At 36.9% G+C, this 144,179-nt stretch overlaps 2 pseudogenes; one reads left to right on the top strand and one right to left on the bottom strand.

Annotated features, from left to right (window-relative positions):
- Positions 1-38,766: 38,766 nt before the first annotated feature.
- LOC118982661 (THO complex subunit 1-like) lies at positions 38,767-128,102 on the top strand (annotated as a pseudogene).
- Positions 125,680-126,992, bottom strand: LOC118982527 (keratin, type I cytoskeletal 18-like; annotated as a pseudogene).
- Positions 128,103-144,179: the final 16,077 nt, after the last annotated feature.

Genomic DNA, 144,179 nt, shown 5'->3' with positions numbered 1-144,179 from the left:
TCCCAGTCCATGACTTCTCACATGTTGTTCTAATTATCTTTATACAATTGAATAGTAAATGCCTATGACCCGTTTAATGCATTTGAATTAAAAGGACATTCGTGCACTCATCGCCATTCATAAGAAATAGAAAGTTTATTGCTATCAGGCTCCCTGCGTGGCCAACCTAGCTCAGCCTAATTCATTCCTGCCTCCCAGGAACTGTAACCTTGGCATTTAAAAACATTTTAATAAATAAAGTATTTAAAATAATTCATTAATTTTCTTTTAAAAATGTATCACTTACACTTTACAGAAATATACAAAAAAAGCATAGTATGTTATCTCTTTTACATATTGCTACATACAGTTTACTGATTTCACTTCCATGTTCATAAATTTATTTCTGTGTTCTATCATTTTAATGTCAATGTTTTACTAGTCACATAACATACCTTGAGTAGCATTTCTTTTATTTTACTTTCATTTTTATTCTATGAAATATCTTGTTTAAAATTGAAATTACATGTGAATATTTAGTCATACCTCACATATGAAGCAACTGGATTTTGATAGTAAACTTATAGTTTTTTTAATTGCTAAGATTATTAATGCCTAAAATAATCTAGCCAACCACTATCAATGTTTTTTTAAAAAAATAGGATATTTTGACTGTTTTTATTCTTTATTTGATTTCTACATTTCTACTTCAGTGGATTCTATAAATATTATTATTTTCTTTCTTTTTTTTGCTTCAGTGAAAGAATTGATATAAAAAGTTCTCTTTTTAATTTTTTTAAAGATTTTATTTTACAGAACAGGCTGACAGGTTCCAGAGGGGAGAGGGGAGAGAATCACAGGGGAAAAGGGGATGGACTCACATGAACAAGTATAAAGGACACATGGACAATAACTAAGGGTGGGGGGTGGAAATGGGAGGGAGGTGGGGAGCACTGAGGGGGCAGGGCTGGGAATATAAGACAGAAAACTGTACTTGAACAAGAATTAAATAAAAATAAAAATTAAAAAAAAATTTAAATGGAAAAAGATTTTATTTTTATTTATATTTAGAGAGAGGGGAAGAGAAGGAGAGAAACATCAATGTGTGGTTGCCTCTTGTGTGCTCCCAAGTGGGGACTTGGCCTGCAGCCCAGGCATGTGCCTGACTGGGAATTGAACCACCAACACTTTGGTTTGCAGTGCATGCTCAATCCACTGAGCTACACCAGCCAGGGCAAAATTCTCCCTTTCTAATCTTTAAAATTTATGGACACAGATAACACAGGTGGGTGGAGGTAGAAGAAGAATTAAGGGGGAGGAATGGTAATAAAATGCAATGAAATAAACTATTAAAATAGTAAATAATAAAATTAGATTCTTAGCTTAATCATTTGATATTTTCATCATTTTGAATATTAAAATTGAGGCTATAAATTTCATTTTATTGCTATCTTAGTGTTATTTCTAAGTTTTACATATACTATTTTCTTATCTTGTTTTCAATATTTTTATATCCATTATAATTTTTATATGATTAATGAGTTAAGAATTATGCTTCTCTAATTTATAATCATGATTACCATAAATATTAACTAAATTGCATTGTGGTTGAAGCCCTGACCTGTAGAATTCTGAAATTTGTGAGATTGGATGGGTGATCTTGCACACCATAGATTTTAACAAATTTTATGTATTTTGCAATTATTGGTTGCAATTTCCATATACATACACTAGAGCAAGTTAGTCCAGAGAATTAGATGACTCTTCTGAATTTCTTTTTGTATTTTTTCCCAGTGAATCTACTAAGTACAAAATGAAGTGAAAGGTGTATCAATTGCTCCTTCATGTTCCGTAGGTTTGTGTTTAAGATATTATGACATGATGTATTCTTAGATATATATAAATTTAGATTTGTTTATTGTGTTTTAATCTTTCTGGTAAATTAAAGTTTTTAACATTTTGAAGTAATCCTTTCTATATCTATTAAGTCTATCTTATTTGTTGGTAATAACTATTAATACAATTTCACCAACTTCATTTATGTTACTATTATTGTATTTGCCTGGCATAATTTTTATGATTTCTTTCCCTAGTCTCTTTCTGTATCTCTTAGATGAATTTCAGTTTTCAGCATAATACTGCTTAATCTTTAGAATGTAGTTTGCTATTGTCTTTTAAATTAAGATTTTTAGTCTGGGTATATTGCTACTCATTAAATTTAGTCACAATATAGTAGTTAAGAGAATAATTGCTAGAGGCAGAATGCGGGATTTGAATTTTGGACCTGAGACTTCTTAGAAATGCACAATCCTGGCCAAATCATTAAAACTCTCTGTGTCTCCTAATTATTTAATTTGTACTTAAAGCAGCAATTCTTTCATGGGACACTTGCGGAAATTAAATGAGATAATCTGTGTAAATTCTTTCTAACACTGGCTGTTATATAACATATATTATTGTTTGCTATTATCATACTTGAATTAACTACCCCAAATTTTTCTTTTTTAATTTTTTGCATTGTTGTATATTTTAATGTTTTATTTGCTTCACTGTTTGGTTTCTTATTTTATTCATCCATTAAGAAACATATTTTAATCACATTCTATTTGCTTTAGTAGCATTTTATTTGTATTACTTATTTACTGAATTTATCGGGTGACATTGTTAATAAAATTATATAGGTTTCAGGTATATAATTGAACAGTACATCATCTGTGTGTGATACTGCGTGTTTAGCACTCCAAATCAAATCTCCTTCCATCACCAGTTGTACCCCTTCATCCTCTTCTCTCTCCCCCTACTCCTCCTTCCCTTGGTAATCACCATACTGTTGCTTGGGTCCATGAGCCCTTGTTTTGTTTCCTTGCTTTATTCTTCCACCCTTCTCACTCAGGCCCCAACTCTCTCCCCTATAACAGCTGTCATATTGTTCTTTGAATCCATTTAGTTCACTAGATTCCACATATAAATAAATTCATGATGCTTGGGTCTTTTTTTTTTTTGACTGGCTTATTTCACTTAGCATGATATTTTCCAGCTCATTCCATGCTATTGAAAAGGGTAAGATTTTCTTTAGCTGAATAGTATTCTATTATGTAAATATACCACAGCTTTTTTACCCACTCATCCACAATGAGATATCACCTCACACCTGTCAGAGTGGCTATCATCAATAAATCAATAAAACACCAGTGTTGGTGAGGTTGTGGAGAAAAGGGAACCCCCAGGCACTATTGGTGGGGATGCTAATGGGTACAGCCACTATGGAAATCAGTATGGAGTAACCTCAAAAAATTAAAATTGGAAGTGATTTATGACCCAGCAATTTGACTTCTGGCAATAGATCCAAAGAAACCTGAAACACTAATTTGAAAGAACATATGCACGCCTACATTTATTGCAGTGTTATTTACAATAGCTAAGATTTGAAAGTAGCCTAATTGCCTATTTGTTTTATTATCTTTTAAAAAAATCCATCAAGAGTTTGATCTCCATAATACATAAAGAACTCACAGAACTCCACTCTAAGATGACAAGCAACCCAACTAAAAAATGGGTGTAGGACTTGAACATGCACTTCTCTAAGGAGGACATACAGAGGGTTCAAAGACATATGAAAGGATGCTCAGCATCACTAGCCATCAGAGAGATGCAAATTAAAACCACAATGAGATACCACCTCATGCCAGTGAGAATGGCCATCATAAACAAAGCAACAGAGAAGTGTTGGAAAGGATGTGGAGAAAAGGGAACCGTAGTGCACTGTTGGTGGGAATGCAGACTGGTGCAGCCACTGTGGAAAAGAGTGTGGAATTTTCTCCAAAAATTAAAAATGGAACTGCCTTTTGACCTGGCAATCCCACCGATGGCATTATAACCCAAAAAGCTTGAAAAACCAATTCAGAAGAACCCGTGGACTCCAATGTTCATTTCAATGTTATTTACAATAACACTTTTCAGTGAAGTGCTGAAAACAGTCTAAGTGCCCATCAGTAAATGAGTGGATAAAGAAACTGTGGTACATTTACACGATGGAATACTACACAGCAGAAAGAAAGAAGGAGCTCCTACCCTCTCAACAGCATGGCTGGGACTGGAGAATATTATGCTAAGTGAAGTAAGCCAGGTAGCAAAAGAGAAATACCATATGATCTCACCTATAAGTGCAACCTAATCACCAAAACAAACAAGCGAGCAAAATAGAACCAGAGACATGGAAATAAATAAAGAACAAACTGGCAGTGACTGGAGGGGATGGGGGAGGTGCATAACGAGGAAAAGAAGGGGAAAGAAGGGTCATCCAGGAACACGCATAAAGTACCCATGGACAGGGACAACTGGGCAGGAATTGACTGCGGGAGTGGAGGAGGGGCAGGGGAGGATGAGGGTGGGCAGGATGGGGAAAGGCAACAGGGGATAAATTTGAACAACGGTAATGGAAATATTAAATAAATAAATAAATAAATAAATCTTAGTTGAAAAAATTAAATATTTGCACAGATTAAATAACAACTCAATTACCCATTAAACTCCAACAGAATCCACAGTTAAGTATCTTCTCTGGCAATTTCTAAAAAAACTAAGAATAGGTGTATAATCCTTCCTGTTTTGCTAAAATTTAATATCAATATTTCTCTAACTGAATATTAGTATAAATATTTAAAATATGAATAAGAGAATTGGGAAAACATACTTTAGTGTAGAAAGATAGCCTGATTAAGGCAAAAATTGATTAGTAATGAATTTTAAAAAGAACTTTAAACAATCTATTAGAGATCGCCTTTTGTGGTTGAAAAAGTTTAATTATAATGCATTTAAAACGGGAAGATAAAAGGCTAATTCTCAGGAGCATTTCAATGCTGCCAGCTAGAAAGGGTAGCGTTTTCTGTGATTTATATCTTGGACTTCTTTAATTTTAGAATCAAAGAGATTTTTTGTCCCCCTCTTTCATCTTAACATGCCATTAATCCTTTGTATTCTGTGACTCGCCCTTTTATCACCTGCGTCGCCTCCACGCTAACTACGTTTAGAGTGCCTCTAAGGATCGGTCGTGTCACTTCCAGGGGTTTTCGTGCATCCAGAACCTCTGAGTGAAAGCATATTTATCTTTTATGTGCAAAACCAAGTGCTCAGTCTATCCCGACGCAGAGCTAATCCTGGGCTATTTCACATCTCAAAATGGAGAAAATGAGACTCAGCAACAGCATCTCAGTGGATAATTTAAACAAATTGCAAAGATAGAAATAGTACCAGGATGAACTTTGTCATTCTGAATTATAGTTTCTCAGAGTCTGTGGGATGCTTGGATATTATTTGATCCAATCTTCTCATTCTACAAGCATGGAAACGGGGCCTCCAAGAAATACTAAGTGACGTGTCTTAAGTTACAATAGAGGCTTAGGTGTGGTACAATGCCATCCAGGTGTGGTACAATGCCATCCACATCTTAGGTGTGGAAATGCCATCCTATGCTATTCCTCATTGGCAGTGCTTCCAGTTTGACACATTTAAATATATGATTACTGCTGTTTTGTTTTGGTGGGAGGAGGGTTTATCATGCACAGCTTCACTTTCCCGCTAGATTGTAAACTATGAGGAAAGAGCTACATTCTTTTAAAATCTGTCCAGCAACCCCAAATCTCTTGTCAAATTGAAGTCTAATCCCCGGCCTGTCACTTATTAGGAATTCAATAAATTGTTGAATAATTTATCTTTAGAGGAACAACTTCAGAAACCTTGCCTATTTTAAAGTGAAAAGCAATGGAAATGGACAGCAATGTTATAAATGCTGATAAAAGAGATGAGATCTTTCCACCACAGTTTTGTAAAATGAAAAAAAACCACCAATAATGTTAATTTGTATGTGAAGATACCTAACAGAACTTACCTTAAAAGTCATATATCCTGAAAAGTAGGGAAAGAACATTTTAGACTCATTCTATGAGTTACAAGCAAAATTTTAGCTGGTACCTGAGGCTGCAGTTAAGTAATTTTCTGGCAAGATGATATCAAATTAAACTCCCATTTGATGTTGTATTTTTTAAAAACAACCCTGGTGTTTTGTTTAGTTTGTCATGAACCAGCTCTAGTAGAATAGTAAAAAACAAACACACACACACACACAAAAACCCACAAAAAACTAAATCTGCTTAGGTGAAAAGAATGAGTCATTGATCACCTTTTTTTTTCTTTTTTAAAAATATATTTTATTGATTATGCTATTACAGTTGTCCTATTTCTCCCCTTCATTCCCCTCCACCCTGAACATGCCCTCCCACCCACAGTCCCCCACTTTAGTTCATGTCCATGTGTCATAAGTTCTTTAGCTTCTACATTTCCCGTACGATTCTTGTCCCCCCCAGTCTGTTTTCTACCTACTATCTATGCTACTTATTCTTTGTACCTTTCCCTCCTTTATCCTCCTCCCACTCCCCTGTTGCTAACCCTCCTTGTGAGCTCCATTCTGTGGTTCTGTTCCTGATCTAGCTGTCCTCTTAGTTTGCTTCTGCTTTAGGTGTGGTTGTTAATAACTGAGTTTGCTGTCTCCTTTCACTGTTCATATTTTTTATCTTCTTTTTCTTAGATAAGTCCCTTTAACATTTCACATAATGATGGCTTAGCGATGATGAACTCCTTTAACTTGACCTTATCTGAGAAGCACTTTATCTGCCCTTCCATTCTAAATGAAAGCTTTGCTGGATAGAGCAATCTTGGATGTAGGTCCTTGCCTTTCATGACTTGGAATACTTCTTTCCAGCCCCTTCTTGCCTGCAAGGTCTCTTTTTAAAAAAAAAATTTTATTGATTATGCCATTACAGTTGTCCCATTTCCCCCACTTCATTCCCCTCCACCATGCGCCAACCTCCTCCCCCACCATCCCCTCTTCAGTTTATGTCCACGTGTCTCAAGTTCTTTAGATTCTGTATTTCCCATAGTATTCTTGCCCCCCGCCCCCTGTCTATTTTCTACCCACCGCCTATGCTAGTTATTCTCTGTAGCTTCTCCCCCCTTCTCCTCCTCCCACTCCCCTGTTGCCAACCCTCCATGTGATCTTCATTTCTATGGTTCCACTCCTGATCTAGCCGTCCTCTTAGTTTGCTTTTGCTTTAGGTGTGGTTGTTAATAACTGTGAGTTTGCTGTCCTTTCACTGTTCATATTTTTTATCTTCTTTTTCTTAGATAAGTCCCTTTAACATTTCATATAATAAGGGCTTGGTGATGATGAACTCCTTGAATTGATCACCTTTCTTGAAGAAAGCCTGACAGAGGTTAACTCTGGAAGCTGCTGGAGAGAGTGATTACATAAACCAGGTTAAGTTTGCCTGGAACATGGAAACAAATGAGCTTCAACATTCTGGTGATTCAAAACACAAAGGCTTAGTTTTTTTCATGCCTGGTCCACTGTGCATTCCATCAACTGTCCAGGGAGGCTGATCTACATGGGATGGTACCGGAGCTCACCCCCACATCAGCACACACTTCCTGAATCCCAGCAGCCCTTGCACTAAATGCTTGACCCTGGAAGTAACCCATTCAATTTCTACTCATACTTCCTTGGTTGAAGTGAGTCATGTAACCACACTCAATTTGAAGCTGAGGGGAAGTATTTTTTATCCTGTTCTCTAAGAAGAAGAAACAATGCTAGTGAACAACATATTATCTGTGACAGAGATGCATATAAATCTTTACACCTGCTCAAACTTAAGGCAGAAAGTGAAAGCATATGTCACAATCCTAAAAGGTAACCAAGGTCCTCACATAAATAAAAACAAATTTATCCCCCACATTGATGTGAAATTTACTTTAAAATAAAGAAGCCTCTTGATTCTGTGTCTTAGTTCAAACATGACTATGATTTCATAATATTCCCCATGAAGTTAAAAGTTACTCCTGGTATTTCAAAGAAAAAGACTTAGGCCTCCTCTGGTCTGGACACTCTGAACAACACAAACAATGATGAAAGCAGCTTCTTGGGCAATTTTTAAAAAATCAAGTTTTTCATTTTTTTCCAATTGAAAATGAATCTGATTTATTTCTACTAGCTGGTAGACATCAAATAAAGAATTAGTGGTTTTAAAATATGCCTGTGTGTGTATGTTAATACAACCCCCAGATCAAAAAGTAAACAAAAAAAAAAAAGAAAAGAAAAGATGGAGGGAGAGGGAGGAAGAACATTCATTCCACTTTTGGAAACTATGTATTTTTTTTAATGATGCATTTATAGCAGTGACACTATAAATATTTACTATATATGTTTTAATTTTGCCATGGTTTTCCTCTACCAGTTTGCTAGTTTGGGCCTTTATATGGCACTAAATGTTTTATATGGGGGTTGAAATACCAATGTTTCATCTATAATAATGCTAGAGTATTCAGGCTTTTCTTTTCCCCCAAGGCTTTTCTTATTCAGGGTGTGGTTTCAGTTCATAGTATAAATTTATACGATTAACTTGTGGAATACTACCAAAATATTATGTGAAATTTAAGGCTCTGATGGATTAAATAACTTGACAAAAGCACATAGAAAGTAGGTAGTAGAATTAAGATTCAAAATCAGGTCTCTTGAATATAACTCTTAAAAATATATGTGTAAGTAATATCCATTTTAGTTTATTTAGAATTTTCTTTGTTACTTCTCTGAGACCAAAAAGTGATAGTTTCTTTGAGATAAAATGATATATTTAAGAATCTGTAGAAGGTATTTTACTTGTCCAATTGGGTGATTATTTTTTATGAGCTTCATAATCTTAGATCCTCTTGTCTAGGTATTAAAAGTAATTTTATTTCATTTTGTGCTAAGTATAAATGTCTCCAAAGGAAATGTAGAAGAAATATATATGATGAATTTCTTCAAATTCCTTACTTGTAGGCACCAGGGTTTTTTGAATTTGCTGCACAAAACGTTCTAAGTTAAAAACATTCTCTATCCAGTTGAATGGTTTTGCTAAAGAATCATAACATAGTAATTTCTTCCAAATAGTATATTATACTTCGGTTAAGTAAAAGTGAAACATTGAATTGACTTTCTTTAATACAATCATTGTATATCAGAGCACATAGTGGAGTAATTAGGAGACAGTTACATTTTTAATGTGTCCTATGAAAACAAAACATCATGACTATTTTTGAATGATAAAAGCAGTTTGACAAGGGAAAGGAACATGGTTTCATCAGGTTATTTTGTATGTTCTCCTCTGAGAAAAAGCCTTCGCAGGCAGCACATATTTATATATTTGAAATTGCATCTTATTTCTCACCTCAGGTAGCTCTCCATAGGTGCTGAATACAATACATCAACAGCTGAACAGCTCACTGAGCTGAAGTGTTCTGGTACATGCCCGACTGAGCTAATACAATAGTAAAGGCAGCTCAGATTACAGGCCCTTGTTGATTACCTCTTCTGGCAGACGTTGTAAGTTTGGTTTCTTTTCAACTTCTACTTATTTCCATCAAAGGGCCACTGTCAGATACTTCAGTGAAAACTTTTGACTTGGACAATTAACCATCTTTACTGTCTGTACAAAAAATTCGTATTATTTCTGATTATAAATATTTATCATTCATTTGAAGTGAATGATTGAAAACCCCCAGTAAGTTACAGTGTATAGTTTCTGAAAGAAACCACTTCACTACACTAATGTGAATGCATTCACTTTCTGACCCATTTCTTATGCCTGGTCGACTAAGAAAAGGACATAAAGTCTCCTAGAATTTTGTGCCATATTTCTTTTGTGTATGACAGTCATTTGTGTTAATCACCATGCCCTTCCAGGCATGATAGCGTTTCACTTCTCTGCTCCGTATGAAGGTAAGATGACCATATGACTCACTTTGGCTAAAATAAATGGGGTATCTTACTCTTGAATGGCAGATTTAAAAACTGGTATGCAATTCTACATATTCTTTCCTATTGATTTAATAATCTTGGAAATATACATCAAGCTAGAGCTTCTGTTATCCTAGGTTCTAGAGTAACTAGATGAGCAAAATCCTCAGTTGGGTGTGAATGTGTGTAAGAAATACATTTTTGTTGCATTCAAGTGCTAAGAGTTTCCCCCCTTACCTCCGCTTAACCATTGTCTTGACAGATACATTGTTTCCTCCTAGAGATGTCTCAATAACAAATGAGATACATACTCCTAAAGAGGTACTGGAAGTCTGCTGAAATGTAGCCCTGTGTGTGCCTCAGATTTTATTTATGAAGAATTAAATTCTGAGAAATTGGTTGTGGCCACTAGCAACTTCCTTCCTTATTAACCACACAAATGATGTTAAGAACCTGAAAAAATCTTACTGGACAGAGAGCTAGACAGACTATGACAGGTGCTGGCTAGTCCTCTCCTCTCCAAGGCCCCCATCATGCAAGGGCCCCTGTACTTCTGGTCACTTTCTCGTGGAGCCTGTGTGTATGACCAACTCAGGCAGCACTGACGTTTTCCTGTTGGTGCCTAGCGCATGCTGACCCCATTCTTTGAAATCTCACCTTATCATGGCGCTGTCTAAGTATTACTTATCTCAAGCAGCATTCATCTCTTTGGGGGGAGTCACTTCCTCTTGCTCTCTTATTTACACATTTACTTTATCCCAGAAAAGCTCTGGAGCCACATTGGCTAGGTCCAAATTTGCTAATTTTAAGGCACTGGACAATTTAATTAAATATGAATGTTTTTCATCTTTAGGTGAATATAAGGAGACAGTACTCTTTAACTGATAGGGCTATACTGAAGATTTGGTAAGATAATCAGCATTAACAGCTCTACATATTGAGAGGTATAATTGCCACCCAAGCCAAGGCTGGCAATTCATGGTCCTTCCATTGCACGGTGGCAGGGCCACCTCATGTAATTCACACTCCCACAAATATGCATTAATTTGTCTTTTTCCTAAAATGTTGAGTAAGAGGTCCTTAGTTATAACAAATAGAGCTTTTTCAACTGGGACTTGCAATGCTTGTAACTTAGGCACTTCTCCCTAGTTTAATGACTGGTAACAGGACAGGCTTTGACCTATGGTAAGATATATGTCTTAGGCTTTGATCTCTAGCCGGATTACATGTCTTTTGCTGCTTCCATTCAGCAAATCCAGACCTAATTGTATAATCTTGCCTTGTTTGACTAATCTCTAAGGAATTAAGTAAAAATCAATGAATTATTACATTGTTAAGGTCTCTGCCTGTGGCAAAATAATATCTCCAAATCTTTGGTTCTCTAACTATAACCGAGCATCTCAGTGGACTAAGCATAGCTCATACCACTGCAGTGATGTGTAAGACACAGTATGGTATACTAAATGGATAGGCTATTTTGGGGGCTTATGTTTGCAATTTCTAATTTATGAATTTTAAAAATTATGGATGTAATCATTTCTTATTATAGGTACAATTTTGTGCAATTAAATATCATTCATGTTGCTGTTTTTGAATGAGGTAAATGACATGTCAAATGAAGATTGTCCACAAATCTTATATGTTTGTGTCTCTGAAGCGGTAAATGGATTGACTTTAAAATTTCAATGTGCCTGACATACAGAGAAGATTTTCATTAATTTACTCAAACTTTGAGTTTTATATCTGTAGCATAAAATATTTTTAAAATATAAAAGAATAGAAGACATTAGTGGTACACCAGAATTTGAAGTAAAGTGTAGAAATCTTTCCTGGAACAGTTGAAAGTTTGCTCTGGCCCGTGTGGCTTTTTTGGTTGGGCACAGGACCTTAAACTGAAAGGTCAGCGGTTCCATTCCCAGTCACAGCACATGTTTCGGTTGTGGGTTTGGTCTAGTCAGGCACCTATGAGAGGCAATTGGTCACTGTTTCTCTTCCACCTCTTCCTCTCTCTTTCTCTTTCCCTTCCCTTCTAAATAAATAAATAAATGAATGAATGAATGAATAAATAAATAATATTTTAAAGAAAGGAAACTTTGATTTAGCAGATACTTTTAAAATTAAAATCTACTTTCCATTCAAAAGCAAATTTTTAATTTTTTTTTATTTATAGAGAGGAGAAAGGAGGGAGAAGAGAGTGAAAGAAACATGGATTTGAAAGAAAAATATCAACAGCTTTCCTTCTGTATGTGCCCGCATTGAGACGGAACCCCAACCCAGACATGTGCCCTTACCAGGAATCAAACTTTTGGTTTGTGAGACAATGCCCAACCAATTGAGCTACACCAGTCAGGGACAGAGTCAAAGTCTTAATGCAGTTACATAAATAGTCTCATGTCAAAATCACAGTGTCAATGTTAGGTTACTGGGAGTGTCAGTTCCACGACTCATTATCTTTTCAAGAAGGAAATGGAGATATAATAAGTATAGTAAAATCTATCTGAAATAAAAGCATTAAGTAACATATTTTCATGATCCAGCAGGTCATATGCTTGGCAGCTTTTAGATTATAATTACTGTGGGAAAAACTGAGAAAGGTGTAGTCATTGGTAATCATTTTCCCCCAGCTACAGAGATGACGATGGTACCCCATAGTCCGCATGATCTCATGCAATATTTGCTCCAGGTACAATTTAAACAGAGTTTGCTTAAAAAAAGCGTTTAAGGTTTTTCATTCACTTGTTTTTGGTTTTTGAAACTACCAACCCCAAATTAAGAAGAAAGCAGAAGATAAATGTCCACATTACTAAACAATGCTTTGTGTGGTGTTTCTCTGTGATTATTTGCTAGTGCAGGAGAAAGACTGAGAAGCTGGTTCTTGACAACATGGGGTTAGGGTATAAAAACTGGCATCTAAGGTTCACCTATGGGTGGTCCTAATAGAACCCTCATAACCTGGGTAGATGTCCAAAGCATTGCACCCTTGAAACAAGCATAAATGCCAGTTGAAGTTCAGTATGAGAAAGCTAGGGTATTCTAGAAATAGCTTAATCCCCAAAATTAAATTAAGGTATCCCATAAATCTTTACTATACCTGACACCAGAAAGATGCAAATACAAACACTGAGTAAATAACAGTATCCTAGGTCACATTTTTTTTGTATCACAATGTTTCAAACTAAACAAAAATAATCAAGGACACAGGAGACAAAGTGAAGTGAATATGAATCATCATATGCAATAAAAAATATAGGCAGTTAGAATTTTAAACTACTTGACACAGATTTAGAAATAACTCTGATTACTATGTTTGCAAAACAAAATTCAGGATCTAAAAAATTTTTAAAGAGATGTAAACTATTTTATAAAACTGCATATCAAATTTTAAAGAAAAACAAATATGATTTCTAGAATTGTAAAAATTGACAACAATCAGGAATACATCAGTCGACTTCTAGTCAAGATGGTGGTGTAGGCAGACACAGTTCACCTCTTTGCACAACCACATCAAAATAACAACTAAGACATAGAACACCTATCACTCACAACCATCAGAAATCAAATTAAATGGAAGTCTGACAACTATGAAATTAAAGAGACCACATCCATCCAGACTGGTAGGAGGGGCACAGATGTGGAATGAGCTGGTTTTACACCCCCATGTGCTGCGTAAAATTTCAAAACTTGGGAGGGATATCTCGGGAAAGAGGAGTACCAGCCTCAGGCTTCTCAGCCCAGGGTTACAACACCAGGAAGGTAAGTACCCACAACTTCTGGCTGCAAAAACCATTGCAGATTGGATCAGTGGAAGAAATTCTGAAGTCCCAAGCAACTTCTCTTAAAGAACTTACACAGGGACTCACCTACTCAGACTCACTCCCTCTGAGCTCCAGCACTGGTGTAGGAGAAGTAGTATATAGGTAGAAACTGAAGTGTATGGCATCAAGCAAGCAGAAACCAGTGTCCCTTTTCTAAATCTTTCCCCCACTGAGCCAGGGAGCTCACAAGCTGGTGCCATATCTGAGACTCCATCAACCTGGCTAATATTGTTCGACCCACTCTACTCCACCCAATTTACTGGCCCACCCAGGGTTCTTTTTCATGTGAATGGCTGGTCTTGGCTCATGCTGCACAACTTCCTAAATCCTCTCAAACTGATGTGGACCATGGTTGGCAAGACCCATGTGTTGTGGCTGTGAGAGACAAATTCACACAGACTACAGAAGTCCTGTGGAGAAAAAGGGATGACATGACTGCTCTCTAAGAGAAAAAAAGAGAGAGGGCCCCACCCCCTGCCTGGCCACGTTTTTATTGCTTTTCTGGGTACATTACAACCAAGATGGTCCTCATTTACTATGCACAGGTTCACTGTAGGTGATTAGCATTTGTAGATAACAAAGGAAAGAATGTTGCTAATCACTTCAAAGAAAACGATGTTACAGATCAAGGGGAAAAGTGGCTGAACCGGTTACAGTCCATACTTGGGATGTTTAGCACAGATTTTAGGAAGTTACTTTAAATATAGGCAGTAAACATTTTCTGCCTCAATCCAGGGTGAGGGAATTTCAGCAAAAGCAAGTCTCATAGCAGCCTAGATACAATGCAGGCCTGATTCCCCATGGGAGAACCTATCTGTGGGCATGGCTCCTGTGTGCTGGACCTCACTGCCCATTGGCTTTTCTGAGTGGAAGCTGGGCTATATCAAACAAGCAATAGCTGGCTCAGTGAGCTTCAGACCCAGCACTAGCTGCAATCAGCCTACATTCACATCTTGGCTTCACCTGGGAATCTCCAAGCCCAGCACAAGTAGTAGCCATTTCAGATTGTGTAATTTTGCTCACTAGACCCAGACAAGGCACAGGCAGGGGCGGATCTTGGCCTGCATCACAAAGAAAACCTCAGGGCCAGTGCACCTAATAAACAGCTACAGACCACATCGGAGCACCATCATTCACCCTGCTCCCGTATGGAGGTTGTGGACCTGATCCTTCACAGAGATTGGTGAGTAGTTGGCACAGCCAATCTTTTTAGCTGACTGGCCTTCGTAAATTCCTTGAACCAGGGCTCAACTACAAGAGGAGGGTGTACTCAGCCCACATGAAGGACATAACTCAAGTAGCCAGCTTGGGTGACAAGGGAGGCTGCAGCACTGGACCCTATAGGACACCTACTACTTTAGGCCATGCTACCAAAACATGGAGTCAAAACAACTCTACCTAATACATAGAAACCCACACACAGAGGCACCAGAAGGAAGAGACAAATAAACATGGTCCAAATAAAAGAACAGATCAAAACTCCAGAAAAAGATCTAAGTGAAATGGAGATGAGCAACCTATCAGATGCAGAGTTCAAAACACTGGTTATAAGGGTGCTCAAGGAAATTAGTGGGGACCTCAGCAGCATAAAAAAGATCCAGTCAGAAATGAAGTGTACACTAATTGAAATAAAAAACAACTTATAGGAAAACAACATCAGAGTGGGTGAAGCCAAGAATCAAATCAATGATTTAGAACATGGGGAAGCAGAAAACAACCAATCAGAACAATAAGAAAAATGAATGTAAAAATTATGAGTATAGTATAAGCAGCCTCTGGGACAACTTCAAGAAATCCAACAGTCACATCACAGGAGTGCCAGAAGGAGAAGAGAAAGCACAAGAAATTAGAAATTTATTTGAAAAACTAATGAAAGAAAATGTCCCTAATTTGGTGAAGGAAATAGACATGCAAATCCAGGAAGCACAGAGTCCCAAGCAAGATGGATGAAAAGAGGCCCACTCATAGACACATCATAATTAAAATACCAAAGGTTAAATATAAAGAGAGAATCTTACAAGCAACAAGAGAAAAGAAGTTAGTTACCTACAGAGGAGTTCCAATAAGACTGTCAGCTGATTTCTCAAAAGAAACTTTGTAGGCTAGAAGAGATTGGCAAGACACATCCAAAGTCATGGAAAGCAGGACCCTACAGCCATGATTTCTCTAACCAACAAAGATGTCATTTGGAATCGAAGGATAGATATGAGCTTCCCAGTCAAGAGGAAAGTAAGGAGTTCGTCATCACCAAACCGTTATTATATGAAATGTTTAAAGGACTTATTTAAGAAAAAGAGGATCAAGAATATGAACAATAAAATGGCAAAAATACATACCTATCAACAATTGAATCTAAAAAAGAAACTAAACAACTAGAATAGAAACAGAAGCATAGATACAGAGAGTGTTTTCATGGCTGTTGGATGGGAGGGTGGTTTGGGGGAATAACTGAAGAGGTGAGGGGATTAAGAAGTAGAAATGGTTACAGAATAGCCATGGGGATGTAAAGTACAGCATAATAAGTGGAATAGCCATAGAGCTTATATGCATGACCCATGGACATGAACAATGGTGGGGGATTCCCTGAGGGAGTTAGGGTGCTTAGTGGAGAACTCATCAAACAGCATTTCCCTGGTAAAGGGACAGGTTCAGGTGATGGACCCACTTTCAAACCAATGGAACACAATTTTTTAAAAATGCGTTTTAAGGAAAGGATGCTTTAATGAGCCTAGGAGAAAGTCACTACATGAAATATTCTGTGTATTGTGAAAGGTTAGAGCCATTTATTCACCACAATGAAACCCAGACTCATGAAGAGAAGAGTACACAGGAAGGAGTTGCAGGGAAATAGCACCAGACAAACAGGGCTGAGTCGCCCTTGAAGCTCTCTTGATCTCTGGAAATTTACAACAGCCCATACGTTTCCATACTGTTTGGTCTGTTTGAAGCAGTTGCCAGCTTCTTGCATGTAAGAGCATCTAAACTAAATTGTAACCCTTCTATGAGTTCCTTTAGATTTTAAGCAAAATACTAATAGGTGACACGTCACTATGCAGCTCCCCAAATTTCCCAGGTTCTATTTCAACTCATAACTTTCACAAATGGCACTGCTTTGGCCTGAAACTCCCTTCCAAACCAGTCTATTATTGACTAAGTCCCGCCTGACATTCTGGTTTCGTTGAAGCTAGGCCTTTCTAATGCCCCAGCTAACTCCCACTTTTTCTACAGACTCCCGACGTATACTAAGTTTCTCTTAATCAAAACGGCTACAAACAGGATTACATAGACCTGCATTTTCACACTGTGATCTTCTGCAGTGGGCTAATACGAAGCAGAGTGAGCAACTTAATATCCCTCACTCCAAGCTCTGGGTTAGAATATTATAGCATCTGAATAAATGATATTGAAAGAAAATATTTGTAAATGAGTGAATGACTTATACGCACATTAGAAATACGTTTTTTCTGAGTTGTTAAAGCTTGAATCTCAAAATCTGTTACTAGTTAATCAAGTTCAAGAAGCAAGAATAAGAATTGCTTCTTCCATACATTTTATACAGTCTGTTCGCTCAGTCCATTTATGAGGATGCTTCTGACACCAAGGGAACTGATACACTACTCCATTCACAACATTTTGTTAACCTATGTCTCCAATGGCAATGTAAGCGCTCCAGAGTTTTTAGAACAGTCACCAAGATTATGTGCTGATAGTTATTCAGGAAGAGGTCACCACTAATATCTCCCAAATCTTCATCAGTGGTAGGCAACTGCTCAAAACACAAAATAAATTGTGTGTGTGTATAATTCATGAATATGCATGCAGTTTATATTTTAAGATACTTGTATTTATTTTGCAATAAGTATTTTTGTATTTATTTTGCAATGAAAGCACTTGCTTTCATTGAGTGAAATCCTATGTTATAAATTGATTTGTAAATGTTTATCAGGGAAACAATGTATGAACTGGAGCTAGACATTTCTGAATAGGAACTGCTCTCTAGAATTTGTACACTGTGTAGCCCTAGGCATATGAATTCATTTCTTCTCCTGAAGGATGAGCTTGTGATTACTGTTGAATTTTTTCGAAGCATTAGAAATAGTTTATGTAAAATATTTAGAGCAATTCTACACAATGTGTTTAATAAAGAATAGGTTTTGTGATTTTATTTGCTGCGGCTCTTATTATTAAGGATTGTGATTCAGAAAAAGATAAAAAAAAGCTACCAGCCTTATAATATTTAATGTAATCCTTCCATATGTTGATAAGAAAAGAAAATGCTAGCAGAACCAAACATCTCAACTGCCAATGAAACCAAAATTTATATTTGCTTTATTTTAGCTACTTGAAAAATATGTGAGGTTAGGAGTTAGGAAGAGTAAGGCATTTATTTATTAAAAAGTACAAAGATAAGCCCTGGCTGGCATAGCTCAGTGGATTGAGCGCGGGCCTGCAAACCAGACGATTGCGGTTTGATTCCCAGTCAGGGCACATGCCTGGGTTGCAGGCTGGTTCCTTGCAGGCTAACTACCAGCAGAGGATGCCCAAAAGGCAACCATATATTGATGTTTCTCTCCCTCTCTCCTTCCCCTCTAAAGATAAATAAATTTAAAAAAAGTACAAAGATAAGGCTGGTGTGGTTGTGCTGGAGGAGAGTGAAGAGGAGCAGGAGACAAAATTAGCATCTATGTTACTTTGCCATGTGTTCTACCTGTGTTTCCTCATGCTATCCTTCTAAGTAGGAATGATCATATCCATTTTGGGGGTGGGGGCGGGACAGAGACTCAACTTAAATAACTTTGTTCAGATAACATGGCTAGTAAGTCTCAAGTCACAAATCAAACCTGGGTCTTTATAAACCCCTAAAGCTGTGATTTTCCTACCATGGTATTTGTCTTCTAACTAAACACTGAAAATAATATCCACTAAACTTTAATGGCAATGAAGACAAAGGTATCAGAAATGTTATTAATTTTCCTAAACTAAAATGGGAAAGATGCTAGTGCTCATCTTGGCTAACCTCCCACCTAATGTAACATAAATATAATTTAATAAAATGAACTAATTTTTTAATGCCAAGATTTTCATGAATGTGTGTCTTGCGTAAAGGCAAGGAAGCTCATGGAGTATTTACTTAAATTATAACACAAAATAATGAAACAAACATGCGCTATACCTACAGAAATATAAGCATATTGAATTCTAAAAAAGAAGTCAGGAAGCAATTGCATAAAATACAGGAATTGGTAGAGTAGGATAAGAGAACTATTATTTTACTTTCAAAAGTTAAGTACTATTGAGATATTTATTTCTAGATACAGCACAAAAGTTGAAAGCAAATATATTCAATGTTCTAGAATTTAAAAGAAAGAAAGAGGAAATCAAATAAACTTTCATGCACAAATTTTCTAGCTGTATTATGGTAGTATATTTGCAAATGTTATAAAGAGTGGTGTTGATTTTTCTATTTATTTGACTCATTCCAAAATAATGAAATACAAATTTGTGCAGAATATTTCTCATTCTTACTCCACAGAACATTGAAATGTGCAGCTACTTCCACATTATTTGTTCATTTACTTAATCAAGTTTTTCCTAATTGATCCTTTGATGTCCTCAGCACACTACCAAGCTTGAACTCAATTTCAGCAGTCTGTGAGCCCATTAGCACTGATATCTAAGGGGCTAAAGGATACAACACATGTGTCTTCCAGATAATTAAATGGGGCAGAATATTGCAGGTGCTGAAAGGGTTAGTGCAGATCATAAGTTTCAGAGTGAGTAGGGAAGTCACAATGTTATTTGGGGCTACTACTTTCAAGGAAGTCATCACACAAGTGAGGTCACTTGAATTGAACCTTAAAAAATCAGCTAGATTTACTCACTATTTCCTTATTCAAAAAATAACTAAATCAATGAGAGCATCTTTATCTTTGTTCCACAAAATTATAAACCTAACATTGATGTCTCTGCATACTTGTTTTAAAGTGAATGATTTAATTTATTATACTGTCAACCAATTGGTAAGCCATTTACTCCTTATTTTATTTAACAAGTATTTATTGGCATTAGTTTTTTTTAGGGTATTATGCCAGGGGATAAAGACACAGTGAGGAGTATACAAACCAGCTCCCTCCTTAGTGAAGCTTGGAAAGTCTATCAGGAAACACACAATTTAAATAGATTATTAGCCCAAAGGATAACTCCCAAATGGGATAAGAATTAGGAAAGAGAGATGCAGGTTGACAAAATTACATATCAGGAAATCCCAGTTCCTCAGCGTAAACCACACCTGTTGTGTACTCCACAACAGCAACATCTTTAAAAAAATAAAACACAGTGTGAAGATACTTGAACTCCATTTTAATTAAATGGAAGTTACCACTGCAGGCGACATAATCAGCTGTGCATTCATAGGTGATGCTCTGCTTAATGCGTGAAGAATGTATTTGGGGTTGAGAATGACAGTTGGTATGCAATGAAAAATGGCTTTTTATTCACTGGTGCATGGAACAAATGGCAATGGTAATAGGAATGCAGTAAAAAATAAGTGGGTAAGTAAAGTTAGAAGATAAAATTGACAGGACTTGCTATGGGGTTGTTTATGAGAACTGGAATAAAAGATGCAAAGTTCTCCAGGTTTTTTAAAATGTATAACAAAGTCCACAGTGTTTAAGAAATAAATTTGTTAGGAATATCTTTTTTAGAAAATTATTTATACTTTGTAAGATTTGCCATGAAACCCTTAAATGGAAATATTGATTAGCTTTTAGCTACATGTATGAAAACACATAAATGTTCTAAAAGTTTTTATTTGGGATTGCTTAATGTGAGTGTATGAAATATCCTAAAGGGAAGTGATGTTGACAACAGAAAATAGTATTAATTCATGCATTAAAACACCAATTTTCTAAAACTCACAGTAGTTAAGTGAACTTCATCAGTCTTAAGGCATGGACTCCTCAGCCCATGTCACTAACCTTTTGTCTGGTGAGGAAATCTTTCTTTGTCATCAGGTGTTTAGTCTGGATCCTGAAATAGCACCAGGTGGGCTTCCGACACAATCATAGCAGTCACCCACCATGATCAGGCCATTGTCATCAGAATCAATGCTTTGTTTATATTGCTCATACAGAGCAATATGTAGCCCCCCAAACTATAAATGAACCCTGACTTCCTAGCTTCCAGCTTTTTATTTCAATTGTCTGTGATAATCAATCAGCAACCACCATGGAGTAGTAAAAAGAACAGGTGTTCCATAAACAGACAGAGCTAGTTTGAACCCTGTTTCTACTTGTTTTGGATGAGTTACTTCATCAGTCTTGCTCCTTGCCTTGTCGATAGTAGATGTGGAAATGTGCATTAAGTATGTTACCGAATAGCAAGTGGGGTCCTGCTTCCAAATAGCAATTTGGCCTCTACCCTTTAGACCAAATCCCAGAGGCCAAGGTTTGGTGACAAAGAAAAGGAGTCTTTATATAACATCTTTTCTCATACATTTGTCACTTAAGCCTATTAATTAAGGTCAAACTCTTTAACACCTGGGTTCTCCTATTATTCTCCCTGTTAGTTTTAATTATCATATTTCTATAAGATTAGTTTACAAACTAAAACAGCATAAGATACAAAAGCTACACAATTTTGGAGAAATGGCAGGCTTCTCCCCCAGTGCTTGTCCAATCTAGAGCACCAAAGAAGAATACCCTGCCACCCTCTGCCAGGCCAGCCAGATCCTGGGCTCCCCTGGGGGTTCCTTCCCATCCAAAATACCATCCACTGGAAAATGGAAATCCAGGCAGCAGCAGCACAATCATCCAGGCATCCTGGAGGGAGAGAGCCAGAGAGCCAGACTCTGCCCTCTTTTAATTCCGTGCACTCTGAAGGCACCCCCCTTCACAACCAATGCCCTCCCAGACTGTTTACCACTTCCTTCCACTAGGTCCAGCTTCTCCGGCCTCTCCCTACTACTCCCCAGTGACCTGATCAGATCTGTTCATATCAAATATGCCCGGCATATGTCAGTTATATAGAAACTGTTTCTTTCCATTTGCCCATAATGAACAATTGTTACTTTGTTTTTACTTCCTCTTTTCTGTATTTCTGGTCAATATCTTCCTTTCCCCTTAGTCCTGAGATGCCTGTTGCTCTAGTATGGTACATTCCTTGCATCTAATTTCAGCTAATTTTAGACCAGAGAAAATCCACCGTAGGATCAGTAGATTCACATAGATTGTTGTTTGCTTACCACATAAAAAGATAATTACAGTGTACAAAGAATTGGGGAGGGCTTAGTAATCAAAACTCAATTTAAGAAAATAGAGTAGAATAATGAGTATCTGTGGTTCTGCAGGAAGAAACAGGTTTTGGAAAGCCCTGCCCTAATAATACTGCATATTAGCATGGATACTTTTGCTTATTAAAAGGCTTTATGTCTATGAGTTAGCTTATTACTTACAATAACTTCATGAGGTAAGAAGTGATGATATGATTCTCATTTTAAAGATAAGGAAACAAAGGCTCAGAAAGTTTAATAGGCTTAGTAGTTTCCCATGGTGGTTCCAAGAAATCTGAATTCCAGGCCAGACTCTTTTTAAACTAGCTGGTGCTACAAATCACCTACATTCTCCAGGGCACTCAGTCTTCTCATTGGGAAAAGAGGGATGCAACTTCTTTAAGGTCTAGTCCATCCGTCCAGTCCGGGTCACTCTGATGTATCTAAAATAAATAGGTAATTGGCAGAACCGGGATAACAATTCGGTTCTCTAATTCAAAGCATATCCCATGCATCACTTTGCTCACGGCACCTTTTTCGAGCCCTTATATAATGTGGTCCAAATAAAACATTTTGGCAACTGCATGGGAAAACTGGAACAGAGAAGACAAGGAAGCTGTCAAGTCTTAAAGTGTTCTAATGATTTCTACCAGTGTAGGAACAGGTATCAAGGTATTACGTCAGTAGAATGAAAGTTCCAAGTGAAAGAGCATGGCACATCTATAAATTATAATAGATAAAATATAAGAGTGACCCAGATCAGTAGTTTTGAGATAAATGATATTGGGACCTGGAAGCTGAGCATATATGACTTTAAAAAATAACCAGATGGATTGGAAAGAATAGTGGGGATGGCTAGGAGGGAGTTCGTGGAGTGTGGTGGAAGGATCATTTAAGGACTTGACTGAATATGGAGGGACAGGCTGATCTTCAGTTTTCTGAATTGGTCAGTAGGTAAATACGGGTGCCTTTCTCCGGGGTGTTTTCAGTAGGAACTGATTCAGCTACTTCTCAATGGACAACCTGTTAAAAGTAAACAAACACTTCTCTTGCTTTCAAGTTTAGGCTGCTAAGTTCAAGTGACTCAGTTATGACATAATTTAATGTTTAGGAAGCTAGTGATCACGTCAAATCATCTAAGTAATAAGTTTCACCCATGTTTGCTTTTGAGTAGCTGTTCTGTAACAGGAAAAAATATTCTACTTTAGACTCAAAACATATACACATAATTATTTGGGCAACACGAATGGATGGAGTTATGATAGAAACAAAATGGTAAAAATATATTCTCAACTCCCCGAAAAATTGCCAAAATTATACAAGACATATATAATTTTACTGTATTTTTCTTTCAGTGAATAAATCAACAAAACCTGGGAACATGGAGAAAGTATCAATGTAGACAATACTTTGAAGAAAAATAACTATATTTGTTACTTAGTTCATTTAACAAATGTTTAAGCAGTGTTTGTTGTGCTCCAGGTGTATGTTGTATATGTATGCATGTATGTATGTATGATGTATATATAATGGAAGGGATTATAGTCTAGTGAAAGGACAAATATATAAATTACAAGGGGAAAATTCTGTAAGAAATTTTCAGATGCAAATTTATCTTTAAAATCAATGTGTAAAAAGATTTATCTGTGCTGAGGGATGTCAGAGAAGACACCATAAAGTGAAGGGTCAAGTGAGTACTTGAAGAATGAGCAGGAGTTCTCAGAACTGCAAATGTGTAAGCTTACGCATTATAGAAAAAAAAAACGTGTCAGACATTGTTCACAAAACTACAAGGAGTTCACTATTTCTGGAGGCTGGAACAAGAGTTAGATTGGTATAACAAAACTATTAACAGTTATACAGGCCAGATCAAAGAATAAAGGGTCTTAGAATATGTGTGAATAAATTTGAGTTTACATTTTGGTAGCCATATGGAGACATAGATTTAAAAAAAGAAATAACTGAAAATATCTCCAAAATTACATTTTTATTGTGATAAAAATAGATAAAAAATAGATCCATTTTGGGATGAAGCAAGCATCATAAAAGCAGGGCCAAGGTTATAAAGATTGTTTTATTCTAACCCAGGTAAGTGAATGTAAGTGACTGAATTGGGGATGTGGCTATGAAGGGACAAAGGGGAAAATACATGCAGGTGGGCACAATCTGAGTAGACTGTGTTGTGTACTGGGAAATAAAGAGATAATATCATTCAGCAAAGTTATGGTACTTGAAGCAGGCATGGGAGAGAGATGAGGCATTTGGATAAACAGCTGCGTGGATGTAATCTGGATCTCCTTTCTCAATTTTCTGGGCCCTGAATCAAAAGTTAAATTCCAGAGTAAAGAGGTCATTGAAGGAGAAAGTTAGGGTCATTATTTACTATTGATAATTGCAGTTTTAGTTTAAGGGCAATCAATTAACCAACTTAATTGCAATTTAAATTGCTTTGCTAAATTATTAGAATATCATTGTTAATGCAAAAGTTCCACTGCACGATGTTAGTAATCACATTATTGTGTTTAAAAAAAGGCTACATTGTTTCCAGTATTATGATGAAAATCCTTTCACTTTGGATATAAGCCATCCCAATTGTTGACTGTAATTGGGATGTTATTCAAGACATAGGTAAGCTATACAACTGTTACAGTCAGGGAAAAGATAAACAAAATCATTTTCTTAAAGCTGTTGATATAGATCAAGTATCATAATGTTTGGCAAGTGTCTTAAAAGCAAGGACCAGAGGAAGAATTACTCAGTTACCATAAAGCAAATGAAGCTTAAGTTTCACCAACCTTCACTTGATTGAGCTCCGTTACAAGTAGTTTTAGCCACATGTTGTTCACCTGATCATTGTTTGTCATAAAATTTGACCGAATGTACTATTTTAACCACAAACAGCTAAGAATTGGCTCTCACCATAACGACATCCCCATTACACTTGTTCTGTCAGATGGGACAGTGGCAACTGTCATTATGGCATGAACTAAAAGAAGTTGACATGAAATACATCTTATGTTGTATAAGATGTATAATATGTCACTACAGTAAGACATCAACAAAAAATGTTGTTAACGAGTGATATCAACCCAAAGAGTATTTATTCACCAGAATAAAACTATTAACACTATTAACACTATTAACACTCACCTGTGAATGAGGTTGGTTGATGTTTTTTTTTTTCATTTGGCAAGAATTCTAAAAATATTTATGACATCACTAATAATGAGCTGTGAAGTAAAAAAAGAAAGCTACAATGAATAAGTGAATTAATAAAATAATAACCATGAAAAACTAATGACTAAATCATTTTTTTCAGTAGAGAAAATAGCAAAAAAAATGTTGTCAAAAGAAAAGGTGATTTTTGTAGCCCAAAAAAAAAAGTGTGAGAGAAGTACCAGAGCAGTATCAGGCTACTAATGAATGAAAAATACATTATTCTACGAACATTTTATTACTAGTGGTATTAGTCGGATTTTTTAAATTCATAACTTTTCACAATTAATTCTAAGTAAATATTGCTGCATAGCTAAATTTATAGTTATAATTGTGTATATAAAATAAAACATTCATTCTTTGGCCATATAAAACACTGCAATATTCCCCTTAAGATCCTGGCATTAAACAGAAAACTGTAGGGAAAATTGCTCAGTGAGTTGTGATAGGTGAGTGAACAAGAGTGTGAGAGCTTAGTGACTAAATGTCAAGGGAAGTGAGGAAAGACAGGAACCACAGTGTATTTTTCCTGTTGTAAAAGTAAGGCAATGTAAATTCAGGGAAAGAGAAATCTCAAAAAAATTAGTTTCAGTTTTCTATTAGTAAATTTTTGACAGTTTATATGTAGCACCTTACCTTCATAAAGTACTTGGGCATGGAGGTTGACAGACACCAAGGCCTGTGAGGAAGTGGAAGCTAATGTGCCTAAGACAAAAAGTAAAACAAAATGGCACCCTGGCTCCTGATGCTGAGAGGGAATCAAAGGTGAACAGTCTCAAGGAAAATAATAGGTGAAGGGATATGTGAGGAGAAATAAGAGGAGGAAGGGGGTGGAAAGAAGTGTACTAGATTAGAAATTATGTCAAAATTCTCTTTCAATATGAAGGTCGAAGACTAGTTTAAGGATGGTGAAAACCTCTGCTCCATGTGAAGGGTATATTGTTGGAATAATAAAATTGTCTCTCCTTCATCCACCAATGGAATCCTTTCCTAACTGAAATGCCAATGAATTCTACTCTACTTAAAATATATAGTATAATATATTTTTTTAATTTTGTAAATTATTTATTTATTTTTTTAAAAAGATTTTATTTATTTATCTTTAGAGGGGAAGGGAAAGAGAGAAGTATCAATGTATGGTTGCATCTTGTGAGTCCCCTGCTGGGAAATGGCCTGCAACCCAGGCATGTGCCCTGACTGGGAATCGAACCACGATTGTGTGGTTCGCAGGCCCGCACATATTTTTAAAAATTTTTACTTAAAAATGGTTGAATATTACACCTGGCTCAGAATAGAAGATTTTAAAAGGAAGCAGGAAACTAGGAGAAAGAGGAGGACAGGAAAATATGTGAAACTTGAAGATTAGTAGAAACATTTGTGCATCTGGCTCTAGAGAACCGCAGGTCATTCCCTTGAAGGGTTTGAGACTTTCTGCCCGGGTGTTCTTGGGTAAGGAATTGTCTGAGTATCACCATTCTACACTGACTTCTCCTTGATAGAAAAAAAAATAATTGAGAAGACAAGAAAGCAAGAAAAAGAAGTGAAGGAAAGAGAGAGATACAGAAAAAATGTTGGAAGGAAACAAGGAAAGAGAAACACAGGAAGGAGAAAAAGAAAGGAATTACTAAAGGGACAAATGGAAAAATGTTGTCCACATCTAAATGAATTTCTCACAAGCATTACCAACTCCACTGACCGATCTTCATCTATGTACCACTGAGTCAGCTTGTAGAACCTCCCCGTCAGTCCAGACTAGCCGCTGAAGGAGGGCCAAAAGACAAAGTACATGTCGACACAGACTTTGAAGGAAAAATTTGTATTTAAGGATAAAAATGCAATGCCTTTGAAACAGCACTAACTACATTTGACTTAAGTATGATTGAGTATGGAAAAATCAACAACTTCCACATAAAATACAAAACAAGAGGAAGAAGATGTGATTTAGAAGATCTAGTAGAAACTTAGATACATGAGTAAGGTAAAGGTACACAGATGAACCTTTTGTTTATGATGAATTTTCAGAGGCCACTGAAACAATAAGTAGTAGGAGATGTGAAAAAAATACATTTTGAAAGATTACTTTAACAATATATTAGATGGTTTGAAATTGAGGTGAATGTTACAGTGGATTAGAAATAATCTGACTAAGAATGATGAAAGTCTGATAAACAGCAAGGTTGGAGGAAAAAGGAATAAAGAAAAATATAATTGAGATTTAAGATATAACTGAAATATGAGTCTGATTGTAAAAATCAAGTGAAGAGAAAGAGGAACTCTTTTTAAATACCTGACTTGACAAACTTTGTCAATTTTGCAACTATTTCTTGCAAAAGGAAAAGAGAGCAAAGTCAAGAGGGAAGGAAACTCGTGCCATGTCACCGTCTCCCTCCCAGGGGTGTCCGCCCTGTGGCCCAAAGGCTGCATGTGGTCCAAGATGGCTGCGAATGCAGCCCAACACAAAATTGTAAACTTACTGAGAACATTATGAGATTTTTTTTTGTGATTATGTGTTGCAGTGTATTAAATGTGTGACCCAAGACAACTCTTTTTCCCAGAGTGTGGCCCAGAGACACCAAAAGGTTGGACACCCCTGTGACTGCTGTTATCTTAGAGACCAAAGGTGTGATCCAGAAGCTTTCCTACACCACACTGGACTCATTTNCATGTCACCGTCTCCCTCCCAGGGGTGTCCGCCCTGTGGCCCAAAGGCTGCATGTGGTCCAAGATGGCTGCGAATGCAGCCCAACACAAAATTGTAAACTTACTGAGAACATTATGAGATTTTTTTTTGTGATTATGTGTTGCAGTGTATTAAATGTGTGACCCAAGACAACTCTTTTTCCCAGAGTGTGGCCCAGAGACACCAAAAGGTTGGACACCCCTGTGACTGCTGTTATCTCAGAGACCAAAGGTGTGATCCAAAAGCTTTCCTACACCACACTGGACTCATTTTCACCTTAGTGCCATTGCAGTCGCTACTCTGATCTATACTCTGAACGTCACCAAAATGCTAAATTGTGTCATTTCTAGCACCATTGACCACATTACCCTCTAAGCTTAGAGTATTCAATGTCTTATATGATCTCTGCTTATTCCAATACAGGTTCTTTGGTGTAACTCTAAAAACAGCAACACCCATACCTTTTATTGTGATTCTGCAGGAATTTATTATTTTTTAAATTTAAAATAAGATCCTCCCACTAAAATATAAACTCCCACAGGGCAGGCAAGTCATGCATCTGTACTTAACATGTGGTTGACACATTTCATGCAACCAATAATAGTTGTCAATGTTGTCTGATTCTAAAACTGCATTTTAAAATGCAATTTCAGGGTTTAATTTTTTATACACAGATTAATCTAATTACTATATTTTCTTCTTTCTGTTTGGCTTTGTCAAAACCACTGACTGCTTATATAATCAATTTCTGTTGTATGTTAAATGAATATAATGCTACCTTGTGTATCTCAAGAACTTTTTAAAATATATTTTATTGATTATACCATTACAGTTGTTCTACCCCCCCTTCATTCCCCTCCACTCACAAACTCCCTCCCCCACCATTCTCCCCCCCTTAGTTTATAACCACCTGTCTCAAGTTCTTTAGATTCTATATTTCCCTTACTATTCTTGCTCTCCCCCCTATCTATTTTCTACCTACCATCTATGCTATTTTCTGTGCCTTCTCCCCCCTTCTCCTCCTCCCACTCCCCTGTTGCTAACCCTCCATGTGTTCTTCATTTCTATGGTTCCACTCCTGATCTAGCTGTCCTCTTGGTTTGCTTTTGTTTTAGGTGTGGTTGTTAATAACTGTGTGTTTGCTGTCCTTTCACTGTTCATATTTTTCATCTTCTTTTTCTTATATAAGTCCCTTTAGCATTTCATATAATAAGGGCTTGGTGATGATGAACTCCTTGAACTTGACCTTATCTGAGAAGCACTTTATCTGTCCTTCCATTCTAAATGAAAGTTTTGCTGGATAAAGCAATCTTGGCTGTAGGTCTTTGGATTTCATGACTTGGAATACTTCTTTCCAGCCCCTTCTTGCCTGTAAGGTCTCTTTTGAGAAATCCGCTGACAGTCTGATGGGTACTCCTTTGTAGGTGACTGTCCCCTTATCCCTTGCTGCTTCTAGGATTCTCTCCTTCATTTTAGTCTTGGCTAATGTAATTATGATGTGCCTTGGTGTGTTCCTTCTTGGGTCCAACTTCTTTGGGACTCTCTGAGCTTCCTGGATTTCCTGGAAGTCTATTTCCTTTGCCAGACTGGGGAAGTTCTCCTTTATTATTTGTTCAAATAAGTTTTCCACTCGTGGCTGTTTCTTTCCCCCTTCTGGTACCCCTATAATCCGGATGTTGGAACGTTTAAAGATGTCCTGGAGGTTCCTAAGCCTCTCCTCATTTTTTTGAATTCTCATTTCTTCATTCCTTTCTGGTGGGATGTTTTGTTCTTCCTTCTGGCCCATTCCATTGATTTGAGTCCCAGTTTCCTTTCCATCGCTATTGGATTCCTGGACATCTCCCTTCATTTCAATTAGTTTAGCCTTCATATGTTCCTCTAATTTGTGACTATAATCAACCAGTTCTATTAGCATCCTGATAAACAGTGTCTTGAATTGTGCTTCTGAGAGGCTGGCAATTTCTCGGTCACTGAGAGTTATGGGCTCTGGGACTTTGAGTTCTTCTTGCGCCATCTTTTGGGCTATTCGTGCCTGTTACGTATCAAGATCGGAGCCCTAGGTGTTCACTAGAGCAGAGCAACTAAGTCACTGGGTTGTGACGCTGTATGTGGGGGTGGGGTCAAAGAGGGACCATGGCATCCCGTCTACCGCTTGCTGCCTCCCGCGCTCGCAGCCATAAGTGCTGCAGCTGCCACCATCACCGGGTCCATGCGTTTCGTCCCACTGCATGCGAGTGTGCAACCGCCGTCAGCCCTCGCCCTCTGGGGCCTTCGTGGTCCATCTCACTGTGCGAGAATGTGCGACCTCGGTCAGTCTGCCCCGCACCCTGACTGGGTCCGGGCCACTTACAGCCCTAGATCTGGGGATCTGTCCTGCCCGACCCTGTTCCACTGCTGGCTCCGCCCCTCTTACCGTCAGGGTTGCAAGGTTAGATGTAGTCGGACTTCCGTATAGTGCAATTTTCTGTTCTTTGGCTGTGTCTTTGTTCTCCAAACCTTTGTTGTATTCAAACTTGGTTGTGGGAGAAGGCACTGTGTTTCCACTTATGTCTCCATCTTGGCGGAAGTCCCTCACCTCAAGAACTTTTGTTGGAATCCAATGGTATGATTTAAAAACTCTAATGAAGAAAATGAGATGTTATGAGTAGATGAAAATAAGCTCAAATTGCCACCAAAAATATGCCCTTTCTTGCTATTTATTGCAAAGACACAAGTTCTGATCCTTCTTTGAAGTGATATGTAATTCAAACTTCAGATTTATTTGCTTTAGATCTGGAGGCGTACATTTATTTTTCTATTTACACGGCAGTGTGGAACTGTGAGTACAAATACAGTAAAATGTGTGTTGATTTTGGTTTCCAGATACTAGAATTTCTGATATCCCCCAGCAAGAGATTTTTAATTCACAGTATTTCACATTAATGTTGGATTTGCTATAGGCTTTTCTCTTAAGACATATGATATCTTTAGGGAAAGATTAGCTCTCTAGCTTTCTGAGGTATCACTCGTTTATAGCACCCCAAATGGAGAAAAATAGAAACATCAAAGTAAAGACCCACCTAGAGCCACTATGTGCCAGACAGAAATGTTTACCTGTCTCTGGCTGTCTTTCTCACGTACTGCCCTACAGCAAATGCCAAAGGTACTTAATGGGAGTGATTTGTGCAGGCCACCTACACTTGTGCATAAGCAAATGAAATTTGTCTCAACTGGTCTAACAACACGAAATCAAATGGTGCTTTAAATTACCTTTGGAAAATAGTGATATATTCTTATATGAAAAAAATATACAGAGATCTACACAATAATGAATGCTGTAGAACCTTTTAAAGTTTATTTGTAATATCTTTCTAAAATCTCAAAAGAAACTTTTGAGGTTGTCAGAGCTGAAATTGTGTTTCCTTCCAGAAAACTTACTTAAAATAACTTGACTATATATTAAGGGGCAACCACAGATATCAAGCATTATTACCACATGTGTTTTGGGTTAAGTAAAGTCCGTTAATAAACAGTTGTTTCTTTCTTTTTTTTTAATTTTCAGAGTTGAAGGAAGAGAGAGAAACATCAATGTGTGATTGCTTCTCACATGCCCCCAACTGGGGACTTGGACCACAACCAAGGCATGTGCCATGACTTGGAATAGAACTGGCAACCCTTAGGTTCACATTCTGGCACTCAATCTAGCGGGCCACACCAGCTGGGGCTCAATACACTGGGGCTCAATAAGTTCTGATAAAGCACTGAAATAGTCCTATGGGGGTAAGATAAATATTAAAACCAGGTTGGGTAATTTTATTATGTATAATACACTACTATGCCATGGATTTTTTATTATTATTAATTCTTGTATCTCTCATCCCTTCAAGTATACATTATATAAAAACTGTGGTACATTTACACAATGGAATTCTATGCAGCAGAAAGAAAGAAGGAGCTCCTACCCTCTGCAACAGCATGGATGGAACTGGAAAGCATTATGCTGAGTGAAATAAGCCAGGCAGTGAAAGACAAATACCATATGATCTCACCTTTAACAGGAACCTAAACAACAAAACAAACAAGCAAGCAAAATATAACCAAAGACACTGAAATAGAGAACAGGCTGACAGTGACCTGAAGGGAGAAGGGAGGGAATTTCAGGGGAAAAGGGAAAGGGTTTACAGGAACAAGTATAAAGGACACATGAACAAAAACTAAGGGGCGTGGAAATGGGTGGGAGGTGGGGAGTGCTGTGGGGGTGATCTAAGATGGGAGTAAAAGACAGAAAACTGTATTTGAACAACAACTAAATAAATAAGTTTTAAAAAGTCTTCAATGAATGCATAACTGTTGTACCTTCTAGTGTTAAAAAATAATGTGAATATTTGGACTAGACAAACCTGGATATAAATCTCAATGTTATCACTTACTTTGTGTCCTTGGAAAATTTATATTCTCCCTCCAAGATTTATTTTTTCATTTAAAAAAGGTAATAGCAATGTTTTAATCCTAGCCTAGTAATGACAATTAAGTGAAATAGCATGTATAAAGTGGCAAACACCAGGTTAAGAAATGTTATTCTCCTTTCCCTCTGTTCTCCCCACTCGAGGGTGAAGCAGGAATGAAAGTCACATGGCACCTCAAGAACACAGCTAATATTTGTTTTTCTGTATCACACTAACCAAAATATAGAGCTCTGTCATAAACAGAAATTCCAGAAGTGCAAATTTCAAGGCCAAAATGCATTATAGGACTAAAAATATCACTTACATAATTCAATTAACATTAATATTCCAGATGAATTGCAAAACAACAACAAAAAGCACAACCACCACCACCACCAACAACAAAACCCTGCATAGTGCTGAGTCTGAGAAAACTGTAACTCTCTCTAAGCCTTTATGGAACTATGCTGTATAAAGTTGTTATTGGAATAATTCATCTAACTCTGCTTTCTTCTTATGAGAGCAATGGGTCAATATTTTTAGTATTGTATGATATAATTCAACAATTAGTTAAAGTTTAATAGAGCAAATGTGTCAGTATTACCTAGTACAACTAGCAACCGTTACCCAATGAGGGTATTTGACTAACAATTACCATGAAATATTTGGACTGCTGACCTTACACAAACAGACATGTATTTCTCAAGCAAAATCTGATATTCACAAAAAAACACATAATTTTAATTCAGAACATATAGTCTAATAGTGAACCACATGCAAGTTTAGGGAAACAATTTTCACAGGCCACAAATTGATAAATAACAATAGCTTCTTATATACAAGAGTTAAAGATGTATTTGTTTTGGAAAAAAAGGCAAAAATACTGAAGAATATCTGAAACCATTATAGCATAATTTTACATATTTGAGAATATTGCAAAATATAGGAAATCCATTCTCTTCATAGTTTTACTATGATTTCAGTTAACAAAAGTTTAGTTAAATAATGCCAGTCCCTGACAGCACAGGTCAAATTTCAGTTACCATAGTAAATGAACTCTGAGGAATTGGATAAAGTACAAACTTCACTGATATAGCTCTTTAGTTCATAAATTACTACACAATTAATAAATGGACATTGTGATGAGTGAGCAGTCACTCACTTCTTTTAAAATCTGTTGGTCATTGGCCACTGCACATCTGTTAGCTCCCACACAGGCTGCTGAGTGTACAGTTGCGTTGCCTCCTTGTTTCCCAGGCGTAACCCCATTTGACATTTTACAAATGAAAGAGGAAATTAGTAGACACACATGGAAGTTCAGCTAAGAAACAAAATGTGATAGTGATGGAAGTGATTTTGAACAGGACATATGTGGGACTTTGAGAAGACATGAGTAATCATGGAGACGCTGACACCGCTGATGTTCCAGGGACTCCAGATGTGCGGCCAAAATGTTTTAGGAAGTTGGGAACACTTACAGTCTGTCTCCTTTAAAGGGATATAAACCTGGATTCTGTAGATCTTTTTGTGCCATTTCTTTGTTGTTTTCTCTCTCAGCCCACTTTCTTTTTGCCTTTAATAGGCTTGGGAATGGTACGCATCCACTTGACTATAATGGTGATCTTAATGTTGTTGAGGTCTGCAAAGCCAGACTGCATAAATGTTTGCATGTTCTCTTAACTCAAAGTGCTGAGTTAATTGACTGTAGCATCTGCCTTAGATATGGTAAATTTCCTTCAGTTAGAACCATATCCTGCAATTCTGGCAAAAGCCAAGGTTGTTTCTTTACCTCCCACTGCGTCATGTCCACAAAGCATTCACAACGGACAGCATTGGACTGATACTACTTTGCCTTTTCATTCATCAACTAGCTAGTGTGTGCACATGTGCCTGAAACTCTTAATGATATTAGATGGTTCTTAAGAGAAATTAATCCACAATGATAAATTGCAATGTTATAGCCCCGACTGGTGTGGCTCAGTGGGTTGGCCATTATGGGGAGAGAATGGAAACCTGAGTCAGGAGGCCTTCCTTCCCCACCTCAATTCTTGTCTCACCACAAGAGATGAATTCAAGTGAGAGATCAAGATGTATAGTGGAAATGGGATAGTTTATTAATGCATTTGAGTGAAAGCTGCAAGTGGGCTCTCCCCTAATTTTAGTGTCTCGACTATTGGGATTCAGGGGTTATATCTCAGCTGGCTTCTATAGGTACCCTTCCTTCTTCCATTCTAAATCTTGGCAATAACGTACAATTACAAAGGCTTCTTCCTCAGTGAGTAAAGGCTCTTTGTCTTAGTGAAGTGATTACTGAGGCCCCCTTTCCCAGCATAGCCCCCCTTCTTCCTTCTGTGTACTCCCCACTTCTGATGTTCAGAACACCTGGCAATCTTAGCACGGTTGTTAAAGAAACCTCTTTTCTGAGCACAGTCTCAAGGACTCTCTTTTTCCTGTGCTACTTTTTTCTTGTAACACTCAGGACACCCGACAATCTTATTAAACTGAGCTCAAGACTGCTGAGTTAATAGGTGAGGCATGTCTTCCTTTTCTTCTAGCCTGTACTAAATTCTTTATTAAATTGTAATGACAAAGGCCCTGCCTTTATTTCCCCTCTGGCCACTCATTTCTAGCTGCTACCTAATAGCTTCTCAGACCAAAAAGTCACCAGTTCAATTCCAGTTGGGCCACATGTCTGGGTTGCAGATCAGGTCCCCCACTGGGGACATGGAAGAGGCAGCAAATCAATGTTTATCTCACACATTGATGTTTCTATCTCTGTCTTTCCCCCTCCCTCCCCCTCCCCCTAAAAACAGAATTAAATAAAGAAATTATAATGTTAAAATACATAGTCGTAAAGTTGGAACTTTTTATAAGAATAACAAGGTGATTTGGTCAAGTTGGCCAGTTATCCTGCTCTCGCTTATTGTCAAATGTCAACTTCCTTAAGAGAAATAATTGTTTGTTTGTTTTTTTCTAATTGGAGACCCTTTATAAGTCACTAACAGTGAATAATTTTTTTAATTCCATCTGACTTTGACCACCTCTCTGCATCACTTATTTAAGTTGCTTGTTAAAATATTTTGCACTCATTTGTAATATAAAATAATGCAATACCACATGATTTGGCATAAAACATGCAGTTTGGTTATCACTTATTATGTAGCCGGCACTGTTAAGTGCTTTATATGAATTATACCATTCCATCATCATAACAAATTGGTGGTTTATTATTGCTCTTTTATATGTAAAAGCATTGCGGGTTAGAAAGCTGACTATTTATAGCATAATCATTAACGCAGCTTGATAAACATACATGTTCCAGGAAAACAGAAAGGAACTACTAGGCCATTAGCTCTCAAAATAAGGCTTAGGAAAGTGATTTTTTTTCCTCCTGAAAAAAAAATTTCTTGCACACTTGGTGGTTCATAGCCATTCTAAAAAATTGAGAACCACTAAAAACTATCAAGTTTAAGTGTGTGTTTGATTTCCTAAACTAGACTGGAAGTTTCTAAAAGGAAAAGAAAGTCTACATTTATTTGTTTCCAGTCTCTCAATTACTACTTATGAGTTGTATATCATCAAAGAATTGTGTGTAAAGAATTTTGTTTTCTTAATTTCTCTGAGCTCTGGAAAATGAGAATCATCAGGTCTACTGCGTGCTGCTTTTGAGAGGGTCAGTGAAGTGATCTGTAGCTCCACACTTGCCATTGTATTTCATTCATTGACTACTTAAAGGAAAATTAGATTATTGACTATTAGAGAAAAAATGCCTATATGTGTAAGTTCATGTAGCCAAATTTGGGGCACATTGCCTACAAATAATTTTTCACAGAATTTGCAATGGTTTTGTATAGAGCAGAACAATGAAGGGTTAATGCAGTGTTAAGGAAAATGAAGTATGTGATCAGTAGTCAATTATACAAACTCTAGCCAGTTTGTCTCAGTAGAAGGGTGTAGGGAAAATGGAGTCAGTCAGGCTCCCTCACCCAGATGTCTGGGCAACTCTGACTTAGCAGTATTCATGTAACCTTGAATACAGGCCCGCATGCACAGAATCACTCTCTGTTAGATAATGTTTTGGCACCCTGCCAGCTTCGTGTGTACCTAGAGTACAAGGGAGTTGGGACGTCCTCTGGTGGCACCTGTGGCTTTTGGCATGTGGCTTGCCCTGCCCCAGAATGAAGGCGTGTCAGACATCCCCACGTCTCCGTGAGCTTTCTTCCATCTGCCTGAATCCCACGTGAACCTGCCAGGCCCTGAATGGCTGCAGGACAAGGGGTGAGTAACTTATGGGGATGGTAGAGAATCAGAATATCCTGTTTGGCCTTCTCTCCTGACAAACCACCATAGACAGAAGATAGGAAAGTTTGAATTGTTCTCTGCAAAGCTGTTATTAGCAGGATGGTTCTATAACGGTGCACATCAGAATCGCCTGCAGGGCTTTAGAAACTGTCCATGCCTGGGCCTCAATCTCGGACATTCTAATTTAAGTAGCATGGAATGCAGCCTGAGCATGGGAGGGTTATAAGTTCTCTAGTGATTATACTGTGCCTAAAAGCCCGGAGACCTCCCGTTAAGAGATTTTACTCCCTTGTTGTATTGTAGTTCCTGAAAGTATTGAAGCTACATACCATCCCATCCCCATATCCACCCCCATCTCCTATCCTGAATACACCTTTCCCTGGCTACCTAACAGCTCCTTTGTCATTAGAGATGTTCTGTTCAAGAAAGAGATGTGGTGGGCCCAAGGTAGTTTTATTTACTTGTAGCAAGTGAAAGACACAAGGCATTCGCATTCACAGTTCTGCCACCCACGTGGGAGGCATCGTTTATATACACTGTTTGGTCAGTTTCTTCTTTGAGTGGGCTACATTTATCCAGTTGAGTTCCTGTCAGGCTCAACCTGTTTACAGCTGGTCTACAAAATACTGCGCTACATTTTAACATTTAGCAAGAATAGCACTTAGTAGGAATGACCCAGACCTTGAGATCTTTGTTCTATCTAACATAACTACCGAATGGAAAGATGAATCCCAGTTATGAGGCAATCTGCTAATGGATATTTCCAAAAGTGGGTTAATGGAAAAAAAGTCATTAGGTGTCTGAGATGAAAGCTTAACGCAGTAGTTCTCAACCTGCCTGCACATTGCCATCACCCGGGAAGCTTAGAACACTGCTTATGCCAAGGCCTCGTCTCCAGGAGGTTCTGATTTAACTGGGTTGGACATGAGCCTTTTTAAAAATAAACTCTCCAGATTATTCCAATATGAAGCCAAGTTTATGAGCCACTATTCTAAGAAAAAATAGCTTAACATAAAGAAATTTAATTTAATGTGAGCCTTAAGGTAGGAGAAAGCCAGGAACAACTGATGAAAAACATGAATGTTTAGCGTGAGGAAAGAATGTTGCTAGGTAACATTACAGACCAACTTGGGAAAGCAATATAAGGGTGACCAAGAAGACAAAGGAAAAGCCAGATAGAAAAGATGCTTACTTCAGACAGTGTCAAACAACCCTCCAGGACTGCAACATGTAGTTTATGGGGTGCTGAGAAGGTCTCTAACAGATCTTTTTAACCCAATACCCAAGCTCACTAGATCAGAAATTATTTTTGTTTAAGGCTGAAATCACTATTAAGATAAACATGATTTGAGGAAGGCAATGCCTTCAGCTATTATTACTTTTTTAAAATATTTTTTTAAAATTTATTTATGTATCTTTAGAGGGGAAGGAGAGAGGGAGAGAAACATCAATGTATGGTTGCCTTTCGTGCGTCCCCTGCTGGGAGTTGGCCTGCAGGGAACTGGCCTGCAACCCAGGCATGTGCCCTGACTGGGAATAGAACCGCGATCCTCTGGTTCGCAGGCCCATGCTCAATCCACTGAGCTACACCAGCCAGGGCACTTTTTATATATCTTTGTGAATGAAGATTTTTAAGATCTAGGGAGGCTGTGGGGAAAGAGGAAGAAGAGAAGCTGCTGTCAGTCATGGTGAAGTCATTCATTTCTTTTGAGGAAGAAGAAAAAAATAGTGAAAGGTGTCTAAAGCTATAGTAAAGACACATACCACACATACACACTTTCATACCCAAAATTATCTCTGAGGTTTGCCACTCTACCTGTTTGAACTTAGGCAACTTGTATAACTGTTCCAACATTTAATGTTCTCCATAAAACAGAGGTACTGTTTAATTTATTATTATTTGTGAAATTATTTGTTTAATTCCACCTCTACAACAACTTTTATTCTTGAAGTATATGGAGAAAAAGAGAAAGATAACGCTTTCATCATTGAAGCCAATTTCATGGAAAAAGAAAGTGGAAAGACTCAATGTGTTCATACTGTTGGGTTCGTGACTTGAGTGCGAAGCTGCTACTTCTATCAGGAAACAAAGCTTTCCTTTCTTTTATGGCTCCTCCCCTAACAATTACTGGGGACTAAGCCTGGTGGTTCTTTGAAGCTTCTGTCTAAAACTTGTCCACCTGACTCTTCCTCTTTACCTTGATTGGGTCTCCAATTATTCAGGTGCCTCCTGTGTATGCAGTTGCCACAAGACTATGCCGAAGTTGGCTGTGGTGTTAAGCACTACAAAACCGTGCACTGAGGTAAGAAAGTTCTGCCCCTTCCAAGTGCATTTCAGTGTGGTCAAGTGTTCTAAAAGATGCCTTAGATTAAAAATCTCAGACGCTTTATTGTTGGGCCCTGAGGCAGTGTTCTGAGTATGTTGGGGGAGATACATAGGTAGCTGAAAGCTTTGATCTGTAACAAAGTATGCTCATAAATGTAACTCAGATTCCCTCTGCAGGACTACTGATGATCATTTTATGCTGTGTCTCTAGTTGTCCTGGTCAATTCTGAAATTCATCTCTATCTTTCTAATTCGGTATTCTTCATTATTTCAGAATGTGTCTAGCCATGTGAAAAGAAAAACTTAGAGAAAAGCCTAGCTAATCTGCTTGAAGATGAAGCAGTTTTCAGGAAGACGAAAAGTGTTAGAGTTTAAAGTATGTCTTGAAAGAGAGCCCTGCAGAGAGACTCTGGGCGGCTTCTAAAGCTCTGTGTCTGCAGAAAGTCTCCTGTGCACAGAACAACGGGTCACTCTCTTTGTCCAGGCACATATATACAAGAGCTCTGTAATCCTTAGACATCAACCAATTTGGGTTGAAAAAGTAATTCTCAGCAAAAAAGTCATCCAGCTATTCCGATAACAGTGAAGATACATGTTCATTATGCAAAAGGTGTTGCTCTAAATAAATAGATGGCATATTTTCACTTATTTTATCCTGGCATTGGTTTTATGAAATGGATAGCAGCATTTTTCTTCATTTTACATATGAAGAAACATGTAAACAGAGGGATGGAGGACCTCAGCCAAGTTACAGAGATAGAAATTGGGAAAAGCAGCATTTTAACATATGTAGTTGAATATGTGCTTTTACAAATCAGAATAATTGCACCCACTTGTAATATTATATTTGTTTGAATGTATATGAGTAGATAGAATTTATAATGTGTCAAGCATATTATATAATTAAGTCAAATTACATTAAAAGCATCTCAATTTTTTTAGATGTGAATAAAATCAAGGTAAGCATTTAAAATATTTTTGTGGTATGGTTGTCCTATGTATTAAATATTTTTGATAAATTGAATAAAATGTCGCATCCCATGCCTTTATATTGATATGCCCACTGTCAAAGTAACCTAGCTACCAATCAATCTGACTGCAAGAAAAAGTCAATTTAAAGAAGAGAATTTTAGAGAAAGTAACAAGTAATATTTTCCTCTGCCTCATAGATAGATACACAGCTACCCAAGGATTTGTCCATCTAAAGATTGGTCCCTGGAGAAAGAGGCCAAGATTTCAATGTGAAGGTTAAAACCTACAGCCATGTTCCAAGGAAGGGAACCGTGATAGACTGCAGAGCATCGGTTAGTTCTCAGAAGCAGTCATTTTCATCTCTCAGATACTTGCCAAAACAACGGAGCAACTGCGATCAACAAACAAAATGAAACACATTTGGGTGAACTAACTTGTTTTACTAATAGGTAATTATCTAAACTCACTAGGAATGTGGATATTTATTTTATTCAGTTCTGGGGCTTGAAATAGTGACAACTTGATTAAACAGAAGTCAATCACAAGTATGTTAAATATCCGGAACAATAAAAATCCTCAAAAAAAAGAAGCAATGTAGTCTTCCAAGCAGCCAAAATGATATCTAGGTTCTAAGCTGACAATGGAAATTTGGTAAGGCCTTTGAGCAAGTTCAATAGAATTTTATCAACATAAATAAATAAAGTGAATGTTCTGCCTGTCTGTTACTGTATTGCATAGAATCAGCACAGTGTATTTTTATCAAAAATAGAGATTATGTTTGAAATACTACTATTAAAACAATACATTATGAGCTAAGCAGAGTGCCGATGTGCTAGGTAGGATAGGTGGTAAACCAAGGCAGGGAGGAGGAGGGAGACGTGTCTTACCCACTGACTCAGCAGCCCTGAGCGTGGTGGGATAAGGTTGCCAGGGCTTCCAAACAGCACAAGCAAGGATAGCGCAGGAGGACTGGTCCTTGACACTCTGTGCTGAGAAAGGGAGCCTTTGTGGCAATTTCATTAATTAAGACAAAGAGCCTTTACTAGCTGAGAAAGAAAGCCCTTGTAGCTGTCCATTATTCCCAAAGATGGAAAGCGGGAGGGGAACCAAGAAACTGACTTAAGTACATAACCCCTGAACCCCAGTAGGCAGCACACTCATTAGCTGAGTGCCCACTTGCAGCCTCGGCTCAAGTGTGTAGAGCAAACAGATTTCCTCTATCTGTGGGGCATTCAGACTAGTCAGGTGTCTGCTTGCAGCTTTGTGCTCACGTGTGTTTCATAAATAAACTCTCTGTCTCATTCCCATTCTATGTCTTGCATTTTGCTTGAATCCATCTCTTGTGAGCAAGACAAGAACCAAGGAACAAGCTGGAGTTGTGATGGGTTTGCGGGCTGGGTCTCTCCCTTGTAACAAACATAGGAAGCATTTGAGCCTGTGGAGAATTTTTGGTGAGTTTACTTGAACAAAACTGACAGCAATTGCTGGCAAGCAAAATCTCAAGGGATTGAAAACTTCTCCAAGGGACAGAAGTTTAGAACCTTATTTTATACATTATATTCAAAAGAGGAGGTGTAAGTGGGTTACATGAAATTCACTGATGATAGGTTACGGATAACGCAAAATGGGGGAGGCAGGAACCTCTGGGACTGGGTAAAAAGTAAAATAACAGACACATCTTTTACCTAGGTGGGTACAGGACGGTAAGTCAACAATTAACATGATAACAATAAAAAGGAGGGGATCCGCCATCCACCCTGGTGCCATGCTTGTGCTGTGAGGCATCTGGCAAAAGGAAATTTGGCGTTCCAAAGGTGTGTTATTGTAGGCATAAGGAGATAACAGGCAGGCTCAGTTAAGGTAAAAGCTGACTTTGTTGGGAAAAAATATTGGCTCAGGATATGACTACCTGCCATGGACTGCTTTTAATGAATACATTTTAATTCCAGACCACCCTTTGTGGTGACTTTGGGTCCCTGAGTTTGTAAGACTGCCGCAAAGATCCCCCCTGAGCTTGTCAGGGTTGGTATGTGGCTACTCGTCTTCCATAAGAATAATGGGCTCCCAAGATGTCCACGCTTTCATGTCCAGAAACAGTGACTATGATATTTCACAAAGCAAAGTGTAATTATGGTAGAAGGGGGCATTAAGTTTGCTAATTATTTAGTTATGAATTATCCAGGTATTCCCCTTGTAATCACTGGAGTCCTTGAGTCGGGTGGCGGTGCTTCAAAGATCATTCAAAGGAAGATGGAAGAGTCAGGGAGTCAGAGAGTGTGTGAAGATTTGCTGGCTTTGGAGATGGAAGGTGGGTGTGAACCATGAATAGCGATCGTCTCTAGAAGGCTGGGAAGGGAAGGAAATAAATTATCCCTAGAACCCCCCAGAAAAAAATACAGATCTGATTTAATTTAATTTTTAGGCTAGCGAGACTTATTTCAGACATTTGACTTCCAGAATTGTGAGGTAAGGAACTTGAGAAAATTTACAGAAGTGACAGTAAATTAATGTAGGTTATTTGGTTCATGAAAATTCAGTCTGAGGGACTTGATAAGCGACCCTCCAATATAAGATAAGCAGCCATCATTTGGAACTTTATTATAGTAGCATGTCTTATCTTTGTGCTCAGACCCACTCCTCACTTCCTTTCTGCCCCATTCAGTGGGGCAGGGTAGCAGTCCTACACTTCAATTCCCCCAGTTCCTGTATGAGCTGATTTCCTCCTGGGCTGAGCCGAAGAGGCTATAGTGAGAGCTTGCAGGTGAGAGCCAGAAGAAAGGAGAAGCCATCTCTGCCTACCTCTCTTTGCCTGTGTTAGTATTTCTAGAAGTTGAATCTAGAAATACTAACCAAGATTTCTTGGTTAGCTGAAAGAGTAATCAGGTATTACTTTCGTTTCAGGTAAAACTGTAGAGAAAAGCTTGATTCGTCCTTCATGTGGTCCCATCCTGCCATGGGTATCCCTGGCAATGGTTTTAGTCCTTACTGGATGGACTCAGGTTCTTAGCTCCAGAAAGATGGTCTCTCCATTTTTCCTTAGCTCTTTCAACTTATTGAGGAACTTCATTCATGCCTGATAGGCTTGTCTATCACCTGTATAACCAAATCCTTTGATTAAGTTTGCCCTGTTTGATATAGGTAGAGAGCATTTGTTCTTATACCTGGAAACTGTGGTGAATAAGGCATTTCTGAGTCGTATGAGGATTCTTAGGTAATTTTAGATATATTTATAATAGTCATGGTTCTTGCTGAGGAAGCTTATCTTTTGGATGCCTATCAGAAATAGGACTCACGAACAGAGAAAAAAATCAGGGAACAGTAGAGTGTATACCATGATAAAGATGTGGTTGATGATGGTATTGCTACAGCTTTGTCACTCATTAGGGGAATGACAACATCAACAATGATGAAAGATTTCTAGAAGCAGTAAATTACTATTGAATAGAGATTTTGTTTTTAGCCTTTGTTATTAAAACCAGTAATATCTGACGAGGTAATCTGCTCTGTGTTGCAGTATCTGTGGCAATTAGATAAACCACTTCACTTCTCTGTCTCAGTTGTTGTGTCTATAAGGTGAAGATCATAAAATATACTTTGTAGATTTAGGGGTGGTATTAAGTGAGTATAAGCAATCCTGATAATTTGATACACAAAAAGCAATAATTCATGGTAGCAATAAGGCTAATCTTTTACATTGAACACAAATATTATTTTTCATTGTTCTATTACAGTTGTCCCAATTTTCCCCCATTGCTCTCCCTGCCCCACCCTTCCCTCCTTTCCCACAGTCAGTCCCCACCCTGTTGCCCATGCCCATGGGTCATTTATACATGTTCCTTGACTAGACTCTTCCCTCTTTTTCCCCCTTATCCTTCTTCCCATCTCTTCTGGTCCCCATAAGTCTGTCCCTTGCTTCCATGCCTCTGGTTCTATTTTGCTCACTTGTTTGTTGTGTTGATTAGGTGAGATCATATGGTACTTCTCTTTCACTGCCTGGCTTATTTCATTTAGCATAATGCTCTCCATTTCCATCCATGCTGTCAGAAAGGCAGGAGCTCCTTTTTTCTTGCTTCTTTGTAGTATTCCATTATGTAAATGTACCAAAATATTTTGTTCTACTCATTTACAGAGGTGGGCCAGTTGCTTCCAGCACTTGGCTACTGTAAATTGTGCTGCTATGGATACTGGGGTGCAGTTTCTTTTGAATCGGAGTGTCAAGATTCTTAGGGTATAATCCCAGGAGTGCAATCGTGGAATCAAAAGGCAGTTCCATTTTTAGTTTTTTGAGGTAATTCCATACTGTTTTCCACAGTGGAAGCACCATCTGCATTCCCACCAACAGTGCACTAGGTTTCCCTTTTCTCCACATCCTTGCCAGAAGCTGTTGCTTATTGATTTGTTAGTGATGGCGATTGTGACTGGTGTGAGGTGGTATTCCACTGTGGTTTTATTATTTATTTATTTATTTATTTATTTATTTATTTATCTTTAGAGGGGAATGGAAGGAGAGAAATGTCAATGTATGGTTGCCTCTCGTGAATCCCCTGCTTTGGAACTGGTCTGCAACCCAGGCATATGCCCTGACTGGGAATCGAACTGTGATTGTGTGGTTTGCAGGCCCACGCTCAATCCACTGAGCTACACCAGCCAGGGCCCATTGTGGTTTTAACTTGCATCTCTCTGATGGCTAGTGACGTTGAGCATCAAGTGTTGTCAAGGAAAGATTTTGCCTTTCCTAACACTCACTTTTTAACAATTGAAGTCCTCTAACATTTGTCTAGAACTCACCTTCTTACAGTTCTTTCTAATTATGATCCTAATGCATTGTCTGGCATAAGGAATCCAAATATTTTTATCTCCTAGCTCTTGCATTGCTCTGTTCCATCTGCCTGATGGATTTCACTCTGAAAATCCAGACCCTAGATTACTCATGCCACCTGTCACCACATACTCAGTGCCAAGGTGTCTACCTGGTTGGACTCTTTCCCATTATTTGCTGTTAGGCAGCTCTGGTGCCAGAGAAACCCTCTTGTCTTATTTAACCCTTCTGTGCTGAGCTATCGAGGACACAACAGGAGCCACTAAGCACATTATTAGTGAACACTCTTAGGTGCTTGAGGATAATGTTAATGGTCTGCTTCTAGCACAAAAAGAAAGACACTCCTACCCTGGACTTTGGATACTACCGAATGAATCGTTGTCCTCCCTTTTCTATGAAACAATGACTGAAGCCATTATCTGAAAATGAGTGTTTTTAATTATTGGGTCATTAACCTTTACAATGTCAATGTGTTCTCCATATCAAATTCAGTTAAATGACTGCCAGAGGAAACAGTTAAGGGAACATTTCACATAAATGAACATATTAATGCTTTATTTAGTTCTAAATGCACTGTGAAGGATTTAGATTAGGACTGGCCTCTGATAAGGAAGCAATATACCTGAAAGAACAATCTCACAGCAAGAAAGTGAACATTTGACATGTAAAATGTAGCCTGCTTTCTAATCTTTCACATTTCTTTCTTCTGTACTTTTCATTGTATTGTATATATTTTTCCCTTCTTTTCAATACGTAACACACTTACCAGCTTGCACACAAGTAGAAAACAGGATTACTGTGGGTGTGTGTATACATTTACCCTGGAGTTCATTCCTGTGACGAGCATATCTGCCATTCTGGGTGGAAGCAATTGATCTTCTCACGCCTCCTACTTGCAGTCAGGCACGACTTGTGTTCTGGCTCAGAACGCTATTTTACATCCTTTTTATTCTTCAATTGCTCCACTAATTTAGATCACAGTGAAGTTAATAAGTTTAAGAAAGGTTTTATATCATAGAAGCAAGTCATTTCTTGGATTAACTCAATACACTCATATTTTGCCCAAAAGAATGTAAGTAACTTCTCTAAATTTTAATACACTTTACTAAAAGTTTCCAGGTTGAAAATTTATTAATAATAAGTGTTTATTAAGTAGTATATACTAAGATTTCTATTAGTGTATGAGAAGCATATTAGAGGTCAGTCAAATACATATTCTCTATCTATTCTGAACATTGAGAAATGAACCATGTAATAAAAAACCAGCCACATTCACAGAAGGCAACCAATGAAAATTTTGATAGTATTAAGATATACTACACAGTGTCCCTTCTCAAGTCTACATGTCTTAATGTTAGAGACTCTTTCATGCGTTGAATAGAATTGTGAGATTTCCTCACAAGAAAGAAGAGTTGGGGGGAGAATAAAATGATCTTTCACAAAAATAACTTGAACCTAATTATATAATGGCATACTTGTGTCATTTAACTAATACTAGTAAGGACTTACTGTGGCATCCTTTCCAAACTGTTCTCGACACTCCATGTGCCTAGTAGTTTCACTGAGAATCTCTGCTCCAGGACCTACACAGAGACCCGGAGGCTGGAATCGCTGAGTGAAGCTTCTGAGATTTGATATTTCCGGATTCAACCACCAAATCCTTTCACTTTGTGAATGCCATCAGTCATCTTTAATTCCTCCTGCCACATATGCATGATTGATGTTAGGCTGCTTTTGTGCAGTACCAGATCAACCCGTCGGCTTCACTGAGCCCATGGAAATGTCTGTCAAACGAATCACTCCAAACAGTTTAGACATGACAACGTGCTGATTCAATTAATATTTCATTCTTCACAATGCTGCTCTGGTGTCAAGATGACAAAGTCATTGATTATGTCTTGGTTTAAGTGCCTCTGGATTCAACAGTACACCCAGACACGTAGGTATATGGACGGTTTGTCTTTTGCTTATATCACTTCAAATTTTATATTCTGTTGGCCTCCTGCAGAAGGAGGCCAACAATAAAGGCTACTCTTTTAGTTTTCTTTGAATTCTGATTTTAAAATTCATCCTCATTACAAAAAAAGTCAAAATCATACTGGCCTAGATGAAAACTAAAATATATATAACTACAAGTCACTAGTAGGAACTCTTCCTCATATATTTCAGTAAATGCCTTAATTTTTAATATGCCTCAAATGCGGTGGGAGAGGTATTTCAGAGAATTGAGGGATCTGCCTAGTAGCCTTGAAATTGTCCGTGTAGACAGCAACTGACCTTAAAGCCTCCCATGCCAGTAGGTTTACATGATCTTTTTTCTTTTTAATCATTCAGAGAATTTCTTCATTTTAGCCTCTGCAGGCCTCTAAACGGAGGGGTGTCAGTAGATCTGTGGAAGAAGAAAATCAAAGAAAGGCTTGGAAAAATTATATGACTTGTCAAGTTTGCATATCTAGCTATGAAATTCAGACATTGCAGCCTCTAGCTCACATTTGTCTTAATGACTGTACTTCAAACTTCCTACACTACTTTGGAAATAAATTGGAACATGAACTTGCTCATATAACTATATCCTTAAATAAGGTGATCATATGTCTCAGTTTGCCTGGAACAATTAACTTTATGTCATTGTCTGATGTAATTATTAATAACATTTCTTTTCACTTTCAAAAGTGTTAGTGTTTGGCTGTTATGGTATGGGATTGCCTGTTAAAGTATAGAATTGGTTAACTTTAGGATTTTAAATTGTTTATTTTTTAAAAGGAGGTCTTAGCTCTTTAAAAGAATTTATTACCATCACACTTTCATCAACATTTTACCTACTATAAAACCTAGTTTTTCCTTAGTCCAGTTTATAATCTTTGACCTCAGATTTTCTTACAAATTCTGGGCATCCTTACTATTTTGGATTTGGACTGTCCAGTTAAGTTGTGATGAAATTATATCTGGGTGTGATCCTGCTTTTGTTCTGGTGGTTAAGTCCTGGTATCCTGCCTAACTGTCCTTTGTGTCTTTGAACCTCTTCTCCTTCCTATACCTCAGTACCAGTAGTTGGGAACATCTTTTCCCCATTGAAGCCAGTGAGCATCGCAGCTCTGTATTTGAGTCTTGTGACTATCAGAAAAATTTTGAAATCCTCTGAAATTTTCTATGGCTATTCCTTCAATTCCGAAGCTTCATTATTCAGTTTGACAACATTAATAGTCCTTAAGATGACCTTCCCTATGAGTTTCTACGTCTAATAAGTGAGGGGTTTGTATGGCTCAATATTTGACAGGAAAATGCTGCCAGGGCTTTTTCACTGGACTCCACCAGTCTCTGTGACACCTAGGAGAGAAAACAATTATTAATAACCCCACCCCATCCCCAGATCTGTGACATTATGACCACGGCCAGGATACCTTTTCACTCTCTTGTCCTTGATCTAGAGGTCTCCTTCTTAATCAGTTTTAGAAGGGAGTGGAAGATAGCAAAGGAAGTGGATATGTCATATCTGAATCTCTGAATCCTCCATTTCCTCATCGCAAAATGAAGATTGTTATAATAATCTAAATCATGGGGTTGTTGTGAGAATTCAATGAGTTATAATGTGTGAAGCACACAGTGCATACTCTTTAAATTCTCTTAATAGTCTTAATAGTTCATACTTTTAATATACTCTTAATGTTTCAGTCTAGAGGGATCAGTTTGAGTAAAAGCAACGAACATTCTGTGGTCCTGGTTGAGCAGTATATTTACTCTCAGGTGGAGTTCAGTACATGATAATGGTTAATGTAGCATGAGCTCTGCTTCTTGAAATAACCATTTTTATGTGCTTTTAGCAGTCATGTGATTTTGAGGCCTATAGAAAAAAAGATACAACAGAGGAAGAGGAGATCAAGTGAGAAAAGTTTGTATTGTAGGAAAGCTGTCTATTATTTAATGCTCCTCTCTTATTGGAGAAACTAGGAAGAGTTAGTAGGCTTGCATGGGTCTGCCAATTAAAACTGAAGGAGAGATTGTCTGTTAGCAGAAACAGTGCACCAAAATCATAAGAATGTAAAGAACCAAAGAGAGAATAATGAGAGGGCTCTGAAAGCTATAAGACTTAGCCCAGTAATAGATACCAGGAGATAAAATCCAAAGCTAAACAATGTCAAAGCTGAAGAAGTGATGTAGGGGGAAAATGTGAGGAGAAGCTGTGAAATTATGAGTATGAAGATGATACTACTCAGTCAGAATGTTTTGTATGTTTGTAGGTTGTGGGTGAATCCTTAACAGTCAGGGAACAAGAAGTCAGATTTTCAGAATGAATAATCTTGTTTAGGGAACTTGTATTGTCTTCTAGTAGGGAGGCCACTGGGATCGCCATTCTGAAACTTATGATCCACTACTGACATATACTACCTTGAAAAAATATGCGGAATACACGTATTTATTCTTTCATGTGTATTTGTTCCTTGGTAGCCTTTTGTGGAAATATAAAATTGTAAAAAAAAGCATAGGAAGGATGTATTTATATAAATAAAGTAGACAAGTTCACTCTGTTCAACATGTACAAAAGAAGAAAGGCCAAGGTAAAAATCAGATAATGTTGAGTTAATGAGCCATTATGACTACAGTTCACAAAATGCAATATTGAACTCTGCATATTTATAAAAGAAATACAGATAGCTAATAGAAATCTTTCTGATGAAAATCAATATTGAGTCATATTCCAATGGTTGAGAGGATCACAGTTCAGTGGAAAGGAGACTATTTTAGGAAAATGGAAAATATACTCTATGCAAGGTGAAAAGTAAGGATCAGGAGAGAGCATAGTTTATAGGAAGTAATAAGAGGAGGAGATCTAAAAATTTGATTCAGTATTTGTGAGCCATACAAGATTTTAACATATCGGAATTAGCTTTACCAAGAGAATATCTATGAAATGTACCAGAAGCCCACTCAAACTATTTCAAGTAGAAGTAGTATTGCTAAGACACTGGGATTTCTATGGTAGGCAAGTGTCTCTCTGTGTTTTGAAACACAAAATTTTTCCAAATATTTACTCTAGTTTTTGTTTTTGTTTTTGCATGGTTCCCTCTTCTTCAGGACTGTCAGTCTGCACATCACTTTAAACCTCCATGTTACCCACTGTGGATTTACATTTACATCTAATGATCTTAGAGCTTAGCTCCCAGATCTAACAATTCAATTGTTGAAATTGTTCAGTGGTCCATATCTAAATTACCTAAGAATAGCACTGGGTTGATTTTTCTCTGTTTAAATTGCATTTCTCCAGGTCAGGTGTCACACCAGATCTAACTTTCCATGGCCACGATGGTTGGTTCATCTTGAACATATTAATAATCATAGGATGTGTTGAAACAGAAAATTCCAGATAATGTGAACTGTGTAGCTATCTTCACTTAAATCTTTTAGTTACCAATGCCAATGACATCTTTTTACTCATTGTTCTCCTGAAACTAAAAGGTTAATACCTTTACTCGCCCCTTCTACCTTGTTCTCCACTTAAAATTCTTTTTTCCAAGTTCAAAAATATATTTTTTAAATTATTTCCATCACCATTTATTCCCCCATTACCCTCTTCCACCCCCACTCTGTCCTCTCTCCCCCACGATGACTGAACTGTCTGTCACCTGTATCCATGAGCCTTCCTAAAGTGGGATTAGTGACTGATTCTGGATGAACCTTCAAAATTTTAATATTTTAAAATATTTGTAAAACTGTATTTTTTCAATTTTTTGACTTTCTGGGCAGTTATTTCCTTTCTTTGTACTTTACTATCGCTGTGTCTTAAGATACACCTTACATTTTATCTGAACATATTTTTATGCCTCTATCCTGGGCATTGTATTCTTGTACCTCAAGTTATTTTACAAGAGAAGGCAGATTCTAGGCTTCCATGTTACTTCTTTATGGGTGATGCTTCCATCTCTATTCCAAACCCTAACTCTCACCAACAATTCAACCCAGCTTCCTATTTTTCATAGCAAAAATTCATTTAACATTTCCTGAATGTTTCTCAGACAACACAGATACACAGGATATTTCTGATTGTTTCACTTTATTTTATACTGAATGGGGTAGAGATTGAGATCATGAGTTCTTGAGTCGAAAATGGTTTCCCAAATATGTTACAGATTAGCTTTATAAAGTAAATTTTTAAAATTTTCTTCTCAGTAAAATATGGATAATTATATTTTGTAGTTATTTAAAAGATGGATTCAAATGCAAGATATGATCTGCTAAAGTTTCTATGTATAACACATACATTCTTTATATAGGATCAATAAATAAGGATATTATGTTTAGTCAGACATGGTTTTCCTTATTCCTTTTACATTTTTATTTATATATAATAGAAAGTTAATTAAAAATGCAAGCTGTACAAAAACCCAAGACTGAAAAAATTCACTCAAGTTTTTCTCCTCTACTCGTGTGGGCATATATTTTGTCATGGATCTTGATTCTCACCAATTTCTTTGCCTTATTCCCCTGTCTTCACAAATCAGTAGACTTGAACTTTCCCTTTATCATTCTTTCATCAATCTGCATCCAGCTCTTTTGTATATAAAATTTTATATTTACTGTTTTTTCTCTAGTAGGAATGTAAATATCTTTTAAATTATTCTTGGGCATTTTTATTTGTATCAGTATAATTTTTTTAAAATGGGCTTTCTTTTTTTAAAAAATTATTTATTTATTTATCTTTAGAGGGGAAGGAGAGAGGAAGAGAGACATCAATGTATGGTTGCCTTTCCTGGGTCCCCTGCTGGGAGCTGGTCTGCAGGGAACTGGCCTGCAACCCAGGCATGTGCCCTGACTGGGAACCGAACAGCGATCGTCTGGTTTGCAGGCCTGTGCTCAATCCACTGAGCTATGCCAGGCAGGGCTGTTATCAGTATAATTTTTGTTAGCATACTGGATACAAAGTTGCAAAGGTTTTAAGTCATCTACTCTATCTGAATTGTATCTGTTCCTATGAACTCTGTTATCTTCATCCACAAGCTTGAAGAATATGATAGCTTTTGGAAATGCAACCACCTGTCCATGGAAAGTGTTTAGAGCAGGACTTGGCCTAGAGAGTATGGTTTAGGAAATGTTTGCTTTGTTCACAGCCAAGATTTGAGCACTAAAATGTACTGTGTCTTGAGCACTAGGATGTGTCATATTTTATCTAAAAACCGTTTTCTTTCTTTCTTTTTTCTTTTTTCTTTTGCCTAGACTACCTTCACTTGGGAAATGTGAGGTACTCTTGTTAGCTTCTTTCTGCTTATATTTTTTTCCTCAACACCTTAATAATCTAAAGGTAAAAGGAAACATTAAAGGCAGAAACTCAAAAACACAGAAAGCATTTTCTTTAAGGCTTAGAATAGAGTATGTCTGAATGACCTATTCTGTGCCTCTTTTAACTAAAGACTCCAGTTCTCCCTATTGTTGGTGGAAATCAGGATCTTCCATGGGATCACAAGGGAAGCATACTAAGGACACACACATGGGAGATTGATGTGGCAAGGTTTACTGAGGTGGAAACCTGCCCCTCGGTTTCCAATTTCCCATCTCTCTGCATCCCACCATTGAAATAGTCCAACTGTGTCCCAAGCAAGGTCGAAACAAGCTTAGTCCTTTGGAGCCTATACGGTCTACCTCAGAACTCAGTAGCTGCTAGTCTGGCATGGTGACTGCCCTGGGGCAAGAGAGAATGGGTGTATGAATGGGCAATGGCTGGCCATTGAGAGAGAGAGAAAACACACTTTCCAAGCTTTTGAGGGCTTTTCATAGGTCCACCTCCTAGTTAGACTGACAGAACTATATGGTCAGCCTCCCCCACTGTGCTCCCAAACAGTTCATTACTGAAGAGCAGACAGGCTCCTGGGGAGATTCCCTGTGCTTTGAGAATTAAGTCTCTTCAGCAGCAGTCCCCTGGAGTGTACAGATGAGTCTGTAAACGCTGTAGCTTCCCAGCTAAGCAAGCAGGCTTATTAAACTCAATGTCAAATGCCAGTTTATTAAACTCAATGTCAAATGCCACCTGTTTCCTTTATTAATACCTAGATAACTGTCTATGGTAACAACCCCACTCCATTGCCCAGATGGACACAATTCTTTTGTCATTTTAGGAATAAAGGGAAATGTTTGTTTCTCAAGGGGATTTTTAAAAAAGTATCATATGTTTAAGGGGAAACAGCATTTTGAATGTTTTTCATCTTTTTCTCGGACATGGTAAAAGGACCTCAGTCTTTCCCTTTCTAAGCACCCATCTACTTCTTTTATACTTTCTAGATTGTATGTCCCTTTTACAGCTTAGCAGAAGATCGATCACACTGAATGAGGGAGAATTGTTCAGGTGATTTTTCTCTTATCCAATAAAGTCCCCAGATTCTGGTATTTAATGGGGTCATATATATTATATGATTTCAGTAGTTTTCAGAACTGACTGCATTATAATTCATTGAGAGGTTTCACAAAATTACTAAGCTCCATGCCTTCGTGTTTTTCACACTTACATGTTTTCATTTAACAGGATTTTATGATTCTGTGATATACATGCTCCTGATGCGGTGCTGCACTCTCCTGGCCTCTAGGAGTCATTGATGTGGTCAGATTCCTTACCCTACGAACGAGGAGTCCCCTGAGTGGTCAGTGCTACAGTGTATTTGAGCTCATCTGCGATTGCTGGTTTGACAGCTAGTTAACATTGTATCTTCTGATAATAGATGGGACATTGTATTAACATGACTAATAGAGGGGAAAATTTATTGAACTTCAAGTTGGCAGAAGCCATAGGTCCTGAGATCCAAATATTCCACAGGAACCACCTGCGCTTCCATTTTTCTGGGCAAACCATTAGCATGATGAAATGTGGCTTCTGTAGAGGGGACAGAGCGATCAATTTAAAATGAAGCCAGAAGAATAAGCCTCACATGCACAGTGTTATATTCAGCTTAATTAGGAGATAAGCCAGGATTCATGGCATCTCGTCTTTGTGCAAATACTCAAAAACCAACAGGAAAAAATAAATGACATGACAATCTGGAAGAGTTGAAAGAGCCAATAGAAAATATCAACCGACACCAAGGCCACTCATCAGATGTAATTTGCTAATGGACTGGCATATTGCGCATCTTGGAAGAAACTTAGGAATCAAATCCCCTTGCATTCAAAAGGTGCAAAGAATTAGTGGAGTTAATAGGATTTATGGAAACATGTGCTGGTAGCTTGCTCTGACCGCATGCAAAGGCTAACCCTATAATTGCAGGATGATTATGCACAGTCCAGGGAGTGATGATGTCCGCGACTCGCAATAACTTTGTCATCTAAGAGAGGATTTCCTAGAGCTGCCTAATCCGAACAAGATGATTCAGCTAAAGCTACATGCATTTGCTGATGATGATAGTCTGCTGATATCAGTGAAGAGAATGAGAGAGGAAGAAAGGAGGAAAATGTGCCGATGAGCAATAAAATTCCAAATTACGGAATCCATAAACCATAGAAACCATATAAATATAAATGGTGCCCAAAGACATACTGTACCTCTTCAATTAATAAATTATAAGATTGTTATTCTACCTTGAATATTATTATTCCAGAGTTAATTATTTGAAAAAGATGGCACAGAAGAGTGCCCTGAGTTTTAAAAATTGTTTTCAATATTTTAAAAGTTACTTTTGTGCCCTGGCTTGTGTAGCTCAATGGATTGAGTGCTGGCCTGTGAACCACATGATTGCGGTTCAATTCCCAGTCAGGACACATGCCTGGGTTGCAGGCCAGCAGGGTACTCATGAGGGGCAACCATACATTGATATTTCTCTCCTTCTCTCCTTCCCTTCCCCTCTAAAGATACATAAATAAAATCTTTAAAAAAACGTTATTTTTGTTTTATTGACAAAAGTGAAATACAGATTATACTGTTTATATAAGTTTCCTGGCCTTCTCCCAGGATCAGAATTATAGAACAGTAGAGTGGAAAGAGACCTGAGTCATCTAAAGAAGTTGTTCCCAAATGCTAGCAGAAAGGGAATTGCTAAACTGAAATCCTCAGAATCAGTGGGGAAACTTCGAGAAGTGCAAAATCATGGGTTCCACGAACAAATACGGAGTCAGTAGAATTGCACTGGCGTCCAGGAACCTGTGAAAATCTTCTCGGGTGATGCAGATTTGCAGCCGTTTTAGAGACTTCTGCTGGATCACATAAAGCATGGCAGTATCTTGAAAAGCTCCCCCTCCCTACCTTGTTTTGGAAAACTTCCTGTGAAAAAGTATTGATCATTCACAATTTAATAAATTATTTACATCAAGTCACTAGATTCCCTCCATAATCCAACACATTGGCCTGTAATAAATTCACCTGCACGTGCCTCCTCCAACCAGGTACGTGTGTGCATACTGCCAGCTTCAGGGGTCCAGACACACAAGGGTGACGTAGCCGTCTTTGCTTCTCAACTCACCCTCAATCCCACCATTTCCAATTTACTAAGTACAGCAAGAGACATACGACTATTTGCCAAGGAAAGTGTCTTCATGCACCGAGTGTCAGACGCAGTCAAGCTTCAGTATGTACACAGCCGCATGTCACATAAACCATCAGGACGCACCAAAGCACATGTCTCTTGCCACAAAAATTAAACAGTATTTCTGGTTGTAATAAAGAGCCCATATATTTAGGCTGAAAAAGATGCCATTAATCTTTTCTTTGCTCTGCAAATGAGCTAAAACCATAGGGAAGTACCCAGGGTAATAGAAAATCATCACCTTTTATTTTGTTTAAATCAAGTAAAACTGCAGTATTTTAAAAAGTTGCGTCTGTGTGTACACATGAGTGTGTGTCCAAGGCATGCGAAATTAGAAAGACAGTTGCTGAGAGCTGGGGTAGATATTTCTATCAGTCTTTCTAGTCAAGCTAAATTATGGGATAATTTAGTATAATTTTTTTCAGTAAAAAACTCGCAACACTGTGACATTCAATCTGTCAGACTAAAACAGTGTTCATTTGGCTATTTTGAAAGAGAAGACAAAAGCATAAATATGAAAGACACATGTTCATTTTGGATTTGCTAATCCATTTATCTTTTCTCTAGAAATCACTCAAGCAACCATTTTCCCTTGGGAACAGTCCCAGATATTCTTTGGTTGAATTCACCTAGCGCAAAATTCAGGTAAGGTTTCTGTGCCAAACACCTGTGGGCAAATTTACTGACCTTCAGCCTTCACAGGAAACTCTTTGTTCCTGTGTTTGAAAAAGTGGATATAATGATAAAAATAAATATTGTTAGTGTCTAGATAAAATCTGCTCTCTATTTCTTCACACAGAGTTCTAGGAGGTAAGAGTCTAAAAAACTGTGAACAGTTTTGGCTCCTTCTCTTCCCTGTGTCCTTATTCCCTGTAAACACTTCCCTCCCTTTAATTGATTAAGAAGTTCAAACATTCTCTCACAAGGCTATGTGCATTCTAAGAGAAATCAATATGACCCAGCAATCCCCCTCCTGGGCATGTACCCCAATATTTTGAAAGCACTTCTTTGTAAAAATATATGTACTCATATATTTATTGCAGTATTATTCACAATAGCCAAGAAATGGAAAAATACTTAAGTGTTCTTTCACAGCTGGCTGAATAAAGAAGACTTAATACATACATGCAATGGAATCAGCCATAAAAAATGAAATCCTGCCATTTGTGACAACATGGAGGGATCTCGAGAATATTATACTAAGTAAAATAAGTCAGATGGAAAAGGACAAGAACTGCATGATTTCACTCATATGTGGGCTGTACAGCAAAAAGCAATAAAGGAACAAACAAAACAGCCATATAAACAAAAAAATCTCATAGATGCAGACAACAGAATGGTGGTTACTAGAGGACAGAGGGCTGGGAATAGATGGAAAGGGTAAAGAGGGTAAAATATATGCTTTTAGGAGGAGACTAGACTTCAAGTAGTAAGCACACAATAGAGTGTACAAATGTTACATTATAAAGTTGTCCACCTACAATTTATATGATATCATTAACAAATGTTACCCCAATAACAAACCATTTTTACAGTGTTCCTAAATGAATTACATTTTATCTATATAATTTCAGGTGCCTTACTGTTCATTCATTTAACAAGCATTTAATGAGTGCCTTATGTGTAAGGCCCTAGTCCAGAACCTAAGGCTATAAAATGAATGATGTTTAGTGTACCTGCCTCTAAGAAATCCACAGTTGTGTATGAGACAGACAAGTAAACAATTATACATTGCACTTAATATAGTTAATTTAGTTTGGTCTGAGATCAAAAAGAAGGGGCATTAATTCCCTCGGGAAAGTGTGTGTGTGTGTGTGTGTGTGTGTGTGTGTGTATGCACTCACGCTGACACACTCAGGGGTGGGTTAGGGAATATTTTTGAATAGGAGGAAGGCATAATTTTGCTTGGATTAGGTTCAGGGAGAAAGCAGAACAACATTTCAGTTGGAAGAAAGATGAGCAGAGGTACAGAGGGAAGAAAAAGAAGGTTTCTGAGGAATAATATGTGGCTTAGAAGGCCAAAAATATGGGGGCGTATGACAGTCAGAAGAAGTGAATCATGACATAAACTACCTATGATTTTTAGCTTCTGCAAAGAGATGTCAAAGGCATATCAATCTACAAAAGAATATGTTTTCTGTTCTTGTCTGTTTTCCTTTGGCCTTTTTTCCCTAGGCTATGTATTTCTCTCTCTCTCTCTTTTTTATTTATTGTTGTTCAAGTACAGTTGTCTCCATTTTCCCCCACCACTCCCCCTCACCCCAGACATCCCCAGTTTCCACCCTTGATCCTACCCCCTTTGGTTTCATCCATGTGTCCTTCATACATGTTCCTGAAAACCCTCCCCCTTTCCCCCCATTATCCCTTCCCACCTTCCCTCTGGTTACTGTCAGTTTGCTCTTAATTTCACTGTCTCTGGTTACATTTTGCTTGCTTGTTTCTTTTGTATTTCTCTTTTCTCAAGGAATTAGGAAACAATAAATTTTGAATAGGTATGATATAGGAAAATATATCTAGGATGGGTAATAAACATTAAATTCTTTTTTAAAAGATTTTATTTATTTATCTTTAGAGGGGAAGGGAAGGAGAGAGGGAGAGAAATGTCAATGTATGGTTGCCTCTGGTGAGTCCCCTGCCGGGAACTGACCTGCAACCCAGGCATGTGCCCTGATGGAATCGAACCTCGATCGTGTGATTCGCAGACCCACGCTTAATTCACTGAGCTACACCAGCCTGGGCAACATTAAATTCTTTATTTGATTAAGTTACTGACATCATCACCAACCATAGAAATTATTTCGCATATCTGTTTTTGTATTTCATTATACTAATAGAAATTAAATGCCTTTATGGTACATAGGACTAACATAAGCAAGTGAAATATTAGCAATTAAAGCAAGGTCTTAAACAATCCTACCATTGGAAACTGTTATTCATCTATTGCTATAAGAACAGGACCAAAACTGGCAGGTCTTTTGATTTTCTAAGAGAAGCCAGGAAGCAGTATTTTTAATATAAAATATGGTTTTACATGATTTCTCATTATTTGGGGGGAGGGAAAGGAATTTTGTGGGAGGGAAAGAAAAGACAGGAAAGCTATCACGCAGCATAGATCTCTGGTTATATATCACACCCATCCAATAATTTGTTCTGTTTCCTAAATAAAGCACATTTTTAATTGAATTTACCCTTATGATGGTGAGTTTTTAATTTTCAAATTACAGCTTTTTTCAGTCCTTGAAATGGAACAATCATATGCTTACTATCTTTCAGTTGTCTCCTTTGATCATTATGATTATCAAAAAATATGCATGAAATATACCAAAACATAATTTTGGTTGTGCTGAGTAGATGCAGTCAAACAAAGAGTAAGTAGGTTTCTTTTCACCTATCAAAAGTGAAAGGAAAATTCAATCTTGTTGACATTTTTCCTTTTAAATCAAATCGATTCATTATTTTCTGAAGGTCATTAATAAAATTAGAGTTATCTTCATTTCTTTGGCCTTTCACGGCACTATGCAACTGAGCGGAATTTATGAGAACCTATGATTATGTCTTTATGCTTTTCGGAAGATAAAAGGGGGAGGTCTAGAGTGACAGTTTTCTGTTTTAAGATCAAGGATAAACCAAAATTAAATGTGTGCAAGTTTTTTCTTCATGGTCTATGTTGGTAAACTATTGCCCCATAAGAATAATTTTGAATAGGTTTCTAGTTTTTACTTTATTTATTTATTTATCTTTTTTTTGGTGGTGGAGGGGAGTGGGAACCACTGCAACAGCTTAAACAATCATAATTAAAAAAACAAATGCTTGTTATGATACACGACTTACACAATGTTTTTCTTAAAAAAAAAAAGAGTCTGATCTTATCACTTTGTCTTTTCTTGAAGGACCAGGGGTAAAATGCCTAGAAGAGAAAAGTCAAAGGATTGGCTGTATCTAACAGAACTCAAGATTTTTAAAGAAAATCCACTCCCCCCACATCCCAGCCATCCCCACTTATGCGCGGACAGAGCTTTGAGACACATGGCTGATAAGCTTATTTCAATTCTCCAAACAAAAGAAGTGACCGCACTCACAACGCTAGACACATTATTCAAGTCTCACGTCCAAGTAAATCAGAAGAGAAAGTGTTCCTCAGATAAGGGCAGACCCTCAGAATCTTGTGGCACGTTAGAGTTCTGATTCTAAGCAAGCTGTAGGAATATTTAAATATATTAATATAACTAATATATGTAGTCATTTGTTCATAATTACTGATGACTTCAAACAAAGCTAGAAACACGTGATTCATATTATAGTTATGTTTGCCAGACACCTAGCTATGAATTATTTGCTGGTTTTAAACACAAATCTGACCTCCCTATTATCAGTGCTCTCTTTCTATTTTTTCATTTTTGACAAAGTTATACTTTGCACACGTTTGAAAGACCAAATAGTACTCAGGTGGGTGCTACAATATACAACATTCTTCTGCTTCAACTTTTCTCAGACACACTTTCTGATCATCAGAGGCCGCCATATTGTTTTACTTGTCCCTTCCCAAGTTTTGCCTTCGTATCTGTAAGCAATTTGTTATATAAATTTTTATTAAAATAGTAAGTGATGTTACTGACCTTCATTGTTGCTGAAACAGAGCTTTCCAGGGCCTCTGCGCATCTGTCAATGCTCCATCCTTAAGCTATGACTGTTTTTACATGAGTAGTTTTTATTTATGTGACTATAATTCTACACATATTTTTCACCGATCATCCCAGTAGTGTCCCCTGATAATATTTTTTCTTCTCTTGGAATTTTTACAAACACATTTGCCCCAGATATAGTAAATAGTTCTTCCCAGTAGTCAAACATAGTGCCAAATACTTATTTCCATTTATTTTTCTGGAGACTTCATCTTTCTCTCTGTCTTCCTACCCTGTTTAGTCCTGGGAAACTTAGGTTGTACAATTTATAGAAAAATATTTATTACACAAAGGCCTAAAATAAATCTATTTTATCTTTAGTATTGATTTATAGTTGCTAGTGGATTCAATTCTTGGTTGAAATAAACTTTTTTTAGATTTTAAAGTCATCATTTTATTTAATTTCCAAGTCTTAGATGTTTGTTAAAGACATTAAGTACTTTTTACTCTCATTCCTTTTGTATATAATTTTTATCTTGCCTCTGTGGCTGCTTTTGGGCCTTTCTTTTTATTCTTGATATTCTGATTTTTAATAAAGTTGTGACTTGCTGTGGGCTTTTTATCATTAAGTGTACTCTCCACTTATTTATACATTATTTAGAAAATATAGCCCAGGCTGGGGTGGCTCAGTGGATTGAGTGCTGGCCTGAGAACTGAGAGGTCACTGGTTTGATTCCCAGTCAGGGCACAAGCTGGCTTGTGCGCCAGGTCCTCAGTTTGGGGTGTGAGATAACCCATTGATGTTTCCCTTCCTCTCTTTTCTCCCTTTCTCCCTCCCCTCCTCTCTCTCTAAAAATAAACAAAATCTTAAAAAAGAAAAAAATGAAAATATTGTGTATGCTTTGGAGAATTTATTTTTATTTTTATTATAGATTTTATTATATATTATTATTATAGTATTTATTTGAAATGTCTCTATGTCCATTTCCCCCTTTTTATTTGTCTGATATTTATTACCTCTGGTTGCTGGATCTCTTGGATTGATCCTCTTCTTCATTTCTTTAACTTTATTGTTCTACCTCGTAATAAATTTCCTTAAATTCATATTCACAACCTATCGTTGTTGCTTTATTACTTTAATATTCACTTTCAAATTATTTCTCTACCCTGGATAATTTTAAATAATCCTTTTATTCTGTATTTTTTGTAGTGTTATCCTTCTGTGTAACGTGGTATCTTTATGCATCTGAGGCTAGTGTTTGTATGTAATTTTCATCTGTTTCCTTTTCTGTCTGTTTTATTCAGCTTCATTTGTTAATGTTCCTCCCACTCAGATAAGCTTTCTCAAACATCTGATAATCATTCTGGTAATTACTGACCCTCTACACATAACTAAATATAGGGCACTGGAAAGGTGATTTTGAGCTCAAGTTAACAGATGGGATATGCTGACAAGACAAGTTTTGAATGCAAGACATTTGGGAGGACAGACAGATTTGGGGGGGGCAAAGATCTCACATTTTAGATTTTTTAAAGACAGTTTTATCCATGGTATTGAGTTTCTTTATAAACCATATTCCAGGCTCCAGCTTGGGGAGGATATAGAATAATTGCAGGGTGAGGCAAGGTGCCTGAAACACTTCATCCTTTTCTTTTTATCTTACATTTTACTGCTGTTTTTTTTTATGTTCTCACCTTAGCTCTCCATGCCCACTCTCTTGACAGTGTATCTAGAAAAGTAGAGGCTCTCAAGTAAAATGTTTTTAGAAGACAACATCTCCTGACAAGTTGGGTGGGCTAATTACATGAATATGAGGTTGAGGATGAGGCAAACCGATAGCGGAGGATGCCCCCGGTTATCACAGCCCCGAGGATAGCTTTTCAGCTCATCTCTTGGTTCACGGTACAACTTCACTCTCATCTTCCTGGGTAGCCTGTGCCATCAAGCGTGAGGTTTTTGTAATTTCTATCTGGTCATCCACGCTTCTCTGTGATTCTTTTCTGAAGGTACTCACTCCTGTCTGTGAAATCAGGTAAGATCTCCTTTACCTAATAAGTCAATTAATGATCCTCCATGGTCCATTTCCACTTTCTGAAATCTGTTGCTACATTAGTCCTACTGCTACATAAGTTTACATTTTCTCAATGCTCATTGGTTTGTTACCTTTTCTTCTCTACTGTTGCCATAGTGAAATCCGTATGGAAATAGAAAATGCATTTTTGCCTAATTATGTTGAACTCTTAGTCCAAATCTAGCATTTTTAAAAGGATAAAAGCATCTTTGAACTAAGTAGTAATGAATATGGTCATTTCATTTTTTAAAAATTGCTCCAACTTCTGAATGAAGTCTTGAGGTAACTGGCAGCAACCCTTTCCATGACTTTGAGTGCAACCTTGTTCAACTCATGTGGTAATCTCACTTTGGTCCATTTTGTAACAGTCCCTGGGTTGTTAGAACATCTGGAGTGACAGAGGAAAGTATTGGGAGCCAAAGGTGTCCTGTAGAAGAAACGGCCCTGGAGTTTCTGCCCCACATAATGGCTTTATCAACAGTTTTCATTAAAAACACATTCATGCTAGCATGAAGTTCATTCCATCAATTATAATGGGGTTTTTTATGTATGTGCCAAGGAAGGAAACTTATAAATGTGATGTGTAGGGCACATTGCAATCCATTTAGAAGTTCATCATTTTCATAAAAAAAATTTAAACCATGCAGATGCATGATTTATCACCAGATTATTGGAAAAAGATTTCTCCATTCTCCTTTTCATTCCTTCTACCCAATGTGTTGGCACACACAGTGCTTTTATTCCCATCAAATTTGGAGGGATGGATTTCTTAACTCAGAAAAATAGCATAGGCAAGATTAGACTTTGCTTTTACAAAATGATGTTCCATGAGAATATATAAAACAATATGCATTAGAGTTTACTGATAACCACTTAACCTTCCAACATACATCTAAGAGCATTATTCCAAAGAGTAATGAACAGATGATGGCCTATGGTTTGTACCATGCAAGGAATCAAACTACGGACATGAAAGCAGACCTTCCCAGACTGCTTCCCCTAACTCCAGCAGTTCCTTGAAGCCTTTGTAGCAGCTTCCGGCTCTCGGTCCTTTTTATACCGAGCCAGTGGCACACCTACTAATCAGAGCCCTCATGTTTTTTAACTCTAGTTAAGCACCTTTTTCCTGGTCTATTCGATATTCCTAACTTGACCTCATTCCTGAAAATTTATTCTAGAAGAAGACAAACCATTCTGTGAGATAGAGAAGCCCAGGAACATTGTTACTATGCCTGTATCTTAGGTCATCTTTCTAAATCCTGCCCAAAGTAAGCGGATAAGTGTTTGAAAACATAACAAATGATGATCATATTAAAATCAGCATTGATATATATATATATATATATATATNATATATATATATATATAGCAAAGCACATCATGGCTTATATTGCTGTTTTATACATACTAACTCCTTGATTTCCATACCAACCACAGGGAGTAGGCAGGAGACCAAGCTTCTTTACGCTTCACATGATTTTTAAAATGTAGGTGAGCTAAAGTCATGCAGAGGTGGGATTAAATGACCGGATTGATACACCAAATCTAAATGTCTTTCCAACTCTGGGCAGGACTCAGCCTCTTACTTTTGTAGTATCATGGAGTTAAATTGCAGCATGTTGTCTCTGCTCTCAGTTTGTTCCTTTCCTTTTTTATTCCTGAACTAACCAGAAATTGAAGGCATCCACATGTAAAAAGAAGTGAAATTGTCTCTGCAAATGACATGATCTTATATACATTAAAAACCCTAAAGACTCCACCAGTAAACTCTTATACTTAATAAATAAATTCTAAGAAGTTGCAGGTTACAAATTCAACATATTAAAATTAGTTATATTTTTACACACTAACAGCAAGCTATCTGCAAGGTATTAATAAAGCAATTCTACTTATAATAATATAAAAATAAAAACTTTAGGGATAAACTTAACCAAGAAGATGAAAGATCTTTATATTGGAAACTAAAGCATTATTGAAAAAAAATTGAAGATATAAATAAATGAAAAGATATCCCATGCTCATGACTCAGAAGAACTCATATTATTATAAAATGTCTATACTATCCAAAACAATATGAAGTTTCAATGAATTCCTATCAAATTTCATGGGCATTTTTTACAGAACTAGAAAAAATCCTAAAATTGATATGGACTCACAAAAGACCTTGAATAGCCCAAGCAAACTTGAGTAGGAAGAGTGAAACTAGATGCTTCACACTTTTTATTTTCAAACAACATAGTAAAGCTATAATAATCAAAACAGTATAATACCGGCATAAAAATAGACATGTAGATCAATGGGACAGAAAAAAGAACCCAAAACAAATTCATACATATAAAATCAACTAATTTTAATAAAGGAAGGAAGAATATGCAATGGAGAAAAGATAGCCTTCAGTAAATGGTATTGGGTAAACTGGGTATTTAATTGAAAAAAGAATCCTAATATTAAAAATGGGTAAAGGAACTTAATAGATATTTTTTCCAAAAAATGACATTTAAATGGATGTCCATTTAAATGGATATTTAAACAAATGTTAGAAAAGATGCTCAATATCACTAGTGATAAATGAAATGTAAATCAAAACTGCAATATCACTTCACACCTGTATGAATGGCTATTACTAAAAAGTCGAAAGATAACAAGTATTGTCAAAAAATGTAGAGAAAAAGAAAACCTTGTACAATTTTGGTGGAATGTAGATTGGTGAAGCTATTATGCAGAACAGTATGACTTTTTGTCAAATATTAGATATAGAACTACATTATGATCCAACAACTTCACTTATGGATATATATTGAAAAGAAAATTGATAATATCTCAGAGAGATATGTACATTCCCAAGTTCAATGCAGCATTATTCATAATAACCAAGACATGGAAACTACCTAAGTGTCTGACAATAAATAGACGGATGAAGAAAACATGATATATACATATATTTATGATATATGCATATAAATGATATATGCACACATATACATAATACACACAAGAGACATCCACATGTGTGTATGTGTACATATCATGTATGTATGTGTCTATGTTGTTTCATACACATATATACACATGATGGTATAGTATTCAGTCTCATAAAAAAACCTTCAATTTGTGATTGTGTGAATGAACCTGGGAAACATCAGGCTAAGTGAAACAAGCCAGATACAGAACAACTAATATTCCACAAGTCACTTAAATGTGTTGTCTTTAAATTTTACCAAAAAAGCCACACTTACAGTTACAGAGACTAGATTAGTATTTACAAGAGACATGGTGAAAAGATGAGATTTTGAAAAAAGGAAAGTAAATGAAATTGAAATTATGCTTGCCAGGGGCTTGGCGGCAAGCATCACTGAAATTACTATTTAATGGGTACAAAGCTTTAGTTTTGCAAGAAAAAAGAAAAAGACTTCTGGGACCGGAAGATGGTGGTGGTTACTGTACAATATGAATGTAGTCAATACTTCAATACCACTGAAGTCGACACTTAAAACTATTTATGATAGTACATTTATGTTAGGTCTATTTTGCCACAAGAAAAAAGTTGAAGAAAAAGTAAAGTGAAGGCAGACATACTTAATGTTGAGTTCATAGATCTGTAAGTAGGTCTCTGGACATAATGAGTGGATAATAACTCACCTGAAATTATTTGCAAATTGTGTATCCTCCCTCTCTGCATTGGAAGAGAGATTCTAACAGCTATAGAGATTAAGGGAAGGTTAAGAAAAGATCTACCAAATGTTTGTATTTTAAAAGTTATCAAAACCCAAATGTTATATTGTTAGATTTTCATGGTTAAGAAATATGTTTAATGCCAGTAAATTACATTATTTATCCAATCTATACAAATAATTTCTAGAGTTAGTGAATATTCTGTTTAAACGCTTAGTCTCATCTCCCTTATATTAAAAAATACTCTGATTTGCAGACCAAACTTTTCATTTGATGGTCAAGAATCAGTGCTTAGAGATTGTAAATTATTTCACCATGGTGAAAAACGCCGTTTTTCTATCTAACTAAACACCATGACTTGTCAAATTCTCATTCTCATTAAGGTCAGTAGACACTTAGAACTTTATGAAATAGTTACATAGATTTAATATGAGTTTAGTAGGTATCACAGATTTCAGCACCACGTACTACATAATAATCGCATTTCTCTCTTCACAGCAATCTTACGAGACAGGTGCCTATGAGTTCTTACAGCAGTTTCCGTTGATGCATTCATTTCACAGGTAAAGAGAGCAAGGCTTATAAATATTAACTTTGGTCAGAGAGGAAGTGATAGAGTCAGACTCAGCCACATCTGACTCTTATAACCAACACTTAGACACTATCGCTTGTTTCTCTAGTGATGAATGAGGAGTGAACTGTGGTCACTGAAACAGAAGGTGCATCTGACTTTATTCCAGAATGCAGATCTGCATGGCACAGAGATGCGAAAGCATCCAGAGGCCTGGGCCCTGTGAAGGAAGCTGGTCGTTAGGAATCTCTTGACATTTCAGTGTAATGAAGAGGCGAAGGAAGTAATTATCACTATTATTTTTCAAGGCAACAATAAGCAGATGATGCAGATGGACCCAGCCATCTAAAGCAAACCTTCAAAAAAGGGAGAGCTAATCCCCTGACTGGGCCACGGACTGTCCGGAGAACGTGGATGCGTCACCTAACTTTTCTTCTTGGTAGCTTGAGACCTTTATCACTCACCTACTCCACTCCTTCACTGCTAAAATTGCAACTTTCTCTTTTATGCCTCTTCCCACTATATCATGGCTAAAGTCACTGAAAAATGATAGAACAGCTCCCATTGACAATAAAAACAGAATCTGCTCATACCAATATTTCCTTTTAAATGCAGCTCTGCCTCTTTCTCCCTTTTCAGGGCAACAATATCTTACAGTATTGCTTAAATTTTTCATATCCATTCCTTACACACTAATCTCTTTCTTTTAAAATGATTAGAATAAAATATGGCATACATTAAAAATTGTTTTAAAACAGCCCTGGCTGGTGTAGCTCAGTAGATTGAGCGCGAGCCTGCGAACCACACGATCGTGGTTCGTTTGATACCCAGTCAGGGCACATGCCTGGGTTGCAGGGCAGTTCTCAGGAGGGGACTCATGAGAGGCAACCATACATTGATATTTCTCTCCTTCTCTCCTTCCCTTCCCCTCTAAAGATAAATAAATAAATAAATGAAATTTAAAAAAGTAAAACAGTGTATAAAGAAAGAACAAAATTAACATTCATGATTTTGTGTTGTGGTGTAAGCAATAGAAAGCTGTTGGTAGGGACCTGGGAGTGGCCCGTGTAATCCTGACCTCTAATGTTCTCTCCCAGGAATAAACAGTGTCCTGATTGTTTAATTGTCTCTTCTTTTTCTTAATAGTGTCAGCATATTTGCATGCATTCCTAAATAATACCTGGTTTAGTTTTGACTATTTTTGAAATTTATATTACTATAATCATTCTCTCTGTGTATATTTTGGTGGCTGGCTGTTTTTCTAATCAGAGAGTTTTATGAGATTTAACCAAACTAATATATGTAGCTGCAGTTTATGCTTTTGTTCTATTATACATTATTCAATTATATAAATACACACTAATTTATTTTCCCATTTAACTTTTAATGGACTTTGGGTTGTTTCCATCTGTTTTTATAAATAAGGCTGATATATTCTTTAACATATTTCTAGGCAAAAAGCTACACGAATTTCTCTGGAGTGTATACTCCTGAGTAGACTGAAAATGTATTTAAATTCAACAATAATGCAAAAGTTCCGAAGTGTTTGAGCTATTTATTACTTTTATTAGCTTATGATAACAATTCTTGTTATACAACCCAGAAGGAGATATTAGCTCTTTTAAAAGTTTGGCTTACACTTTCATAAAATTTGCCCAGTTTTCTAATTGAGTCTCTTGAACTCTATTATTAACTTTCAAGATTTACATATATATGTATATAAATGTGTGTGTGTATATATATAATAGCAATTTAGTGAGGAATAAATATAATATCTCCTCTTACCTGTGACCTTACTCTCACTTTGGTTTTTTAGATGACCAAAGTGTATCATTCCTACATTTTGTTTTAACTTCATACTTCAGTCATTAATGGATTTTAAATTAAATTTAGTGTACAGAGTGAGGTGTGATAGCCAATAATCCAATAAAATTCACTAAATGATTCACACTGAATCTATTGGTTTAAAATGCTTGATTTAATATAAAGTCAATACACAAAATTCTGTTTCGTTTATTTAAAAATATATATATATATTATTGATTATGCTGTTACAGTTGTCCATTTTTCTCTCCTTTATTCCCCTCCTTCCTGTTCCACTCCTCCTACCATTATTTCCCCCCTTATTTCACATTCATGGGTCATACATAGGTTCTTCAGCTTCTCCATTCCCCACAGTATTCTTAACCTTCCCCTGTCTATTTTGTACCTACCATTCATGGCTCTTATTCCCTGGAGCTTTTCCTCCATTCCACTCCTCCCCACTCTCTGCACTGACAACCCTCCATGTGATCTCTATTTCTGTGAATCTGTTACTATTCTAGTTGTTTGCTTAGTTAATTTTTGTTTTTCCTTTTTTTAAGGTTTGATTGTTGATAGCTGTGAGTTTGTTGTCATTTTACTGTTTGTATTTTTGATCATCTTCTTTTTCTTTATAGGTCCCTTTAACATTTCATATAATAAGGATGTGGTGATGATGAACTCCCTTAACTTGACCTTATCTGGGAAGGACTTTATCTGTCCTTCCATTCTAAATGAAAGTTTTGCTGGATAGAGTAATCTAGGACGTGGGTCCTTCCTTGTCTTTCATGACTTGGACTACTTCTTTCCAGCCCCTTCTTGCCTACAAGGTTTCTTTTGAAAAATCAGCTGATAGTCTTATGGGGACTTCTTTGTAGGTAACATTTCTTTTGCTGCTTTTAAGATTCTCACCTTATCTTTAATCTTGGGTAATATAATTATGGTGTGTCTTGGTGTGTACTTCCTTGGGTCCAACTTCTTTGGGACTCTCTGAACTTCCTGGACTTCCTGGAAGTCTATTTCCTTTGCCAGGTTGGGGAAGTTCTCCTTCATTATTTTTTCAAATAAGTTTTCAATTTCTTGCTCTTCCTCTTTTCCTTCTGGCACCCTTATGATTCAGATGTTGGACTGTATAAAGTTGTCCCGGAGGTTCTGAAGCCTTTCTTCAATTTTTGAATTTTGGTTTCCTCATTCAGTTCTGGTTGAATGCTGCTTTCTTCTTCTCCAAATTATTGATTTGAGTCCCAGTTTTCTTCCCTTTACTGTTGGTTTCTTGTATATATTTTTTTGTTTCACTTTGCATAGATATTACATTCTCCTCTATTTTGTGACCATACTCAACTATTTGTGTAAGCATCCTGATTGCCAGTGTTTTGAACTCTGCATCTGGTAGGTTGGCTATCTCTGCATCATTTAGTTCTATCTGTGGAGCTTTTATCTGTTCTTTCATGGGGGCCATATTTTTTGTCTCAGTGCACTTATTATGTATTAAGGGGCAGCATCTTGGGCATTTTCCAGGGCAGGGCAACCCATTTCACTTTGTTGTGGTGCTATAGGTGGCACAGGGGTCAAAGAGGAATAATGCTGCTTGCTGGGCTCTCATAGGGCTTTTAGTCACTTTCTCTGCTACCACAAGCAAATTGGGCCCTTCTCATGCTAATTCCCAAGTGGGTGATTTTATGTATGTTCTAGGACCCTGTGGGTTTCTCCAAAGAACTTTCTATGAGACTGGCAGTTTCTCTAGCAACCACAAACCCCACATATTTTTTTTATTTAGTTTATTTTAAAATATATTTTATTGATTATGCTGTTACAGTTGTCCCATTTTTCCATCTTCATTCCCCTCCACCCTGCATACCCTCTCCCACCCACAATCCCTCCCTTTAGTTCATGTCTCTGTGTCATACTTATAAGTTCTTTAGCTTCTACATTTCCCTTACTATTCTTGCCCTCCCCCGGTCTACTTTCTACCTGCCATCTATGCTACTTATTCTCCTAAACTTTTCCCCCTCTCTCCTCCTCCCACTCCCCTGTTGCTACCTCTCCATGTGATCTCCTTTTCTGTGGTTCTGTTCTTGTTCTAGGAAAGGAACAAGTGTGGTTGTCAATAATTATGAGTTTGCTGTAATTTTACCATACATGTTTTTTATCTTCTTTTTCTTAGATAAGTCCCTGTAACATTTCAGATAATAAGGGCTTGGTGATGATGAACTCCTTGAACTTGACCTTATCTGAGAAGCATTTTATCTGTCCATGTTTTTACAGCCAAAGGTTTTGAGGTTTTCTTTTCCCATGCTGGAAGCCAGGGTTGTGTGGTCGGTCCTGATCCCCAATTGTTCCTCCTGTTTTATCCACACAAGTATGGGACCACCAAGCGCTGCCTCGCCCTCTGGTCCTTGACCTGCCACCTTGCCATGCATACTCTCCTCCCTAGCTTCCTGTTTCCATCCCTCTTACCAGTCTGGAGGAACCTTTCTTCTTTAACATCTTGGTTGTTGAACTTCCTTACAATTCAACTTTCTAGCAGTTCTGGTTGTTTTTTGTTTTTAAAGTTGTTGTTGTCCTTCCTTTGGTTGGTTGAGGAGTCAAAGTATATCTGCCTATGCTTCCATCTTGGCCGGAAATTCTCAACTCTCTTAAAATTGAGGTGCCCATAATAGAAAAGATCGATATATTTTTCTGATTTGTGAGTTTGCTTAACTTTGCATTACCAAATTTAAAGAGCTTCCATTTACAGTTTTACACATCTATGAAGTTGCATTTTTGATAAGAATACTCCAAAATTAAAGTGAAGAACCAATGAATTGGAATGAGTGAGGAAAGGAGAGACATAGTATCAGCAGTTTGAGGAGAGTGCTCAGAGATGAAAGGGAAGGAAGAATTTGTAGCCTCAGTCAGTGAAGGGCCCATTTTTTTCTGCTGGAGACAAACAGAAGTTATTTGAATAGAACATATTTCAGACATTGCTTCAGGGCTTCACTCTAATTTTGTTTACTTAAAAGTCTCCTGATATGTAGGAGATTATTGAGCACTAATCCTAAATTTCTATTGTTATTGACAAATTCAACCCCTTTTTTTCTGAGTCAAGTTGGATGGTGAAGAGGTGAATGCTTCTTTCTACCCTCACATTAGATAATTCCCTCACTCATTTTGATCATGTCATATATATAAACTATGTCTTTCTTAATCATTTATAGTAAGGAGGCATATAAACATATAGTATTAAAAATATAGCTTCTTTTTGTTTCTGTATTGATAAGGGTATATTACCCTGAGTACATTTAGCATTTGAATTTATTCAACTTTTTCATTTAATACAATCACTACACAAATGTTTGTTTGTGACTGGGTTTTCCACATAGGTTTGCCTATATTACTTCAGTCTTTAAAACATCCTACTTTAAAAAAATAAAATATGCCTCTGTTTTTCAATGAGTTTTATGTCACCTGAAGCTGAATGGCTCACTATTATGAGTTCTGAAATAGTTTTGGGGATGTGTGGCTTCACTTTGGTTTGCTGCTGACAAAGTTCTTGACATGGGGCAATTTTCCTCACCTCTCTAAGCTTTAATTTCATCTTTTCATTCAGAAAAATGAGAGAATATTGGAGTAAGCGATTTTATAGTTTCTTTTCAGCTCTGATACTCAAGCACTTTCATAAAGTGCTAAAGTTTGTTCCAGATTATAAAATAAGCTAGCAATAGAATTGGAAATATAGCCCCGGAGATATATCTTTAGCTATAATCATATAACCTAGAGAAAAGAGAGAAATTTCATAAAAAGAGAAAATAAAAAAATAAATGAATCCAAGATGAGTGGAAAGTGAGATAAGAGGACAAAAAGAAGAAAATCATTTGAAAAACAGACAAAGATAAAAATAAGGAACACATGCTATGATTGCATAATTTTCCTCTTCTAATCTACATCCTCACAAAACCTAGATTATACAATTTAATCATTCTTTTGTCTCTCCAAAATTTTATGTAAACGTCTGCCAAATCTAAAGCCCCTATCACATCTAGAAACTCTCCTTTCCCTCAATTTCTGTGTGCCCTCCCCAGCATCCTCTTGCATCAGAGACCTAGTTTTCCCTCACAGACTCACGCACACACCAGATACCACTGTCTACCTCTTCTTCCCATTTCCTAAACTCTGGGTGGTGTTTTTGTAGGGAGAAAATCAGTCTATACTATAACCACATAATTATTTTATTTTAAGGTGTATGTTTTTCATTATTGAGCTGTGGCTCGCCAGGACTTTATGAAAACTGTGGAGCAATAACAACAGCACCACCTGGATGTAGCTAAATGAAGTGCGATGATAAAGTGGTATTGCAAGGATTAGAGGGGGTGTGGTTACATTACCAACATAAGTGTCCAATAGCCCTTATAGTCACTATTTAAGATCTTATTTCAATACTGATATGATGTAATGAAAAAAATACTGTAACAAAGGTACAACCTGTGAATTACGCAGGCTGTGTATTTAACTATACAATTCATGATCATAACTAACAATGAAGTGGTCAGTTACATGAGCAAATACATGCATACTCCCAAAACACATAAGACCACAAATATACAACAACATCAAAAAGTAAACTACAGAATAACCATCATTTAGAACCACCAGATCCCTGGCTGGTGTGGTTCAGTGGATTGAGTGCAAACCAAAGGGTCACTCACCGTTTTGATTCCCAGTCAGGGCACATGCTGGGGTTGCAGGCCAGGTCCTCATTAGGGGGCGTGTGAGAGGCAACCACACACTGATGTTAATCTTCCTCTCTTTCTCCCTCCCTTCCCCTCCTCTAAAAACAAATAAAATCTAAAAATAAAGAGTCAAATTTATTTAAGAAAAAGAACCACAAGAAATATAGTTGAATGAAAGCCCTACAACTAGGGAATTTAAAAAGAAGGCACATAAATACTGGTAGGAAATGTGCAGAAGGGGCTGGTCCCATACCTACATGTAGAGGATAAAAACTGGGAGGGATAGCTTGGCTGTAGAGGTCCCTTTAAAAAGGAGGGATCCTAGACCCCCATTAAACCCCATCCCTGGATTCCAGTGTTGGGAAAGAGAAGTCCCCATTACTTCTGTCTTTAAAATCCAGCGGGACTGAGGCTGCAGGTGACAGTGGGCTTTGGAGCTCCCAACACCCCCCGTTTCTCTTAAACTGTCTACACAGAATTAATTAGATTTATTCCTTCTGAGCTCCAGCAGGGGCAGCAGCTTAAAAGGCATTAGAGACTATAGAAAGGAACTTAATTGTCCAGTAACAGCTGGGGAATAGCTTTCTTCCAGAGAAATGTGCTGGCAGAGGCCATTTTTCCTTTTGTGAGACCTGCCCCCCCCACCACCAAATACACACAAACACAGAGCCAGAAGGTGAGCACCATATCTGAGTTTCCAACAACTTGGTTGACACTGTTAGCCCTGCCTGGTAGTCCCCTGAGGCCCCTCCCCAACTGAATTTTGGGTCTACCTAAACTATTTACTTTAAGTGGTTTTGGACAATGGTTAGTCTTGGCTCAGGCTTCAGACTTTCCTAAAATCTCTCAAACAAGTAACATCCAGCCTCTACATGCCCTATACCTTTCTCTAAATGCCCCCAGGCCCAGCACTAGCAACGGCCCACATTTGTTCAGAGCTTGGTCCTACCTGGGCACCTCCAAGCCCAGCACAAATAACAGCCACCTGAAGATCACTTTGTAGCTCATGCCACGTGTCCCAAGGCAACACACAGGCAGTGGCCTGTATCTCCCATGTGGTCTCAGAGCCAGCGCACCCAGTAAACAGCCTCAGATCGTGTCAAAACACCACAACCAAGTCACCTTCATAAGCAACACACTCAGGCATGGACTCAGCAGGCACCAGAAAAATAATGACAGAAAAACTTTCCTAAAGTGGTGGAGGAAAGACACATACAAGTCTAGGAAGGACAGAGTCTCAAACAAGATGAACCAAAGGGGAACACACCAAGACACACTATAAATGCCAAAGCTTAAGACAAAGAGAGAATCTTAAAGGCAACAAGAGAAAAGTGGTTAGTTACTTACAAGGGAGTTCACTTGTTGAAGACCGTCAGCTTATCTCTCAACAGAAACTGCAGGCCAGAAAAGAGTAGCAAGAAATATTCAGTCATGAAAACAAGGACCTACAATTATTTACCCATCAAGTCTATTATTTAGAATCTAAGGACAGATAAATAGCTTCACAGACAAGAAAAATCTAAAGAAGCTTGTTACTACAAACCATAATTATATAAAATACTAAAGGTGCTTCTAGAAGAAGAATAAGGGGAATAAGAAGAAAAAGAAGCAAAAATATGAACTATAAACTGGCAATAAATACATATGTATTGAAATTGAGCCTGAAAGACAAAATAAACAAAGAAGTAGAACAGAAAGAGACTCAAAGGTACAGAGAACATTTTGATGATTGCTACGTGGAAGGAAGGTTGGGAGGATGGGCGAGAAAGGTCAAAGGGTGAAGAAGTTCAAGTTGGTTGTTACAGAACAGTCATGGGGAAGTAAAATGCCTCGTGAAGTAAAATTATCAGGTTATCACTTAGTATGTTGTAGAATGTCTAATTACCGTGGTCCACCCCTGAAGCTAATATAATAATATATGCCAACTATAATTAAAAATAGAAGATGATTTACAAAGGCACAAAATGCTTAATTTGTATTCTAATGACAGATAATTAGAGTAAAACAGCAGGTAAAGGAAACTTTGCTGGTATAGCAGGGTGTAACCTTACAAAGCTCTTTCTTCCTGGTCGACAGAGTCAGCCCATGGCCCAAGGTTTGTCTAGCATGGGGACAAATAACTTCCACTTACTGAGAACCTAAAAAACATTTAACAACATTTTATTTGTTTTATATACAGTTTCAGTCAAATGCTCATAAACACTTAATTGAAGTATTTTTATCTGTATTTCTTAGAGATTAGTAACTTCTTCTAAAGTCCACATCACTGTTATGGGGCTGAGTTTGATGAACTTTTACCTAAAATTCATAATTCTATTTATCACCACCCTTCTAAGTGTTTGGTTTTCTCTCTCCTTCAGAAACCATCAGTCTCAGTTTTACTGAAGTTCAGGGGCTCTGGAAACATTATATAGATGAAAACTAATCCAAATCCATCTCTGACACTCACTATCCATAAAATGAGGAGTAATAACATCTATTTTTAGAATTATTGCTAATAAAAGAAAATATATTTAAAAGGCTTTTACTCAGTGCCTAGTGCATTATAGCTATTCAGTAATGTGGTGGTTACTTTTGTTTGATATCAAGTAACTTGGTGTCAATGCGTTATCCTGGATTGTATTCTAAATTTTCCTCATATCACCGACTGACTCACCAGGGAAGTGGCAATAGGGGGCCAAACATTTAGAATGCCCCCAATACAAAATTAACAAAGACACTTCCATTTGGGAAGATGTTGAGATCATAAAAATTTCAATGTTTAAAATATATAGTTACTTTAAGGTCTCTGGAAAGAAATATTCCAACTCATGAAAGGCAAAGACCTACATCCAAGATCGCTCTATCCAGCAAAGCTTTCATTTAGAATGGAAGGGCAGATAAAGTGCTTCTCAGATAAGGTCAAGTTAAAGAAGTTCATCATCACCAAGCCCTTATTATATGAAATGTTAAAGGGACTCATCTAAGAAAAAGGGGATAAAAAACATGTACAGTATAATGACAACAAACTCACAATTGTTAACAACCACACCTAAAACAAAAAGAAAAACAAACTAAGCAAACAACTAGAACAGGAGCAGAACCGAAGAAATGGAGATCACATGGAGGGTTATGAATAGGGGAGTGGGAGGAGGAGAATGGCGGAAAATAATAGTATGGGAAATATAGAAGCTGAAGAACTTACAAGTATGATACATGGACATGAACTAAAGAGGGGGAATGTGGGTGGAGGGGTGTGCAGGGTGGAGGGGAGTGAAGGTGGAAAATGGGACAACTGTAATAGCATAATCAATAAAAGATATTAAAAATAAATGAAATACATAGTTACTTATAAACACTATTTATGTAAATGCTATATTCTCAGATAGAGTTATAGAAGTTTCTTATCCCTCTTCCTGAACAAAGTCAATATTTACATGGCACATTTATTTTAGGGTAAAAATGTGCCACTTGAGCTGAGTGGCACAAAAAAAAATCTCACTTGAGCTTTTACTTAACTAGTTCTTCAGTATGTTTAAGTTTAAACATTTTATGTCTCCATTTATCCTTATTATTCAGATATAGCTGCACTAACAACTCTGAAAAGTAGTTTTCATTCAACCACTTAAAAAAACCCACTGGATAAGTATGACTTATTACCATTAGGACAAAATCTTTTTCTTTTTAAACAAACTGATAAACTCTTAAGAAAGATTATTGCTAAGTTATTTTTTTCTTACAGAACATAACACGATTTTAAAGAAAGATGTATATGTAGGCATTTACATATGCATATAAATTATATGGTTTGTTCTGAAGGTATCCATGTCTTACATGAAGGTTTTTCATGTAACATGAAAAATAGAGACATTTATTGAAGAAGACACAAAATACAGGAAACAGTGTATATAGGACAATGACGCCTCAGTCCCTTTCAAAGTAGGTACCTTGGGATCTCACACAGTTCTCCCATTTGCGATCAGCTGACCAAGTGTATTTTCCTGAATCTCATAGACAGTCTGAAATCTCTTTCCTTTCAAAGATGATTTTAGTTTTGGGGAAAAGTAGAAAACACAGGGTGCTGAATCTGGGCTGCAGGGGAGCTGGGTCACCTGGATGATTTGATGTTTCACCAAAAAACTCTGCACGAGACGTGATGCATGAGTGGCTGTGTTCTTGTGATGAAGCTGCAAGTCTCCAGTTACCCATAGCTGAGGCTCTCTCAATTATCCAAATAATTTCTGCAGAGGAATGTTCAAACTTAATGCAAAATGTGATGCAGATCTATTGCTCTACTCACTCAGTCATTTTGAATGTGACAGTCACACAGTGCACATGCTCACTTCATGGCATCTACCGCCCTTCACTGACTCGCACAGTGAAGTCATTGTTGTTCATGCATGTGCATTCTAGTCCACTCTCCTTGGCTGCCAAGTTATATTGATGTTGCTCAAACTCTTCTTTTTATATTAACAATGGCTGGGCAGCTTATATACAGATATACATAGAGATCTGGCATAAATAACACCCCTTTTATTACAATTTTTGTTACATAATCATAACCATGTAATTCTGTAACTCAATCACACCATAGGACAATTTAGGTGAAATATTCAAATTAAATCTATAAATTATTACATCTACATTATTACCCTACCAAACACACTAAAGCAGGCCTTACTTCTGCAGAATCCCATATAAAAAAAATATATATGTATACACACTATATATAGGAGTGAATAAATTACATAGAAACATACATATGCATATAACTGTCAACACATACGGGTCAAATTTAATATACCGCATAATTTTTTACTCCCTACAAGTTAAAAATGTTGTTTATAAATAGTTGAACAAAGATAAAAAGAATAATACTGTACATTAAAATATATTACATTTAATTTTCAGTATCCAAAAAGTAAAGTTTTATTGGCAGACAGCCTGCTCATTTATTTATGAATTGTTCTTTACTGTTTTCACACTATAACCACAAAGCTGAGTACGACCCACAAATTCTAAAATACTCACCTGACCCATTACTGGGCAAGCTTGCCCGTCTCTGATACAAAACAAATACTAACAGTACCTATTCATTGCTCTCCTGCTGTGCTTTAGTTCCTGCAGCAGGCTGCTCGGCTTCTGCCTTTTTCATCCCACTTACCCACACTAGCTCTCTTGGGCATCGGTTGCACTCCTCTGCTGCCTCCATCTGCTGATGGTGGAAATCCGGTTTTTCCTAGGATTGTGAGGAAAACATTCCAATGATCCACACGCAGAGATTGTGGTGTAACCTGGTTTGTTTGGGTGGAAATCTGTCCTTGGATTTCTAATGTCCCGTCACCTTCCATCTTACTACAGGAAAAGGTCAACTTTGTCCTTAGCAAGGACAAAACAAAAACCAGTGTTCAGAATTTTTGCTTCGTGTTAGATCTTAGTCTTTGGAGACGATGCCGAATGTCGTGGGCCCTGGTAGCTGCTAGACCTACATGGTTGCCTGCTTCCAGAAGAGAGAATATGTGAGTGAATGGGGTGACTGTGGGTCATGAGAGAGAGCGGGGGAGAGAGAGAGCAAGAGTACTTCTTTGTTCCCCTGGGATTACATTGGCTAGGCTTTGGGACAGAACAGGTGCTTTTTAAAAATAGCCAATCAACTTCCCATGTTTTCACAGTCTGTTTGATAGATCCACCCTCTAGTCAGACTGACAGGCTTCTGTGGTCAAGCACATCCCCTGTGCCCCTCTACAATCCAGTACCGACTGAAGAGGGGACTGAAGAGGGCATGGAGGAGTGTTAATCCCCTTGGGGGAGCAATGCTATGATCCCCAGGGTGTGAAGCTGCCCCTTCCTATTGAAGCAAACAAGCCCGGGCTCCCCAGTTTACTAAACTCGATGTCTACTTCCTTTTGCTTCTTTTTCAATGAATAAGTAGTTAACTACCTACAGTAGCACATATAAAAACTTATGTCAACCTAGCTCAACTATATTCCTTAGCTTCCTTCCATGATGACCTTTGTTCCTAATTTATCTGTGAGTACTAATTTCAACTCCTACTGTTCCTCATTTAACACTCCTTTCCCAGGAAAAGCACTTCTTCTTAATAGAAGATATTTATTTTATCATTTTGAACTCATACAATTGAGGGGAAGCAGAATTTGCCACCCCTAATATGCCTTTTCTGAGATATGCGAAGGTGGTAATTTTAAAATAACAAAAGACTTAGAAAGAAACATTGACCCTGTCCTTTACCTGCCTGGAGAAATTCAGACAGAAAAACCTGCTTAAAGGAAGGGATCTCTCAACTTAGCTAAATATAAACTAAGTGTGACTCCTCTCCGTTCCATTGTTTCTGGGCGGCCCAGCAAGAATTTGTTTATCCACTGTTTGCTCTTCCTATTTCCCTGAAATAATTGCCAAATTTCTCTTTGAAGTCCCTTATCCCTGCCGCCTTCCCCTTAGTCCATAAAGGCACAGAATCTTTAACGGCCTAGTTTGTCCCCTGGGTCCCCTATTCTTATTACATGTGTCCCCTGTGTACGTATATAATAAACTTGGATATTTTCTTCCATCACTCAGTCTCTTGCCTATATAATTATTAGACCAGTCTGAAGATCTTCAAAAGGTTAAAAGGAAAATTATTTTCTTCTACCAAGAAAAAAATAATGAGAACCTTTTCTACACACTGGACTTTGCAATATGTTTATACCATTATACCCTGTGTGTCAGTAACATTTTTCTGTAGAATCCATATCTTTGCCATGTGTTGTACCTTCCCCACTATATTCATCCATTCATCCTTCTCTACCCATACACCCATTCACTCATCTCACGAATGCGTATTAGGTACATGCCAGACAAGAAGGATGATAAGCTGTATTCTCTGCCCCCTCAGAGCTCACATTCTTGTTTGGAAAGAGACATAAACAATTCGTTTAAAATACTGTATAAGAAGAAATATTGAAAAGAATAACTGAGGGCCAAAAAGAATGAAACTTCAGTATTTTATTACCATTACCTTCCAACATTTTCAACAATCTTTTAACTTTCGTTACATCCATCAGTATTTCACCTTTATTCAATTACTTAGCATCATTGTTATCTCTTAGAATCTCAAGGTGCTATACTCTGGCGAAGCCAGTATTTACTTTACTGTTACCCACAAAAGTGGCCACACTAGGGTCATTCATACTAAGTGGGAAATTCTTCCTATGGCAGAGTTATTACTTCTTGTTTCCTGGCTCTCACCTTAGTTGATCTTGACCCATGTGTTGGCCTCCAGTTCTCCCACGCGGACAGTCAAACCATACTGTTTGCCACTTCTGTTAGGCAGAGACACCCCCTGGTCTGTCATGTGAGCAGTGCCTCCCTAGATCTCCCTGCACTTCAAGCTTTGGTCTTCATTTATTATCCTCATATCGCCAACTGATACTCAGATAACTTGACAATGTTTGATTCCTTTCCCCTTATTGCATTTAAAGGGTTATCGCAGAGAATCATAAGAAAGTGTGGACTTCTTCTGTTAATCATTTGTGTTCTCTAACATTAACTAGAGTTTCAGGGCTATAGGATAATCTCTAAAGTGGCTATTGCAAACTGCTTAAATTCCCTTCCAGAATCTCTCAAAACATCCTCCAATTATTTCACAGATTGCCATCAATATAAATCTGTTGGATTACACTTTCTTCAATAATATGCAGCCCGTACCGATATTTACCCCACACAACCTGTACTATCTAGGTTACTGGAATATAAACTTGGGGATAGCTTTCTAAGCTAAATGGGGACTTTAAACATGTCTTCCAAAATTAGCAGAAGAAAGCTTCCACATTGTCTTTAGATCAGCAGAGATTATAGATTCAACAGAGAAACAGTAATAGGGAATATTCACAGTGAGATAACATGCTGTCTCATGGTAGGGACAGAAAGCAGTCTAGTCTTTGTATACTTAATAACTAAGGGCAGGGACATTAAGGGAGTCACACCTATACCTGCTATTGTTCTTGAATAACGTATAATGAGGTCCATAGAATCAATTAAGAATGAAGCTGTATTGTCTTTTTGTTATGCATATATTCCCTGAAGCCACACAGGATATAGTAACTAGATCTGACTGCTGCTTATTAACTGTTAGAATGCGGGTCGGCCGTAAAACCTCATGCAGTTTCATGATTTCTGAGATGTGGCCTTATTCAAAACAAGTTTTAAAATGTTTACTTCTTCACTAAAAACCGAACATGGCTCTCGATTCATGTCATTACTCAAGTCCCCATTACTATGTGACTAGGGAGTATTCTCCCTCATTCTTATGTATTTTAGCTGAATGTAACTGCAGCATTTAACGAAAGGCATGGCTAGAGGGAAATGCAAGAGACGGGGGAGAGAATTAGCCTCAGGGACTGGAGTAGGTAAGATGCTTCAGTGTTCTCTTTTCTCTCATATCTGAGAACAGGTGACACTCACATCCAGCAATTCATTTTGTTCTTAACGGTATTCAGAAGTTCAAAGTTGCACTGTGGAACAACAGGAAAGTTTATGTGAGTAATAGGACAAAATGGCCTGGGTTCAGGCAGAATTCACTGAATAAAATCCAAATAAGAAGAAACCTCAGAAAAAAGTCATTGAGTTTATACTGTATTCAATGGCCAACATAAAGTTAGACAGTGAGTCTAATTTTCTTTCTTCTGGGCCCATAAGTTTTATTATCCCCAGTGGAAGGCAGGTAAGAAAAAGGACATTTAGATGAGTCCTCTCAGTACACAACTGACGTGTTGTGTTGGTTGTGTAGGTACATAAACTCAATCTTTCTAAACATTTTAAACTATTTTTCAACAACAAGTATCTTATTTCAGGCCTCTTTCTTCCTAAATTATTGTATCAGGTCAGCATCTTAAATGCCAAATGCCTCCCTACCAACTTAATGCAGTCTGCTACATGCTCTTTCACGGGCGTTCCACGTCGCCTTTCTGATTGAAATCTTTCATAAACATACTTTTTCCTACTGGAAAAATGCCAGTAATTTTAGTAGGCAAACATTCCTTCAAAATCATTCCAGCGTACCTGGCTAGTTGTAAATGCTTTTAAAAAAAATCATGTGTTTTAGCCCTGGCTGGTGTAGCTCAGTGGATTGAGCACAGGTCTGCGAGCCAGAGGATCGCGGTTCGATTCCCAGTCAGGGCACATGCCTGGGTTGCAGGCTGGTTCCCTGCAGGCCAACTCCCAGCAGAGGATGCACGAAAGGCAACCATACATTGATGTTTCTGTCCCTCTCTCCTTCCCCTCTAAAGATACATAAATAAATAAATCTTAAAAAAAGGATTTGAAAAAAACTCATGTTTCTTTCTTTCTTTTTCTTTTTTTTACAAATAAGGGATAAATATATATCCCCTTGTGTACAAATCCCAGAAGATTGTAGGACAGGAGAAAATACAGCAAAATGATGAAAGCAAGAAGATAAGAAACCATTTTGTTGTCACTGTTGTTTATTTATTCTTCACATAACCTCTCTTAGAGGCCCTTAAGATCACCCCTCATTGGATATTCACCAGGAGTACTCACAGGATTTGGCATATAGTTATCTGACAGTGAAGACTCACTGCACTGCTGTTTTAAGGATATGTGAGTAGGTAATGAGGAGACAAGACATAGGTAGTATCTGGAGAAATCCATATTAGGCTTCCTTATGCTCTCTCTTTCATATGAGGGTTCTCATTAAGTATAATCTCTCAAACAGCAACTAAATGAGACATGAGTTTAAAGCTCATTAGAGATTCAGTGCCCAATGTATGTATTGAGGGTTGGTTACAAAGCACCTTCTGCCTACTATTTATCAAAATTTCAGACTCCCAGAAGGAAAGCAGTGTTCATCATAATCATATTTTTTCCACAAAGAGTCAAAGAACAGTGAACCATTTGTATTGTTAGCTGTTGCCAAAGGATTATTTTGCAAGCAGGTTTTTCTAAGGATAGCAGTGTCAGTCTTGCGGTTACCTGTTGACGGGCACACCCTCAGACTCAATATCTGGATGGAAAGTAATGGAAAGTGTAAGCCTGAGTATCTCAGAAGTAGTGACCTAATCTTCAGAAAAGAAGCAGGCATTCCATAACCAATGTAGTGCAGGAAAGATGGCACATAAAATAAATGAGATAGATGCGTGTATGCTTGCGCATCTGTTTCCTCGTGAGTACAGGTGTGCAGTTCTGTACCACTTGTGAGAACATGTGTCAGTTTTGATAGAAACGCAGACCATCGCACACCTGAACAAAAAGGCCAAAGATGCCAATATGTGGAGAAATATTTAAGATAATAATGAGAACCATAGTTTCCAGTGGTTATTTCCATTCTTATTTTCAATGTCCAGAATGATTGATCACTTCTCTGTGTCTGGAAACAAATGCCATCAGTGTTTCACTCTGGAAAACAAGATGGTTCTAATGCCACGATGGCGGAATGAGCACTGTTGTCCACTGTGACTCCATACTGAGTGGTGGTAGGGCTTTGGATGCAGAACATGGGGTGTCTGAGAATTTACTAGACAGACTGGATGTCTCAAAACTCTGTTTACCTGAGAGCTGATATGAATAAACAGAATATGAACTCTGCTAAGAAAACAATTGAAATGAAAAGAAATATCAGTTGAACCATCTAAGTTGCAATATTTTTTAGTAGGGTAAAGTTTGATAGTTCATGAAAAAGGGTTGCATGGATTTTATGACATAAAAATTCTATAGTTAATTTCTAGAGTTTTGTATTATAATTCTATTTTTAAACTCTCAATACAAATAATTGAATGTGATGTTTTTGCTAATATCTTTTCTATGAAGACATAACAATAAGATGATACGATAATGACTTACATGGGAGATTTCCTCATAGCTTAGTTGATTAGGAAGGGCCTCACTATTGAATGACAGTTTTGAAACTTGAAGGTAAGGCAGGACTTTATAATTTAAAATGCTGCTGTCAAACTGTTCTAAACTAAAGAAACAACTTGCAAAATACCCAGTATGGAGCAAATGTAGGAAAAGCAAGAAACTCAAAGAAATGTACATATTTTGCAATAACTCATGGAAGATGGAATAGTGACAGCAAAGGTCAATTTAGCACGTGAAATGGTCTGAGTGTGGGATGCGGAAGGGGATACAGTGATCCAGGGTCCATTTCCGGAGCTTCACTCTGCTTTTTGTGTTGAAATTCATTTAAAATAAGGTTCAAATAATTAATCTTACCTCTGGCTGGCACAAAGGAAATGTAACCCCCAAAATAAAATCTAGCCCTGGCTGGTGTAGCTCAGTGGATCGAGCGCGGGTCTGCGAACCACACGATTGCGGTTTGATTCCCAGTCAGGGCACATGCCTGGGTTGCGGGCCAGTTCCCAGCAGGGGACTCACGAGAGGCAACCATACATTGATATTTCTCTCCTTCTCTCCTTCCCTTCCCCTCTAAAGATAAATAAATAAAATCTTTAAAAAAATAAAATAAAATCTAATAGTAGCACTTTTAAGAGATTTGCAAAGCAATGTTTTAAATCTGGTCTGTTATTTCTTGCAGTTTTTGTTACTATAAAACTGTTTTTAAGCTTTCAGGTGAAGACTGGAACAGAGCAATCTGATTTTTTATACATTCTTTCTTATTCAAATTTGTCATGGTGAAGGCAGATAAAGCAACTGCCTTCACAAGAAGAAGAAGATATGGATCAATGTAAGGCAGGTAAGGCAAACAACTCTGGCAAGAACGAGGAGCAGTGTGTAAATTGTACTAAGGTCTGAGTCACTGACCACTTGACAATGTTTACAATAATAAACATGTAATGAATAGGCACCTGGATGAAATGCAACTCCTACTGGATTTCCTTTAATGAGAACACCCTGTTAACTAACATGCAATATGTAGTAGATATTGCTATGTAACATAGTAAAAAAGTCTTTGTTTTGTTAAAAGTATGACATTGTTTTTGCTTATCAGCCTTTAATCTTTGAAGAGATAGTTTTGTATCTTCACAATCTATTTTCACTCACTTTTTGCATGACTCAGACTAGTTTCCTACTGCTTTATTTTTAAAAATATTTTCCCACTATTTTAAACAAGATATTTGAAGCCATCCAAATCTGACTCTTAAATTCCACTGTTAACAAAATACAAAGACTCTCTCATGAAAAACATGGAATAACATGAATGCTTGCTTTTTATCAGCAAAAAGTAAAATATAAAATTTCAGACTGCAAAACTGCTAATTTTTTTTTCATAAAGAAGAAATATATACACACAGAAATCTATTTTTATTTACAAAGTAATTAATCACAATTTTTTTTACATAAAAAGGTACTTCCTCCTAATGGAAACTGAATCCCCATTTACTCATCCTATGGTTTGTTAGAGAGGTTGTACTACATGTTGCAAATGTTAAAAAGAAAAATAGAGTTTCTATGTACAAAGGAGTTCTTGAAGTGGAGGAAAATTTTCAGGATTATATTGATCAATTCTTTAATGCAACAGCCAGTCCTTACATGGGGAATTTTAGCCATTAACTTCCATATTTAAAGGAGTTTTGGGACAGGGTTTGATACCTATTGCAATCCCTTGAGAAAAATTCCAATAGAACTCAGTCTGAAAGGTGGTCCCTTCTCTCTCAAATTTCCCATCATTGTAGTTCAGGAAACAGGAGGCGTGTGGAGACCTGGAGCTTAGACAAAATTCTCGCATTTTAATGTGCTAGGCAACTAGGAACCTAGGACGTAGTCATAGGTCTAAAGATGAGTAAGGGACCTGCTCATACACACACTCATAGCATTCAGAAAAAAAACAAGAAATAGCGCAACTTTCACTTTTCTGAAAAATGCTGTATCTGTCTTACTTGGCTGTATGATATTTAGCAATATTATCACCTATTCATTGACTATGTGCCAAATGTTTTCTAAATGGGTTATGTTGGTTACCTACACATTATTAATTCTTTCCTTTTTTCTGCAAATCCCAAATTACCTAGGTTGGGGGGAGGGGAACAGTAACCAAAACCAAAGCAAAATGCTGATATTCAGTCTTGTATTCAGGGGAAGGCAAGCAGAATCCAGGGGCAGCCGTGCATGGACAACTACTCCAGGACAGTTCTTCAGAACAGCTTCATCCACGGGTAGGCATCCTTTTGCTCCAACTTTCTGTTATAAAGACTAATGCTACAAAGGCTGCCACTTGCTAAGCAATGTCCCTTTACAGCCTGGGCGTGAAGTGGAAACCATACAAAACTTTCCAATGATTTTCCCATTAATTTGACAGCCTAGTGTGACCGAGGAGCTTCTCAAATAATAGCAAGGAAATTACACAGCTGTCCCTGCTTCCAGTTTTAAAAAATTCAAAACTCTCTCCAGCCCTCAGAGTCGCTCTCTGCATCCTCTGTCCCCAAATTCAGGATGAAGTTGTACCATCCAGAGCCTGGCCACAGACCAAGAGCTGGTACCAGAAATGCATGAACTGGAGGTTGTGCAACAGAAAAAGTAGAAATGATTGGTGCCATCTGCATCTCAGCACCAGCAGTCCTATGGTTTATTAATAATTTTGTCTTAGATCATGTCAAATGAGCACAAAGCAATCATATATCCTGTGTGGGTCAATTTAATAAAGCCCAGCCCAGCCATTTACACAGTGTGCTAAAAAACAGTTGTACTAGTAAGGCATTGGAGATATGTGTATGATGTTTAAATATGCATCTTTTGAAATCAGTCATTTTGAACATTTAGCTAGAGTAAAATTATTTGGCATGCATGCAGAATTTTGCAAAAGTGCATTTGTCATAGGGAGAAAGTCTGAAATACCAATCACAAGAGAAATATTTATATAACTTACACACATTTGTACATTGAAGTAATAGATTTCAAAAGTTATGTATATATAAAGATACTGATATCTTGAGAGAATGATGATTGAATGTTGTCAAGAGAAAACATACCATAATTAAGCTTATAAATAGTATTATTGTAATTAAACAGAAATGTATGGGTAGCAATTTATAAATAAAAACCGTATATAAAAAATAACCAGCTCTCACTAGCAGTATTTTTTTCTTAGTGGTCATTACTTTAAAATTTAGGAAAACATAAATGTCACCTTTAAAAAGAATTGTTCAAATGTCATTTCCTTGGGTTTTAGTGAAATTAGGTACTCTTCTGTCTTCATGGACTATTTGAGAAAATAACTTTTAAAGGACACAAACAGCAACCGTAGTGATATTTTAGTGCAAGCCTTTAAAAAGTTCATTGCAGTCTGTCTAATTTTTTTCCAACTTCATATTTCCGTTGGGCTAGTTGATAGTCCCTTGTCTACAGTGCAGTGTGCTTGTTGGACCTTCCCTGTAGTTATGCATCCTTTTCTGTGATGAAGATCCTTACAGGATACCCCATATTTCATAGTTGTTTCTAACCTGCCTGAAATTATCTTGTATAGTTTCTTACTAAGAAACACTCCTGTTTTCTTTCACTTTCTTTCTCTGTTTTTTTTTTTTTTTTATTGTACTCCAGTAGAGATAATAAACCAGGACAGCTCCTGAATAGCTGCTTAATTCTTTGGACCCTTGTTTACTCTGTGTCCTTCATCAGTGATTTATATTTCATCATGAGGAGGGATCTGCGTGGGCTGCGATGAGTCTGACAGACACATCCCTTGGAAGACATACTCATGTAAAATAGTTATTCCCTGAAATAGTTTCTCAAGTTTAATCACACTGGGGTGCTCTTAACTTGAAACTAAATTTCCCTATTTTGCTGAAATGAACTCTCAGCCCCCCAAAACAGCCGGTAAAGTTTGAGTTTAAGCTGCAATCTGACCGTTTTTCTCGCCTCTCCCATTCTTAAAGAGAAAATCTGCTTAATTTATTATTATTACTACAGAATAAAAATGTACAATCTATGGGGGTGGGGGACTTAAACTAAACTGCTTAAAATACAAACTATGATTTAAAATGTTGAATTTCAGATGTGAGATTTATTGAATGCATAATCTTAAACAAGTTGCGGTATATGGCCTTCAGTTTGCTCCAGTGGAATTAGAAATCCCTATCCAATAGCATTCTTGTGAAATTAAATAGACTGCTCCAGGCAATATGGCTAAAAAATAGTAGGCCCTAAGTAAATGTTCACTATTTTCCTAATACGTGCTAGATGACATCACATACCATTGCCATTGGATAAAAAGATTACGTAACACAAGAACTCAAGAATTCGGTTAAGTCTATAGCAACACGGGAGAGAAATAATGGAAGATAATAGAATTGAGAGAATTGAATGTCATGTAAGATAACTTTTAATCAACAACAATAATAATGGTGCTCATTTATTCCCTATTTTAAGGCTGTGTGTGTGTTTATGCTGTAGCCGTTACGTGCCCTATTAGAATACAGTAATAAAAGATATGTCTGTCACTGTCTTAGTGAACTTTACATTTTAGACAAAGAAGGAGCAAGCAGAAAGCACTTAAGTAGACAAAATACAGATATATGATTTATCTTTGATATCATGAAGGAAACAAGATGTGGAATATTATTAAGTTGAAGAAAAAAATAAGGAAAAAGAACTGATTAAAATCAATTCTATTAAATATGTCAAATCATTAACCATATAATCATGTTCTTAGCCCCATTCTATATGTGATAAAGAAATAACCTAGTTCATATGAATGTCTAATCAAATCCTTAGAGAGTGTTGTGGTTGTTACAAGTTTCAGACATCATGTTTTATTGATGAGGCAGTGAGTTACTGAATCTCAGATGTAAAACCAGGGCACTTGGGAGATGTCTGGGACAGCACTCTGACTGTGCTGACTATCTCCCATCGAGACCATTAACACATCTGTTTGTATAGTCTACTCATTCATTCAACTGATCTTTATTAAGCATGCTTTTTTATACTATGTAAGTTATAAAGAAATTTTAAAGATGAACATGAAATACTTCTCATACTGAGGAACTCATAATTTATTCAAAGACAAAAAAACACGGTTTTGTGTAATGTAAGTGTAATAAGATAAAGTTACATCCATCATAAAATGGGAGCTTGGTTGGGCGTAGATCAGTAGGTATTTAGCAGTAAGGAATTTAACGCTGAAATTTGTTGTAGTGAAGGAAAAACTTGTTTTCTACCCTCTAGGTTTTTGATTAGGGGTCTATGAATTAGACTGACAAAAGGCAGATTATCCTGAGAAAATGAGGTTTGATTATGTACACAAAGAAATGTGAAACAAAGAAGCATTTAAATATGACCTATCTTAATAGGTAAAAGGGAGAGATACAGCATACTTCTAGGTTTTAAAAAAAGGCTTTTTCGAAGGAAGGAGAAAGGACACTTCAGAAAAAAACAAATGACTTTTGGGAAATATACATAGACCTGTAGGAGAACAGATAGGAAATGCAGCAGTTTTGTAATAATGTCTGGGTGTGGTACATAATTCTTTTCTGGGGGGACTAATCTTGTTTGTTGAGAGGAGATTTATGACAACTGAATTCTTTTGGGAAGCTGTACCTTTTTAGGCAGTAAGGAATTACAGGAACTCAAATTCCTTCCACTTGATACATACATTTATGCTACACTGCTTTATTTGGGACCTTCCACTGTCTTTAAGAATAAAAACTTGAAAGTTAACTTTGAAAGTGGAGGGGAAAATTATAAAAAGATGGTGCATGATATGAGGATCACTTTATTTTTACTGACCAGGGGAAAAAGAAAGGGTTTTATAACTGGAAAAGGAAACCAGAGCTGGACAGCAGTTAAATTGGTAAAAACAAATTTTATTCAGGAACTATAGCAATAGAGGAAAATACATCTGAGGTCATTAGATATAAAGAAGTTTTACATATGATGAGGTCATTATATATAAACACAAAATAGGGAGGGGAGTTAATTTGGGTTAAACTAACTTGACAGGATCCTTTCTGAAGACAGGCCAAAGTGATCAGATACCATGGGTAGGGGGTGAATAATTTCATCAGACATGGAAGGAAATTTAGCAGGGTCCTTGATAAAGCTGAGTGATGCAAACATGAAGACTTAGTGAAATAAGGAGCTCAGAGAAGCCTGACTAAAGTTTGGTCACAGGAAGTCTGTTAGTATAACAGTAAGGAGTGGGGGCAAAATGGTGTCAGTGACAAGGGCAAATGGCAAGTAGGACAACCTCCCAGAATTATTCTTACATACATGTGAACAAAGCAGGTAGTAAATCTCACAATCTTAATGACTGGAGTATCCTCAGAGGATGATCATAACATCCTAACTGGACAGGTCATGGTGGGTAGTCACAGCCCAGGCTGTGAAGTCCTTAGTAAAAGGTTTATCTTTGCCATAAGCAAGCCCTGTCCAATGTTCTTGAGCATCTTGTTGCTCACTATCCCCATTTACTGTGAGTGTTAACTATCCTGTACCAACAAATGTAAAAGAAGTATAAATCTCTTAATTTTACTTTATCCAATCATAGGTATTTCCCAGCCTGGCTTTCTCGTGTCTTCTTATTCTACCACCAACTGATTTTCTGTCATCTTCCTTATTTTCCTTCCTTTGATTCCAAATTCATAAAAAGAACTGCACAACTGCTATTTTCTGGATGCGTTTTCTCAGTCTGTTGAGATCTTCCTTCTGGGTGTGTTCTCACTTTGGCTCAAATAAACTCTAATAAACTCGTGAAATTTTCTATAGGCTTGGATATTCTTATGTCAACATAGAGAATTCACTGCTACTGATTTCTTCTTCTTTCTCTTTTTTAATTTCCTTTCCCTTTCTTTTCTTTTCTTTATTACATTTTTTAATTTCTATGCTAAGCTCAAATCTCTTCTATTGTTCTTAATCTGCTATATAAATTATAATGCTTACTGGTAGAAATATTATGCCTTTAGGCAGAAAATAATTTTAAATTCAAAGATTTGTTTGAGAGAAAGTTACCAAACAAACCCACAGGACTAACTACCTTGATAAGGTCAGAGCCTCAATGGAGAACAAGATTGATTGTTAAGGGAAAGCTTCACTGTAGCTGCTCTTGAATAGACTGAATTGCTCAATGAGATTTTGCTATTGAAAAGAAGTTGTCAGAGTTGCTCAAATTTATTTTTCTTAATTAGGCCTTTGAATTTGAGCTATAATTTCACACCAAAAAAAAGTGAGTAATGAAATTCTAGCCAAGCAGGGTGGTGAATAGGATAAAGTGATAGTTTAAAAACCAAATGAAAACAGAAAATAACAGCAATTTGGTGAGTTCATTGGCATCATTTTCTACTGTTTCTAATTGGTAGGCAATTAAGATGCAATGGTTTTTCCAAAAAATGCTTTTCTTGCCACAAACAGGAAAATTCCTTATATATATATTTTTTCCAGAAATGTCTGTCCTTTTCTCATTGGTCTTATTTCTTTTGCCTTTAATCACACACCCCTAGACAGTGTGTACATTTTCCATAACAGCATTGCAAAAACCAAATCCACATGTCCGAAGTCACAACCTGTTTTTGCCTTTTTGTTGGAAAACACAACTTGACTTTTATTTGCTGATGGAGTAATTGTTGCTGAATTATGTGATTTTTAAGGGAAATCACACAAGTTCTCTGCAGTGAAATGCCTTTGCAACTGATGCTTGAAATCCCCTAAATAAAGATTCATTTACTAGCATTTAGTGAAAACACTCCAAAAATGCAAATGACTCTTTGTGGATATTAAATAGAATCTGGACTCAGAGTTGATTTTCTATTTGTTTTATTAAATAGAAAATTATGTAGGACATTTGAAAAATAATAAGAAGTTTTTGTTAAAGGGGAACTGTTGAAATAGGTGTATAAGTGTTACTACAATGAAATTTTATAGTAGGGGAGAGAGATGGGACTCAATTCTGAATACAAGAAGAAAAACTGGAGACTTATACAAAGGAACAATATGGGGAGTCAGAGATGTTGAAGAAGTCCAGGACGGGACTCCCTGAGATGTGCTACTTTGCTATGAAGATTATTTGAGCTAATAGCAATTGATACTCTCTAGGCTGAAGAGAAACTTTAACTCTCCCTTAAAGAATTTTATTTGCGGGTCTTGTCCCTAATGAGTTATTATCAGAAATAAATGTCCATGCTCATCTTTATAGTAGAACAAAGAGTCGATTCCTGAACATCTACCCTTATTGTCTTATGTATTTCCCCCCTTCCCTCTGAAGCCTCAGACCTCCATCCCGTTCTTTGGATCAAAATAGCCTTTAAACTGCATTCTACCTTCCTGTATTCAAACTTCTCGTGTACATGGGTTCCTGTACATATGAGATTAAATTTGTTTGTCTCTTGTTAATCTATCTCATGCCAATTTGATCATTGTACCTATCAAAAGAAACTTTATAAGGTAGAGGGAAATTTGTCCTCCCCAACAATGGAAAATTTCTAAGAGGAAATATCAGGGATGAGGAGAGTTCCAGCTAAACCAGCTTCTCAGCATTCTTGCTAAAACGGAACAATATTTAGAGGCAAATAAAAAAATCCAAAAGCCAAGACCTGCATGAAAAAGAGCTAAGAAGAGCCTGTGTAGAGCATGATAAAACAGAGAATCCTCATCAGTTTTCACATGAATTTATTTTAAAGAATTTCCTCTCCTACTATAATGCAAAGTTTCTGAATACGAAAACAAGATACACTCCAACCAATGCTGAGATAGGTTGTGTCAACTTAGTGCATCTGGCAATAAGACGCAAATCCAGACATCCTCTATAAGGGTGTTACCTTGATACTTTTGAATCAATGATCATTGCAATCACTGCAAAATTTGTGGTAGGTGTAACAAAAGAAAAAGAAAAGCTAACCTAAAAACGTCTTCCCTACAGCCTTTTTTATGTTGTGCGGTAAAGATACTTGGCTCTCATTTGTCTGATTTGAAGTGCTGTTACCATTGGCGAGCTTGGATTTTTTTGCTGTCAATACAACCTTAAAAACACTCATTATGTCTCCATCCTAGGTTTCTCCAGTAATAAATACGTAGGAGTCCTATTGAGAAATTGTCCTTCACCATATACTTTAATTGGTCTTTTTTCACTGTCAGGTGGGTTAGACCTAAGTAAATGTATTTGTGCTTGTATTTAGTATCTGAGCAAAGTGAGTTGAAGTTGTTCCCCTTATCCATGGGGGACACATTCCAAGAAACCCAGGAGATGCCTAAAATCATGGATAGTACTATATATACTATGCATTTTCCTACCTATATATACCCTTTTACTTAAAGGAAGTGCTTTAGAGCTTTTCTTTGGCCTCTTCGAATTTTCAGCCCCACTTCTTTTTTTTCCTTTGGGGACATTATTAAGTAAAGTGAGGATTACTTGAACACAAGCACTGAGCTATCTGGACAGTGGATGTGATCACACAGAGGGCTACTAACTGACTAATGGACAGGTAGGGTGTACAGTACCGAGACAATGGAGAAAGGGAAAATTCACATTCCAGGCAGGGCACAATGGGGCAGCGTGAGAGCTAATCATGCTACTCAGAATGGTGTGCAATCTAAAGCTTATGCCTTGTTTGTTTCTGAAATGTTACATTAAATCTTTATGGACCAGTTGACTCTAGGCAACTGAAACTGCAAAAAGTGAAACCATGGAAAGCTACTGTGTTTGGCTGGAATGCTAAGGCATGGACAGTTTGCCTCTTCGCCACCTGGCTGCTCTCAGGGAAATGGACTTTACAGTGGCATCACTACCATTTCAGGTCATTTGGTGCTCAGCAGGAGGTATTTGGGAGAGTACTAGGAAATCGGTCTTCTTTTCTTTTGCTCCTTCAGTTTCCACCTCTTGTCAAAACTCTATGCTACTCTTTTTTTTTTTTTTTTGCTCCTAAAGTTGTTAGCTTAGAAGGATTTTTCTTTTATGTAGAATCTTTAAATGTTATATTAGAAGCAACCTACACAAAACCCAAGTTTCTAATTTTTTTCTATCAAACTTTCAAAACTTAAATAAGCATTTTAAACAATGCCTTTGAAGACTCTGGAGCTGAGAGTCTAAATGTGATTTAATAAAAGCAGTACTGTTGTTATTATTATTATTATTATTATTATTATTATTCCCTAATCATGTATAAAGGAATCTTTGTTACTTACTATGCTACCTCAACTCAGCCAATTCTGTATATTAAAAGTTTTCCCTGGGAACATGCACCGATATTCAGGGTTCAAGGTGGAAAACATAGTGATCCAGTTCAAACAAGCTTAAGAGAGAATAATGAAAATGTATTAGCTCACCTATCTGAGACATCCAGAGGCTGAGTGTACCTCTGAAACTTCAGATATTAAAAATACATAATTTTTCAATTTCTATCCTTTTATCTCCAAGACCCCCTGAATGTTTTGTCCTTGTTTTCTTCCTCTGCCTCCCTCCCCTTCTTCTCCTTCTCCTCCTCCTCCTTCTTCTTCCTCTTCTCTAAGGAAGCCTTAGCACCCTGGCTGGTGTAGCTCAGTGGGTTGAATGTAGGCCTGTAAACCAAAGCATTGCTGGTTGGATTCCTGGTCAGGACACATGCCTAGGTTGCAGGCCAGGTCTCCACTGTGGGGCATTCGGGAGGCAATCACACATTGATGTTTCCCTCCCTGTCTTTCTCCTTCCTTTCTCCTCTCTCTAAAAATAAATAAATAAAATATTTTAAAAAGAGGGAGCCTTGGCTACAGAGAATAAAGACTTAAATTATCTGAATTTCATAAGCCCAAAGAAAAGGAAGAACATTTAGCGGAGTCTGTGAGTAATGAGCCCATTTTTGACAAATCACTATTTAAAGGAGTTGGGGGCTTGAGTATAATGTTAGGTATTATCAGGCCACGTTCTTACTTCTATAACCAGGAGACAGTCCAGAACTACATAAAATGGAAATGGTAAATTCCACATAAGTTAATAAGTATTTTATTTTGAAAAGAGGCAAGGTATGATGTGGAAAACAAAATGAAACAGCTGTCCATACCATATAGCTTTTCTCCATTTCCCTTGAGATGCATACGTTTAGAATCAAATTCTTGAAGCAAAAGTCACTTTCAAAAACAGTTGCCTTCCCTTTTGTTAACTGTAAAATAAACACATGTTTGGAAGTGCAAGTGTCATATTTTGATAGTTTTGCCAAGGAAAAAGTTTTTAAAAGAGCAGTTGGTTGGAACCATTCCTGCTTCAAAATATTTTTCTTGCCAACCTAACATTTTACCATCTGTGACTTCATTGTATTAGCCATTAAACAAACATCCTTTACAAAAGCCCCATAGAATTGAAACTTTACGATGTAAGGGATGTACAGGGTCATTAACTCTACCTCTCAAGTAAGTCATTTAAGAAGTAGTCTTCTTTTTAACGCTCAAGTGCTCTTTACCCCTGACCTCCAGTGAGTCGACTGTGTCCTCAGGTAGCCCGATCTGGTTGTTAAACATTCTTGATCTTTGGAGAGCAAAGAGTAAATATGTTTTATTTATTTATTTTTTAATATTTTATTTATTTATCTTTAGAGGGGAAGGGAAGGAGAGAGGAAGGAAGCAATCAATGTATGGTTGCTTCTCGTGCATCCCCTGCAGGGAACTGGCTCCTGCCAGAAACTGGCCTGCAACCCAAGCATGTGCCCTTGACTGGGAATCGAACTGCGATTGTCTGGTTCACAGGCCCGTGCTCAATCCACTACATCCGCTGGTGTAGACCAGACAGGGCACAAAGAGTAAATATGTTTTAAGTGCTGCAAAGTATTTTTCCATAATACTGAGATGAGGACTACTATTCTATAATCTCACTGATATTAGGGTCAAGTAAAACAAGTGTAAGTTCCCTCTCCTGAGATAGCCCTGAGTGTAAACCTAGAGACAGCTGTGTGTTCCCTATGCTTCACTTCTCCTTTAACATAAATAAACATTGTTACATTATTCAGCCTTTCTTCACTTGAGTAAGTCTAACTCATACCTGTTCAAAGAGAATTTCCATTTTTTTCAAAATTTCCTAAGACTTAAAAAAAACACTGAAATCTCCCCCTCTCTCTTTCTCTATCATATTCTTTCTCCCCCACCCTTTCTAAAAACAGAGAGTATGCCAGTAGCATAAATTTTAATATTTTTGAAAGTGAAAATGAAAATGATAGAAACTAAGGAAGATAAGATTAGAGGCAGAAGAAGAGAAATTGCTGTCGTAATTGCTTAGTGCATTTATTTTACTTTATTTTATTTTTTGGTCTTCCTGGAAGATAATTCAAGCATACAAAACTTCTATTCATTACCAGCTCTGAAGATGATGATAATAGCTGTAACTCCCATTACTTAGCATCAGCTCACGGCTTAATTTGTTTAATTATCACAAGAGCCTTGAAAGTCAGAAATGATTTTCTCCATTTTGCTAGTGAAGAAACCAAGGATTTTTTTTTAGGGAAAGAACATTTCACAGGGGCCAAAACTCAAATGCAGTTATTCATGATTATGATGCCTATGATATTTCCACCTGGTCATGGGGCATATAAAAATGACATTTTGTCTCAGCAATGGTTTGATTCTAATCATACCAGTTGGGGAGATCTCCTTTTATTCTGCATTCCTATTGATGTGATGCAAACTACAAAATGGATCAACCTTAATATTATGCTAAAGGAAAAAGTTCATACATAAAAGACTGTATATTGTATGATTTGACTTATGGGAATTAAACAGAAAAAAACATACCTATAATAGTAGGCTCCTAGGGCACAGGAATGGTCATGGGAGTGGGAATGAATACACTGCAAATGTATGCAAGGGTTCTTTTGGGAGCAATAAAATGGACTGTAGTGATATTTGCACAATAATTCAAAATTTACTACATTAAAATGTGCACATTTGAAAAGGGAAGTTTAGCTCTCACTGGTGTGGCCTAGCTGGTTGGGTGTCATCCTGCAAAACAAAAGTCCCCTGTTCAATTCCCCATCAGGCAGGGCACATGCCTGAGCTGCAAGTTTGGTCCCTGGTCAGCATGCATATGAGAGGAAACCGATCAATATTTCTCTCTCACATTAATGCTTCGCTCCCACTCTTTCTCCCTCCATTTCCCTCTCTCTAAAATGAATAAGTAATCTTGAGAAACAAAAAGAATAATGGTAGTTTATGTCATGTAAAGTATATTTCATTGAAGCCATTAAATGAAAAGACTTACAAATAACAATAAGAAAGGACTGAAGTAAACAAGTTGAAATCACTGAACCACAATGGTACTGGTGCTTTTTTTTGTTGCATACCCTCAGATGTCATGCATTATGTCATATCATCATTTTATATATACTTATAAAAAGTATGGCAATTAAACTATAACAAAACTGTAAAAAATATTTGTCATGTATTTGTGTATGTGGTATGCTGGTAGGAATATAAACTAGTACAGACATTACGGAAAACATTGGGAGATTCCTTTAAAAACTAAAAAGAGAACTATCATATCATCCAGCAATTTGACTTCTGGGTATATATACAAAATGAAATTAGCATATTGAGGAGATGTCTGCACTGCCAATTATTGCACTGTTATTCCCCATAGCCCAAACTGGGGTACAGCCTGTTTGTCAACAGATAAATGAATAGTTGAAGAAAATGCGACCCTCACACACATGCTCACAATAGTCTGTTATTCAGCATTTAAAAGGAAAGATGTCTTGTCATTTGTGACATAACCAAAAGATACATAGAATGAGAAAAGGTTGAATGCATAGAAACAGAGCACAGATTGATGGTTACCAGGAGCTAAAGTCAGTCAGTTCCTGGGCTCCATAGCACAGCATGGTGAATATAGTTAATCATACTCTATCGTACACTTGAAATTGGCTCCTAGAGTAGATCTTAAATATTCTCATCACAAAGAAATGGCAACTATGTGAGATGATGAAATGCGTTACTTAACCTGAATGTGGTAATCATTTCATTAAATATATTCAATCATTATGTTGTATACTGTAAAGTAAAAGATTATTGTTTATCAATTACATCTCAATAAATCTTGAAAAAATAAAAGTTTCAGATGTCATGATATTTCAAACCTACATACTTCAGCATGAAAGTTTTTAAGGTGAGAATACAATTATTTTTATGATGCCAGTAGATTTTGTGATTCATTTGGAGCCAAAGCTCAGTAGAAAATAAAATTTTGTAAACCACTTTTCATACAGGTTAGAACAATGTACTTTTCAAAAGTCATTTGCANTTATTGTTTATCAATTACATCTCAATAAATCTTGAAAAAATAAAAGTTTCAGATGTCATGATATTTCAAACCTACATACTTCAGCATGAAAGTTTTTAAGGTGAGAATACAATTATTTTTATGATGTCAGTAGATTTTGTGATTCAGTTGGAGCCAAAGCTCAGTAAAAAATAAAATTTTGTAAACCACTTTTCATACAGGTTAGAACAATGTACTTTTCAAAAGTCATTTGCATCTGCTGTCTCATTAATTCAAATCTAATATCATGATGCAGGAAGAATAGGCACTGTTGAAAACATCAGTGTTTTCAGGAATAAAAATTAAACCCTAAAGGGTTAAGTAAATTTTTGGAAATCAAGCAATGTGTTTTAAAAAGTTTCATATCTCCATTTTTTCAATTCCTCAGATGAATAAAGGAAAGAGCTTTATGTTAGCACATTAAAGGTTTAGACTCATTAGTAACTTTTATCAATTAATATTGATTAATATTGATCTACAGATCATGGCCCAGAAGGTCAGAAGAAACACATTCTTCACCAGAAGTCACAGAGGAGGTGGTAGAACTGAAAAGTAAAGATAGCTTTTTAGTTCTCTCCTCCTCTTTTTCCATCTTCCCCCCCCCTTTAAAAATAAATGAATAAAATCTTAAAAAAATGAAAAAGCCCTCAACAGTGTGGTTCAGCTGGTTGGATGTTGATCCACAAAGCAAAATGTGACCACTTTGATTCCTGGTCAGGTCACATGTCTGGGTTGCAGGTTTGGGCTGGTCGGGTGTGTACGAGAGCAATCTAAGCTTCTCTCTCCCTTCCCCCTTTCTCTCCCTCTCTTTTTCCCTCCCTTTCTCTCTCTCTAAAAATAAATAAGTAAATCTTTTTTAAAAGGTTACTTTTCCAATTCTTAAAACTATGCTGCTTATATCACCAAATGGAGAACATCCAAGTGATTTTCATCATTCAGTGTTGTGTCTCTCTGTTACAGAGAGATACAACACTTGGTTTCACTTAGATTGTAGCTTAATTGATGTTTCTTTTTCTCCGTCTTTTGTTAAAAATAACAAAATAATAAACAAAATCTCTTAAATTATATATTCAAGGTAGAGATGGAACTGACACTTGGAAACATACTAACTGACATGCACTGAGCTAATGTCTATATATCAATCCTCACAAGAGTCGGATCACATAGAAAGTATCCAAGTATTTTCATTATCACATATGTAGTAAAAGTGATAAGAGAGAAATTATACATTTCCCCTTGAAATTGTGGACTTTGTACATGCTGTTTTATTTATCAAAATGTTATAGCTCAATGGCAAATTTCAGCCTTGGGTATGTTGAGGATGTTATTTTGAGATAAGTCTCAAATGAAACAAATTCAAAAGAGAGTGGCTACTTTTTGGAAGCTCTCTCCCACCTTTCTGTGCTTCCGTCTTCTTTCTTAAACCAATGCAACTTCTTATTACCTGTGAGATATTAAACTTCTGGTAACGACTTAACATTGTCATTTTACTCTCAAAACAATAACAGTAACAACAATAACAAAAAACACCCCCCAAACAACTGCAATTGTACAAACTCTCCAATTTGGCAAAATGCCTATTGTAGTGGAAACATTAACCTGTAGGGCTGGGGCACTTACTTGATGAGATAGCGGAACACGGTTGACAAAAAATTCCTTGACTGCCTCTCAAATCACACAATGCTGATGAAAATCATATTATATAGGATTAAACTGGATTAGTACATGGGGATTTACTTAAAAATAGTCTTGGCACACATTGTTGATTTTTGCTCCTTTTAAGAAGCTTGCATTCATGATTAGACTAAGCAAAACCTGTTAGTACTTCATCTATGCTCCCATTTTATGTTTCCTCCTATATTCCCATTCTCTCCTGTCCCCTCTTCAGAGTTCTAATGAACCCTATGGCTCCTTTCCACACCCTCTACAAAATTTGAGCTCAGATATAATCTAAGTTAATAGTCATTTGCCCCTTCTTGTGAGTATAATCATAGCAATGTTAGTAGTATTACATGATACATAATATTCCACCTCACACGAGTCATTGATTTCCTATTCTTATACTATTACAACAGTAATTCAAATTCTGATACAAAATGAATTGTCCCAATTATAAAAATTTCTGGCATTGCTAAGCAAATCTGTCTATATAGAAATTCTAAAATAATATCTCACAAACTAGCTACCTATTCTGCTCACATATAAATCAATGTTGATTACTGTCTCAGCACTTGTTGGAAAAAACTGGATTATGTGTAACCAAAATAATTTATATGCAGTTAATTTAAACAATCTCTCTTCTTTAATAAGAAAATATAATATAATACTACACAGTCATAGCCTAGTGACACTGGGAAGGAATGCACAGTCTTAATTTCTAAATCATTCACCTACCAAATCGATCCTTCTGGCATAGCTCAGGTCCAACCTAAAGAGAGGGAATGCGTCTTTTTCCCTAGCTGTATATGTATTCTTTTCCTCAATAGATATTTGTGATAGTGTATCAATTTTTAAAGAGATTAAGGTTACAACACACACAAACATAAGAACTAGAAACTTGAAAGAAATACATGTCTAAAATCATAAATGATTACATTTTAAGCTTAATTATTTAAGGTTGTAGAAGAAAATGATTAATGTATTAGAATTATTTACAAAGTTGATAAAATTTTTATCTTATATTGCCTGCATAGACACAGTCTAAATCTCTATTTTAGTTTAAATAGTAAGGCTTGTTCTAGAACAATCATAATACAGTTAAACCTAGTTTAAGCCCATGTATGCAAAAGGTAATGAAGATTTAGTATTTACATAGGTGCTTTATTAATATCACCGTATGTTTTGAAATTAACTTTGTTCAGAATTTCCATAAATTTCTTCTCAAATAGAAAAGAAAAAATATCACTCACTTGCAGCAACCTGACATACACATAACAGATGGTTATGTTTTTTTCTAGAGTAAAAAAGCATTACGAATGAGGCATATCATCTATTATTTTGCCTTGCCCTCTTCATCACTTTCAATCTAAATGGAAAAGTGATGTATTACAGGAAAATACCCCCCTCTGTGACATTTCTGATATGACTATACAATTTCGAGAGTGTTCATTTTCTGAAATGAATGAACATATTTTAACATTTAACAAATTCCATGTTTTGGAAATGAATCCTGCAGAAATTCATTAAGCGCTGCAAAATTTCTAAATATCAGAAATAATGTGATTCAATGATAAAGATATCTCAAGAAGTACCCTAAAATATGCATGTGTAGATGAACATGGTCGTGGCAGGAAGAATTCTTAATCAATTAATAATTCTATATCTGCTTATTGTAAAGAAGAAAACAGGTGTCAATTATACATAGTTGATATTAGTTTTTGAGATAGAATTTCGAAGTGGCTGTGAAGACCCCTTTCCAAAATTATCCTCCTCAGACCACTTCAGTAAAACCTGTTTTATAAAATAATGTGTCTCTTTGCATGCAGTGAAATGGAATTCATCTAAATTAAGGCTATCATCCTTATAACCGCCTTTTGATACAATGCTCTCTCTATCCAAAGACAGTATGTACCTGATTACTTGATTTGAATATATGATTAATATGGTCCTGGAATTGCTTTGTGCTTAAAGTCCCAATACAAAGACAAAGTTAGAAACATTTTTAAACCCCCCAAAATTCCCAGATTTTTGAAAAAGAATCTTTTTTAAATGTAAATATTTCATTAAACAATGTAAACTATTTTTTATCTTTTCTAATTATTATACAGATACACTTATATTAAGGCCATTTTCAGATGAGGTTCTGCTATTTCCAAAGTAGCATGTTCTCACCAACTCTCATTTCACAGCTGAACTAAAACTGAAAATGAATAACCTGTGGCCCAGGCCCAGCACCCACAGGAGAGATGAATATCCTGCCCTGCCGTCTGCCATCCCAGTGGGGCCTTCATGTATAGCACCGACTGTCAGGTTTAAACTACGTTTTAAGAGAGGCAGTGTGACAAAAACAAGACAACATGCTGAGGACATGGACAGAGGGAAAATAAAAAGGGAGACAAAACGATCCTTCTCTAAAATTCTCAAGAGAGAAGTGAGCACACATATTATCCACACTCTGAAAACAGGGTCAGGCTATTTCAGGAGGAAAATAAGTACTGTTATAAAAAAGTTTGGACCTGGCTCTGCTATTAATCATCCATGCAAAGTAGGAAACATATTAATTCTCTAGTTTTCTATTTATTTTAAAATATAAATGTGTGTGTGTGTGGTTCATGTTAAGGCTATCCTGGCGTCTTTTCCAGGTATATTACTCTGTGATGATAAATAAAAATGGCTTTTCCTAACAGTTATTACACTACAATTTCTGCCTACTCAAATTGTATTTTCTTTCTCTTGTTTGTTACATATCATTATGCCTACCTTGTTGTGTTTGTCTCATTAAAAGGTGGTACTGCTTAATGGAATAGAAAAACTGCATTTATAAATTATTCTAATCTAGAAAAGATGGGCATTCAGCATCTCTGCGTGTATAATTATTCAATTGAATGTGATATTGCAAAATCATTACTTGAATAAAACAATCAGGTGAACAGGCAATTTCACTGTGAGCCTAGACAGATTTAAATTTGGTTCAGCATTAGCAAGCAGCATTGTTCACTAGAAGGACCTTCTAGGTATGTTATGTGTTCTATGCATGATAAGTCCTGAGGTAAAAGGCATAATTTAATTCCTGAGAAGTACCATGCATCACAGAGTCGTTCATTACAAGTCTTTGTTGGTGGATATCAAGAGGAAAAAATGTATTCATGTGGTGAAAGGATCATTCAGCATTCAGATATCGCCTGCCATTTTCAATTCCTCAAGTCAGCTTAGCTGTGGTGATTAGCATTCTACCTGGTCACATTTCCAGGAGGACTGAGGGAGCATTTTCTGCCTAAAGGTTTTAAATGCCACATAAAAATACTGAGTTTTGAAGAAGTCTCAGATTCCTGAAATCCAGGTTGGTTTATTGTCTCTTGACCACCCATGAATTAGTTAGATCACTATGTCTCAATGTGTTAAAGAGGAAGTTGAATATACGCATGGGTAGCATAGCTTTCTTTATCAAGTAATAAGCTTCAAAAAACCTTGCCAGTTATGAGGTTCCATTGTCCTACAAAGCTTTCATTCTATGGAGTAAGATATTTTTAGCACTTTCACAGTCTCACAAAGAACACACAGGCACACATGCATAATTGTGGAAATAACAAATGTAAATGGATTATGAATAACATTTATTAATTTTTTTCATCTCTAAAATCATTTTATTTTAATTGTTGTTCAAGTACAGTTTTCTGTCTTTTACCCCCATCCCAGCCCACCCACCCAACCCTACCCCCTCCCATTTCTACTCCCCCCACCCAGTTTTTTTCCATGTTTCTTTTATACTTTTTCCTGTAAACTCTTCCCCCTTTTCCCTGAAATTCCCTCCCCTCTCCCCTCTGGACACTGTCAGCCTGTTCTTTATTTCAGTGCCTTTGGTTATATTTTGCTTATTTGTTTGTTTTGTTGTTTAGGTTCCTGTTAAAGGTGAGATAGTATGGTATTTGTCTTTCACCACCTGGCTTATTTCACTTAGCATAATGCTCTCCAGTTGCATCCATGCTGTCGCAAAGGGTAGGAGCTCCTTCTTTCTTTCTGCTGCATAGAATTCCACTGCGTAAATGTACCACAGTAAATGAATGGATCAAAAAACTATTACTAAGTTTTAGACTTTAACTTAAATATAAGCCGTGAAACCATTAAAACCCTAGAGGAGAGCCTTGGCAAGAAAATCTCAGATATTCCACGCAGCAATATTTTTACTGATACGTCCCCNATGGGAATAACATTTTTTATTATTTTTATTTCATGATTAAAAAGGAGTTATACCATATATTTGAAGCAAAATGAGTGTCAGATCTTGGTTGATTGAGAACAGCAGTCTAATCCAAAGTTTTCAGCTTAGAGAAAGATAACTGAAGTTCAAAGAAATACAAAACAAATGACTTGCTCACTATTGCAAGAAAAAAGAGTGCAGCTGCAGTTAGAAGACAGGCATAAACACATCTATATTCAGCAATTTGCCACTATAATAGGCTATTTTGGCCTAGTACTTGGTGAAAAGAAGGCATAAAATTTAAGAGAATTCCTCAAAATTCAAATGGAGATGAACAAAAAATTAAAATCAGTAACACATATTTTCATGTATCATAAAAATGGGTACTTGAATCCTATATTAACCAGTTATTAACTGATGTCACTTCAATAAATTTAATAAAAAGAAAAATCTTATTTTAATAGGTATGTTTTAATATTTCATTGGCATTTCAATTTTCATTTCCTTAATGAATAATGATATTGAAAATATATTCATGTACTTATTTGTCATTTGTAAATCATCTTCAGTGAAATGTATCTTGATATCTTTGACCCATCAAAAAGTTGTATGATTCTTCTACTGTTGAGTTTTGAGCATTCTCTTAGTCAGCTCATGCTATTATAACAAAATGCCGTAGGTTATGTGACTCAAATAACATTTAATTCTTCTCTATTATCTTCAGAGTTTTTATCATGGATAGCTATCAAATTTTGTCAAACCTTTTCTTTCCAGAGGGAGAGAGACATCAGTTTGTTGTTCTACTCATTTATCCATTTATTGGTGGTCTCTTTTATGTGTCCTGATTTGAACCTCAAACCTTGGCATATCAGGATTTAACCAACTGAGCTAGCCAAAGTCTTCAAATGGAAATAAGCTATTAGCCAGTTAATATGGTAGATTATATTGGAACACTATGAATATTAAAATAACAATGCATCCCTAGAATATAGCTTATTCTAGTTGGTTCTGTTGTATACTTGTGTTTAAGTATAGCTAATTTCAACTTCCTAATGTTTTTTTTTAGATTTTATTTATTTATCTTTAGAGGGGAAGAGAAAGAGACAGGGAGAGAAACATCAATGTGTGGTTGCCTCTCATGTGTCCCCTGCCAGGAACTGGCCTGCAACCCAGGCATGTGTCCTGACTGGGAATCTAACTACAGTCATGTGGTTCTCAGGCCCACGCTCAATCCACTGAGCTACACCAGCCAGCGCCATAAAGCACCATTCTTAATATATTTTGTTAAATTTAGTTCAGTGTGGTCACCTTGAAAAACTGCAATCTAACTATTTTTTAGATTTTGTCACCTGAAAAGACTGGTCTTCATTTAGCTAAAGATACTTACTTGAAGAGAGTTAATGGATTGGTGGTAAAAGAAGGCACCTATCTTGCCTCATTCTATACTTTAGAAATTCTGGTTTTGATATTTAGCAAAATTGAAATCACCTGGTAACAATATGTGGAACAATTTAAATTAGAAATGAATATATGGCATATACCACCATGTAATAATTTAGTAAATATTTATAGTTCATCAATATAATGCCACAGGTGATCAAATATTAAGATGACTGATTGGTAAACTGTAATGAACATACACAACCATAATTAACTTTTCTTTTTGGTAGTTTCATGTTCCTAAAACACATCTACATTTTAGTCCATGACTGCAGGTAATGCCTTTCTAACGTACCACGTGGATCATGCGTCCTGGGCAGCCTGGATTCCCTCAGTTCCTCAAATGGAAATCACTCTAATTTACCAAATTTATCTCTTTAGCTCATGTCACTTGCAGTATAAACAAACAAAAAACCTGGCAAAGTTAGTCTCTATTATCTGGAATTTGGAAGGACAATTCATGAATGTACCTTAGAAGAAGGATCAACTTCCGATGTATAGTGTGTGTCTACTCCAAGTATACTTCTCCATGCAAAATAATCCTTTAATGGTGTTTTGAGATAGACCTTGAGTTTCAAACAAGTTTTCGCTCTTTTTCTATGGACACATAGGATAAGTAGAGTCTTGCTTCTCTGTTTTCTTCATAATATATAAAAGAAAAAAAGAAATATTTTGAGAACTGAAAATGCTTTATTCCAAGGTCATTGTCATTTTTGCTCTGTTGTTCTTTCCAACATGTAGCTCTCCTATAAGGCAAATGTCCACAAATCACAAATGAAAGGTGAGAAGAAAGTTTAACAGAAAACCAAGCCTCAAAAGTTTTATTTTCCAGTTTTAAATGTACCTTTCTTTAACTTTATGAACAAGACTAGTCACTCTAACTTTAGTGTGCCTTTATGAATTTTACATATTGATGTATACAAAACAATTGTTGGATGCCTATTATGTTGTAAGTATTGCAATAGAATTAACAGATACAAAAACATAAATAAAATGCTTTTTCTTTCATAGAATTTTATAGTACAGGACAGAAGGAGAGTTATTAAGAACTGATTACAATACAGTGAGATGATTGCTTAATGTAATTTGTAATAACTTTTATTTAATGAAGCTTTCCTGTGGCTCTGAATTTCATATTTTATCTCACTTAATTCTCACAAACCAAATGGTATATAGATTTCATCTATGCTTTACAGATAATGAAGTGCTTGTAATGTGTAGAACCAGAAATGAATGTGGCCAACTCCCAGAAGTGCTAAGTGGACTATGTCCTAATACAGTCTGTCCAGATACAAATTCAGTTATTTTTAACCATGTCTGCTTCCCCCGAGCATAAACTAGTTCAACTCAAGGAAATCAGGATTTTACAAAGGAAGTAACGTTCCCTGACCAGTGTGGTCCATCTGGTTTGGTGCCCTCCCACAAAGCAGAAGATTGGCGGTTCCATTCCTGGGGAGGGCACATGTCTGGGTGTCAGGTTTGGTCCTCGGTAGGGACCTATATGAGAGCCAGCGGATTGATGTTTCTCTGCCACATCAATGTTTCTCTTCCTCTCTCCTTTCCTACCTGCCAATAAATAAATAAATAAACAAATAAATAAATACATACATACATAAATAATATCATTAGAAAAAGGTGACTGTATCTGAAATTTTAAAGGTAGTTGGGGAATATAGGAAGGTATTACAGACCAAGCAAATGAAAATTAGAAAGGCAGACATCAGCATAACATAACATAATCGGGTAAGACACTAGTGTGTGATGTTCACCATAGAATTCTTACCAAGACGAGATGGAATGTAAATTCAAAAGATAGGTAGTAAATACTCTCACAGGTCATACTTAGGGTTCTGAGCTTTATTCAAGAGAACATAAAGCTGCATTAAAAATAGTAATAATGATAAATAACCTGAGATGTAACAGCACCTAATGTGGGTTTTCAGAAGATAATTTTGATATACAGCCGACAGTGGGAAAACTATTAAGGAGGTTACTTTAGTAAGAAGAATTAGAAGTGATGAAATGGATATTTTCAAGCTGGTATTACTGGCCATGGAATCTAGAAACAACCAAATATCTGTCCCATTTCACGCCATATTTTTTTTCAGCAAAAGTCCCAGGAGCAAAATTATACTCCAGTCAATAAAACATGGGGGAGGGTGCCTTTGCTTCCAGCCCAGGTATCTGAAATGGTTTTCTAGCTTTCCACTTTGTTTTTTGTATTTTTCCAGACTTTTCTAATCTGCCCTGCTTATTTGGCCCAACACATTTCCTTTTTATGTACTAAACAAAGTAGAATGCCTCTTAAATCAAGCAATAATTCCTGTAGTTACCTTGTGCGTTGGCCCCCATGCTCACATCCCATTTCCCCCCCAGGAAGCCATCTTGCAGCATTTAGTCAATACTTTTTCTCCTGCACTCTGCCTGTGTCCATGCTGATTGCAAACCTAGTATCACCTTTTCCCTCCCGTCCAGAGAACTAATATTTACTCATTCAGACAGGAACTGTAGTCCCATCAATTGCATGAGAACACCTCTTATTATCCAAACGTATGAGCCTTCTGATGCTCGAGTCTTTTATACTTACAGATTATCACAATTTAACACTAGGAAATTCCACGTGCATTTGTTGTAATAAAGACGAATCTCTAAGATTAATTTTATTTGCTTGTAACATTCTCAGTAAGTGAGAAAATAGCTTAGCACTGAGATGTACAATTTAAAAGATCTTTAAAACACTGATCCTTATGCTTTTGCTACCTAGCAGCTTTTGGTTCTCATGGTTTAGGCTTTACTGAACCACTTGAAATTCACAGATTAATTGACTTTCTCCAGCTACTTCCTTTGAACACAAAACTCACTTCACAGGGGTAGGGGGCACAGGGAGACACCTTTATTCAGCAATAATTAATAATCAGCTTTGACTTCTATCCACTTTCTGGAAAAGGCTATCAACAGGTAATCAGGAAGCTCCAAAGGATTAGGAGGAGTGGAAGGCTCTTAGAATCCTTAGAATAATAGAAATATTTTCTCATTTGTGCTTAATATCCTCACAGCTATTCTGGCTAGTTATGAACAGCTGTTATTCATATTACCTCTATTCATATATGGAGGAAATGATGGTCATGGTTTTTTTTACCAAAGCTGCTTTCTTCCAGGGAGTGCTCAAGACTGAGATCGCAAAGATTTTGTTGGCTGTGTTAAGGTGAAATATTTTGATAGAAACCCATGAGAGGAGACAAGACTTGGTGGGAAGAAAAGTTTAAAACATCGGAGTATATACCTACTGACATTCAAGTAAACACCAGTGTCCTGAATAGATACATTTCTAAGGACATCTGGAGTGATGTGGGGCCACTGAGTGCCAGAAAGGCAGGGCAGGGTGTCACATTCAGGGCACACATGATGGCTGTTGACAGAATCACCTTCCACCCTTCCACAACATGATATGGAAGCCCCTGTGGTGCTGAGAGAACTGTTTCCTACACCTGACTTCCCTTTTCTGAATCATTTTTACACGATTCTCTTTTCATATTTGCCTGCTCATCTTTAAAGAACTCGGCTATCACATTACTGACTTTCTGATCTCATACCCTCCTTGCCAAATTTTTCCCTAGCTTAAATTCAAATCTACCTCTGCCCTAGTCATGTGAATAAGAAAGATCAAAACCTAAGATACAAACGTGAAGTTAAGTGATGTTAAGAATAATGTAGTTGCTGATACACAGTTAATTTTTATATTTTGCTCTAGTATGTTCTATAAAGTCATCATAAACACTGAATCATTGAATACTGAACCATTACCCCTAGGAAAAATGCAGAGTCAGGCTCCTATGAACCTTTGGTCACCAATCAGTATATAAACTTGGATTGCGTGTATTACTATTTAAAAACACCTTGTTTATGCCCTGGTTGGTGTAGTTCAGTGGATTGAGTATGAGCCTGCAACCCGGATGATTGCAGTTCGATTCCGAGTCAGGGCACATGCCTGAGTTGCAGGCCAGTTCCCAGCAGGGGACACATGAGTGGCAACCATACATTGACATCGCTCTCCCTCTCTCCTTCCTTTCCCCTCTAAAGATAAATAAATAAAATACTTAAAAAATACAATAAAATAAAAACACCTTGTTTAATATGTTTATTTTTGATTTACCAACATTGGACCCACAGCCAACAGCATTGTTACTCACACTTAAACAAAACTTATCTAAAACATATTTTCTCTGTAAGACAGGTTACAGAGAGTACTTGTACTTGAGAGTACCAGAAAGCACTTCAGCACAACACTTGGGGGGCATTTTAAAAGTAAAATCACCCCTGCAAAAAAACAAAGTTGCAAAAATGTGACACTAAATAGACTGTGAAAAACTTGTTTACATTATCAGAGCCCAAACAAGGAAGGACATTGTCTTTCTTCACCTGCACCCTCCTTAGCAAGAAACGTGTACTGGGTGACTCAAAGATTTTTTCCCACTCTTCAAATGTCTATAAATAACTGTGAAAGTGCTATGGGTATTGATTTGTGGGTTACAAACAAATTTTAGAGGGTAGATAAAATCACAGATATGGAATCCATTAAATAGGTTGCATATGAAGAATCTGGAACAGGAACCAATTTGGGGAGAAGTCAGTGGTTTCCTCTTGACATAATTAAAATTCTAAGATAAGTTTTTCTGGGCATTTTTAATTGTGAGACAAGTTCTCCAGTAAGAGACTAAAAGAGAAAAACCTTGGGATCAGCTGTCATAGTGGGTACAATTGATGATGCACCAAATTATATAGGAAAGTCATTTGAAGGAAAAGATTGGAGAAAGAACAAGTTTTGCTAAGAAATGATAACACTAATCAATCAAACAACTTAATTTCTTTATTAAACAGAGAGCATAATATTTAGACTGTAAGTATTGCTTGTATAAACAAATAGTAATCAGAACTGGCAAGAAAGACAAGCCATATAAATTTATTGGGCTTTTATTGTTGTTGCTTTTTAGTCTTCTGTCTTTGCATTTTCTCTACCATTGTCAGTTGGATCCATTGATGTTTCTTATTTTTGATATGCTTTCCACAGCATTTCTGAATATAACAAAAATTATGTATTTTAGACACTCTTAGCCCATTTAATTCAACTACGATGGGGCTTAATATTAAATATGCCCATGTTTGTTATTCCAATGCTGAAACCAGTGTTTCCCTTAAACTTGGTGGTTGTTATCATACCGTTATGACATTATCTGTGCCAGAATGCCAGATCCCAAATCTTTAGACCATGGATTTCTCATTCCCTGGATTCTGACACCAATTCTTTTAGGCTTTTTAGTGCCTCATTCTCTCCCTGGCGTAATGTCAGTGGCTAGTGTCATGTTATCCATGGAAAGAATTTGTAGCAGGCACCGTGTTGCTGCCATTACATCCAGTGTTGCCAGCCCCTTAGTTCTTCACTATCAAATGCTCGTCTTTAGGGATCGGCCACTACTTTATCTGGGGCCCTTAGATCTTTGTGTTACATACTGTGACGGAAGAGTGCTCTAACCTTTGAACAGTGGAATTAATCTGCTGAGCCAAATTTGTATTTTTGCCTCAAACAGCCCTCATAAATTTCTCAGTGTCTGTCTCCCAAAATGGGGAAATCAATATCAACCTTTTGCTTCAATAAAAATGCCTAAGGTAGAAAATAAGCAATTCCATAGAACATGTATAGTATTTTTAAATTCTATATTACAGCTCCAAATCATAAAATATCTACTATCCATGCTGATTTTTGCATCTCTGAATTAATAATGGCTAAATCGCATGTGAGATTGGTGGAAATCTCTAGACTTTAACAACCTCCTCTTTCCTAGGCCTCCTATAATCACCTCTTTATGGTAATACTCTTCATACTGCCTACCTCATTTTCCTTTTCTTTCTTTTTTGGTACTATGTGATCTAAGGTATTCATTAGTCTCTGACTTTCGGATCACTCTCTGCCTTTCACAGCATGCATGCTGACAAAGTCATGTTTCCTAACCCCCTGATGAGCTACATATTCCTGTGCAGCTTTGCTGCCTTTTGCCTCTTCAACTAAGATATCTCTCCCACCATCATTTTCTATAACTACACAGCATCCATTTCCAATTGCACTGCCCTCAATATTTGCATTCAACCAGTCACCAGAGTTTTGCTAGCAGCATTCTGTGCTATCAATTCTTGAGATCCAATATATGGAAATGATGCATTGTTAATGAAGAAGTTTCCTCACTCTAATTAGCACCTTCCTGCCAGATCAAATTTTGTATTCATAAGATTAACAGTGCATCAGCACCCCCACTTCTTGGCTGCTGCAATTCATGTAGCACTTTATCTTTTATCTCTTACCTCGTGCCCAAATCCTGCCATTTGCCCTTATCAATAATCACACAAAAAGTGCAAGCCTTTGCTTAATGCATTACATAGACAGTACTTTGCTGTTGTGAAATAAAATTTCCAGATCACTTACCAAAAAGTTCTTGTCAGTGTAACCTTATGCTGTCTAGAACTTCAGGATCTATTTTTTTTAATATAATTTTTATTTAATTCTTGTTCAAGTACAGGTTTCTGTCTTATATTCCCAACCCTGCCCGCCCCCCACCCCATGCTCCCCGCCTCCCTCCCCTTTCCACCCCCCACCCTTAGTTATTGTCCATGTGTCTTTTATACTTGTTCATGTGAGTCCATTCCCTTTTCCCCTATGATTCTCTCCCCTCTCCCCTCTGGGCCCTGACAGCCTGTTCCATATTTGAGTGCCATTGGTCTTATTTTGCTTGCTTGTTTGGTTTGTTTAGATTCCTGTTAATGGTGATATCATATGATATTTGTCTTTCACCGCCTGGCTTATTTCACTCAGCATAATGCTTTCCAGTTCCATCCATGATGTTGCAAAGGGTAGTAGTTCCTTTTTCCTTTCTGATCTAATTCTCCTTTTCCTTAGTCTTTCCCTATTAGAAGGCAGCATTATAGCAGCAAAAAATATTGCTTAAAGATTAATCCTATTTTTAATCATCCTCTCAAAATCAGAACAGCTTTGTTAATTTATTCTGTGATAGGTAGTTCATTGTTCCAAATCATTCCTTTTAGTAGTGTCTCTCAGGTTATGTAGAGAATAATCAAAGTCAAATACATACATAATTAAATATAATAGAAAGGAATAAGAAAGCCAGAAATTGAGATATTAAAAGATGATTAAATTAATAGATATTTGCTTTCTATTGGTCATAAAAAAAGCAAAGTACAATGATCTAATATAAGCAATATCTCCAAATAACCCTTTCTTTCCTTTTGTTAATAACTCTCAAGCCCCTTCTTCCTTTAAAAACCTTTCATTTTGTACAACCTTTTAGAGTACCCTTGTAGTTGCTAGATGGGATGCTGCCAGATTTATACATCACTTTGTCAATCTTAAAAATTGTCCAAACCTTTAAGAGTTTGTGAGTTCATTTGTGCCAAGCTGACGACTGTTGCTGGATAGAACATTCTCAATGGATTGAGAAAATTCTTCAGAGCATGGCAATTTTGTAGTTTATTTTGTACATCAGAATAAAAGGATGAGGCCTCAAGAGGTTACATGAAATTCATTGATGATAGATTAGGTAGGTGGGAAAAAGCCAAGCGGGGAAATCTCTGGGACTGACTAAAGAGTAAAAGAGGAACAAATACTTCTTTTATATTGGTGGGTACAGGCTAGTTAACAATTACACTTACAGTTCGTAGAGGTAACAACAGTGTTATACCCTGAGGAGTCTGGGGAAAGAAAGGATTATTCTGACATCCCAAAGGTATGTTATCGTAGATACAAAAAACAATAGACAGGCTCAGTTAAGGTAAAGACCGACCTTTGTCAGGGAAGATTCTGGCCTATGTTACTTCTATGACTGGCTTCAGGCCATCCTATGTGGTTACTTTAGGTCTCCAAGTTTGGAAGGCCACCATACAGGCCTCTGGTGAGCTTGTTCGGTTTAATATGTGGTCTCTTTTTCATCCATAACTTAATAAAGCCTACTAGATTTTTAAATGTACTCAGCTGAATTTTGTTCTTTAGCAAAGGCATATTTTTATATGATAAAATCAATTTAGAAAAAATAGCTATTGATAAAATTCAACATGCTTTAAGGCAAAAAAAAAAAATAAAACACCTCAGGTTTCCACGTCTTTATGTAAGAAGCTTGAAAGTTGCCACACTGTCCTTAAAGTCATATAAAAAGCTGTCAAGGCTGATGTGGCTCAGCTGGTTGAAGCATAGTCCTATAAACTGAAAGGTCATGGGTTCAATTCCCCATCAGTCAAATGCCTGGGTTGCAGGTTCGGTCCCCAGACAGGACCTGTATGACAAGCAACCCTTCAATGTTTCTCTCCTTTCTCCTTCCCTGACCCTCACTCTAAAAAAATTAAATAAATCAATAAGCATGGCCTCTCATAGGTGAGAGGTGATATCTCACTGTGATTTTAATTTGCATTTTTTCTGATGATTAGTGGTATTGAGCATATTTTCATGTGTCAATTGGGCATCGGCATGTCCTTTTTGAAGAAGTGTCTATTCGATCCTTTGCCCATTTTTAATTGGATTGTTTGTTTGTTTGGTGGTATCATCACTAATTCAATGAACAAGTGCTGGCCAGGATGTGGAGAAAGGGGAACTCTTTTTCACTGTTGGTGGGAATGCGGACTTGTGCAGCCACTGTGGAAAGCTGTATGAAGATATCTCAATAAAATAAAAATGAAAGGGCCTTATGTCCCAGCAATTCCTCTGCTGAAATTTATCCGAAGAAATCTGAAATGCTAATTTGAAAGAATATAAGCACCTGTATGTTCACTGCAGTGTTATTTACAACCACCAGGATTTGGAAGCCGCCCGTGTCCATCAGTAGATGAGTGGATAAAACAACTATGGTATATTTTACACAATGGAATACTACTTGAGCATAAGAAAGAAGAAAATTTTGCCCTTTATGATTTTGCCCTTCTCCAGGTGGACCTGGAGAACCCTATACTAAGTGAAATAAGCCAGTCAGAGAAAGACAAATATCATATGATTTCACTCATATATGGAATTTAATGAATGAACTGAACTAATAAGCAAAATAGAAGCAGACTCAGAGAGTAGGCTGATAGCACTGGGTAGGGAGGTTGAGGGGCAGAGGGATTGAGCAGAAAAGAAAAAGAACTCATGAGCATTGACGACAGTATGTTGATTTTTGAGGGGAGAGGGGTGGGTGAAGATCAAAAAGGACGTAAAGGGGATAAATGGTAATGGAAAAAATACTGGGTCTGGCACAAATAATGCTCCTCTTTTATTACAAAATCTTAAACATATAATTCTGTAACATGACAATATCACATGCAAGCATACCATATGACATCTTAGGTGAAATGTTCAAATTGCTGTCCTTCTCGTGCGAGACATCCATGTATCTTACCTTCCTTACCAACCACACTTAAGCAGGTGTTAATTCTGCCAGACCCTGTGCAATAAAAAATAAACTATTAAAAAATTAACATGGCCTTGGGTGAGGATAAAAATAAGTGAAAAGATGAACAGACCAAAAAAAAAACAAAACCAACTGTTGTATCCATAAGAGGGGAGGGTGCAGAGCAAACCATTGCCCCCGAGACTGGAGGCACAGCCTCCTGGAACACAGACCTTCAGCAGAAGCTGTCAGGGGAGCTACTGCTGTCACTGGGATTCATGAATGGCTGCTGGAGGCTCAGTGCCGAGGAGTCTGGGAATTAAAAACCCCATGGGGATCCAGTTACAAGCATTCCCCAACAATATTGTGAGATTTACTTCCCGGGGCTCAACCACGTTCCCACAGTACACATCAGAGAAAAATTCCTCATACTTCCAACAGGAGAAAAACAAAAAAGAACTAGTTTGAAATATACCAGAGCATTGTGTCCTTGACAAGCCCTGCCCTCAGGAAAAACTAGTTAACCAGAGTCTAACCAGCTGAAGTATCATCAGAGCCTAACTGACAATAACCAACTGAAATCAAACAAACTCAAACTGAGGGACATTCTACAAAATAACTTGCCTGCCATCTTCAAAAGTGTCAATAACCAAGCCACATAAAGATTGAAACCTGTTCCAAATTGAGGGAGGCTAAATAAACACAACAGTGAAATGTAACTTTTAATCCTGCATTGGGTCTCTTTCTTAGGAAGAACATTATTTGGACAATTGGTAAAGTCTGTATATAGGATGAAGATCACCTGCCCGTATATGTCAGTGTTAGTTTCATTTGGATCATTGTATACTGGTTATGTAAGATAGTATTCTTGGTTATAGAAAATATTAAATGACTTGGAGATGATGGAACATTATGTTAACAACATATGCTTGAATAGTTCAAGGCAGAAAAGATGTTTTACCAGTCTCCCGACTTTTCTGGGTGTATGAAAACATTCTAAATAAAAGTAAAGTCTGAGATAATGCCAAAAATATATAATAAGATGTACCTGCCAAACTGGCAATGATTAAAAAGCACAGTCATATCAAATTAATGATAGCAGTAGGAAGTCTCACATACCAATAGTGGATATATACATTGTTTAAATCATAAGTATGGTGTCAGGTGGGTATGAGACAAATTGGGATGATTGCTTAGTAAGTTGCACAATGTCTAATCACTAGGGTGTATACCTGGAACTAATATAATATTGTATGTCAACTTTAATTGAAAAAAAATTAATGATTTAAAAATTAAAAAGTTATATTAGAAAACAAATTGGAATTACACAATAAATTTGAAAATAGGTAAACTCTATTATCCAGCTGTGGAAGGCAAGATTCTTCAGGCTCATCACAACCTGGTAATACTCCCATGATTATGTTAAATTGCATGGAAAAAAGGATTTTACAGATATGTTGGAAGTTATCAATTTGTTGTTCTTAAGACAGGAAATTCATCTATGTGAGATATATAAAATCACATAAGTGATGTAAAACAATTTTCTAGAGCTGGTAGTGCAGTAAGAAGCCAGAGAAGTCAGGAGAAGGAGAAGGATTTGACAAAGGGGCTAGGCTTTGTTGTTGAAAGGGAGAAAGACTAGCAAGAAACTGTATGTACTGCCTCCAGGATCTGAAGGGCTCCTGGCTGACAGCCCTGCGGGAGCCTCAGGCACCTTAGTCCTACAACCAAAAGCAATAGATTTTGGCCAATAACCTGAAAAAATCTTAAAAGTGGTTTCATCTCCAGAGTTTCTAGGTAAGAATCCAGCCTGGTGAACATCTTGGTTATGGCTCTGTGAGACCCTGAGCAGAGAACTCGAACTGGGCTGATTATACTCAGGTTTCTGGCCTAAAGAACTGCAGGGTACTAAATTTGGGTCGATTTAAGCTGTCAAGTTTGTAATATGCATTCAAAATATAGTGATAACAATAGTCATACATGTATGTTTTTCTTTTTGGTGATATATGTTTAAAATGAGGAGATTAACATTCTTTTTTGGGCAACAACATTTTACTCAATTGGACTTAAAAATGAGTGTTCCCTATTATTAAGTTGATTACATTATTCATTTGTAAAATCAATTCTTAGTTCACGAGCCATACAAAAACAGACAGTGGGCTAGATTTTACCTCTGAGCTATTGTTTGTCAACATATGTGATATAATCTCCACGCTTTCATCAAAACAAGTACAAGTGTACATGTCTAACTACTTCAGTTTTCCCCTAAATGATGGTCTGAAGACAAAAGAAACCGCCTGCGATGAATCTGGGGAGGAGGCAGGAGGAAGGCCTCGTGCTTTAGGAGGGAGAGGCGTGGGAACCTGTGAGGCACAATGCTTCCTGTATTCCCCTTGTGGGAGATGCCCTCCAGAGTGATCTTTCTGCATTGGCGTCTCTAGAAACTATCAGCTGAAATCTCCTGTCACTCCACCACAGAGAATTAATTTCCCAAAAGGGGTAAGAAGAAAGACCACAAAACAGCCCTCTCATATAAAAAAGGCAGCCACATCACTTGTTCCATAGATTTCTTCTTACTGCCCCCTTTGCCCTTAAAATAATTAGTCAAGTTAAATTGTACTACTTGTAAGGACATTAAGATAATACAATGTCAGAATTGGCCATAGATTTTATCAATATCTGAGATTATGGTATTTGCTTTTTTAAAATAAATACGAAATTTCTTCAGCAGAAGGCACACTACTCCAAGTATGGTAACATTGCATTTAAATCTGTGGCACTTCAGCATTTTTAATATGTTTCTCCAGAGTAAGGTACCCCAAATTAAAAACTCCAAAATGTAGTGATACAGTTTGATTCAGTGCTATATACAGTGAGGCAGTGGTTATTGCTCTACAGAGATGAAAGGATTTTGCTATTGTTTCCTGGAGTAGAAAATGAGCAAAATAATATATAGCACAAATATAATATGAGCTCAAGGAAATACCAATACATTATCATAAATCATTATGTGAGACAGAAAGCAAAGAAGAGCCATAAAATCTCCCCTAGATTTCTTCATCTTGGTGCAGTTTGGTTTGCTTTGAAGCATGTCTAATGTAGTGTGGAAATGGGTTTACCAGATAGATAATGCGTCATTGATTACCTGTAAAAGAGGAGAAACTCCTGGGGAATCACTTCAGTGTCATTGGGGAAAACCCTTACATTGCTCAGTACCAGTTAACTAAAGAGGTTAAACAGAAACCTTTACCTGTTGGCAGTTCTCTGTGTTTAGGATTTCTCAGACTTTGGTGACCCTTTCAGACAAAAGATGTCAATTATTCCATTAGATGTTGACAGCAATGCAAATTACACTGATAGCAGATCACAGAGTGGGAGACATCAGTTGCCACGTCCTCTGTCTGCCCTGGCTGACAGGCAGCTAAATGTCATTTACAAAGCTCATGTCAACTTCTAGAGGGCCTGAAGAAGACACTTGTAATCACTGCCCTTATAAGCACCTTATTCACATGTGGCCCACTATTTACAAAGAAAAAAAAGACAGAGCAAAAAACAAACAAATAACAGAGAGAGAGAGTGAGAGAGAGAGAGATAGAGAGAGAGGGAGGGAGGGAGAAATGTGACTGGCTTTTGAAACAGCAATATAGTAACATGTGGTGATGCAAGAAGCAGCTCTAATGTGTTGAGAGTGGAAAATAAGGTAAGTAAAAATTAATCAGAAATGTGCTAAAAAATCCCTTAAAAACTGAAACCTGAAAAATTTTGCTTAACAAAACAAGATATTTCATGGAGCTTACATATTCCATGTTTGTAAACGCTAAGTCCTTACTGTTTTCAGATATTATATTAAAAGCCAATTCAATCATAGGTAGCTAGGGCCAAGAGGGGATTTAGAAATCAACTGGACCAGAACTTCCCTGGCCTCAGAAATTAATGTCCATGGCAACCTCCTGTCACATGTCAAACAAAACCTTTCTCCCATTTTACACATCGGGAAGCTAAACACAGAGGAATTTGATGACAGTAGAACTATTACATCCTAGTTTCTAAAAGTTCAATCCTTAGAATTAGACTCATTCAAATCCTGGGTTCACCCAGGAGGATCTAGAAAATTTTGTTTCACTTCCATGACCTATTTGGTTTTCTATTTAAAAAAATAAAAAGGAAAAGTGGCAACATTTGATTCTAAATACTTCTACCCATATCCTCAGTTGATATTAAGTATCCTCAATATTTCTAAATTTTTTAAATTTATTTTACTGCTTAAATAGCTAATAGGGAAGTTAGTAGTTAATGATTCTGTACTTCAAGGACTTTCTGCTATTGCTCCTTCTAGTCTAATCTTCATCTCTCCCAAGAATCAGAAAATTCTGAAAAATCACTGAAATTGAAGTTTGAAGTCTAGTTTACAGGTCAGTCATATGCCATTTTTGTGGCTTAGGCACCAGATTTATTTTTCTGAGCTTTGATTTTCCCATTCATAATATAGTGACAATAAGACAACCTGTATTTTCCAATGAGTTTTTCTAAGAATTAAATATTGGTAAAATATAAAGCACTACATAATTTAAGAATGTACAAGTTCCTAAGAGAAAATTGTGGTTAGAACAAAAATTTACTTACAGTTTATACTCTAACATTTTCATATAGTTATGCAACAATTGTACCTTGTAGGGCTTTTTTTTAAGGTCAAGGTTTCTTCTTACTCAATGTTAGGGTCTATCACAATTTTCTAGGATTCCAAGTTTTAGCTCCCTCTCCAACTCTCTCTCTCAACTATTTATGTCTATATCATCTATCTCTTGTTGCTTAAAGTTGGTCAATTACTTTCCCCAATATAGATACGCATTTTCTGGATCAAGTCTTAAGTCCTACCTGGTGTGTTGTTTTTTTTTGTTGTTGTTTGTTTTACTCAAACCTGATGAATCTGATATTTCCTTCACTCAGGGTCCTATTAGCTGCCTTGTCAGTTAATCTGAGACAACAAGTGAATACTGAGGGCTAACCCTTTTTTTGGTCATCTGGTTATCGGAACACAGAAAGCAAAAACCATAACAGCAGAGTGTATTGATATTGTCCTGGGAGGCAAAGCTAGACAGCTGGGGGCCAACATTAGGTATCATAAATTTTAGGGATGATATTAAAAAGCAGTTGAGACGTCATCAAGATGTTGATACAAGTTGTTCCCACTTCAGTTTCCTTCACAAGACCAACTAGCAATGAACTATTCATAGAAAAAAACCATTATGAAAATCCCAGTAGCCAGGAGTAAGTGAAGCAAACCACTGGGCCATAGAGATCATAAAGGACCACATGAGAGGATAAGAGGGGTGGCTACACTCTGACCACATTACCCCTGCCCTGCACCAGCACAGTGCCATACTAGGAGGGCACCCTTGGGTCTGTAGGTTTTCCAGTGGGTGAAAAGAAGCCCCCAATGAACCTCTATCTCCCACAGAAATGTAGAGTGCTTCCCAATAGGCCCACTTGGGTCCTTCTCACAGGGATCATTGGAGAAATCTGAGGGCTTGACAACTGAGAATCAAATAGAGACCAAGAAGGCAGGTGGGGCATATGAAAACTAGCTCTCAGGTCTTGGGAGACCTCATTCCTCATCTCAACTATAATGTCTCAGTGGAAATCCTAGCCAATGTCTCTGCCCATCTACAGAGTTGAATTTGTGTTCCTACTGACTGGGGAGTTCAGAGGGTGGCTTGGCCTGTTCCACATCATGAACCATCATGTTTTGCCAAGCATGAAGCTTATTCTATGGCTTCAATGACCCAGAAAAATAAAATTAACCCCCCATAAACTGTTGAATATAGCCTCTAGTCTTGCCCAACCAGGAAGCCTAAGTATAGAACCAAGGAGCTATCTGGCTCATCTTTCAACCTTGCTTACAGTGGTTGCAAGTAGAGAGCCCAGACAGGAGTTCTGCCCATCTTAGAGCTGAGCTGGGAATCCTCTCTGGCCAAGGAGTTTGGTGGGTAGTGCTGCCTTATTCAGGTCCCCTGCTAGCAAGCCACACCAGTCGTGAACAGGTTCTATAGCTCTGTCTGGGAAGGGAAGAAAATATGAAGCTCCACCCAACTGCTTAGTATTGCCTACAGTCCACCAACCAGAAAGCCTAACCAGAAAAAACAGATCGCCCTGGGTCCCATCCCATATAGCCCTGCTTGGAAAGGAATTCAAACCAACAGTTCTGCCTAACTGGTATAGCCTCTGACCCACCATACCCAGGGAGCCTTAACAGTGACACTGAGAAGCCCCAGCATACAGCCACCAGTCTTGTCCAGCTATGGAACCCAACCTACAACACTGTCAACAGCAAAGCTCAGCCTACAACTTTACCTGGTTGCTAAATGTAGACTGCAGCCTCCCCCACACAGGGAGCCAAATCAATAATTCAGTCTAATCACAAAGCATAGCCTGCAGTCTCACCTAATAAGGGAGCCTGGACAGGGAGCCCCACTCAACCAAAGGGTATAATCTATAGACCCACCAAACTGTGTGATACAGCTGGAGGCTCATCCTAACCAAAGAGCCAGACAAGCAGCCTTGCCCAACAGTGCAGCCAGCAACTAACTTAATAGTGAAGCTCAACCTGCAACCTGCCTGACTCTGGGAGACTCTCTGATGTCCCTGCCTTATGAAAGGGCAACAGCAGCAGTATATACGTACTTAAGAGCATACACAACATTTTCTAGGCTAGATCATATATAGAGCCACAAAATATTTTTCTGCAGATTCAAACACAATGAAATGAAATAGAAATCAGTGACAGAAGGAAAGCTGGAAAATTCATAGATACATGTAATTAAACAACCAATGAAACAAATTAAATAATAAAATAAATTAAAAGGGAAATTTTTGAAAGTATCTTGAGAAAAACAAAGATGGAAAAACAAAATACAAATGTTATAGAATGCATCAAACGTAATCCTAACAGGGAAGTTTATAGTAATAAATACATATACAAAGAATAAAAGGACCTCAAATTGACAACCTAGCTTTATACCTCAAAAGACTAAAATAAGAACAAACTAAGCTCAAATTTAGGAACAGAAATAAAGCGATAAAGCTTATAGCCCAATTACATAAAATAGAGACTAGGAAAATATCAGCAGAGATTAACAAAAGCAAGAATTGGTTCTTTGAAAAGAATAGGAAATTGATATAATTTTAGCAAGACTAAGCAGGAAAAGAAGAAAGAGACAACCCAAATAAAAATTTTGTGTGAGAAACGAGATGTATCTGATACCAAAGGAATACAAAGGATCATAAGAGACTATTCTCAAACTTTTACAAACAAATTTGAAGAGAAGAGTCTTAATTCAATTTACAAGACCATCATCACCCCGATACTAAAGCTAAATACAGACATGCCAAGGAAAGTGAACCAGAGGTCTACATTCCTGATGAATATAGATATAAAATACTAGCCAACTGAATTCAACAGCACACTAAAAGTATCACACACAATGAAGTGGGATTAAGTTAAGTTAAGTGGGATTTACCACTGAGATTCAAGGATTGTTCAATTTATACATTTATAAAAAAATTTTAAATATGATAATTTCAGTAGATGCAAAACAGTGTATGGAAAATTCAACATCCATTCATGATAAAATCTTTAATGACTTGTGTATAGAGGATCACGCCTCAAAACAATAAAGGTGATACATAAAAAGCACAGAGAGTATCATATTCAATAGTGAGTGTTTGAAACTTTTTCTCTTAGATCAGGAGCCAATCAAATGTGCCCAATGTGGCAACTCCTATTCTCCATATAATTGGAAGTTCTAGCCAGAGTAATTACACAAGAATAATAATTATAAGGCATTTAACTTAGAAAGGAATAAATAAAATTGTCTCTATTTGCAGAAGACATAATCTTGTATGGAAAATCCTAATGACTCCACCAAAATAGTGTTAGAACTAATTAAATTATTTGGTAAAGTTGCATTATACAAAATTAATATGCAAAATAAGTTATGGTTCTATAAAATAATAACAACTACCAGAAGAAGTCATAAATAAATATTGAGTTTTATTAAAAGAAATTTTCCAAATTTCTTGAAGTCTTTTTTTTTCTCTTTTTCTTTTTTTATTGTTCAAGTATAGTTGTCTCCATTTCCCGCCCCACTCCCTCCACCTCGGCCATCCCCACCTCCCACCCTCAATCCTATTCTGTACAAAAGGACCTATCTCACTAGGTCCCTTTTGTAATGTTTTTTAATGATGATTTTTTGCAATGTTTTTTTATAATGATCAAATAATTGAATGCTTTTCAAAGTAAACCAACCATAAACTTTGAAGTAAATGGAATTTTGTCATAATGTTATAATTTTATCATAATGTCATAATTTTATCCTTTTCAAGTATTATGTTAAATTTTTATAGTGATTGCATATGTATTTACAGGAGCAATCAATATATAAGTTTTATTTCTCAGAATCACATTGGTTTTTGGAACATGAAATTCCATGCCTCATTGGGGAACTGGACATTTCTCTTTTTTCCCTATTAAAAAGTTGGTATAAGAATGTATTCCTTAAATTTTTGGTAGAATTCATTGATTTATGTGGTCCTAGAGTGCTCAGTGTAAAAAATTTAATTATGAATTTAATTACTTTAATTCTAAACATATAGAATGTCTATTTCTTCTTGTGTTAGTTTTCTTCGTTTGTGCTTTTTCTAAGTTTACAAATTTATTATATCTGAAAAGATTCAAAATATGAGACAAAAACAAATAGAACAGCAAAAACATAGATACAAATCCACTATTACAGTTAGATAATTCAATCTTCTTCTTTCAATAACTGATAGATCAAGAAAGCAAAATATCAGTGAGAGTGTAGTTGACTTGAACAAGATCAATCAACTTAATTTAGTTGCTGCTTATGAAATACTGCATTCAGCAACAGCAAAATACAAATTCTCAAGCTTACTTAGAGCATTTACAAAGACCACATTCTAGGCCATAAAAATACTTAAGTAAATTTAAAAGCATAGAAATAATACAAAATACACCCTCAAACCATAAAGAAATTAAACTAGATATGATAACAGGAAGATAACTGGAGATATGCAAAATTTTTAGAGATTAAACAACACAGTTGTGAATAACAAATAAGCCAAAAAGAAACATCAACTAAAATTTAAAACAAAATTTAAATGAAATGGGTATAAAAATACAACTAATCAAATTTGCAGAATACAACAAATTCTGCACTTAGAAGGAAATGAGTATCACTGAATGCATATATTAATGCATATATGCATATTGCCTATTTTCAACAATGATTTCAAGAAAATAGAAGCAGAGATAACACTTCACAATCTATTCTGAGGCCAGCATTAACACATAATTCAGATAAAAACCATACAAGAAAGTAAAACTATGGACACTATCTCTGATGAACACAAATGTAAATACTTCCAACACAATGTTAGTTAGTCAGATCCAAAAAGATATTAAAAATTGTCTATCACAGCCATGTTGGACTTATGTCATGGACGTAGTCTGTTTCAACTTGTGAACATCAATCAATTAATAGTCTACATTTAACAAGCTAAAAAAAATCATGATTATACTCATCTGATACAGACTTGACAAATGCCAACACACTTCATGCTTATAAACATTCAGCAAACTACAAATAAAGGGAACTTTCTCAACTTGATAAAGAACATCTAACATATGTACATTAATATAATCATTAATAATAAGAAACTGAAGTCTTTTCCCCAGATATTGGGAACAGTTTGACTGGAGAGTATATCCCCTCTCACCACTGCTAATTTCTTATAGAAATTTCTAACTAGTATAATAAGTCAATAAAAAGAAAAAATATATTTGTTAAGAATAAATAAAACTACCTTTAATGGCAAAAAACATGGTTATCTATGTAAAAAAAATGACGAAGAAAAAACCCTCCTGGAACTTACAATTGATTATAGCAAAGTTGCAGGATGCAAATTAATATTCAAATGTTAATTGCTTTTGTAGATACCAGCAATAAACAATTGCAATGTAAAATTAAAATATTATACCATTTAAATAACACCAAAAATGCCATTAAGAAATATTTAGGTGTAAAGCTAATGAAGCATATATAGGGTATAATGCAGAAAACCATGAAACTAACAAAATAAATCAAAGATTCTCTAGAAAAGTGCAGAGATTTTACATGTTCATGGATTGGGATACTCAAAATTGATGCCATTTTTTCCCAACATGATCTATAGATTCAAAACGACACTAATAAAGAATTCTAGTGAGGGGCACCCTTAGCTGAGGAGTTTCTGACAATGGGACTCTTCAGTTCACCCTAAGTGTGATGGCAGTTTATGAAATCCACCAGAGAGGTTCTGAATGGCAAAAATATCAAGCCACTGTTGAATACTTTCAGACACTTACCTAGCAATAAAAATGAGAAAAAAGTCCCCTTTACCAAGCTTCCAAAGGGGTTCTAGAAGAAGAAATTATAAGTCATTCATCATGCAAAAACTCTTTAGCTATTATTTCTCTCTCTATTGGTGGTATAACTGAAGGCATTTGTACAACGTCTACATCCTTGCATCGTTGGAAGGTGCTCTGAATTGTCTTCCTCTGGATCAGTGTGACACAATATTCACTTTTGTGGGAAAAATCATTGCTACTTGGAAATCAAATACATTCTATTCTTCTGGAAAAAAAATATTTACTATGCATGTGCATTGATATCTTAAGATGATCAAAATCACAGAATACAGTGTTCTGTGGTTCAACTCTTTTTGGTTAGGCTTTTCCCTTTATCTAAGAAATCAGGTTTTAACTTACAGAGTCAGTTTAATATGGAATATGTCATTGTTTTTAATACAAATGAGCAGGAAAACACCTTGGGTTAGAAGCATACTGAAGGTAGAGAAGAAGGAATTGATATGAATTGATATTCACTTGAAGAAAGTGAAATAGGAGATGAGGAAGCACCAACAACTTGCTCCATTCTAATTAATTACTACCTATACTGAAAATTCTGGTCACTTCAGGATTACTTCAGGAATCCTGCAATGCTATGAGAAGAGCTCATGGGAAACTTTTCTCTAGTGTCCAGAAGTTCTAGCTGTTTTCAAAATTATAAATTGGATGACACTCAGGATTCAAGAAAAAAGATGGAAGAATTAAACCTGGAGGAGAACATGTATATTTTGCAATTTTTTTAACTCTGAACTTTTTATTGACTTCCTGTCCTGCCAAACATTCAAAGCCTCAAAACTTTGCTGTCGTTGACCTCAGACACTACTCTGCTGTCCACAATTCTGCCTGTCCTGGTCTTCTGGATGGTTTGTAAGGAGGTGCTCTTGTCCAGGGCATCAGCAAGATTGAAGTCCTCCCCTTCTTGCAGTAGGCTGGGGTAGGTGGCAATCTCAGCCTCCAGCTTGTGCTTGATGTTCAGCAGGGCCTCATACTCCTGGGCCTGGTACTTCCCCTCTGCTTGAGTCTGGGCCAGTTCTGACCCCAGGTGCAGGAAGATCCCATTGAGTTGTTCTATCTGCATAGTGTAGTGCATCTCTACCTCCCTCAGGCTGTTATCCAAACTGACCTACAGATTCCTCACTGAGTCCATGTCAGTCTCCAATGACTGGACTGTACATCTCAGCTCCAATAGTGTCATCTCAGCATTGCCTATCTCAGCAGTCTGCGAGGTGACCAATATGGTGCTTTCTTCAATCTGATGGGACCAATATTTGTCTAGCTCCTCTCTTCTTCCAAGCCAGCTTATCATACTGAACCCAGAGGTCTGCTAGGATTTGCTGAAGTCCTGAGATTTGGGGGCACCCAACTCCAAGGTCAATCCAGAACTAGCAATCTGGTTTTGTAGACCATTTACTTCTTCTTGGTCCTTCATGAAAAGCAGCTCCTCCCTGAGAGCTTTGATCTCTATCTCCAGCTGCAGCCAGGTGATATTGTTGTCATCAATGACCTTCTGAAGCCCATCGATGTCATTCTCCACAGACCGGTGCATAGCCAACTCGATCTCATACTTGACTCTGAAGTTATCAGCAGCAAGGAGGGCATTGTCAATCCGCAGATCGATGTGGGCATTGTCCACAGAATTTGCAAAGATCTGATCCCTCAGGTCCTCAATGGTTTTGAAATAATGCCACCAGTCTCTGACCTGGAGTCCCTTCTTCTTTAGGTGTTCCTGGATTTTGAACTCCAGTCTCTAATTATCAGCCTCCAGGCTTCTCACCCTCTCCAAGTATGAGGCCAGGCAGTCATTCAGGCATTGCACAGTCTCCTTCTCACTCTGGATGTCCCCTGTGCCCACCAGATCCTGCCTCCTGCCATTCCTGCAGCCAGGGCCTAGGATCCCCAGCTGCCCCACACACTCGTGGAGTGGAACACTGAGATCCAGGAGTCCAAGCCCCCTGCATAGACTCTGGCCATGCTGTTGGCCAGTCTGACCCAGTAACTGGGTGACTGAACAGAGCCCAGGGTCGGGTAGCTTGTGGAGAACCTGGAGCATGTGCTGAAGTTCATGTTGTTCAGGGACGAAGGTGAGAAGCTGAGACTCAGTATGGAGGTGCTATATTTTGCAAAATTTATCAAGCAAAAAGTTGATGCATTTACAATTGTATGACAGCAATTTTGTTATTATAGTATTTCATCTTATTTCAATATCTGGAGGGACAGGTTAAATTCAAAAGCTCAAACTATGTTTTGACTAAAGAGCAACCAGTCTGCATTACAGATACTACAAAATTAGTTTACCAGTTACTATCTAAAAATCCACCTGATGTAGAAAGATTTTTAAAGATGATGGAGCATATGGTAAACACTAAAGAAGCCTGGAACTCATGGAAAAATAAAGGCTTCCCAGGTTTTATAAAAGAAAAAATATCAGACACCAAGCCAATGAGAGTAGTACAGAAGAGAATAGCACCAGGGGACTTCTAGGTAAAGGACATAACAGAAAGATTCTGGTGGAAAATAAGGAGTTAACAAGGCTATGGTATCTCTGTCTTGATAATATGGAAGCCTGTATATCAGAGATGAGAAAAGATCTGGCAACTTTGGAGGAATTCTTTGAAGAAGCCATTGAACATGCAGACATTGAAAACATGGTTGGAAATGAATATAAGGTTGTGAACAACTCAGATTGTGGTTGGAGAGCCCTGAGACTATTAGCAGAGAGAGACTATTACCTAATTTCTTCTAGTCAACCAACCAGCAGCTTAAAAGTTTGCAGAATATCTTGAAAATATGGTAATAAAGCATGCCAGGAATTACCACCCACCTCCTTCTGAAGAACTAAAAACAAGTGAGCTTGGAGATGAAGAAGATAATGATGCTTTACTGAATGAAAATAAAGTCCTGATGTTTGGTGAGACAAACCTGTAACATAAACAAGTTGAGATATTTATTAATACCAACAGATTGTGTGAACAATGGAAATACTTGCTCTCTACTCAGAAATGAACATATTAGACAGATTGAGTGTGACAGCAAAGATGTGAAGATTAGCACTAGCAGCTACTTGTTGCCTGGCAAGATCAATAGTACATGAATGCCTGAGAATTTTATTACAATGTACTGAATAAGTTTGGATGAAGTGACCTTGCAGAAAATCTAACTAATTACAGTGGTACAAATAGTGAGCTTATTATTTTTATTTATTAAAGCCATAATAAGATTTTGTTGCCAAGCAGCATTTGATAAGAGGTGCACTGGTTGTAATAAATAGTACACATTTTTAGAACAGTAAAAAAATTCTAGCAAGCTGTTTTGTCAATATCAATATACTGATTATCAAATACAGGGGTGGGCAAAAGTAGGTTTATGTTTGTAATACACATAAAAATAGAATAATCAATAAAGAATAATACAATAGTTAACTCTATGTTTTGTGTACTCACAACTGTAAACCTACTTTTTCTCACCCTTTATGTATAGCAAGGAAATGGACCGAGAATAGCCCACACAACACCGAAGAAGAATATCACTGGTGGAGAACTGACGCTATTTGACTTCAAGACTTCTTGATGTCCCAGGAATCAAGACTGAATGGAATTGGTGAATGGACAGGTGTATAAATCTGTGGACCATAATAGAAAACAACAGCTCTCCAAGTTAGCTCAAAATGTATCACAGGCTTAAATATAAGTATAAAACTATAGAACCTCTAGGAAAAACAGGAGAAAATCTGCATCACCTTATGTTTGGAGATAAGTTTAAAATGCAATGACAAAATAACTTATGAAATAAAAATTGATGTCAAAATATATTAAAACAAATTTCATTCTTCAGAAGATACTATTAAGACAATGAAAATATAAGCCATAACCTGGGAGAAAATATTGACAGAACACATACCTGATAAAATATTTTAATCTAAATATACACATACTCAAACCTCGATAATGACAAAACCAAAAATAAAAAATAAAAGAATGGGTTAAAGTTCTGAAGAGGCGCCTCTCCAAAGGAGCTACATGGCAAATAAGCTTATAAAAATGATGAATATCACTTGTCATTAGAGAAGTGCTAGTTAAAACAATGATATACCACTACACATTACAATGTTCAAATACACAAATTGATCATTTTAACTGCTGCAAAGGATATGGTGTCTCACTGAACTCTCTCTTTTTTGGTGTTGGTAGAATTGCTAAGTGATACACTCATTGCAGGCAATCATTTAGTAGTTTCTTTAGAAAATAAAATCTGTCTTACCATATGATATAGTAATCACGCATATATATAGTGTGACACACACATATATGTATACACATATATGTCATGCTATATGATATATAATGGCCACCAAAATGTGAATATTTATAACACCTTTATTGTTAAGTCCCAATTACTAGAAGTAACCAAAATATACTTTAATGGTTAATGGATGGTTCATCCTTTTATTGAAGTATTTATTACTTACAATAACAATAAGCTACCAAAAGATGTGAAAAAGGACAGATATCAATTGCATATTGATAAGTAATAGAAGCCAGTCTTGAAAAGTTATACATTATATGACTCAAGTATATGGCATTCTGGAAAAGGCAAAACTATATAAGAGGTTAACAAATCAGTGGTAGTCAGAGATTCAGCAGAGGTGAGCATTGGCAGGTTAAATACTGAAACACAGAACTTTGTATGGTGATGAAACTCTACTGGTTGATACCATAACAATAAATATAAGATATTAAACATTTGTCAAATCCTACAGAACTATACAGCACAGAGTAACCTTTGTATGTATACACATTTTGAAAAATTAAGAGGTCTGAGGACCCTACAATGTAATGCAGATATGACAGATGATTCTAAATATATTACAAATGTATGAAATACCACTAAAGGGTGATAGGAATAAGGTGCTGACTTAATCAACTTTGGAAATGAGTGGAACCTGAAACTAAAAACAAATGGAAATATACTTAAGCAATGTACTCCAATTGACAAAATTATTTTATACAAGGTATGAACTTACAATTCTGAAACCATTACATTTAATACCTGCATGAGGGGTTGAAAATTAAGTACATGAATGTCAGATGTCAGGAGCCGGGATCCTCCCTGTTGGAATGGGAGTTGGAATAGGCTGGGGATGAGGCTAGAATGATTAATGTGGTGTTAAATTTGGAGAGATTAGTATAAATTCATGATTTGTTTCATAGAGATACATATTATTATATAGAGAAGCGTTTAGATATTTATATATACGTGGGTTAATATATGCACATCATACACCTGCTTGATGCGTCAGCTGAAGAAGCTATACACAACAGCATGCCAATCATAATGAGCGTAGGTAACCTCTAGATCTTGATTTCTAATACAAGTGAACGTAAAGCCTGCTTGGAAAATAGCTGATTCTGGTGTTAATGCAGGAAATACATAGGACCCATCTGAAGCATTTTGTAGTGCCAGAAAGGAGGAGAGTGCTGAAAAGAAAAACAGCCCCACGTTGATAGGGGTATGTTAAAGGGACAGAAAAGCCAACTGAAAATGCTCCCAATAGCCAAAGTTAAAAAGGTGTGAGAAACAAAAATAAATGAAATAGTATTGGGTTATAAATTAAAATACAAAATAAATATACCTGATTCCATACTTGTATAGGTAAATGATCAGATACAGAAACAAATAAAGAGGAAGAGACAAATCTGGGCAGAAAAATTACAAGTAATATAAGTACTGTAGTTTCAAGGAAGGGAGCATGGTCCCCCTCCTTAGTATAGGTGTGCGTAGTGACTTCTTTCCAGTGCGTACACGGTAGAAGCACAGTATGGAAAAGGGGGGAAAGAGCAACTTTGCAATGGAAAAATGTGACAACTCTACCTCAGTCAAGTGATCAAGATTTACCACATTGACTGTATATACCCTTGATGTGCTGTGGCAGAAATGGCCCTTGATCTTTTCAGTCGTCTTCCCCAAATCCTATATCCCCCACTCTAATAAAAAAAGTCAAATTTCAACAGAGGAATATCCTACAAAATGCAGGATCTACGCTCCCTGAAACTTATTGGAAATACAATCTGAGAAACTGTGTCAGTGAAAAGGAGCCTGAGGATATGATACGACTAAATGTAATGTGCCCGGATGGATCCTGAAACAAACAAAAAAGGAGAGTAGGTAAAAACCAGTAAAACCTGAATTCTATGGCATAGTTAATAATAGTGTACCCATATTGGTTTGTTAATTATCACAACAATTGTAAGAAGTGTATTATACTACTTTAACATAAAGAAAGGAGGAAACTCAGTATGAAGTATACATGACCTATGTGAGAAAAAAGGATATGCTTACTAGGTGTAGGTATAGAAAGGCTCATACTAAGTAGAGAGTACTGAAACTTGTTCCTAACAACATACAATGCCTCAAATAGGCTACTTAAACTGTTTAAGACTTGCACTAGGACTGTTGGGATATGCAGGTTCAAACAGTCTTTGTAGAATTATTTCTAAGAATCTCCCCTGAAATGATACCATGTTTTAAAAGCAGATTTCTAAAAGTGGATCCTTACACCCATCTGTAAGGGAAATAACGGTTACACTTGTTAAATGACAAGGTACTTGTCCTTCCTACAGTTTTTTTTTAATCATACACTCCAGGGTTCTTTCCATTTTAAAATACTGGATAGCATCCAAGGCTGTACATTTGTCTACAGAGACTTAAAAATAGTGATGTCTGGGTCCTAATCCAAGAGATTTACATTTCATGGGTCTAGAGTGTGACTTGGACATTGGTTCTTTTAAACATTTCACAGATGAAGATAATGCACAGCTAAGGTTAAGAAGCACTTTTTAAAATAGCTCCCCAGGTGGTTTTATGCATATAAAATTTAACAACCATGGCTTTTAACTAATTTCTAAGATGCCTTTCCTGAACCAGGTGACCTTGACAAATCTGCTCCATCAGGGCTCTGATTTACAAATACCAAGTGACTTCTTGGATTTAAATAGCAAGGGTGGAATTCAAGCTACCTGATTTAGTAAAATGTATTCCCCTGTTCAGAGTCTGATTCAAATATATAGTTCATTTAGTCAAATTCTAGAAAATAATTATTTATACATCTCACTACACGCCTTTTGCAGCTCTCTCGCTGTCTTTAATTGACTCTGTCGGTCTGGCATTCACTCACATCATACCATCTACTGGTTTTCTGACCCTAGAATCATAACCTAGAGCCTGAATTCCAGTTAACTCTAGCTTTTTCCTTTTCTCTCTCTGTTTTTTATTTTAAAGTATTTTATTTATTTTTAGATTTTTTAGAGAGAGGAGAAGGGAAGGAGAAAGAATGGGAGAGAAACATCAATGTATAGTTACCTCTCATGTGTCCCCTACTACGGACCTGGCCTGCAACCCAGGCATGTGCCCTGGCTGGGAATCGAACCAGTGACCCTTTGCTTCACAGGCACAACTCAATCCACTGAGCTACACCAGCCAGGGCTTCTCTCTTCTGAAAATTGAATTTATTGAAGTGACATTGGTCAATACAATTACATAGGTTTCAAATGTGCAATTCTATAATGCATCACCTGTACACTGTACACTGTACTGTGTGTAAACCACCTGAAGTCAAATCACCTTCTATCATCATTTATCCTCCTTCATCCTCCTTTGCAGCTCCTCTTCCCTCTGGTAATCACCATATTGTGGTCTGTGTCTATGGTGGGTTTTATTTTTTTTATTTGTTTGGTTGTTTTTTTTTCTTGATCACTTTATTTTTTTCATGCAGCTCCCTAACCCCCATCCCTTGTGACAGCTGTCAGTCGTTATCTTGATCTGTGAGTCTGAGGGTAAGGGAGCTGGAGGGGAGGGGAGGGGAGGGGAGGGGGCTTATTTTTAGATTAGGGCATCTTTTGGGGGGAAGGAAATACCACAGATTTTTTAAAAATCATATGGAGTGTCTCTTGTTTCTATTGGGGAGGGGAGAAGGAGAGGGCCCACGTAACAAATTACCTCATTTGTGTTGACTACAAAATTTCAGACTGGTTGATTAAAAGTATGTTTCTGGGAGAGGCTGAAATAGCAATTAGGTCAGGTATTAAATGTAGATTTGACTTTAGCAGAGGTGACATCATTTGGATCTGTGGTATTCTCTGTAAAATACATTTTTGTATTTTTATTACATCGACTAATTTTTTTAGTAATGAGACCAAATATACAATAAACTTCTATTTACATAGTATTTTATAATGATGGGTCACTATTACAGGAATACGTTCTGAGACATGTGTTAGGTGATTTTGTCATTGAACATCACAGAATGCACTTAACCACACCTAGATGAGGTAGCCTACTATACACCTTGGCTGTATGATACAGCCTATTGCTCCTAGGCTACTAACCTATACAGCAAATTATTGGACCGAATATGGCAGGTAATTGTAACACAATGACAACAGTTGGTATATCCAAACATTACTAATTAGAGAAAAGGTACAGTAAAAACATGTAAAAGATTAAAAACGGTACACTTGTATAAGGCACTGACCAGGAGTAGAGCTTTCAGAACTGGGAGTTGCTCTGGGTGAGTCACTGAGTGGTGAGTGAAAGTGAAGACCTAGGACATTACTATACGCTACTTTGTAAACACCATACCCTTGGGCTACATTAAATTTATAAAAGTGTATTTTTCTTCAATAATAAATTAAACGTTGCTTACTGTATCATTTTAAACATTCTTATTTTTTAAACTTTAAAATTTGTTTTTAACTTTTCACTCTGCTGTGATTACATGTAGCCTACAACACAAATACCTTATAACAATCTTAAGGCCTGGCTGGTGTAACTCAGTGGTTTGAGCACAGGCCTGTGAACCAAAGGACCACAGTTCAATTCCCAGTCAGGGCACATGACTGGGTTGCAGGCCAGTTCTCAGCAGGGGACCCACAGGAAGCAACCATACATGGATATTTTTCTCCCTCTCTTTTTCCTTTCCCCTCTAAAGATAAATAAATAAAATCTTTTAAAAAATAAAACTTAACAATGTTAAGACAGCCATGACATCGGCAGGCACAGGGCTTTTTCGGGTCCATTGTAACCTGTGGAACTGCCATTGCATACACCGCTCATTGTCGATGGAAATGTTAGGTGATGCGTGACTGTGTTCTGCTTATCCATAATGCAATTCAACGTTAATATTTTGCCTAAGAATTTATGGTTATATTTCTGAGGAAATAGACTGTTTTCCTTTCCTCAGCTGCCATTTTCACAGTGATTTCTAGGGCACCCTGGTCACATAAAATTTGTTCTAAAGTAGATGCTTATTTGGTACCACTGAATAAATAATGGCAGACATTGAAATTTTCTCTTGTCTTTTCACTCTTTTATATATATTTTTAACTTTTTAATTTGTATTGACTTTATTGGGGTGACATTGGTTAATAAAATTATATAGGTTTAGAAGTACAATGCTATCATACATCATCTGTATATGGTATTATATGTTCATGACCCCAGGTCAAGTCTTTTTCCAACACTATTTATGCCCCCTTTACCCTCTTCCAGCTCCCTGTACCCCTATTGCCCTCTGGTAATCACCACACTGTTGTCTGTGTCTGAGTTGTTGTTGTTGTTGTTTGTTGTTGTTTTGCTTGATTCCTTCACCTTTTTCCCCCAGCCCATAAACCACCCTCCCTTCTGACATTGTCAGTTTGTTTTCTGTATCTATAAGTCTGTTTCAATTTTGTTTTTTTTGTTTATTTTGTTCATTAGATTTCACATATAAGTGAAACCATATGGTATTTGTCTTTCTCTGACTTGCTTATTGCACTTAGCATAATACTGTCCAGGTCCATCGATGCTGTTGTAAAAGGTAAAATTTTCTTCTTTATCATAACCAAGTTTTATTTTATTGTGTAAATGTGCCACAGCTCTTTTATTCACCCATATACTGATGGACACTTAATTTGCTTCCCAATGTTGGCTATTGTAAATAATGCTGCAGTGGACATAAGGGTGAATGTGTTTCTTCCAATTAGTGTTTTGGGTTTCTTCATATACATTCCTAGAGGTGAAATTCCTTGGCCATTAGGCAGTTCCATGATCAGTTTTTTTGAGGAAACTTCATTCTGCTCTCCACAGTGGCCACACCAATCTGCACTCCCACCAACAGTACAGGAGGGTTCACTTTTCTCCACATCCTCTTGTTTTATTGATGATAGGCATTAACACATGTGTGAGGTGATATCTTAGTTGCAGTTTTAATTTGTATTTCTCTGATGATTAGTGACATTAAGTATCTTTTCACATATCGTTTGGCTGTCCTTATGTCTTCTTTGGAGAATTATCTATTCAGGTCCTTTGCCCATTTTTTTAAACTGGATTGTTTGGTTTTTGATATTGTGGTATAAATTATTTATAAATTTTGGATGTTAACCCCTTATCAAATGTATCATTACTGAACATGTTCTCCCGTTTGGTGGGTTGCCTTTTCATTTTGTTGCAGTTTCTTCTGCTGTGAAATAACTTTTAGCTTGATGTAGCCCCACGGGTTTATTTTTTTTTTTTTGTTCCTGTTGCCTAAAGAGATATATCAGAAAACATACTGCTACAAGAAATGTCCACGATTTTACTGCCGATGATTTCTTCTAGGGTTTTTATGGTGTTTGGGTCTCACGTTTAAGGTTTTTATCCCTTCTTATCTTATTTTTTGTATGGTGTAAGAAGATGTTTCCACTTCATTTTTTGGCATGTATCTGTCCAATTTTCCCAACACTATTTATTGAATAGACTGTCTTTACCCCATTGTATGTTCTTGTCTCCTTTGTCAAATATTACTTGAAAATAAAGGTGTGGATATATTTTGGGACTTTCTATTGTGTTCCATTGATTAATATGTTTGTTAAGCCAAGACCATGCTACTCAATTATCATGGCCTTGTAGTATAGTTTAATATCAGGTAGTGTGATTCTCCCAGCTTTTTATTCTCTCTCCAGATTATTGTGCCTATTCAGGATTTTTTGTGGTTTCCTATACATTTTTGGAATATTTGCTTTAGTTCTGTGAAATACACCATTGATATCTTTACAAGCATTTCATTGAATCTGTGCATTGATTTGGGCAGTATAAACATTTTGAAGCTGTGAAGTCTTTCCATTCATGAACACTATATACACTTCCACTATTCGTAGCTTCAATTTCTTTTTTTATTGTCTTTTTTTTGAAGCTTATTTTTAAAAGTACATCTTATTGATTATGCTATTAAAGTTTTCCCAATTTTCCCCCCTGAGCTTGGCACTGAGCTTGGGCGGGTACTAAGCTTGGGGAGAGGCCAGGAAAAGGTCCAGGAACCCTGGGGATCTGCCTTCTCTTGCTTCCCCTGCCAGATGCTTCTTAGACTCAGTCACTGAAAGAGCTTCTGGTGGTACTTGAGTTGTACAAAGTAGCTTCTTATTGAATCACATGGTATGTGTAAATGATACAGAATGATACAAGTTCAAACTCAATCAGTGCTGTGTCTGAGGTCATTCAGAAAAAGCCCCAGGGTATACCAAGTCTAGCTGCTCTTCATAGGGTGCCTGCAGGGAAGGGTGTCAGGGATTATGTGACCAGCAGCATTTATCCATCCAAAACTACCCAAAATTTGAATATGTGGAAGGAAGGCTCTGCACCAGTGAGGTGTGCAAGGGAAAAATGGCCCCCATATTGTAGACACACAACTTACTCTGCCTCAGATTCTGCTTGACTCCTGAGCTCAGCAGGGAAGTGCAGCTTGGAGTCAGGAGGATGAAGCTAGTGGGTCTCCTGGAAGAAGGAGGTGCTAGTCAGGCTTGGGGGAAGGTAAAGATAGTGGTTCCCATTCTAAAGCCACACAACTCAGACACCGATATACCCTGAGTCTGCTCAGACCTCTATATTCCAGTCCAGGCAGCTGACACCTCAGTAGAGTACACCTCTGTAGGTTAGGTGACAGTGTGTCTGGAGGATGGGACTATTGCATTTACCCAGAATGATGTGCTAAGAAAGGGAGTTCTCCACCAAAGTAAGGTGGCATTTGCATTGTGGAGAGCAACTCAATGCAGGGATCCTGGCTGATACTCCCTTCAGCTCTTTTCTCATTGGAAAAAAAAGCCCCAGTTTGTGCTTACATGACTCTAGTTTGCTCTGTCTTGCTTCCACTGGAGTCCTGGATCAGTGACCACAAATAAGATTTTTTCATTAGCCTTTAAGAGGGCGTGTGTGTGTAGCAGATTCCCATCTATCCCTGGCAGGCAGAATCCTTGCTGATTTTCACAGCCAAAAGTTATATGGATGCCTGGCACTTTGGGCAGGATGTTTGCCACAGGGTTGAGACCCCATGTTCTTCACGAAGAACCTTTGTAGTTGAGATATCCCTCTGGAATCTCAGCTGCTGCCCATGTGAACAGGGCCAGCCCCTTTTTGCATCTCCACCCTTTTTACCAGTCTCGGTGTGGCTTTTTGGGTAACTCCTTGGGGATAAGATTTGTGATGAACTAGTCTTCAGCAGGTTACTGAGGCTGACTATTCTATATCTTAGTTGTAATTCCTGTTTGGTCCTCAGAGGAGAGGAGTGTGTCTTCCCCCTACTCTGCTACCATCTTCCATCTGCTGCTCTAGCCCTTTCCACTTGGATAAACTAGGATAGCACTTTTGTTACTTGTGTGGTCTCTGCTTCTCACCTCTACTAAGGTGGCACACCTCATATGTTCTGTAACTCCTTACCTTTTGGAAATCTGCTTTTAGAAAAAGATTGTTTTTACACCATTCTTACACCACAATATATAGGATGAAAAATTCAAATATATATTTTTAACTAGAGAAAACAATGTTTCCAATTATCGAAATTCATTATCATATATGAGCACTACCTAAGCTTTTTTTTATCTTAAATGGGACCCTAGTATATATCAAGCCCTGTACCATAAGCTTTATTTTAAGGACTGTACTCAGCATAGTTTTCCTCACCCAGCCACTCAACAACACAGTCAGGGAAGTACTATCACCTCCTGTTTTCTAACAAAGGCAACCGATGCGCAGAGACTGTGACAACCTCGCACAGCTTAGTGGAGCTCCATTAGGAGCCCTGGCAGCTCGCCTCTGAGGCTGCTCTGATTTCTCCTCAGGACACTCACAATAGAGTTAGGCTTCTTCCTATCTCATGCCCTTTCTTACGATTTTCTCACTAAGCGATACTTTGCTACAATAATTGTAAATACTCTGAGATCCTAATGCATGTCCATCTCACCTTTTATTAGGCCATGGTCCCCAACATATCAAACTTTCGAGTAAGCTTTCGAAAAGAATGAGCAAATGAGAAAATAGATAAATGAAAGAATGAATGAATATGAAAAAGAGCCATTTTCCATTTATATGGACGTGTTATGTATATATAGGCATAGATCCTGAAAAATTATATAGGCACTGTGTGACCAGTGTCATCTCTGGCCACTTGGCCTACGTTTTACATTTTGGTGATGCGCACTGCAGTTGCCTGGTGCGCCGGACGTAACATCATGAATTTTTTTTTAGCTTTCTTTGCTGAACTAATTCAACATCTAGCTCTGGGGATTACTGTAGTGTGATCGTTTATCATATTTGGAAGTTTTGACATAACTAGGAGTCAAATTGCAAGCTAAGTAAGTAAATAAATAAATAAATTGTGTGTTTGGAATGTCAGCTAAGAGGAACCTTATTAAACATGTCCTTTAAGAGCTGTGTATGTACATTCTTTCCCTTTCTAACAGATTTTGCCATCGCTGATCCAAAAAATAGAATGGGGCAGTAAATGCCAATAGAATGTAAGCTAGTGCCTGACAATATTTATTATATAATCATCAAGTTAAATAATTAGTTGCTTATTTTCTATCGCTCGTTCATTGTTTATCCGTGGACCATTTTAGGCATAAGGGTGAGCCCAGTGGGCTGTAGGTAGAAAGCTTTTAAACAGCAGAGCCACACCCTGAAGTCTACACTTCAGCTCCCAGCTCCCCGGGACAAGCTTTTCAGAAAGGAGAGTTTGAAGGCAAAAGAGAAAACTACTGATGAAAATACGACATATATGTGTTATAAAGTTTTTTAAAGATTAATTTATCTTCTGAAATGAGGTGTCTAACTTTCCAACAATTGCAAAATATTTTAGGCTTGGCAGTGCCCACCAAGCTAAATATACAGCAACCAGCAATGCAGCTTGGTGGGGACCAAAGGACAGCAATTTATCACTTACTGATCCAAGAGTTACACAGAGTTTATACTCAGTCTGTACTTCTCAGCACACTCCAGAGCATCAGAATTTATCCCTAAAGGGAATACACTGCAAGGTGACTATTCTTTAAACAGTTATGAGGTGCAATTCCATGTAGAAATAAACAAAACTGCAAAAAGGATGGGTAGTGATTGTAAGGATAAATATATTTTAATTATTATAGCATGAATGTATTGAGATGTGTATGTGTGTGCTGTAAGATAACACAAACAGAAAATTGGTGTTATTTAACTGAAAAATAAGATAATAGCATAGTGAATGACCAAGTATAATAAAAAGGAATTATTCTTAAAATAAATGTGAAGATTTAAAAAAATTATTTATGTATTTTTAGAGAGGTTGGGAGGGCAGGAGAAAGGGAGAGAAACATTGCTATCTAAAACAAACACCGGTCAGTTGCCTATTGGACACTCCCAAAGGGGGGCCTGACCCAAAACCCAGGCATATGCCCTGACTGAGGATGGAACCAGCAGCCTTTTGGTTTGCAAGCCAGCACTCAATCCACTGGCCCACACCAGCCAAGCCAAGAGGAAAAATTTTTACGACATTCACAGAATTCCTCAGTTTTGCTATTCTCTTCCATTGTAGTTATACATATACAGATATACATTGAAAATATTGACAGAAGGAAATATCTCTCCTGTTATTTTTATTTTCTTTCACGGGTTCTCGTGTCTTAGAGTATATCATAAATTCAATCTTTAAAAAATTCTGTTCTAATCTTGTTTCACTGTTGAATGATTACAGTTTAATGTTTCACACTGTTTAAATGATTACTGTTTATTTTAAATGATCATTGCTCTCCTTTTTGTGTTGTTACTTCTCTCAATTCCCCTCCCCTTCAACAAATCTTCTGGAATCTTTTTAAAAACTAAAGAGTCCCAAAAATCATATGGAGGAGAGGGTTAGAATGAATTAGGGAAGCAGTGAGTGTTGAGAGCCAGAGGTAGAACACACAAACAGTGCCCATCCCATGCAGCAGGGCCTGAGGAGCAGCAATGCCTCCAAAGGATTTGAAAGAAATCACCTTAGCCAATGAAGGTGGGCACCAATACAGGACCTTGAAAGTCTGGCAGAGATATGGACTAAATTGATCAGAGAGTAATGAACCTTGGAAAGCAATCATTCTTGGCAGTCATGCAGAAAAAGTGTTATCGAATGAGATCGAACCAGAAATTTTGATCTCAACAATGCTAGTCTCGGGTGGGTACAATCTGATTTTTCCTTTAGAGCTTCCATTAAGAAGATAAACTTGGGGACACCTATAAGACCCTCCTCTCACATGGTACATGTCAGACTCTCATGTGAATGTAAAATCACTTAGAGACCTTGTTAAATGCATATTCTGATTTGAGACTTTTGGAATTTTCCAAGGCAAAACCACTGAACTAAATTTTGAGTAACAGTGTTCTTTAAGAAGATAAATTTTCTTTTTAGGGGTTTGATAAAAAATAGATAACATATATTAAAGCTCAGATAATCAAACCATTTCTTAAAATTGAAAAAAATTACTATGAATCCATTTAAATATTTGTCTTCAATTTCTCCAAGAGGAAGTGGAATTAATACTTGTTGATGACATTATCTAGTAGAAACTATAACGACATTATTATTTTTATTGCATTTATTCAGATGACATATGACAATAAGTTAATAAAGGTCTCAAGTGTGTAACTCTGTAATATGTCATCTGGGTGCCGCATTGTGTACTCACCACCTAAAGTTTAGTGCCCTTCCATACCATCTGTGTGACTCCCTTTACCCTCCTCAAACCCATACCCCCTTCTGGTAACCACCAAATTATTGTGGCATCAAAGTGTTTTTTGTTTGTTTGTTGCTTTCTAGTTTATATGCCACACAAAAGTGAAATCATGTGGTTATATAAGACAATACTATGAAGGGTTACATATTTTACGGGGAAAGAAGTTGGATATCCAATGATTAAGATTCTGGCATCAGACCACATGACTTCTATTAGAAGAAATTTACTAATTCCTTTAAATTGCACCGTTTCGGTGACACACTATTTTGTTACCAGAACATCGCCATTTTAGTGACACACTAAAGTTCTCAATTACCAAATTGTGGTGAGGGTTTTAATAGCAAGTAAAATGTGGGCTGAGGATTTCAGGGAAATCTTATATTTTTCTTCAAAATGAGGTCAAAGTTAGATTCAGACAATTAAATAAGACTATGACATTCCAGTTCATATTCAAAATCCATTAAAAGCTCTCAATATGGGAGGTATTGAGTTTACTGGCAAATAGAATATTGTCATTAAACATTACTTTATTAAGGGAAACCCTCAATCAGGTTGTATGTCACAAATTTCTCCCTCATTTGTCTGAAATCCACATCACAAACTTTAGGAGTTTGTTTTTAATTTGCTATATTTAACAGTATTAAATATTATATTTCAAATTGCAGTACCTATGAGTAACAGATAATATAATTATAAAACTAGTTCATAAATGCCCTAAAGAGTATAAAAAGAATATTTAGAAAATGACCTATTTTTGATATATAGAGAGATGAAAACTAAAATTCAATCTAATGTACAAATTTTAGGCAAAACAATTATTAAATCTTGTTGAGAAAGAGAAAAATGAATACTTGTGATAAGTGAAGGTAAACAAACAAACACAACTTATTTACAGGGTATTTGGATAAGAAACAGCCAAAAGATGTAATAACATCTGCAGTTTATTAATACATTTTTATTCAAAGTCTTCTTCTTTAAGCATTATTCAGAGCGAAATAAGCCAGGCAGTGAAAAACAAATACCGTATGATTTCACCTTTAAAAGGAACCTAAACAACAAAACAAATAAGCAAGCAAAATATAACCAAAGACACTGAAATAGAGAACAGGCAGACAGGGACCAGAGGGGACAGAGAAGGGAATTTCAGGGGAAAAGGGGAAGAATTCACAGGAACAAGTATAAAGGACACATGGACAAAAACTAGAGGGGTGGAAATGGGAGGGAGGTGGGGAGCACTGGGGGAGGGGTGGGCTGGGATGGAAGTAAAAGACAGAGAACTGTACTTGAACATCAATTAAAATAAAAATTAAAAAAATGGAAACCCCCCCAAAACCAAAGTCTCCTCCTTTAGAATCATAGTAATATTGGGTTGGCTAAAAAGTGTTTTTTTTCCCCCATAAGATGGCTCTAGTAGTGCTTAGTTGTCCTTAACTTCACTTGAAACATTTTATTAGATTGTATTGTGACAGCTGTCATATCAGCATGCATTTAAAAAAATCAAAATTGGTGAATTTTTGTGTAGCCATTTTCATATTGAAGGTGGAAGAAATTATGCAACATTTTAAGCATATTATGCTTTATTATTTTAAGAAAGGTGAAAACTCAAATGAAACAAAAAAGGGTCTGAGCTGTGTATGGAGAACATGCTGTGACTGATTGAATGTGTCGAAAGTGATTTGCAAATTTTCTTGCTGGAGATTTGCTGATGAACAATGTTCCACAGTTAGGTGGATCAGTGGAAGTTGATAGTGATCAAATTGAGACATTAGTTAAGAACAGCCAATGCTATACTACATGGGAGATAGCCGACATACTCAGATAAAGTTATGGGCAGAAATAAAAAATGTGTTTTTTATGTAATGGGAAAAAATGAGTGGACTTTTTGGCCAACCCAATATTTAAAGAAAATTTCTCTCATCAAAGTAAAAAGCTTCTGTGCAGCTAAAGAAAACAGCATTAAAATAAAAAGACAACCAACTGTATGGGAAAACATATTTGCCAATGATACCTCAGACAAAGGTTTAATCTCCAAAATATACAAAGAACTCACACGACTTCACTCTAAGAAGACAACTAACCCAATTAAAAAATGGGGAAAGGACTTGAACAGACACTTCTGCAAGGAGGACATACAGAGGATCCAGAGACACATGAAAAGATGCTCAATATCACTAGCTATCAGAGAGATGCAAATTAAAACTACAATGAGATACCACTTTACACCGGTGAGAATGGCTATCATAAACAAAGCAATAAACAACAAATGTTGGAGAGGGTGTGGGGAAAAGGGGACTCTGGTCCACTGTTGGTGGGATTGCAGACTGGTACAACCATTATGGAAAACAGTATGGAATTTTCTCAGAAAACTAAAATTGGACTTGCCTTTTGACCCAGCAATTCCACTGCTGGGATTGTATCCTAAGAACCCTAAAACACCAATCCCAAAGAACCTATGCACCCCAATGTTCATAGCAGCACAATTTACAATAGCCAAGAGTTGGAAGCAACCTAGGTGCCCGTCAGTAAATGAATGGATCAAAAAACTATGGTACATATACACAATGGAATTTTATGCTGCAGAAAGAAAGAAGGAGCTCCTACCTTTTGCAACATCATGGATGGAACTGGAAAGCATTATGCTGAATGAAACCAGCCAGGTGTTGAAGGACAAATACCTTATGATCTCATCTTCAACAGGAATCTAAACAACAAAACAAACAAGCAAGCAAAATATAACCAAAGACATTGAATTAGAGAACAGGCTGACAGTGACCAGGGGGGGAGAGGGGAGGGAATTTCAGGGGAAATAAGGGAGGGATTTAGAGGAACCTATATAAAGGATACATGGACAACAACTAAGAAGGGTGGAAATAGGAGGGAGGGGGGAGCACGGAGGTGGGATGGGATGGGAGTAATAGACAGAAAACTGTACTTGAAAAATAATTAAACAAAAAAATGGTGGAGGGGAAGAAAATTTCTCTCAGCAATTGGCAGACTATCTACAAGGCTCATTTCTGCCCTGCCCATATTGTCTCATCCCTGTTCATGTTCTCTGTCACCTCTGCCTTCTTTATTTCTTAACCAAGTTATTAAAGACCAGTACCTAGGCCCTGTTCTGTAAGGAAGCCAGTATTGACAAAGAATTGCAGTACATCCCCAGCCTCTCACTACATAGGACTTAGAACTCAACTACTTGTCCAACCTATTCCTCAAGATGAGAATAGATTTAGTGCATGGTAAGTGATCAATAAACATTGCT

Source organism: Sturnira hondurensis, unplaced genomic scaffold (genome assembly GCF_014824575.4).
Source record: "Sturnira hondurensis isolate 20B ecotype Veracruz unplaced genomic scaffold, ASM1482457v3 Scaffold0002039, whole genome shotgun sequence".
Taxonomy (NCBI): Eukaryota; Metazoa; Chordata; class Mammalia; order Chiroptera; family Phyllostomidae; genus Sturnira; species Sturnira hondurensis.
Note: the sequence above shows the minus strand (reverse complement) of the source record. Positions and strands in the feature narration are given on the sequence as shown.